The following is a 144,179-nucleotide window of genomic DNA, read 5'->3' as shown; positions in this document are numbered from 1 at the left end:
ATACAAATAGACATGGATGCTATCTTGGGATGTTTTAAAACTTAAACTAAAAAAACAAACAAACAAAATAGATATCCAATTTCATCCCCCAAAAAGAAATTACAATATTCCTTTTGGCCTGCAAGATAGTTCGGAGGCATAGGAATCATTTTAACATCAAATCTTACTATGAGAAAGTTATTCCCTGCTCAGTTTCCTTTTAATTCATTTGTTTACTTCAAGGAGAAAGTCTCAGTTTGGTGCCAGCTTGCCTTTAACTTCCCTTAAACTTTGTCCATCTCCCTTATTAACAAAGAAGCAAGATGCCTTAGGCTTAGAGCTTCTGCAGGCAACATTATCTAGATAGGAAATAGATTGACAAGGAAATTAAATATTCAGTTATCTTTATTTTTGGACAGTGATGTTTATTATCAATTTATAGCATGAAACTTTTCTTTTTAAGACAAATGTATTTAAATTAAAAGAATAAACCATTTAAAGAAATGCATTAATATGTAATAGATATTTGCCACAACATTGATGGACATTCAGGAATTATACTCAGTGAAGTAAGCCAGACAGAGAAAGACAAATACTGTTTGGTATCATTTATATGGAAAGTCTAATAAAAAAAAGAAAAAAATCAAAATAATAAAACAGAGAGTAGAAAACTAGTTTCAGAGACTGAGCGATACGGGAAGTAGAAAGTGGTTGGTGAAAGGGTACAAACGTTCAGCCATAAGATGAATAAAGTCTGAGAATCCCATGTAAAACTTGGTGACTGTAGTTGATAGCACTGTATTGTGTAATTGAAATTTGCTTTTTAAAAAATGTAGAACTTAAATGTTCTCACACAAAAAATAAAAGATAAATGTGTGAGGTGATGGTTATGTTAGTTAACTGGATGGTGGGAATCCTCTCACATGTACCTGTATATGAAGTCGCCATGAGATACACTTTTCAATATCTTATAATTTTATTACCCAATTAGGGGCCCAGTGCATGAATTTGTGCACCTTGAAAGGAACTGTGGGCTGAGAGGCTGCAGTGGGCACAGGGGTGGGTCTCAGCCCATCCTCCGTGCCCCTGTCTGGTCCCTCCTGCTGCGGCCTTCAGTCCCCTGTCTCTCACAGCCCACTCCCGCCGCTGCCGCTCCCACACGCTGACGGTGCCAGCCCTGCTTGCACCCACTGACAGCGCAGAGCGATTGGGGCCAGTGCCAGCAGCAGGTGTGAGTGGCAGTTGCTGCCCCAATCGCCCTCAGGAGCAGGGGGAGGTGGAGAAGCCTTAAGGTGCTTTTGGGGCCGGCAGCCGCCGCTCTCACCCACTGACGGTGCCAAGTGACCGGGACTGGCACTGGGTGCTGGCAGCGGGTGTGAGCGGGGCCAGTGCCATCAGCAGGTGTGAGTGGCGGCTCCGGTACCAGCAGCAGTTGCAAGCACCGGGCAGGACCGCAGCATGCAGGTGCAAAGAATTTTCAATAACCACCAGAGTCTCGTCCCAATGACAGCCACCGGCACCCAGCCTTGGTCTGGTGCTCCCACTCACCTGCTCCACCATCCCGCTGTGGTTGATGCCAGCCATGTTCCGCGCGTGCTCCCTGGTGGTCAGTGTACATCATAGCAACCGGTTGTTCAGTTGTTCTGCCGTTTGGTCTATTTGCATATTAGGGTTTTATATATATAGATTACACCTCAGTAAAGCTGGAAAATGTGTTATGGAATTTATGCTAAGCATATATGGCACTAATCATGATTTTGTATTAGTTATTTATTGCTCCATAATAGAGCAATGCAAAACTTAGTGGCTTGAGCTATGGTAAATGTTTTTAACTCTCACAGTTTGGTAGGTCAGGAATTTGGGGTGGTTCTGGCTCAGGGTCACTCATGAGGTTGCTGTTCTTCAGCACATGGGCCTCTCCACAGTGCTGCTTGAGTGTCCTCATGACATGGCCACTTGTGTACCCAGAGCAAGTGACCTGAGAGATACAGGTACAAATGGCAATGCTCTTTTAGACACGGCCTCAAAAATCACATCTGTCACTTCCATAACATCTAATTAGTCATATAAATCAGCTGTACTCAGTAGGGGAGGGAATCACATAAGGGGGCAAATGCAAGGAAATAAGACTGGCTGCTTCACTGTGATACACTAATGAGTGAAACACTGTGCAGACCTAAAGATCTAATTCTACAGAGAGGACAACTGAGCATCAGAGAAGGGAGGTGATGGAACCAAGTCCAGACAAGCGTTTGGGGCAGAGCCAAGGTTAGGATTAAGAGTGCCTGGTCCCCAGCACAGTGTAATTCCCACCATATTGCAAATGCTGACAATGCCCTTGGCCTTTCCATCTTTAGGAGAAATCCAGCCCTCTCTCTCTGGGCAACAGCCTCTGCCAGGAAGCTAATGCTGCAGCCAATTACCAGGCTTTCAGAATCCCCATCTGGGTCTGGGTCCAGGCATCTGAGCTGATTTTGAAGACAGTAAATCTGAAGTCAAAGATAATCTACCCCCACACCGCCAGAGTTGCAAACTAACTGTCCACAGGCTGTGTTCGGCCCACAGACATGTCTGCTCGGCCTAAACAGGACATTGCTGGTTTGTTTTATTTATTTTTAATGAGTTGCTAATTGGATGTGAAATCTGGGTATTTCATAAAAATCTAGATATGAGGTTTCCCTTGAAATAATCAGCGTTGCTGGCAGTGCCTGGTCTATTTTTCTTCATGGTAACCATGTGCAGGAGTTATGTTTTGGCTACACATGATCTCTTATTGTCCCTGGTGCCTGCCACTTCTCAGCTTTATTAAATTCCCTTCTTATTCTCCATGAGCCATTGAACTGACTGCTCTTGATGTAACCCAACTTTCACACTTACAGATGGGTAAACTGAGGCCTTGCCAGTTGGCAGGCTTACATTCCATCCCAGGCTTACATGAATTTCCCAAGGCCACATGGCTGGTAAGTGGTAGGGCAAAGACTAGGATGGGTTTTGCTACCTAAGCTCACACCCTTCCCTTATACTCCTCTGTTGTTTTGACAAGTAGGCTTTAAAATAATCAGAGGATATTCTGAATGGCTCCACTGATGTAGATTGAGTACAGGGAAGACAGAGGCAAGAGTACATCAGATGGAGAAATAGCCCGAGGTGAAGCCTGGTAGTAAGAGGAAGCATGGTCTCATGTCATACAGCAGAGCGGGATATTTCAGGAAAGAAGAACCAAAGCTCAATTCCAACCCATTGCCACAGTATGAAAAAAATATATAATTGAAAGGTTTATAACTGTATCTCCATTCTAAAGGAAGCATAGCAAATAAAGGATAGCAGGTAGAGAAAATATAAGTGCAAAACCACTCACGTCCTGGGAAAGATTGGCAGCAATCCCCTAACATCGCAAATTTCAGCCCATCCAACTACCAGGCTCCTCGTCTTAAGTCTTTCAATTCACCATTTCTCATTGCTAACAATAATTTATTTAAAATCTTTCAAGGAAGTGTCTTGCCTCCCCATTTCCTGACCTTTATGAAGTCACCATCTTGGCCTCCACATGAAAGGCAAGTGTTTTAAAGAAATTGCATATAAAAATGGCGGTGGCAGGGAGCGAGAGAGATCTTGGCACACCAGAGGCGCCCCGTGAGGGATGATCTTGAAAGCCAGGTCCAACAGCTGCTCTGGTGATCAATATGTAGAACTCAGATTCCCAGCACCAACCGCTTTAGCCAAGGTCACAGGCTTGTGTCCAGATGCACTGAGCCACATCTGCTTTGGAGTGGGGAGGAGTGGCTTCCCTTCCCCAAAGCCCCTGAGCTCAGATCAGCTTTCACTTACAAATCTGCAGGGATCAGCCAGTTCAAAGAGGGATTATACTCTAATAACCACCAGAGAGCCACAAGCCATAGCAGACCTGGCAGGTCTGTGTCCCGCTCCCCAGCACATGAAGTGGTGGTGAGGGGAAGCCTTTGTCACAGAGTACTGGATATCCTCACTCACCTCCTATGGACCCTCCCACTTCCACACTGGAATTTCCCTTCCTCCCCCTCCATCACTCCAAGAAGCTCTGGTTTCCTCTATGGAAGTCACGGCTGAGCCCTGGGACTTGTCAGCTCGCTGGTGATACAGATAAAATGAATCTTTCCTCCATGTCACATTCAACCAGGGCTCCCTCTGGACAGCAAGAAAGAAATGAGATGAATGAGAGAATTGCACTTCCTTTCATTTCCTCATTTTCCTAATATTTGCTAGGTGTCTCTGATGTGCGAGGTGGAGTGGGTAAGGAATGAATGAGCAAAACAGAAGCCCTACTCACAAGGAGCTTCAATATAGGAGGAAAGATGAATGAAAATGTGGTTACAAGGAAATGAGATAAGTGTTATCATAGAGCAAGGGGGGGGAAGTGATTGAAAGCACATGGCATGAGGAATAGGGGAGGAAGTGACAGTAGGGGGAGATGAGAAAGATCAGGAGAATTGAGTACAAAGAAGACAGAGGGACAAGAGTACATCAGCTGGAGAAATAGCCCAAAGTAAAGCCTGGTGGTGAGAGGGAGCAAGGTGTATTCAGAGTTAAAAGCCGCCCCATGTAAATAAGGGGCAGAGGCCAGATAAGTAAAAGTCTTAATATGTCTGGTAATGTGTTTTCCCTCGTTCTAAGTTCAGTGGGGACACAATGAAACAAACAGGGGTGGACATGCAGAGAATTGGAGTTTAGGGATTCCATTAGTCCTGCCAGATAGGAAACAAAGGGAGCAATCCAGGCAAGATGGCATTCCTTTCCATTTACAATAATGGTAACAGTTGTAAAGAGAACATTTAAAACACATAGCTGGCCTCAAACCTACCATAAACATCGCTGTGGATGAGAAATAGAATGAAAACAAGGTAAGGAATGGGCTGGAGCTACAGACCTCTGGACTCCAGTCCAAAGCAGGCAGAGGCATTCAGGATTTCTGCTCTAATGGGAAGAACAGGGAATAATGTTCCACATGAGACAAGGCGGACTCCAGTCTGGCTTCCTGCTGAGAACCAAGAGGGAGATTGAGATCCCCTATTAATAAGAAAAGACTAAAGATTCAGTGATGCTGTGACCACTGTCCAGGGCTACAGCCACCTGGAAAAGGAGGCCAGTGTGTGCAGATCCACCCTTGCAGCCAGAATCCAGCTGAAACAAGCCATGAGCTCCCTGACGTAACTGGATCAAAATCTCCCCACTCCGTCCCTGGAGCAGGAATCTCAAACAGTTGACAATAAACACAGACCTGGATAGCAGACCCAGAGTCCATTGGAAGAAAATATCACAAATCTAGAGAAGGAAGAAATATATCAGAACAAAACAAAACTCATTCCAGGTCAGATAAACCTACAAAACAAAATTATAAAACATAAGAAGCAGCTAAATCTAAAAAAAAAAAAAAAAAGGAAAGGCCTAAATTGAAACCAAAACCAAGTAAGCCTTAAAATAATATCAAAACAATAATCAGGACATAAATCACAGACAATGGAAAATTTTCTAATAAAAGACTTTTAGTGAGCAAGGTTGTAATTCTCAAAGAGATAATGAGGAACAAGAAATTGTGAAGCAAACATAGGTAAAATAGCAGCAGGAATAATGCATAGAAAAGCCATCAATAGAAAATTAGTAAATTAAAAATATGAATTAAAATTATTTTCAAAAAAACTCAATATAAGATAAATCCACATCAGGCCACAAGAGTAAGAAAAAGAGAGGAAGAGAGGGAAAAAATCTATACTAATAAAAGGGTAATATGCTAATTAGACCAGACATCCTTCCAGACAAAGCCACAGTGGCGGGGGCAGAGGAGGGCAGTTAGGGGGCAATCAGGCCGGCAGGGGAGGGCAGTTAGGGGTGATCATGCAAGCAGGCAGGCAGGCAGGTGAGCAGTTAGGAGCCAGTGGTCCCAGATTGTGAGAGGGATGCGTGGGATCGGGCCTAAACCAGCAGCCGGACATCCCCCCAGGGGTCCCAGATTGGAGAGGGTGCAGGCCAGGCTGAGGGGGACACCCCCCCCGTGCATGAATTTTGTGCACCGGGCCTCTAGAATAATTATAAAAGACATTATATTATTGCATTAAAAACATGCAATAATTATTATTTTTTCATAATTATGAAATACTTATTGAATGTTTAATTTGTAGTAGGCACTGTTCTAAATAATATATATATTATATACAGAGAGAATATAATGTACTTATGGAGAATACTATATATTCTCCATTATATATATACATGATATGTACAGAGGGAGAATATATAGTATATAGAGAGAATACATATTTTATACATATATATTTATATTACATATAAATATCAGTATTAAATATATATATTCCAAGTCACACAACTTTTATGGGACAGAGCCTAAGTTCAAACCCACTTGACCCCAGAGCCTGCATTTTTTAACCGTCACGCTGCATGGCCTCTCTGGTGGAACATGAGACACTACCTTTCAATCTAGAGGAAGCAAGGAGGCCCGGTGTCACCCCAACTATTCAACATTGTCCAAGAGCCCTGTCCAATGCAACGAGAAAAACAAATGTGATTTTTAGAAAGAGATAAAATGGCCTTCACTTGCAGATAAGATGATTAGAAAATCCGAGAAATTAGAAAAGAGAATTCTGCGAATCGCAAGATCAATTCACAAATTTATTTCTATTCCCAGAAAACAGCTCTACCAATGGAAAAAAAATAGTGTCTTTAATAAAAATTAAAGATACTTTATAACAGCAAGAAAAACGTCAGAACTCTTGCAAATAATTTTAAGCAAAAATGTAAATGAACTTTTAGGAGAAAACTTAAAGAAATTTTTAAAGAACATAAAAGAAAGCCTAAATAAATCTTTGTGGAAGAGAACATTCAGTATGAAAGATAAAGAGGTCTCTGTCCTCCCACCAAAATAGTCCATATATGTGCTATAATTTCAATGAAAATTTCAGTAAGATTTTCTTTGAAATTCACCAGCCAAGGCTTATACTCTTCATATAGAAGAATATAGAAAATTTTTAACTTTAGAAAAAATCATTAAGATCACCAAAACCAGATATCAAGCCCTATTCTAACAGCATAATATTCAAGACAATGTGTCACTGATATGAGGAGACTAGTCAATTTAATAGAATCAAGCACATTGAAACAGACACATGAAAACTTGGCAATATCAGACACTCCGTTCTAAATAAAGAGGGTAAGGGTAAATGACAATATAAGTGGTACAAGGACACTTGGCTTTCCATATGGTAACAAAACAAAATTAGAGCAAAATACATTTGAGGCAAATTGAAGATCACAATTTAAGAAGTAAAACTTTTCTAAGAAAATGATTGAGAAATAACTCTGACCTCAGATTTGAGGATTTGTTGAACCAGACATAAAAGCTCAAACCATAAAAATTTGATAAATCTGAGTACAGTAAAACCAAAACTCTGCATTATAAAGACACCACAAAAAAGTATAGAATACGTCGCAGACTTGGATAATTTATTTGTAAGTTTTTGTCTGTTTTAACTGATAAAGTATCAGAATGCAGACTGCACAGGGTAATAATTTCTCCAAATCAATAAAATAAATACTGACATCCAAGACAAAAAATAGTGAGGACACCAACAGGCAGGTTATGAAAGGGAAAACCCCAGCAGCCAATAAGTACATAAAAGGTAATTATTCTCCCTAATATATGCACATTAATATGTGAAAAAAAATCCTCACTAACAAATGCAAATTTAGAAAATGAGACACTTTGTCAAATCCATCAGATTTTCAAATAACTGACAATATCAATTACTGGTAAGTTGCAGGGAAATAGAAACTCTCTATTCTCCATTAAGTGCTGTTGAGAAGGTAAATGGTACAATAATTTTGGAGAACAATTTGTTTCACATTACCTAGTATATATAAGTATGGGCATGTTATGTGACCTGGATATTCCATATTTAGGTATTTACTCCACAGGGACTTATGCAAATACGGACATAGAGTTGTGTATCAGGATGCCTATTGCAGTGGTGTTTGAACAACTGAAATCAACCTAAATGTACAATAGGAGAGTAGATAAATTAAATTGTGGGATATTCGCAAAGAGTACCTCATAGAGAAGTTCAAAATGAATAAACTTTATGTACATGTAACAACAACAGACCTAATTCTCAAAACACAATGTTGCATTGGATAAAAGCCACTCACCAATGGATATGTGTAGTATGATAAAACTTATGCCAACAATATCATATGTTAGGTAAAGCACAGTAGCAATTTGCATCATGATGGGTGGATGGTGGGGGGTGGGAATATGGGGGAGAGTGCCACATCTTAGGGAATATCCCCAAATGTTGGGCCTGATATCGCACTGGTAGCAATAATCAGTGTATAAAGTCGGTTGTAAACATGTTCCTCCCTCCATCCAAACTCGGAAAATAAAAGCTCAACAAATATTACTGTCAATTTAAAAACATGCCCAGGGCATTGCCTGTACTAATCGTTTTGTCTGAATTGGTCAAAGAGGAAACTTTCTCTAGTAAACAGCAGGCAGGCAAGTAACTTCTGAATGGATAATGTCCATGCTGTGCTTTTGAGAGGAGGCAGTCTTAGGAGGGGTCCACAGATCAAGAATGCAGAGTAGCTTATTGGAATGACTCATGTAGATACACAGTGTTTTCAATCCAGAAAGGAAAGGGAGTCTCAGACTCCCTGAATCTTGGATGTCCAAGACATCATTCAGATCCATGGCTGCACCACTTCTGCTAGATGTTGTCTGTTCTCTCTAACGCTTTCACAAAGTCATCCAGCATCAGACAGACCTGTATTCGAATTCTGGATTTGCATTCATAAGCTTTCTGACTCTGAGCAAGTTATGTAAACTTTCTGAACCTCTATTTTCTTATCTGGAAAATGAGTATAGTAATAGTACATCATTGTTTGTTATAAGATGCACATTGAATATAATACAAAGTTATATAACATATCACAATTGCTCAACAAATGTTAGTTGATGTGATTATCATTGCCTCTGTTCCAGGTAGAAAGGGCCTAAGTCCAGAGCAAGATCCAGCCTAACCTACCCGTGGCGGCTCTCTGTCTTATATATTCCCACTGGCCCTTAGTCTTCTGAATTTTTGGTTGCATCTCAAAGAGCCAAGAGTTGAACTAAGTCAACTGCTACCTGATTCCACTCTCAAGGTCAGCCCAGGCTAGAAACCAGGACACATTGCTCACCTCTGCAGACCTTTTCTGATACTCCACACAGAAGCAGTCGCTCCACAATTTTTTTTAGTAGGCCCGATGCCAGAAGTCTTGGATATATCTTTTAACACCATATGTCCAAGTCCTTAGTAGATCCTTTCAAGTTTATAGCAGCTTGCTGGGTTCATCCTTTTCATTTTCTAAATTAAATGTTTAAGATGCATTTGGGTGGCCAACTGTCAGCCTCCTGTCTGCATTAATTACTTACAGACATTGAGGCTATGTGTGGAGGGGCGGGTGTGTGGAAAAATCTGTGCCACTTGTTCTGCATCAGGACATAGTTGAATCTACACAATTTCAAGTGTGTGAGCTCAATACAAAATATCAATGTGTGTTCCCTGATACCTTAGAAAATAGAAGGAAATTCAGAGCTGCCTAGAAATGTGAAAGTCCATCACACAAGTGGAGGATGACTTCAAAGGGAGCAAACACTGTCCATATGCCAGGTGCTCTGCTAGGAACTTTCGTGTATCATCTTATTTCTCCTCCCCCCTCCCTCCAGTGCACGGTGGCTATTATTGTTATCCCTGTTTGACAGATGAGAGACCCTGGGGACCAGCAGGTTGAATGGAGTTGCTCAAGGTCACACAGCTGATGAGTAGCCTAATAGAACAGCCCTGTGGCTCTGATTCTAAAGCCAACAGCCCTTTCTCCGCTGGAGCTTCTAGGACAGGTGGGGAATGCTTCATCTGCCAAGGGCCATTTGGATATTTATAGCATCACTCATGGGCCATACAAAATTATCAACTTAAAAATTAGCCTGCTATATTTGGTCAAAAATTTAACTAACTCACCCCCTAATGCCTTGGCAGGGCCAGCCCAAATGATTTCATGGGCCGGATGTTCCCCACTCCTGTTCTAGAAGAATGGACAGGGAAGCCTGAGATGAGCACTTGCTTGTGACTGAACAGTTGCCAGCGCTCTTCTAGCTGGTGTGCAATCCCCACAACAACCCTAGGAGGAGGACATTGTGGCTCTCATTACCCCATGTTATAGGTGAAGAGAGGCTTGGCCCAAGATGACCCGGCTGGTAGGGGCGGAGCCGGAATTCTAAGGCAGGCTCCAGGCTCTTAGCACCTCTACCATCCTGCATATTGAGAAAGTGCAGCAAAGTTATCTCCAAATGCATGGCTTCCAGAGTCTTTCTGACATTTTCCATTCCACTTAGCATGGCATCCTTGGCTCAACAGTGATGCTCTAAATTATAAGAGAAGAAAAGACCCAAGACTTTTAATCCCGATAGAACCCGAGACTCAGAGACTGGAGCAGCTCAGCTAAGGTCAAAGGGCCAGTTGTGGTAATGCTCAGACAGCCTCCAGGCCCCCTGGCCTCCAGTCTGAGACTTTCTCCGGCGTCCTGTTCACTCTTCTGCTTGAGGCTCTGTAGTCACGGGGAGGAGGATCAAAAGACAGAATTACTGCTCTGGCATAAAAACTGTAATGGAAACCGTTCACAGGCTGGGGCAGCAAGAGCTCCCCCCTCGTCACATTTTAGCTCTGGGCAGAGTCCATGACTCATCCAGGGCATCCGGGTGTGTCTCTTCCACAAAGCCAGGGTATCCTGGGCAGAGTCCCAGAAGAAAGACGGAAGGACTCGGGACGTCCCCTGCTCCAGGAACAGAGAAAGGACTCTACCACAAAGTACTGAAAGGCCCCTCAAGCATTCCTCTGGGAAGCACGGACATGAAATCTCTTGGCATTTCTCAATCCAGTCATTTCAATCATGAGAAAATAATAGCTGTGGAGATGGAGTGTTTGAAGTTGTAGGGAAGAGTGAGTTCCTCTGCACTCACATCCTATTTCCATCTCTTACAAAAGAAGTGAGTTAACTGGGGCAGCCCTTGGTTTCCTCATTTATGGAATGGATGTAATAAGTGCCTCTCTTACCCAGTCACATTGGGGGCTCACTGCAATACAGTATGGAAAGTTTCTAACAGAGGAAAGGCATGCAATACATGCTTAATAAAGGCTGAATTTGTCTCCTCTCGAACCAAAGACAATGAAGGTTATTTGGGGAGGGGGGTATAGTAGGCTAAATATATGGCAGAAGGGAGTTTGCATGTGAGATTAAGCTAAGGATCTTGAGATGAAGGTCTTTTCACAAGGCTCTTACTACAAAAGGGGCAGGAGTGTTAGAGTCAGGAGAAAGAAGTTGAAAGATGCTCCACTATTGGCTTAGACGATGAAGAAAAGGCCACAAGCCAAAGAATGCAGGTGATCACCAGATCTAGGAAATACAAGGAAGTGGACTTTCCTGCAGTCTAGAGCCTTCAAAGAACTCTTCTGCTGACACTTGGATTTTAGCCCTGTGAGACCGATTTTGGATTCCTGACCTCCAGAATTATAAGATAACAAATTGTAGGTTTTTTTAAACCACTGCATTTGTGCTAATTTGTCACATCACCAATAGAAAACTAATACAGAGTTCTCTCATAAGCGAAACATTGACCCCAATACTGAGGGCTTACCTGGAGCACAGGACATGTAGGTATGACCCAGGGTCTCAGGATCCAGCTTCCTGGGAATATATATGAAGTCACAAGCTCATCAATGTGTAAATGTTAATGATTCTTAACTACTCCCCCATACCACCATCAATTCCCAATAACTGAGTTTTATTTTATTTTCTCCTGTTACTTCAAACATTCTCAGAAACAAGCTCACCCAGTCTTTCTTTAAAATCCTCTATGAACAAACAGTTTTAGGGAAAAACTTACCAGTGCCACTGATTCTGGTGCCTTCGGTGAGAGCCCTGCTTCTCTCTGTGGCCTGTCTCTTGTCACTGTCTTATTCCACAAGCCCTACCAAATGCTGTCACTGAGCTCGGGAAGTAGCAGGAAGAGAAATCTTTCTGAACAAATTGCCAAATTTGGTGCCTATAAAGTTGCATTGCTTCTTCCCAAATTCTTATAGTTTTTCATAAAGTTAATTCCTTCATCTTCAGATATCATCCACGTGTTCTCTCAGGGGGCCAGACTGAGTAAAAATAAATCATGTTATCTCCTCTCTCACCTTTGCCTCACCTCTTTGTCCCAAGCCTTTTCCTCCCTCATATCAAAATGTCTCCCTCTTCCTCCAGTTAATAACTGAAGCACCGTCCATGTATAAGAACTTATACAAGTTGCCGAAACCGGTTTGGCTCAGTGGATAGAGCGTCGGTCTGCAGACTGAAAGGTCCCAGGTTCGATTCCGGTCAAAGGCATGTACATCGGTTGCGGGCACATCCCCGGTAGGGGGTGTGCAGGAGGCAGCTGGTCGATGTTTCTCTATCATCGACGTTTCTAGCTCTCTATCCCTCTCCCTTCCTCTCTGTAAAAAATCAATAAAATATATTTTTTTAAAAAAAGAACTTATACAAGTAGATGTCCGAAATGAATAAGTATCACTACCTCCACTTGCCATATGGAATCCCAGTCTGGCCTCTGCAAAACACCTTATTAAGTGAGAATAGACGTGCTCTCATTTGAACACATCCCCTCATAAGGACCCTCTGGGTGCCATGTGTACTAGCCAAGATTAATTTGAAGAGTTAGGTTTCAGGATGTTTCAAGAGTGTCTGCTTTGAATTTTAAAGTGTTCACTACAGATGTCCCCACATGTTCTTTTTCTGCTGTGCTCTGATTTCTGATTGTAAAGGAACCACGTTGGCCCAGGATGAACTTAGTGCCTTTCGTAAAAGGTGATCCTAGAGAAGGAAGTGCATGTTAGATGCTGCATTTCAGAATATCAATCTTTCTTTTGCACTTGGAAAAGTTCTTTAAGTGAAACAATCCCCATAGTAGCACCATTGAAGCCTCTCTTCCTGCCATTGAGAATAAACACCTCATTATCAGAATCTCATATTTCTGTGAACTCTGGTATCGAGGCACCAGAGGAGTCTCAAACGATTATACCCTTGGCTTCAGGATCAAAACCAGTGGAGAACTAAAACAGAGAAAAAGGTAAAGGAAGGCCAAAACATGTCTGAAAATTATGCATTGGCTTCTACCAATGAACAGAGAAACCAAGAACATTACGCCACTGGAGTTCCACATGGAGCACTGGCCCCATTGTAGCAGGTCATGTTCTTGTTAAAATACCCACTGCCTCCCTCTTCCCTGTGTCCATGAGACTTGCCGTGGTCAACCGATGTGAGTTGAAAGGACATGAGCCATTTCTCCCAAATGCCTTGAAAGTCAGTGTGTGCCTCCACCATGTTTTCTTTCCTTCTGCCACAGAATGTCATGTTCCATATTGGGCTTCTCCATCAATCTTGGTCCCAAAATGAAGAGAGATTAGAGTAGAATTGTTTGCCACCCCACAATGGACGTAGTTTGAATAAGAAATAAATATTTGTTGTTGGGAGTCAATAAGATTGTGTGATCAACTGCTATCCCAGACTAACTTACCTTACATTTAGAGATAAATGGAGGCCCTCCCCACCACATACCTACAATAGCCAGCAACTTCCCTGTCTACCTGGGTCTCTATTGTCCCATCTGTCCACCCATTTACTGAATGTTGACTGGGCTCCAAGCCTTGTGAGAGGCATTAGAGTTGCAATAATGAGACATTCCCTGTGGGGGAGCAAGAAATAACTGTAATAGACAGTGGTGAGTGTTAGAGGAATGTGCAAAGTGTCAAGAGGTCCAGAGAGGGATGATTCACACCAGCTGAGGGGATCAGGGAAAGCCCCAGGCAATCTCTGCAGGAGCCCTTCACGTCAGAGGCCTCCCATAAAGTGTGACCTATCTTATTATTGTCCCTATTCTCTGGAATATAGACCTTTCAGCTGAAAGGCGACAAGACATCGGGTGAATTGCCCAACACATCAAGATCTATGTGAAATATCAAGAAACACTGCAGGAATTCAGAGGAAGGTAGAGGCCTTTTCCACTTGGATCTGCACAGGAGGTCTTTGGGAAGGAGGCTAGATTTCAGCTGAGCAGTGAAAAGTGGGTTGAATTCTTCCTAGTGAACACTGGGGACAGGTCACTTCAATAGAAGGAAAGGAATGTGCAAAGAAACCAAGGTAGGAGAATCAGCTCTGTCCCAGAGACAGTGTGTGGAGCAGGGAGGTGTTGTTCATAAGGGGAGCTGAGGAAAGCTGGACTAGGAGAGGGGCGTCAGAGCTAGACCTCAAACACAAGAATAAGGCATATAGCCCTTATGTGTCAGGAGCCATTGAAATTTTCTGAACAAGGACATTGCATGACATTTGGAATAATGGGGAAATGACCCTGGAATTGTAGAGGGTGAAATGGAAGGGCCAACTGGAGATGGGACAAGTAATTAGGAGGCTGCTAAGTGTCCCAGGCAAGAAGTGAGGGTCCTGCCTAGGGTGGGGGGAGTCAGAAGGAGAGGATAGAACAAAGTGAGAGGGTCATTAAGGAAAGATCCATAATTAATGGTGTGGGGATGCTGAGAGCAGCTTGGGCATCATGGAAGATGGCCCCAAGCAGTTGCTAGAGTTGAGTCTTGGATAATGAACAAAACTCAGCTGAACTGAAGGGAGGGAGGAATGCAGCAAGAGGTGAGAGACTTGCTGGATTAAGTAGAGGTTTTCCATAGAACTATGACTGAAGATAAGGCCAGCAAGTTGAAAACTACAGTTCTGTAAAAGAGATATGGCCCCTTGCCTTCCGTCTGTAATCCTCTTAAGAATAAGAACCCTATACGTTCTACACTATAACCCCATTTTACAGATGAGGAATGGAGACTCGAAGAGATAGTATGCAGACTGGCTACCTAATTTGTGGGGCCTAGTACAAAATGAAAATGTGGGGCTTCTTCCTCAATAATTATAAGAATTTCAAGGCAGTGACAAAACACAAGCAGTGAGCCAAACACAAGGCCCTGTGTGCACTGAACCCTGTGTGACTGTGCAGGTTACACGCCCGGGAAGCCAGGCCTGGCACTATGACTGCCCCAGGCTCATACAGCAAGAAAGGATCGTGGCAGAAGTCAGATGGCTCTCATAGCAACTGGGGAAGCGGTTGTCATGGAGGCTTTAGCAGCTGGGGATCCTGAGTCACTACAATGAGTAGAGCCCCCCCATGCAGCTGAAAGTGAAATATCCTGTTATATAAAATTGAGGGGTCGTTTACTGCTGAAGCATAATGTGGCCCACACTAAGGCTCAGAACACCCTCACAGCCCTTAAGTTGGAGAGCTAGGTCTTGAGCCGAGACCTCCAAGAGTCCATGGTCTTTCCTCTACCTGTATATTTTCCAACTGCAGGTCACAACCAATTGCAGGGATGGGAGACATCTGGCCCATGGGCCATATAAGGCCCAAGAAATCATTTTGTCTGGCTCTGCCAAGGCATTAGAGGTGGTTAATGAAATGTTTGACCAAATATAGTAGGCTAATTTTTAAGTTGGTAATTTTGTATGGCCCGTGAATTATGTTATAATATCCAAATGGCCCTTGGCAGAAAAAAGGTTCCCCACCCATAGTTTAGAGAATCAGCAAACCAACGTAGAGGGTCACAAGCAGATTTTTACAATAAAATGACACGCAAAATATAATAGGAACTACCCTCGGGTATTACACATTGTAGTGCTATTTTTCATGAAACTTTTTCCAGGACCTACATACGTTCAAAGGCACAATATAAAAAGTACTTCTTGCTGTGGAGCGTTGTCAAAAAATTTCAACAGCCGCTGCTCTACATCATGCTTTCAGCATGGGAAAGGAAAAGGAGTCTACCCTAATGGCTTGGAGACTAACAATTTCTTTTAAAATTAACAAAATGAGAGGAAACTTGGATCCTTATTGCTATCCTAGTTAATGCTGCTTGGGGCTTTACAGTTTCCCAGATAGGAAGCACTTCAGATTTTATCCAGTGCAAAACTCAAACTTTGTAACGTGCCCCTTTAACCCTATGAATCCCCCACCTCCTCTGTTCTAATTCTTATTCTGCCTTAAGAGAACCATGAAGTCATCCTTTCAGATACAAGCACAAAACATCATTGTCTTTGCATACAAGCCGACAAATGCTGGGCACAGATGTGCCCACTGGGGCAACAACTAAAAAGTAGGCAAGAAGCCACTATGTCACCAGCTCTGAGCCTGAGGCCAGGCCCCTTCCTTTGAACCCATGACAGAGCTGAGCCCCTCGGAAGGGAGTCACCGAGCATCTGCCCAGGGAGGGTGACCTACTTACTCAGGGAAAATCCACAGGCAATTCCTGTGCTTTGCTGTGACAGACATTGGAAAGCCTGCTTCTCACCATTGCAACCGTGAGACCGAACCCCACTTACGACAAAAAGAACATATGAAAGAACCCAAAATAGCTTACTTTCAATTACTTGCTGCAAATCCCCAGATGTGAGCTGCAGTGGCTGTGTCGGGCACACATTTGGGTTTTGAGTGTGGATCTTCTAAATTCTCTCTCTAAACCCAGCACATTGAGGCAGCAAGGACGTCATGGATCCTTTAAATGAAGGTTAGTTGTCTGCTCCACCCTTCTCCCATAGGTCCTGACTTGGGAGTTGGAGGTTTGAAGAACTCTGTCCATGATTTTTCTCTGGGCAGGAATTATCTTCCCTGGTGGAGGATGGTTCCATCAAGCTTGTTGAGTTTCTATCTGTGCAATGCGCTTTGAGTCTTGCCATCCTATCTAATAAAAGAGCAATATGCAAATTAACCATCACTCTGCTACACCCACAAGCCATGCCCACCAGCCAATCAGGAGCAAGTATGCAAATTAACCCAACCAAGATGGCTGCGGCCACAGAGAGAGCAAGAGGGAGGCTTGCGTTTCCCCGGCGATGGAGGAAGCCAAGCTTTCCGCACACCTTGGCCGGCCCGGGCCTTCGCTTAAGGATACGAAGTTTCAATTATAGAAGATAAATAAATTCCAACAGAAATGGCTGTGGCCATGGAGCGAGCAGGAGGCTTGGCTCTGCTCCAGGCTACAAAGATTCAATTGTAGAAGATAAATAAATCCCAGATACCAGGGCCTCCGTTTGGGTCACAGGGGGGCGTGGCCAGCCTGCAAACCACCACAGGCCCCTCGCTCAGGCTGCCCCCTGCCCCAAGGGAACCCCCATCCTGATCCAGGACACCCTTCAGGGCAAACCAGCTGGCCCCCACCCATGCACCAGGCCTCTATCCTATCTAATAAAAGAGTAATATGCAGATTGACCATCACTCAACACACAAGATTGCTGCCCCCATGTGGTCAGAGATCCTGCCACCATGTGGACACAAGATAGCCACCACCAGATGGCCAGTAGGGGAGGGAAGTTGGGAGGGACCAGGCCAGCAGAGGAAGGAAGTTGGGGGCAAACAGGCTGGCAGGGGAGCAGTTAGACATCAATCAGGCTGGCAGGGGAGTGGTTAGGGGGTGATCAGGCTGGCAGGCAGAAGCTATTAGGGGCAATCAGGAAGCCAGGCAGGCAAGCAGTTGGGAGCCAGCAGTCCTGGATTGTCATCCAGGATCGGGCCTAAACGGGCAGTCGGACATCCCTCGAGGGGTTCCAGATTGGAGAGGGTGCAGGCTGGGCTAAGGAACACACACCCCCCTGCACGAATTTTGTGCCCCGGACCTCTAGTAATATATAAAAGAATATGATTTTGAATGTCTCTCCCCCACTAGACTAAGCTTCATGAGGTGAATATTTTTCACTTTCTGTACCCATGCCTTAGCATCCTGCCTGCTACCTAGGACCCAGTAAATAAGTATTTGTTGAATAAATACTAAAGCCCCTTGAAAAGACTTCTTTGAGATCTAAATGCATGCAAAAGATTTCTTTGGCTCAGGAACTACTGTTTTTCTACAAGCAAATGTCTAAATCTATCTTCCCTTTTTTCTTTGGATGCTGAAGAACTCAGAGCCACAAATAGGGGTCAAATATGACAATTCTGTGGATACAGGGGGGGGGGGGTTGAATATTAGTTTTTTTCTCTCTTTGTCTTTGATTTCTTACCTTTTTTATTACTATAATTTTATTAAAGTACAGTTGGCATACAATGGCTTTGTGTGTGTGTGTGTGTGTGTGTGTGTGTGTGTGTGTGTTGTTTTTTGCATTCAAGATTATTTTGTATTAGTTTCAAGGGTACAGCATACCAGTTAGATAATCATATACTTTACAAATTCCCCCCATATTTCAGGTACCCGCCTGGCACCATATGTAGTTATTACACTTTCTCAGGGTGGGTGCTTGTCTCTTATTCCATGGGAAAGAATAGCATATGAACTACTCTGTAATACCACTGCAAACCTTCATGGTGGGATTCAAGACAGTAAGGCATGTTGAATTCTTCCAGGAAAGAGGTGGAGATAAATATCTATCTCTAGATGTCTGAAGACCTTTCAGATTGGAGGAATGAAAAGAGAAAAGAGCACGTGCCATGGAGTCAGAGGCCTGGGACATACGTCCTCACTGTAGGATTGGGGCGGGTTGCTCCTCAAACCCAGACTCCTCATTTATGAATGAGAGGAAATCTGTTGTGCTTAACACACGAGGCTATGGAAACACTGTATGGCAGCACTTGTAGTATGAAAAGCAAACACACACACACAGGCACGCATGCACATGCATGCACACACAAGAATATATAGCTGTGATCAAGGGGGGGGGGAGCTTTGATGAGATCACATTTGATTTCAGGACTGGCTCATGGACAATTTTCAAGTGAGTAAAGTTTTCCATTGTTGCATTCCTTCTTTCCAGCCTCTCCTCCTGGGTCTTACTCATTCTTTCCAGCCTCTCCTCCTGGGTTTTACTCATAGAGCTTCTCAACGCTATCAGGCTCAGAGACCCTCACTGAGGCACATCACTGAGGCACCTCACTGAGACTGGTATCTTCCTTCTATTTTCTGTTGTCTTCCATCAAAAACAGTCAGTCCCGTGAAAGGTTTTTCTTACGTCTCCAAATTCCTGTAGCTGATAAATTCATCTGGTAAACTAATTAAAACTAAAGATGACTGACAATGTAGAAAGAAAGATAATTGAACAATTTATCTATTGTATGATGATGATGGCTGTACTGGGGGAGGCCCAGAGAGGGGTATGTAAGAGGCTTCCCAAAGGAAAAGGATTTATGCTGAGTCCAAAAGGTCAGTAGGAGTTAATTGAAGTGGAGGAGGAGAAGGAGAAAGGATCTGTGAGCAAAAGTAAACAGCATATCCTGAAAACTGAAGAATGGGTTTTAACTACCTGCTGGTTCTGAGCCATACTGAGGTCTGTATCTCTGATAGCCCCAGAGATATTGCAGGATGAGAACAGTCCCTCAGGAGGCCACAGGGAGCTTCCGGAGGCAAGGAGCCATCTGTCTGCCCAGGGAAACATCACAGAAGAAACCTGAGAAGTCCTCCTGACTGGGATCTGTGCCCTTGTAAGGGGATCGGATCTCATAGAGTTCCCTTCCCCTTCTAGCATGTGAGAAGACGTCCATCTATGAGCCAGGAAGCCGGTCTTCACTAGATACGGAGTCTCTGGGCTCCTTGATTTTTGGACTCCCCAGGCTCCAGAGCTGTAAGAAATCATAAGGTCATTGGATGAACCACTCAGTCGAGGGGGTTTTTGTTATACCAGCCAGAACTCACTGAGACACCATCTGTGACCGTGGGAGCCCCTGGGGTCCAGCGCACTCATGCAGTACTTACCACTCCCTTCCATCCTCCTGTCTTACATCCTCAGATAAACAACCTCTGGATACGGAACATGGTCAGTTCTCAATAAGTATCTGTTTCTAATAATAATGGTAGCAAAAGAGGGTTCATTCCTTGGCGTGTACCAGGCAGTTGGCTAAAGCATTTCACATACATTATCTCATTTAATCCTCACATTAACTTTATAAGAGTAGACCAGCTATCATGCCCATTTAATACAAAGGAAAACTGAGGCTCAGAGAGATCAAGTAATGTGCCAAATGTCACACACTGATGTGGGGGAGCTGCACTCAGCCTGATTCTCTCCCCAGTCAGAGTCTGAGCTCTAACCACGCCCTTGAGCTGCCTCACATATGGTCTCCAGCTCTCCCCACGCTGGGGAACACCAAGATCATGCAAAGTTATACGACTTATTCAAGGTTGCACCACAATGCCATGTTGAGAAATGTATTCTGGTAAGGGGCCTTCTCACCATGGTTAGGCAACAGGACCTAACACCTCCACTCCTTTTTGTAACCGGAAATGATGTGTATTTCGAATCCACGCAAAGTCTCAACAATGCCTGACACCACCTGTTTCTGTTGCCAGTGACTTGGCTTTTCCATTAAGACCCACAAGGGAGGGAGAGCCACAAAAGCCCAACATGTCCCAGCACCCAGCACAGCAAGCCCATCGCCAGGAAGGTTCCAAGGTGTCAGGAAATGCATGTGGGCTCTGCAGTTGGCTTGAGAATAAAGTACAGTGTGGTCTGGTTCCTGTCTCACCAGATTCTGTCAAAGTACATAATTTGCAGGTCACGCCCATGAGGGGCATCTGGACTGTGTCACCGCCCCCAGGATCTATGCCAGTCTGGACCAGCTGTCGGAGTTAAGGAATTTTGGAATTAAAGTGCGACTCAGCTGTACAGATTGATGGAATGATGATGGATAACACAATAATACCATCACTAAATTTGCTGAAGCCATAATCCAGGTGGGGAATGTTGGCAACCTAACTTAAGGCAATTTCAGTTTCAGAAGGTTCATGGTCCAAATTGGATAATCGGAGATTGTTCAGAATATTCCAAAGCCTTCAGCAGAGCCTCCGATGCCAGGATTAATTCCGGTGTACCTCCTAGAATGACATACCTTTGTGGACCCAACTTTATTTTTTTTTCAGACACAGAAACTACAACAATAAAAATTCCTTACACTTACATAAATATTTTAATTGACAGTATGCTCCCACTTATACCCAGATAAGTCTGTTCTTCAGTAGATGGTCAGTAAAGGAAGACTCTCACTAGATCCCATGAATGGTCCTTTGGGGTAAGGTGGAGAGCAGCTAGAAATCAGGTGGACAGCAAGGGAGCATGAAACACCTTTAAGGAGAAAAATAATCTAAAATGGTCTGTTCTCCAACGCTCCAAATAGTCAGGTCAAGCAGAGTCCTAACCTGGCTCTTTGTATGGATGTTTATTCTCACTGGCCACAAATGAAGTTCTGGTCATTGTCCCTGCCCTGGGCTCACTCCGCCCGTGGCCTCTGCAGATGCCACCCCCCACACCTGCCCATGGTCCATCCTCACAACCGGTATGTGCTGACTCAGTGCTGGCTGACAAGAAGAATTTCCCAGGAGTCTGGGCCACAGCCTCTCTATCCTGGGAGAACCCCCTTCATCAGCATGAGGAAAGACACAGATGATGAAGTCTGTCTTTGGACCTCCTGATAAGCCACATCCAAGCAGGATCTTCTTGGCTTTGGATCCAGGTTACTTCCCTCCGTGTCTCCCTTCCTGAATCGGGTGGAAATAAAGTCACCCTCCTGCATCCTCCAGTTCATCTCTAGCAACTCGGCTCAGCCCACAGCTCTCCTGCACTAAGTAAGGTTGATGACTGGCCACTAGGAAGAGGAGATAGACCAGATGGAACAGAGAGCACAGTTAGACCTTGCCCTGGCCCCTTGTGGTAGACAATATTACTGTTGACCCATCCAGTGCCAGTCACCTACACCGCACCCAATATTATTGTTGACCCATCCAGTGCCAAGATTGTACACCCCCACCCTGTTAATTTTGGCAGAGTCATATGCTTTTTTTTGGTGAAGGAAGCATAAGCAGATGAAACTTCTAGAAGTCAATGTATGGTTTCTGAGTCCTCTGTTCCCTCTGCCAATGCTTCAGATAGAGGCTACTCACTTGGTTTGGGTCCCAATCTGAGGCTGAGGTGGAACAAAGCCACAGCTAAGCCACGATGGCCACATAGCATGATAGAGAAACCCTATGGTTGAACATTGAGATGTAGGGGTCATTTGTTACCTAAGCATAAGCTAAATTATTCTGACTACCTCTGACTGCCATTTTGTCCTCCTTCTCTGCCCCACTGGGTGGGTCATGTGCTACCACTCTAGGTTCCCTAAACTAGCCCTCTTTGTGTTTCTATATCTTAACATGTACCATAGAATGTTGGAATGTGAATATCCGAGGATCCATCCACCAGCCTTCAGGCTCTAGGCTTCTTGATCTATGCCTATACAGTTCCTGAGCATATGGTCCTCACTTAATAAATGTCTATTGACATAAACTGAAGTTAGTTATTCCTGAAATTAATGTTTTGTGTTATCCCTTCTTTGGGCATAACACAATACTTGGCTAAAACTAAAGAGATAAAGTAAAAACCAATGATGCCTTCATAAAGCTCCGGGAGAGGAGGGATGATGTAAAAGACACTGTCAGTTGGCTAACATTCCTGGTGGATTTCTCCCTTACTTATTTCCTCTGTAGAAGTTGGAAAAGCACTCAAGAATGGTCATGTAATTTGGTTCTGGACAATGAAATATGAGTGGAAATTTGCTGGATATTCTAGGAAAATGTTTGCTTTTCTGAGTATAGATAGTATCACCCATCCGGATCTGAAGTTGAATGAGATGCCTAGAACTGGGACCGCCAACTTGAGAGGCTTATGGGGGGAAATGCAGACACCAGCCTTGCACTGTTAAGGCGGGGCTTCCTAATTAGGTGAAAAAGTAAACTCAGAGTTGTTTTTCCCATTATTAGGTTTTCTGTTACTGGCAACCAAATATATCCTAAGTGATACAGGAAATTAGTTGTTTATTTTTGGAACGCAAACCTTTGCCATTTGCCTTCATTATCTAACTCCTAATGACACTTCAAGACTCAGCTCAGTCACTGTGTCCCGCCTAAAGCCTAGTTTGTATATGAAAGCACAAACCCTGAATCCATTAGCCTGGATCAGTGAAACAAGCCCATTTCTATGTGGATAAACTTGCCACATGAATTTTCCATGAAGAGCTAGTTTTAGTATCCTTATTCTTCTTCCTAGTGACCAATTCTGCCCAGATCTTAATGTCTACTAGGTGTCCCCAACTAACCCATTCTCTCTGGGTTGCACATTTTAAGCTTCGCCCATATCAGGACGTGAGTATTCCTTCTGTAGACTGCCAGGGGCCTGGCTATAACCCGGGGCCAACCTGGGGCACCAGGCCAGCAGTAACTCTCCAGGATATATTACATACTCCAGGTTTCTGGGTATATTCAGACCCAAAGACGACTGTGAGGATGGGTCTTAGTTGTTGCACACTGCTGCCGAATTCCCGAATATTTCCCGCAAGCATTACCTCTCTCCAGTTCTTCCCCTTGACATCACACTTGGACTAAATACACCCCCTGCTTCTGCAAAGGCTGCCGGTGACAATGCCCTCTACCCTAGCAAACCCTCTCCCAGCTGGGTCATCCCATGTCTCATTGTGTAAAATGGTCTTAGGAACTCAGGACCTACGCTCCAATCCTTTGCACAGTAGATATAGAACAAAGAAAGGAATGGCACATATAGAAGAGGATGGGATTGTAAAGACATCTTCCAGAACCTTGTGCGTGGAGATCCTGGTATAACCCAGAACTGAGGGGCAACCTATGGATTCAGATAACAAGGGCTCAAATGTTGGCTGCCCCCTAACTAGCTGTGCCACCTTGGACAAGCTAAATAACCTCACTGTGCCTCAATTTCTCCTCTACCTTATAGGTGAGGATCAGTCAAGCCACATTTGTAAAATGCTTAGCACATTGTCTGGCACATGGTAGTTGCACAATAAATTTTAACTAGCACTATCAAGCTATAACGGTAGAGGTAAATTTGTTGGTCTCTCGCATCAAAGCTGGGAGCAGCTGCGAACTTGGGAACATGACAAATGTATACAAGTAGACAACCAAGACAAGGAATCAGAGAAGAGGAAGCATAGAGTCAAAAAAATTAGACGGGTCAAAATGCAATTATGAAAGCCAGATTTGTTAACTCATAGGAAATGTCTCTGGAAGGGGATCAAGTAGCTCAATTTGGAGAAATCGACTGCAGACTGGAAACAAAAATGACTAAAAGGAAAAGAAGGTGAGACCAGCGTCATAGTTGAGAGCACTTCCTCATTGCATGACTGGTTTTCCGACATGAGCTGGGTTTAGGATGAAGAATTTGGTCCCCTCCACAGAGATGCTAACCAGCTGGGATTCATTTTCAATTCCTGTCAAGGAAGTTGGATGCAAGAAGCTGGGGCAGGAATGCAAGGAAGTGACATTGAGAGAGACCATCTTCACCAGAGGGGCATGGAAATGAGGTCAACACAGAGGCATCCATGATTCCAAGGCTGAAATGTCAATTAGGGAATCTTCACCTTGGTGAGATGAACTGATCTGAATATGCATTTCTTCTGTTGCAACTTGGATCTGATTAAGGGGCATCCTGCTTCTGTTGGCAGGATGTGTGGGTTTGAGCCCAGGGCTAGGGGCCTGCTACCTCCAGCTCCCTTGCTAAGTGACCTTGAGTAAATACCTTCCCCTCTCTGCTTCAGTGGCCCCAAGTGTAAAATGACTGGGGCCACTCCAAATCCCCTCCCAGCTTTAGATGGGCATAGTATGCGGTCGAAAGAAAAATAAATAAACGATTATTGTCCAGGGACTCTCGGAAATACCTCTCCACATTAGTGAGACTTTCACTTAGTACTTACTGACCAAAATAAAGAAACCATGGCAAATGCATACAAGTAGACAACCAAAAAAAGGAGTCAGAGAACAGTACTATTATAACTGCTTTATTATATGAATTCTAACAATTAATAATTTATGAGAATATTGGTCTAATATTTCTAAGGATAGTTACATTATTCTTAAAAATAAAGTGAAATAATTTTCAATGTATTAACCTACAATGAAACAGCATAGTAAACAGATGTACCAGAAGGAGAATTCTTACATTTCTAGTCTTTGAAATTATAGCAGTGTTCAATGAAATATTACCCTGGACCTTACACATTTGCTGCTGATTTAAACAGTTTGCAATCTACATTAAAGAAACATAAAGGGCTTTATTATCTTCTGGTACACTGTGTGCTGTCAGAAGTCATTGTACTAGGAAGATCAGGATCACCTTGGCTCTGTTTTAGTTGGGTGACCTTGCGCATAACATCCCTTTCTGACCCTCTTTGCTCATGTGTAAACACCACAGGTGCCAATACCTGTAGACAACTGAAAGGTCTGTGCACTCTCGCCCTTCTCTGCTCAGCCTTGAGCACTTGCTTTGTTTGCATGCTCTACGTTCATTTGCTGCTTGTTGGTTGAGAGCCCTTAAAATCAAGCAATCAGTCTCATTAGTGAAGCAGAAAAAAAATCACAGGCGCTTAGAGAAGTAGAATGCTAGTGAAATGCTGGCTGTCAACTTGGCCTTCTTTTACTTGATTTGATTAAAGAAGAAGAGAAGAGTCGCTCTCACCCCCAGGTCTAGAGAAGAGCTCTTTATGCTAAACAGGCAGCTGGAAGGAGTTTAAACAATCCTCCAGCTTTAGAGTTTCTCACAAGGGTGAAAAACCAAATCAAAATTCCCATCATCAAAAATTCAAGAGGAATAATTTGCATCATGCAATTACTAGGCAAGTGTGGCTTCTCTGCCTTCTTAAGGAAATATCTACTAGACAGATTTGGAAACAGGTAAGGGGGAACAGTACATGGGTCTACATTTATCTAATGAAGCTGATATTTAGATTCTCTTGTTTATATATGACCCTAATATCATTTATGCAGTTCGTTCTGAATTGGGCGAGAGGGATGAGGTGTCATTTATTGGGACGATTAAAACCACAAAAGTAATCAGTTATTTACTTTTGTTTCTTCATGGCCACATTTCTTGTTCACATAATGCTGGAAGGACCTTTGAAGTGGTCTAACTCGCTTGCTTTACACTTGGGGCAACTAAAGCCAGAGAGGGGAAGGCACTTAATGAGGTTCATTTAGCAAGTTCGCTGGAGGTAGAAGGCTCCCAACCCTGAAAGAGAAATAAGGAGGTACATCAAGGGTCACTTTAAAAACCCATTAATCAGAGGAGAGTATGGATTGGCTGAGACTTAGTATCCCATGTCCACAGAGAGGAACCAGCTATTAAGTCTAAGCAGAGCATAGAGGTTTTGATGCTATGAGAGCCAGAGTCCAGGCATGAATGAGAGCATGGTGGCGAGGGAGGATGGAGCTAGAGAAAGAGGAATGCCAAGGACACAGCCCAGGAGAAGCATGGTGGCGAGGGAGGATGGAGCTAGAGAAAGAGGAATGCCAAGGACACAGCCCAGAGAAGGAATGGTCAGAACTGTCCAAAATTAGAAGAATTTTGCAGATACCAAGAGACACATGAGTGTGTTTCTATAAGGACCAATTAACATTACTCATTTCAGTGCTGAGGTCTAGTAAGATAAGAACTAGAAAGGTGGCCACTGGGCTTAGTAATATGAACACTGGATTGACCTCAGTGGGAACAGACTCAGGGAAGGAGGTTAGAGGGAGAAGGCTAATTAAAATGAATTTTCAGGTGACTGAGATAAAAGTCTGTGGATACAGACTTAAGGGATAAGTTTAACAAAGCCTGACACAGTATGTGATCAGAATCATGGGAATCTAGAAGAAAGAAAGGGATAAAGAAAAAAGTAAAGAAATGTGTATCCCAGGATGAGAAGAAAATAGCATGCAGGGCACAGCAGAAGGATGAGGAGGCTAAGGTTTCTGTGGAACTCTTTTAGGTAAATTGAGTTATGTATTATTCAAAGACACGTATCCATGAATTAAATTACAAGCCCAACGAGACAATAAAGAGAGAGGTCTCTCCTCCCTCTAGATAGATTATTTGCATCTTTGGCACATTTTCCAGTCAGTCTAAATATTTATGGAGACAGCTTTACTTGGAGTTGCACCATTCTTTCTAGGGATGTTAGCAACACGACAAAGAGTAGAGTGAGATGATGATGAATGTAGGATGCTTGTGGGTGGGGAGTGGGAGAGCCGGGGCCAGGGATACTGAGCACAACATTTTCCAGAGGGATGTTTTGATGGAATCTGACCCTATGGACAGTAATGCATTAGTCATACTCCATAGCAACCTTTCAAGATAAGCAATCAGAATGATTCATTTGCTATTAGCTTTCTCTTTGTCTACGTATTGATGTCGTGATATTGTCAGTGATGCCTACCAGGAAGGAAAAGATTGGAAAGTCCTTCTCCATATACTTACCTGCAACCTACCCAGCCTGTGACTGCTCCTTGCGTACATCACTATGTGCTTCTCTCACCACAGTGATCCTCACTAACTCAACTCTACTTGTACTGGCTTTCACTCTTACTGAAATACATCTAATTGGTTCTGACTCAGTGTCACTGGTCGTATTTTTCCCTCTGCCTAGGAAGCAGTTATCAAAGATATTTTCAAAGTTCTTCTCCATTAATCCTCTGATAAAAGATATCCCTTAGAAGGGGCCTTCCCTGGCCACTTTTTTTTGTTGTTGTTGTTGTTGTTGTTAATCCTCCCCTGAGGATATTTTCCCATTGATTGTTTTATTTAAAGAGAGTGGAAGGGAGGAAAGGAAACAGAGAGAGAAACATTGATGTGAAGGAGAGACATCGACTGCCTCCACACACGCCGCCACCAGGGCCAGGGATCGAGCCTGCAACCGAGGTACATGCCCTTGACCAGAATAGAACCTGGGACCCTTCAGTCTGCAGGCCGACGCTTTATCCACTAAGTCACTGGGCTAGGGCTGGCCACTCTTTTTAAAATGAATCCTCCACCCTGTTTTGTTCTCTAGATCTTTGCCTTGTTATAGTTGCCTTTAATACTGCCTCTTTGAATATTTTATTTTTTATAATTATGTACTTATTTACTTATGTCTGTATGTATGTGTGAATATGTGTGTGTATTTGTTTATCTCTCCAACTACACAGAGAAATATTTTGCTTTTTTAGTGCTATATCCCTTAATATCTAGAAGAGTACCTACATAGAAGAAGTATCCAATAAAATTTGGTGAAATCACTAATCAATATAATGTGCTAATCCTCCAGGAACAACAAAGCCTCTAATCTCTGCTTTTACACCTCTCAGTGTATATTTCATCCGACTATATTATGTATTAAAATAAGCTGCTCTCCGGTCTAGCTCTCCCCCTAGTTGGTGAGTTCCTGAAGCATGAACCTTGACTGAGTTTGCATCTCCATTGTCTCGCACCACATGGTTGCTCACTGAGCTAAAGGCGAGTTTTACACACCACATGCTGGGAACCAGCAGCCAGACAAAGAGCAGTGGGACTAAAGGTGAACTCTTGGGATTCAGCAATGACTAACCTAGAAGAAGGAGAGATGGTGCTGCCATAATTGCATTTTTTAAAATCAACCAGCAAAATGTATGAAGTATTCATTCAGAGCAATATGCCGGGGCAGAAGAGAGCATTTTGCACTACAAGTCAGCCAACCTCTCTGCAAGGCCCTTGCCTCTCTCAGCCCATTCCCATCTGTAGTGAGAAAATTAAAGCACGGGGCATCTGAGGCCCTTCAAACCCTGATGTTCTGACATTGCACTACCCAGGACAGTGAATAATGCAATAGACTAAGAGAAATATGTAGAAATCACAACCCTGCTCTCAAGAAAGGTAACCATGCAAGATCTGGAGTCAAACACACTTGAATTTGAACCCATGCTCGTGAACTTAAAAACTTTGTGAATACAGGAAAATGCATTAATCAGTACAAGCCTCTGTAAAATAGGAATAGGAATTCCCAGCTCCATGCTCTATAAACGGTAGTTTGCTTTGAACATCTCTCTCCTATATCCCACAGCTAGCCTTTTAGGTCAAGCTGACTTACGAACCAGAAGATTCTTTCATAAACACCACCCTAGCGGTCAGGTCACCTCACGTGCCACTGCAGCCCCCGTGGAGCCCAATGAGGGAGTAGATGGCCTCCCTGGCCAGGCTAACATTTTCCAGGACTCCCCTCTGGGGCCGCTGAGCAAACTCCATTTGTGTTACCAGGAAGTTTCTCGAGCCTTTTCTTTCACTAGAATTCCATGATAAACATTCTTGCTGATGACTTACCGCCTGTCACAACACTCTGCAGCTCCCTGTCCAGAAGGAATTCCTACAGAATGAGGTCAGTAACTTACTAACCATGTATTCCTTTTTTTTTTTTTTTTTTTTTTTACCCCTTTTGGTCTTGCTGTTAAGATGCTGAGCAACTGCCTCTGGCTACATCAGTGGGCCACTTCCAACTGCTGTGGGAGCAAAATGTTCCAACAGCCTAAGGCAGAGTCCTAAGGATCCAGGGAGATGAAGCACAGACACCAAATCCAATCACAGGGCCATGGGGGGAAATCCCAAATTAGCAGATCCAATAACCATGCAGTGGAGTTAATGAGAAGTTCTTAGATAAGCTTCTAGAGAATTTGGAAATGGACAAGGTGTAAAAGTGCTTGTCATAGACATTACTTATTCATCAATGTTCCCAGGAACAATGTTGTTGTTTTCACTAAAACAACACCTAAAATTGGAGACTCTTAAAGGAATTGAGCATACTATAGAGCTCATATAACTCCTTACATGACAGAGTGACAGCAACTCCCTTTTGCCAGGCATGTGGGAGCACAAGGCAGGGAACCTCACATAGGCATCCCCTGCCTCATGGTCTCGCACTGCTGGATTATGCATAAATTTGATAAATCACTTCATCTTTCATGTCATATAGCTAATGCTTGATACATGATGGATGGTAAGGGTTTAGTAGATTGAACTAAAGACTCTCAGCCAACCTGACTCAGGAACCTTTTCCTATTTGTATCTCCAATAGATAATAATTTCCCTATGACTTCTTATTAAAATAACAGTTCAGAAAAAGCAGCAGAGGAATTCAATTTTATTCAACCTACCAATTTTCTATTCAGTTACTCAACAGACCTTTAAAGAGCCCCTAGGTGAGGCATGGCTCTGAAGTCTTATTACATGAATTTCAACTACAGCCTCTTGAACAAGTTACATAACCTCTCTCTGAGCTTCAATTTTCTAAATCATAAAATGGCGATGATAATAGAATCTATTTCCTGGGCTTGTTGGGAAGACTAAGAGTCAATTCACATAAAATAGTGTCTGACATGGAGTAGGGTCTCAATAAGCATTAGCTGTTATTTCTGGCAGTAGTAATAGTAGTAGTATAGAAATAGTGTTTGCACAACAGTAATGGTAGAACTAATGGTATAATGGTATAATAATAGAATCGCATAATAGCATATTAGTATAGTAATAATAGTGCTGTGGTAATACTAGTAGTAGTCATGTAGTAATAATAGTGGCACTAGTAGTATATTGGTAGCAATATAACAGTGTCGTGGTAATAGCAGTAAGAATGATATAGTAATTGTAGAAGTAATATTATGTTAGTATAACACTATTAGTATATTATACTAATACTAGGAGAATAAGTAATAGTATCAGAGTATTCAGAGTATGTTAATAACATAGCTGTATTTGCCAAGCACCAGTCACGAAGCCCTTACCCTTAAGGAGCTCTTACTCTTTCCCTAAATGGCCAAGATGAAAGGGGGCTTCAGAGACCATCTAGTACATGGAACACGTTATATGTAGAGGTGAGAACACTACAGTCAAGAAAAGTATAGTGTCCCACACAAGATCATTTGAAGAGTTAATGCCAGAATTTGGGCTCAAATTCCAGTTCCCTTATTCTCCCTCCAACACTCTGTCCACTCGACCATAGGACCATTTATAATTCATTTCCAAATCTCTCACCATCCACCCACTCACACCCACCCAGATCCATACTCTTCAACCACATGAGAAAGCTAAATCCCCCCAAACACATCGTCATATTCTCTGCTGCCTACCTTTGTGCTTTTTCGTGGGCCATTCCTTCAACCTTAAATACACTTTACCTGTTTGATCTTCTCAGTAACTCCTAGTCATCCTTCAAGACTCATCTACTCTTTCAAACATTTCCTAGATCCTCCCCCATCCTGGTTTTTAGGCTGATTAGACCAGCCCTCTTTTTTTATATAGAATTCCTTACAGTGTTTATCCTAGCATTTATTACAAAGTTTGGATCCATTCTTTAGGTGCAGGCATTATTCTAAGTGCTTTATAAATATTGATTCATTTAATTCTCTGTAAGAAGAAGAACCCTTGTAAAGTTCTTAAAATTGATTTGCCTTATCTGTTTTTCCATGCCATATGTTTGTTCCAAAAACAATTATTGAGCACCCACTAGGGCTGTGCATTAGGCACATACTTGTGAACAAGGTAACTTTGCCCCTGTCCTCAAGATGCTTATAATCTAGTGGGAGAGACAGGCAAGGAAGCAGCTGATTATAATACAATATATTAAGTTTTATATTAGGAGGGGACTCTGAGATCACATAGGCGGGGCACAAACCCAACAGAAGGAGATAAACATAGGTAGGAAAAGTTAGGGGAGTGAGATGAGGACATTAGTGCTGGGAGAAAAGAGCTGTCAAACATGGACTCAAGAGGCAGGGTGGTCAGCAATGCAGCGCTATGCAAGCAACCTTACTCAGTTGGCTAGTGTCTTAGGCCATGAACTCCCTGAGAAATAGATTCTACTTGATTTGCTTCTTTGTTCTTTATACCCAGCACAATGTCTAACACAGAGTAAATACTTAATGAGTATTTGTCAAAGGATTGCTTAAATGAACAAACAATGAATAAAGAACAGAATGCTTTGAAGAAACTCCTGTCCTCTTTCTTTGTTTCTTCCTTTGGTTCTTTCTTTCTGTTTTGGGGTTTTATTTACAGAGGGACAATTTCATCCCCAAATACTGCAATTATAATCTAATTGGGGCTCGCTGTGTCCAAAACACAATTTATAGGATTTTTTTCTAAAAAGAGTTTCACCAAAATTTTCAGTTTCATGGAGCTAGACTGTGGCCACGTGTTTGGCATTTTGTAGATGGAAGAAAAAAAGGCAGATTCCAGAGAAGCAACAAGCTGAGCCCAAGTGATAAGAGAGAGGATTAGAGAAGGAATAATACTAAAAGAAACTTTTTTGAAAATACATACAAATTCATAAATCATTCTGTAGCCATGCAGAGCTGATTAGAAACCCAAAATAGAAAAAATAATTTTTTCTTCTGTGCTAATATTTCATCATAACTGGCAGCTCAAAACCCCTGGGAGCCTGGAATTTGCGGATCATTGAGTTGGGAGCTGGGAGAACTGATCTCAGAGCATTACCTTACAGCCAGTTCTCAGGGAAAACCACAGGGCTGAGTGTGGGTTTCCCGAACCCTGTGGAAACCTCTCATTCCAGCACAGGGTTTCTAGGAGGAGACAGGGCTCCCTCAGGGGGTTGGCTGACAAAGGAAACAGTTAAAGGATTAAGTCATACCAGGCATGGCGCCAAACTCCAAGTAGCCATGGGGGTCACTGGCTTAGGACCAGGCTGTCAGGGGTCTGCCAAATGGTCATTTATACAGCACCCTCTGTTCCTGTGGCTGTACTTAGTCAAAAGAAACCACAGTCCCTGCTCAACACTCAGTGGTGGCATGGTGGGTAGAAAGAAAAGAGACTCTATAGATCTACAGATGTAGATTCCAATGCTGGCCCTCCCAATATGCATTACCTAACCAAATGAAACTTTCAAATTCTTGTCTGGAAATTAAGGAGGGAAGAGAGACAGAGATAGATAGAGACGAAGGAAGGAAGGAAGGAAGGAAGGAAGGAAGGAAGGAAGGAAGGAAGGAAGGAAGGAAGGAAGGAAGGAAGGAAGGAAGGAAGGAAGGAAGGAAGGGAAGGAAGGAAGGAAGAGGGGAAGGGAAGGGAAGGGAAGGGAAGGGAAGGGAAGGGAAGGGAAGGGAAGGGAAGGGAAGGGAAGGGAAGGGAAGGGAAGGGAGGAAGGAAGGAAGGAAGGAAGGAAGGAAGGAAGGAAGGAAGGAAGGAAGGAAGGAAAACAAACTTATTCTAAGAACTGAATGAAATCTTTTATTTACAGTATGGTTCCTTGCACAGAATATGATTTTAAGTATTAGCACCCTTCCTTACTCTTACTATCAATATAATGCTCTTTTAAAATTGCCTTGTTACTCAGTTTAGAGGTCCCCAAATTTGTGCAAATGAATATAATTTAACTTTATTCCTGGTGATTTAATAAACATTTAACATTTAGCTTATTCCTTGTGATTTTAATAAACACTATTTTGGAAATTTGGAAGGGTAGAGAGAAACTGTGGTCACAATGTCCCTCACTGCATTCAAAAGTCTTTAATATTTTTTAGTTTAAACTTTGAAAAATCAGAACTCTAGTGTTCTAGAAGATAAGTTTGAGGTCAGTCAGGCCTAAATGAAAACTCTGTTCAACCAAGTACCATTCCTGTGGTTCCGGAAATGTTATTTTAACTCTGAAACCCAATTTCCTTCACCATACATGAAAATAATATCTATGCCTCATAAAGTTTAAATATGAAATGGCACTGCATGCATGAAAGTGTGCAACATAGGTGGTACTTGACAAATATGTATCCAGCACCTGCCATGCCAGGAGTATTGTAGGGACTGATGCTAAAGTTGTGAACGAAACAATGTCCCTGCTCTCATGGAGCCTTTATTCTAGTAGAGGAGGCAGGCAGTGGGCAGACAGATTTCTCTCGGCTGGAATGAGTGCTATGAGGCAAGGGAAGCAGAGGAGTGATAAGCATGGTGGTTCCTTTTCCCCCATGGTTCATACCGTTCCTTTTCTTTTGTATTCCCAACTCTCCTACCCCCCAACATGGGCTCCAGGAAGGATGAATCAGAGGTTATAGTCTGTTGAACTGAGTCATCTGCATCCTTTAAATAAAGCTGTGAACACCAATAGAGGAGTGCAAGGTCATCAGCAGGATGGACAATTGCGGTGTCGCTTTGGAGACCCCTGCAGACTCGCAGCTATGCTGTCTCCAGGCTTGTCTTCGGTGACACTGCAGAGGCAGTTCTTGGGGAATGACACCCCCCCCCCCGAAGGAGGCAGTCTCCAATAAAGCCACCTTTGTTGCAGCAGAACATCAGTGACCTTATTCTGTGCTTGGTCCAAGTTGAAGGGAAAGAAGGGAACGGCCAGCTGTGAAAAGATCAATTTGTTTCCAGTCCACTCTTTCTTACCATCCAGAGGCTGGCTCCCCACATTGGCTGTTCTGGCAGGGACAGAGGCCAAGTAGGACAAAAACTGAAGAAACACCCCCTGTTCCCATGAAGCAGGAGCATTCAGCCTTCTGCCCAGAGCCTGTGGCCTAAGCCATCACCCCGCAGTACTGCTTTGGGGAGACACAGGTTGGGGTAGCCAAGAGGGATGCCTCAAGTCTAATTCAAAACTACATTCAAATTCTCCTCTAATTCACATTTGAAAATAGCCAGCATTGGCCTGATGTGGGAGAGCCAGGGCACCCTTTTGCCGTAGCTGGGAGTGTAAATTGGTGAAACCTCCTTGGAGCCCATTTGGCAGTATCTATGGGAATTGAAAGCTTGTTGCAGCTAGCCCACTTCTAGGAACTCATCCTTTAGATAAATTCTCAGAAGTGCACCAAGATAAATGCATGAAGATCTTCGCTGCAGCATTGTTTGTGCTAGCAAAGGTTTGAAATCAACTGACTATCATGCTGTAGCTTAAAAAGAAAAAAAAAGAGGCACATGTGTGTAGATTTTCATGGAAAGAGGTCTAAAAGAGAAAGGAGGAAAACTATGTAATTTTGTACATATGGTAGCATCCATCTGTTACATATGAAGTTAACCCCTCTATCAATGTATGTGTCCTACTGCTGTACCTCTACTAATACCTCTGTCTAGTCCCACTCCAGTCCCAAGATTCAATAGTACTCACATGGCAAAAGGACTCATGTAGGGCCCTACAGGTGTGAGGATGCTAGGAATGAGTGGGTACCCTAGAGCAGTGGTCGGCAAACTGCGGCTCGCGAGCCCCATGGGGCTCTGTGGCCCCTTGAGTGTGGCTCTTCCACAAAATACCACATACCCTAATTAAGTTAATAACAATGTACCTACCTATATAGTTTAAGTTTAAAAAATTTGGCTCTCAAAAGAAATTTCAATCGTACTGTTGATATTTGGCTCTGTTGACTAATGAGTTTGCCGACCACTGCCCTAGAGCGATGGAAGAGGAAGAGGCCTTGTTAGCCTCTATTAACTATACACTGTAAATCTGTTTCCAGGGCCAGGATGAGGTAGAATCAATAGCCAGATGAGTAATGAATTGCTTACATGGTTTATGATTTTTCCTTAGCTCCATCTGAATGGGAAACTAAGACCATGCTCCTAGTATTTTCAGTTTTTTAATCTCTTCATAATGAATGACCCATTTCCATTTTTTAAAGCAAATAACACAGAGAATAAATGTGAAGGAACTTAAAAGCTCCCTAAAGGAAAGAACAGTGTATATTTGCACAATCAGAATTCGCTTCCTTCCAACTCTAAAAACTCCCAAGTTTTTTTTCAGTAGTAAATGTTATCAAATGTACAATGAGCACCAAATAGTGAAGAAAAAATACATAATTCTGCCCATCCTGCCACTGATTAGCTGTGGAATTTTAATTGAGTTTCCTGCGCTCACGGGGCTTCGGCTCTCCCTGTGGTCCATAGGATGTGGACTATGTGAACTGGGACCAGCACAGGAATGGCAAATACAGGGCATCTGCACCACTTCTCTCCCTTCTTCCCCTGACAGACAAGACTAATCAATCAGCACTTTCCTACAGATCCCAGATGACTCCTCTGACTCTTAAAATAGAACTCTAAGCAGTTACTAACAACAAATCTAAATTGATACAAAAGCTAATACTTAATTGCATTCTCCAGATGAGATGATCTCTGAAGTTCATCTCACTCTTCCATCTGCACTCTTCTCAAGAATCTCAGCATAAGGAGTCTCCTTTTCATAATGCCTTTCTCCCACTTAACAGAAGGGAGCTGTACCTCTCACTCATCCTGACTTCCCTTGGGGTATAAAAATCTCTGGGGAACAAACAAAGGTGCAATTCAAAATTCTGTTGTAACTGTTGAGAAAGTACGTGACTAATGATCTGCTAACAGATCATTTTGCAAGTCAGATGACTTCCAGTGCTTTGGTTACAGCAAAACTGAAGGGGAGGGGAACCTAATTAAAATGTCAATGGAGAAATCATTAAAAATGCTCTTGGATGATTATCACTATGTGATTTTTGGCACTTGCAACCTGGTAGGAGATTATTAAAAAAAAAAAAGTCCTTCTTTTCTCATCCACTTGTTTCTGTGACGGGGTTTCTCAGTGCTTGCAACCAAAAAAATGAAAGCTAAAAATAGAATTTATATAATACCACCTCATGCTAGGAATAATGAATATTTCTCAACAGATATGTGATCTAATTGAAAAAAAAAGTATCTCGTTCAGAAAAGCATTTTCAATAAAACCTTATGTTTCATGTCATAAATATTGATCAAAATTAAAATAAATGTATAGTGGATTGATCAGTTGACTACTTCTAATAATTGTTATGATAATTCAATTTAGAAAAAAATTGTTTTATGCTAGAACCTTATACTTAAAAAACATTAAAGAAATTTTAATATGAATTGATATGTATGTCTTGTTTCAGAGGAATATGATAACATGATCAGTAAAAGACTTTCAAGTATAAAATATACCACATTAGGATAAACTCCTATGGAGGAAATGGAATGGAAATACACATTTGATGAGAAAAAGAAACTATGTAAGTTTTCAACTCTAAAGAAAGATCTTATTCATATATTTCTTAATGGGTAAATGGTGGCATGAAATCACTATGGAATTTAGATTTCATTAAATCCACTTAAAAGAGAGATTAGACAGTTTTATTTTTAAATTATTATGTTTTTAATATACTTGAAGTTATTATATCCTTTACAACTATTTAAACATACATAAAAACATCTGTCACCTTAAAAAGGTATATAGTTTTTTGGAGATAACTTTAGAGGACCGAAAAGCAAACTCTTAAAGACTACTGTATTCTACCACAGTGAATTATCTTCAATAACTACAACAGGGCAGATCATAGGGCAAGTGTTCCAGGGAATCCCATGTGCTGGTGAAATAATCTGTATAAAGGAGGTGAGGATGACACATTTTCTAAGTATAAATGTTACCTGTCCAGTAGGGGTGAGATTAGACTAGATCTGAGCCACCTTGTCAAACCCACCCCAGTATTCCTATCCCTGGACCCAGGCTACCCTTTGTAACAGGGTGCCCTAACTTGCATTAGGAAACTGAAAGATTTTTAAACCCTGGATCTTTATTGAGAGATTAAAAAACATGCTTTAATTTTTAATTATAATGTATTCTGCTATTGCCTTGGAACCAATGCCTTATCTAGGGAACATAAGCAAAGCAATAAATATGTGTATCATTTCTTGGGATATTTTTTTCTTCTTGGTCAATTCCAGATGCTCCTTTTTGGGGGACAATTTGCTGAGCCAGAGTATAGGCAAGAAGGTGGTGGAGGGAGCAGTTGTCTATCTACTGTTGCTTCAGTTTTACGTGGGCTTTACTGATCCATGGACTCATTCAGTAAAGCTTACCTTCACACGCCCTCTGTGCCAAGTTATAGATTAGGATCTGGAATTTCCAAGGCCAAGATGACACAGGTTCTGCTCTTGAAGATCTCATAGTTTACTAAGGGAAAGACAAGCTCATGGACAAATAGTTAAGACACTGTGTAGTCAGCGACATATTAGAAAAACTACTTGGGTGTTAGGGATCAGAGAAGATGGGGTGACCAGTTCAGCAAGAGGTGGTGCTATCTGAGCTGTAAGTGAGAAGCAGGGGAAGTCTCAGCAGAAGGCACAGCACACACCTTACCAGGGAAGCATGTATGATCATAGCCGTTGAAGGATAGAAAATATATTGGTGCTAACGCAAAAGGTAGAATCAGCATTTAGGAGGTGGGGCAGGAGGTAAAGGGTAAAACAAGTCCGGGATAGGTCATAACCAGCCTTGAAATGTCCTGCTGGGGCATTTGGAGCTTGAATTGATCCTTTGAGCAGGGGAAGAAGCGTGACCAGAGCAAAGTTTTGGGATGATAATTCTGGATGGCCATGGGTTAGGAGATGTGAAAAATGTCTAGCCCAGCATGAGATACAGATTCTCACAATCAAAGAAACTAACATCAACAGCAAAAAACATAGTTGACCTCTCAACTTTTTTCTCTCCCTCAAAAAAAGCAGGGCTCTGAATCCATGGCATACAGTGCATCCAGAAAATGTTTTATACTGAGAAGAGGAAATGAACCAAGAACAAGGTAAAAATTATTCATTTGTTTTATCGATATTTATCAGGTGCCTATTCCCTTACATATAGGTCTATACATATATTTTTCTCTACAACGAATTTGTCAAGTAGGAACTATGACCCCCTCCCTCACTAACGAGGACACTAAGTCACAACTGGGTTAAGTAACTTGGCCAAGGTCCTATAGCAATAAGAATTAGATTATTTACCAACCCAGCCAGTCTGGCTTATATGCACTTAACCACTGTATCGTCTCTCTTTAAGTATCATGAATGCTATTTCACTGTTAGGGACTGTGAGAATGAAAACACACCAAACCACTGGGGAGAGCTCCTCTAGAGATGAACTGGACCTCACCTTGGGTCCGTTTCAAGTGAGGGGGTTCCAGGTGTCTGTGCTCCCGGGCCAAATCTGGAAAAGAATGGAACACGGGCTGTGTCCTGCTGCGGCCAGGCTCACTGAGGAGTCCTCTCTCTGCCACTGCCTCTGTTCCTGAGCTGGAGCTCCCAGGTCCAAATGCTGGTCCTCCTCATTCTTCTCCGAATCCCATTTCAGTGAATGCCATCTCCATCCCTGCACTCTCCCCCTCCCCCCATCCAGGATGCAGCTTCTCTCTACTTCAATTCCCACATCTAATCGATCACCAAACTCTGGCAAGCTTGTCTTTAATATCACTGAAACCTTCCCTCTTTCATCCGTTCCCACAGCTCCAGCCCCTGGTCCAAGCCACCATCATTTCCTGCTTAAATGGCCATGACAGCCCCTCATGGTCTCACTCCAGTTGGTCTTCTTAACTCTGCTTCACCCTGCCGCCAGGATGATGTTTCCAAAGCATCTTTCTTTGGCCCTGCCTTGTTGACACCTTGGAATGGCCTCCCTTCATCTACCTATGGGAGAAGAGTTCAAAATCCTTCACAGGGCTCATAAGATCCTCAGTGAGAATCTGCCAACCTTGCTTCTCTCATCAGCCCAACCCCCAGCAAGCCCTCTGCCCCCCCCCCCCCCCCCCCCGCCCCTCACTCTGCTAACATTCCTAAAATGCCATTAGCTGTTTCTCATCTCTCACTCTGCTAAGGGCACATCCCTCTGCCCCTCCCCTGTTCCCTCCCTTTCCCCCCTTTCCTTCATAATTCTAAATCCTGCCCAAAATTCTGTTCAGGTGTGACCATCTCTAGCTAGCCTTTCTCCCACTCCCACCCGTCTAGGTCCTCTACTCACTCCTTGATGACACTTACCCATTGGACTACAATCGTCACTTTACTTGTCTGTCTTCTCTTCTGGGCTATTAGCCTCTGAAAGATAAGCCCCCTGGTTCATCCAAATTCCTCAGTGCCCAGAACAGTGCTAAACACAAGTGATCAGTAAAATACGTATGAGGTAAATGAATAAATATCCTTGTTATCTTCACCTCATAATGGACGCAATATGTTCTCATAATAGATGCTATGTATTTGCACACAGGGTGATTACAAAGTTAAATAAACTTGAACATTGTCATTAACTCATCAGAGCCACCCCCAGCCTCCTCTCCCAGGGATGGTAGAGATGGCTTCATCATCTCCCTTCCTAAGGGGAACCAATTCATCCAGCTAATTGGAAATAGGAGCTAGCAAACTCCCTCTGCAGTTTTAAAGGCCTGAACAGGCCTCCTGACCATGGATGAGAACACGATAGATTTTTCACACAGCTTTTCCAAAAACAGAAAGGAATTCACTCTAAGCTCTGCAAAAAAAGAGCTCTTGTAACATTTCCTTTAGGGAGGAAAGTTTCCGATACACTGGGCCCCAGACTACTGAGTGGAAATCATTCCCTCATTCTCTTTTCCTACACACACACACACACACACACACACACACACACACACACACACACAGATGTTTGATGACTTTCTGAAATCAGGGATTGACTCAAAGAAAGGTTGTGTTTCCTAAGATGTTCCCAGGAAAGAGACACTGGACTTGCTAAAAGTCAGTAAAGGAGTCAAAAAGGGGCAGGACACAGGGTGGCCCAGATGCCCAAGCCCTTCCCACATTGTGACACACAGCCATCCGGACGTCACTTAACATTCTTTCTCTCATGATGAAGCACAGGACAATACGTGTCACGGTCATGCCTGTGGCAGAATCCCAAGGTATTTAATGCTCCGATGCCTTGGTTACATCACTGTGGAGCTTTCCTAGTATTTTATTTCTTGTACATAAATTGAGCCTTGGATGAATATTGCATTCCTTGGGTAGGGCAGAAAGGAATTCCAAAGATTTAAATAAAACTGTTCTTGTTTCTGCTGTTGTAAGGGAATGGTTATGTCATGCTCACGGAGATAGATAAAGTCATTTTTTAAGCCTGCCAGGAGCTTAACATCTAGGAACTGCTATTCACCTCATTTTTAGCATGGAGCTAGTAACATCTGCCCCCAGTCCATTTCAGAAGATTCCATGAAACAGAATGTGTAAGAGGGTTATCCCAGTGCGTGACACAAGGAGGCTCATAATAAATGTCACTCACCACGTTTTGGAATCTCAGGAGACAGACACACATGGAAGCAATTATTTACGATCCAAGGCAAAGAGGGTCACCAAGGAATAGAGATGTGACTAAAATGCAGAGAGGCATTCTGAACTACATATTGAGGAGTGAGCAGGTGGCACTTAGGCTAAGCAATAGAAGAGGAACTGGCATGTTAGATAAGATGAGGAGGCTGTTTTCCCAGAAGTCTGTGTAACTCAAGTGAATCGCTCGAGTGTGGAAGGAAACACTTCCTGGCTCAGCTAGTTACTATGGTGTCATTTGTTAACATTATCAAATCTTTTCCATGTGGCTCTGCTTCCTATCCAAAAATAGATTACACACGAAAAACAGAGATTCTGGTTCCCAGCACATCCTCAGCCTTTGTCTCCTGCATGAATACTGACTAAGGGCTAGAAGGGGTTAAGTCTGTAGAGTGACTATATGTTGCCTCCGTCTTCTCTGGAGACTAGAAAAAGCCATTGGTTCCCTGGGGATGGAGGGAGGAAGGACATCACTTTATTGGAAAGACCTTGGGAAAAAGAGAGTGGTCCTCTAGTGGGTGGAGAATCAGTGCCTTCTTGGCACACATCATTGCTATGACAGACTAGAACAGGTAGTGGAGATTGTATGTGACCTACAGCTACCAGGACACCTGACTAGAGGAAATCCCTAGCTTGTGACATGCACACAGGGGTGCTTGGGTACCCAAATCACTGTGGACAAGCAGCACGTTCTCACCAAGGCCAGCCGTGAGCAGTTCCATCGTGTGCTGTAAAACTTCCTATTCCCAAGTGAACACTTCCATTTTTAGGTCAGAAAAGCTGAATGAATGCACTCCTTCATTGAGTGTACCGCAGTGGTCATGATCTAGTCCAGCCATCTCTCTCCCTGGGGGATCCTGTGCCCACCGCATAGGTGAGAGGCATCTAGATCAGTGGGTAAGACCCAGGCCCCAAAGGAAGTGAAGCCTGGCTTTGGCACTAAGTAGCTCTTGGCCTTGGGTGAGCCAGCGTTGCTCACCCTCTGTTAGATCAGCTCTCACGTGGAGATGCTAATCTGTGCATCCACATTGCTGTTTTAGAATTACATGAGATAACACTTGTTAAACACACGACACACTCCATGGAATAATATAACCGTTCAGTATTTAGTAACCATTCTTCCTCTTTCATATGAAATATAAACGCCTTCAAGATTTCTATCATTTATATATTTCTTTTCTAAAAATTACTGAGTACTTACCGTTTGACATGCAATACACAAACAGAGATATCTAATCCCTGCCCTCAAAGGAAGACACCGATATCCTTTTGGCTTTTTTCTGTTTCTCAGCTTTTTAGAACTGCAGACAAACCCCTCTCCTCATCTGTCTTGGGCTGAATTGGGTTCTGGAAGGTGAAAGGCCAGCCCTGAAAGCGCCAGGCGACCGCGTGTCCCTCGGAGCCAGAGCTGCTGTCTATGTAATCGGAGCTGACCACAGAGAATGTGACTAAGCGAAACCCCATCTGCTGTGAGGTTTCCCCACATTCCCAGGAGGGATGAGAGCAGGATATGAGGCGGCGGCGGCGGCGGCGAGGTGAGGGTCTGCACGGAAATGGTGAGATCCCCCACGTGTAGTGTGTCTCACCGCAGACCTGTGTGGGTTCCCCCCAGCATGACATCATCTGGAGCTCACCCGGGCTCGGTCCGCACACACTGCTCCCTCCATGCCATGCAGCAGGGATCTTGGGCGGTGCGTGTGTGAGCATGTATGTGTGTGTGTGCGTGCTGCTGGAGGCTGTAAACCAGGATTGCTCAGGTCAGCACTATTGGCATATTTGTGCTGGATGTTTATTTGTTGCGGGGGTGGGGGTGGAAGGCTGTCCTGTGCATTGTGGGATATTCCACAGCATACCTGGCTCCTACCTTCTAGCTGCCAGTAGCACCCCCTACCAAGTTGTGACAGCCAAAAATAATTCCAGTCATTTCCAAAAGCCTCCTGGGGCAAAATCACCCCCAGTTGTGAACCACTGGCATAAACTGAGTGAAACAAATGGCGACCCCTTTTTATTAAAGGCAGGAGAGAGAATTCAGAAGGGAAATAAAATACAGTAAGTCTCCAACTTCTTATCTAGTTTTAGAAATGAAGGAGAAGCCGGGGGTAGTGGCTTGTTGAATAGTTTGGATGCTATTTGTTCAATAAAGAGGAAAATCTAGAAGTAGTAATAATTACCAACTATTCGGCATTTTCTATGTCCTAAGCATGGTACTAAGCGCTTTATCTCACTGACTCCTAACAACAGATCTGAATGTAGATGTTTTAATCCCCATTTCACAGATGAAGACACTGAGGCTCAGGGAGGAGCATGCAGCTCGTAAGTAACTGAGCTGGGATTTAAAGCCAGGTCAGCACGAGTTAAAGTCCAAACTCAGAGCCATTGGGTTATCTTAGTTCATTATTTTGGAGTCCATATGGAACATCATACAAATTTCAAAGTCGATGATTTAAACCAATGAGTATTTAATGAGACTATATCCAACATCATCCTAGACAGAATGTGGGTGGATTTGTGTGGGAGAATGAGACTCTCCATGCCCTTACTTAAACAAAACTGACTCATTTATAAATCGACATGAGATAGTACACAATTAACCCCTAAATTGTGTGTGTTAAAGGCATATCAAGTAAACAGTATGCTAAAGAGAAAGACTATGTTTAATGACTTTGTGGGGGGTTTTTATTACCCAAGGAGTGAGGATATTTTTTTCCATTGATTTTTAAGAGTGGAAGGGGAGAGAGAGAAAAAAACATCAATGTGAGCAAGATACATCAATTGTTTGCCTCCCACACCCCAGGAGTGGGGATCGAACCTGTAACCCAGGTACTTGTCTTTGACCAAGACAAGTGCACAGGCCAGCACTCCAACCACTGAGCCACACTGGCCCGGGCTAGTGACTGCATTTCTAAATCATCTGTCCCTGAATAGGGTGGTCAGTATACCATGAAGCTCCTCAGTGAGGACTTGGAGTTGAAAGTATGCACTTGACATTGGATGGTTCTGGGTTCTAATCCCAGCTCTGACCCTTACCAGCTGTGTGGCTTTGGGCAAAGCACTTTACAGCAGAGAGCCTCAGCTAACTCCTCAGCAAAACTGATTAAATACTCACCAGGCAGTGGGAACCAATGTGGAGTGTCTCACAGCCACTTGGCTTTTCTTCCGTCACACCCGTCACTGTTGGTAATGTATGCTTATGTGTGTGTGCGTGTGTGTGATGGATGTCTCACCCATGAGTCTGAAGAAAGCAGGGACTGCATCTCTTTCATTCACTGTCTCCCTAATGTGACATAGTACTTGGTGCATAGTAGATACTCATTTAAAATACATGAGTGAATATAGAATGTTAATGTGTGTGCCCTCCCCCCCATATCCCCTCCCCCCCGCATTTTCTTCTAAGATAATGAGTTTCCTGACACTGGGAGTATTCAAGCAATAGAAAAATTAGATTCTCTATCCCTGTGTCCCTATCACATTGTCCTCTATTACAGTGAATTTCACTACAGCGCATATCACATTGTCTTGCAATTACCTATTTCTGTGCCCATCTCCCCCATGGGGCTATAAGCTCCTTCAGAGCTGATGAATCACCTTTGTTGCTGTTGTTAATCCTCACCCAAGGATATTTTTCCCATTGATTTTTAGAGAGAGTGGCAGGGAGGAAGGAGAGGGAGAGTACACAAGTAACCCCTAAATTGAGAAAGATTGATGTGAGATATATCGATTGGTTGCCTCCCGCACATACCCTGGCCAGGGCAGGCATCGAATCTGCAACCCAGATACGTGCCCTTGACCAGGAATTGAACCGAGTCCCTTCAATGCCTGGCCCGGCACTCAAACCACTGAGAAACACCAGGACAAGCTGAATCACCTTTTAATTCCTGTAATTTGGCTCTATGACCTGTGCCCAAGATGTGATACATGTCTGAGTCCAATAAATATTTGTAAAGAAGACATTGATGCCTTAGACAGAGGGCATACATTGACCAAATTAGAACTCAGACAAAAGTGCCACCTGATACCTTCCAACTCATCAGATCTAGGCTTCGGTATCTCTTACTGCTGCCAGTTCTGCTCACACAACATCCAGCAACCAGGAACAAAAGATGGGGCTTGTTATTTTTATTGTTGCAGACAAGTATAGACGATGCAAAATTCTGTCTGCAATTAAACTGGCCGCTTGCACAAGAAAAAATCGTGAGCCAGATTTTTCATATCCAAGCTTGCACTTGAAAAATGCTTGGATCCAACCATTCCCAAAACCTTTGCCTATAGAGTACTTACCTATGCCAGCCATAGCAGTGATAGTAGGATGCAGCTGTGCCCCCAGCACCTGCTAGTACGGCACCTGTGTATCCCATCCATCTACGTGGAATGAAGAAATGAAGAAATTGTACAGTGAAAGAGTCATTGAAAGTAGTACCATGCCCTTGTCCTTGCTCCCTCGCCCCATTTTTTAAACAAGGAAAGCAAATGGTACAATGTGCTCTTCAGAAAACACAGTGAAGAGGATCCTGCACAAGATGCAAAGAGGTCTGGGTTCTAATCCCACCAATGATACCCTGCCTCGTTTGAAGTTAATAATAGTCTCTATCCATAGGAGTGTGATGAAGATTAAATGAAGGTAGTAGGTGTGATATTCTAAATAGGGTATCCAATACACAGTAAATGTTCGATAATCCTTAGCAATCACCATTCATAGGAGACTCCCAGTGGCAGGAAAAAAACTCTCCTCTATGAAGGACCCCTTGGAAAGCACCCATCCACTCACACACTTACCCATGCTCCCGTCTCATCTCCCAGGCTCTCTATTGGCCTGAATCTGTACTGTGATAGTCAATAGCAGAATATGACATCTCCTTGAGTGGGTGTCTTCCTGTTCTAATTATATTCTACAGCTTGGATATCAGTAGAATACCCACAGATGGGTATTCACCCATGGTCCCCAGAACTACGCAACTGGGCTACCTCACTGACCTTCACAAAGACTCTTTCCCCACACCAACCTAGCCAGTCTTTCCATTGGAAGAAGTCGCTTTCTATTTAGCCGAGGTATGGTCCAGAGTTTATCTTTGTCACAGCTTCAGTGATAGTGCTTGGCATGTACTAAGATGACCTAATATGTAAGCGCCATTTTTGTAGGTCAGTGTAGTCAGATATCAGCCATTTCATCTAAATCATCTATTAGATTTAACTGTGCAAACAAAATTGCGACTTGCTAAAGTACTTCTATTTCCTTTAAAAGCAACCACTTCCTGCTGATTTCTGCTCATTAAACCAGGCTCCCAGATCTCTCCTTGGCAGTGCTACACTAGCTTGCAGGAGTTACTGGCAGAACACACTTCAAAGTGAGCGCCCCTCAGCTGGTCTACAATGCAGCTGTCTCACTGACTCAGCCTACCCCCTCCTGTCCACACGGATTATCAAGGGTTCCCCATCATTTCCTTGTAATGTATTTCCACTGGGGGGAAATCGTCTATCTTGTGCCTCAAACAATGACTCATGTGTCTCTACTGAGAGCACTCCCCATATACCATTCATCTGCAAGTTGAGTCCAGTCCTGGCCTGGGCAGGTGTTCTGAAGAATTTAGAAAGCTTTTGAACTTCCCCTATAGAGGCCATTCTCTGAGACAGTGTCTGAAAGACTTGCCTGGCGGCTCACAATGAGTCTCCTTTGGTCCCCAGATACCACAGCTCCATCTGATGAGATCACAGAGCAAAAAGGAAATCAAAGGAGAGCTGAAAAGAGAGTTAGGATTTGTGGATCTTGCACAGAAGCAGGGAGGGAGTGGGGAGCTAGCATGTGTCTGCTTACTCTTCTCTGTCACCTTTACATGTCTGTTCTATCTATGTAGAAGAAACTCATCAGTGTGAAGGATTTTCTAAGCCACAAACCCCTCTGATTTTGTGGGTCTTACAGAAATCTAGACAAGTCGCTTCCTCCATGTGAAACATTGTTCCAAGAATAAGCAGAGCTGCATTTTAGCCTCAGCTGACCACGATTTTCAGGCAACCACTCTGAGCCTCCTTTTCTTATCTCTCACTTGAGCACAGTGATCAATGAGCTCTTTTCACTTGACAAAGTGCACCCTGGATGAATCCTCAGAATATAGATGAGCAGCTACGCAGATAAGCCTGACACTGATTAGGGTCAGGCTGACTCTGGAATGATAAGGATGTACTGTTTTAGTCCAGTTTTACTCCTCTCTCTGGGCTACATCACTCAACACTGCAAAGCTTCCACATCAAGAGGCCACTTCAAAACTGTCAGGCAAACGGTGGAGGTTGCGGCTCCCTCTAATTTCTCTTTCTTTCCCTGTCTTCCAGCCAATACCTAAAAGTCTTACTAAAGAAGCTACAACAAGAAGGTATTTGAAAACCTGATGAGATGAAATTACCATTTCAAGGTCCTGTTATACACAAAACAGAGATATCATCCCAGTTTTTTTCTTATATTAGTTTCCTGTAACAAATTGCTCAGTGGTTAAAACAACAGAAATTTATTCTCTTCTAGTTCTAAAGGGCAGAGTCTGAAATGAGTTTTATTGGGCTAAGTTCAAGTTGTCCACTGGGCTCGTTCCTTCTGAAGACTACAGGGGAGAATTTGTTCCTTGCCTCTTTCAACTTCTAGTAACTGCCAGCATTCCTTGGCTTTTGGCCACATCATTTCAATCTCTGTTCCCTAGTCACAGTGCCTTCTCCTCTTCTGTATTGAAATAACACTCTGTCTCCCTCTTAGAAGATCACTTGTGATTGCACCCAGGATAATCTCCTCATGTCATAGTCCTTAACTTACCACATCTGAAAAGTCTCTTTTGCCATATAAGGCATTCATAGGTTCAGGGGAATTGGGACATGGCTATCTTGGGGGTGGGGCGTGAGTCGTTATTTAGCCTATCACAGTCCTGTTGACTCTATGAAGTGAGTATCCTCACCTCCATTACACAGAAGGAATTGGAAACATTTCACACACCCATAAATGGCATTGCTGGAATTAAATCCAAGTCTGTCTAGTTTCAAATCACGGGCTTCTTTTTTTATACCATTGTACCCCATAACACTGATAAAAGAACATTCTTTATAAGTGGTTTCTGCAGTGGAAACCAAAGAGCCCAGTATTTGACATGTGGAGACTTTCTATCAAGCCATGTGCTGGCTATGTGACTTTAAGCAAGTCTCTTGACCACTCCTCACATCAGTTTCCTCGCCTGGAATATGGGCATAGCTTAACCTGTAAGGACTGAAATAATATTCATGCTTTGTAATGTTATTGGCAATTATGTGTTATATTTACCCCCATGCTTTGGGAAGGCTGTGGGTAGGAAAGGAGTAGCAGTAAGCCGGCCAGTCAGGACCAAGCCCAGCCCAGAGGTCTTTCCCAAGGAGCACAGTGATGCCCTTGCCTCTGCGATACCAGTGAATCTCTAGGCCCTGCTGGGGGAGCTTCCAGCTCTGTGGCAAGGGATGCCATCCAGCTGACTCTGAATAGGGGAGAAGTTTCCAGCCTCCCCCGAAGACACACAATATGTAAAGACTTGGAAAACAGTGGAGAACAGGCCCTTAGAGCCCTCTATTGATTGTATAGGCAAATGTAGTTCCTCTTTTCAAAGAAGGTCAATACAATTTCTTCCAGATAAATAATCTCTCAACAATAAACAGCCCTTTAGGACAGTGATGGCGAACCTATGACACGTGTGTCAGCACTGACACACGTAGCCATTTCTGATGAAACATTTGCGAAATAATGTTTTTTCCTCAAAGTGAAACACTACCCGAGTTATGCTCAGTTTTTTGGCGAAGTTTGACACACCAAGCTCAAAAGGTTGTCCATCACCGCTTTAGGAAAATACTCATTTCAATGAGCACGAGTGTGTGTGTGTTGGGGGGGGGGGGGGGGGCGCGGCATGTGCATGCCAAGATGCAGGGGAGAGTTATGAAGGATATTTTAGTAAATGAGTAACCAACACTCAGGTCCATCAACCTGGGAATCTGATGGCCTGTAACAAAACGAGCTGTGTATTTATTCATGTGCTTATACATGTTATTAGCCCTTCTTATTTTAGTGAGAATATTTCTGGAAAATATCTGAGATTCTCTCTTTTCCATCATTTAAAGATGAGCAAATAAATGCCCCATAGTAGAATAAGTGACCACCATTTGGAGATTCCTTAGAATGTGGCCAGCATAAACATTTGACTGTATATTCTTAATCCCGAGAATGACTCTGAGAAGTATCAGTTATGATTGTACCCGTTTATAAGTGAGGACCTATAACAGGGAAACCAACTAATTTGCCCGAGGTCGCAGTTCCTGCATTAGCACAGACAGACATGGACCTTTCATTAAACCCTGCCGACTTTCCACTCAAAGAAACTAAACCAAGGCTTTTCTTGCCTCATTAGATATTTAGGCACAAATTCCATAATCACTCAGATCGATCTGAGTCCAAGAATGCCATCTTTGCCTTCAGGAAATGGTTGAAATAAAAGCACCCCCCCACACACACACACACACATAATAGGATGTAGGGTCTGAAGTCCACAACCTGGGTTTGGATCCTCTTCCTGCCATTTATTATTCACGTGTCTTGGAATAATAAATGCTAATTTACTTAGCATCTCTATACCTCACAACCCACCGTCTGAAAATGGGAATAATATATAATATAGTAGGGTCTACTCAAGGGGCTCATTATAAAGATCACAGAACTTAATACATGCAAACTACTTCATGTGAGCCATTGTTCACACGAAAAAAATCTAAGGAAAACCAAGGAAGGAAATCAGGAAAAGGACAAATACTTCCTCAGGAGTATCTAGCTCAGCTGTGGCAAATCAAAGAAATTCAGTCTGCATTGGCTTCAAAGCTGTGTGTTCCCTCTCTGACACGCATTGGGCCCAAGGGGGTTTGACTCATTGTATTCATCACTGCAGACCAGTAAACATGACCAAAACTACTTCCTAGCCCTCTGGGGATAATGCACAACCCCAGACCTTCTCACTTAGCATTGGCCAATGCTGGTCTTTTGAACTCTCCTTCTTCCCCGTGGTAAGAAGCAGTCTTCAGAAGGTGTTAGCAGACAGGACAGTAGCCAGTGGCTTCAACTTCCTCCTCTCCAGCTGTCCCTGCAGAGCCCAGAAACACTCTAGATAGAAGCCTAGAAGCCGGACTCCTGCTGGAATAAGCACACTAGGGCCTTGCAGTGTGAGCTTTCAACTGAGATTGGTGTGAGGGGGGGATCATTATTCATTATTTTAAAAAGCTGCATAGGGCGTCAGGTTTACTGAGCGCGTTCTTTTCCACGCTCTCACTTGATCTTCACACCAGCTCTGGGTGGTACTGGAGGTAGGGATTTTTATCTGTCTCACTCTTGAGAAATCTGAGTTTCAGAGAAGGGACATGATTTTCTCAAGGGAATTCACTTTGCACATGGTCAAGCTGGTTAAACCCCAAACCACCTGAGCCTATCTTATGCCTTTTCCACTTTTTCCATCATTCAGCCAATCAGTCAGTCGTTTCATGAGAACATTAGTTGATTTCCCAGTGCTTTCGCATGGAAAGCACAATTCTTGTCCTCAAGGAGCTCTCACAGTTCCATTGAGAAAATGGATGAATAAATCACAGATAACAAAAAATACTCTAATCATCTAATAAATAATTTCAAGAAAGTTTTATTGTTGACTTCTACCATAGATCTATGCCATTCTAAATGCCATGATATAGAGAAATTATATTCAAAATAACAAGTGGCATGGAATAGACACCACTCATAAACAGATGCTGACTATAAACAGATTTGTGAATAAACAGATGAAAAGTATCCATGGTCTAATGAGATAAACAGGCAATTTATGCACTGTGCTAAAAATGAAAGTCTGGATAAGCATAGAGGAGGGGCCCTTCTCTCTGAATATAAGGTGGTGGAAACTCTCTTAGAACTACTATGAAGTAAATCTTGAAAAAATAATATAGGAATTTGCCATGTGAATAAAGTGGGAAAAGGGTTATTTTAGGGACAGGGTATTGAATGTGAAAAGGCTCAGAGGCTTCTGAATTATTTCTTTTACTTTTTTACTTAAAATGTTTAAGTTGCTAAGATCCTTACGGATTGCTCGTTTGTTACTAGGACACTGAAAACCAGGGAAGGGAGGGATTCGGTCAAAGTCACACAGTATGTTGATGCAGCATCAAGACTTGACACTACAAGAAACCAAAGCTCTTTGCACTCTGCCATGCTGACCAGAAAACCTAATAATGGGTTGATTACACAGCTGATTTGCTGTATTCCATTAGACAGGGAATCTCTCCTTATCTTGCCACTCATTCAATGACCATTGTCCTCTTTGAGATTTTTTTACCAAGGAAAAGTGCAAAAAGATGGATAAAAAGAGCACCGAAGAAAGACTGGGGAACCTTGACTCTAAAAAGGCATTTGATTGAATGACTAGCCTATTGTGTGGGACTAGAGCTCCTTCGTTGCTTTGGAAGAGATTTCTGGCCAATATAAAGTCACATGGGACCTTTGGATGGGAGTTAGCACTAGATGAGTTCCAAGAAGAAGAACAGTGAGAGGTGGGAAGCAAGGGGTCCCTTGGGAAGTGGATGACAGACTTCTCAAAGAAATGGACACTCGGCTTCCTCAGATAGTGCCAGTCCCGGCCAATATTCCACTCATTGGCTGATCTATTACAGACCTTCAAGGAAATGAGAATGATCTCACCTGAGGCAAACCCCCATGTTCCTTCTGGCCTCCAATCTGCAGCCTACACCAACAACCTGTGAATGAGGATTGCAAATGAGTAACAACAAAATCCGTCTCTGGCTGAGAACTCTGTGCAGAGGTGGTGTTTACAAGCAGTACTAAGAAGGATGCAACGGTAAGACAGAAGCCAAGACGTGTGGCCTCTGGCAGACAGGAGGATGAGTGGTTGTTAATCTCATAAATATCCTTTGCCGTAATGTCTCACATGGCTTGATTGCTCAGTTCTGACTGTGGTGACCATCTGCATGGAAAGCAGCCACGCAGGCCTTGGCTAAGCCACCTCCCTGGGCTCCTCTTTTCTCATCTGTGCAGTGGCTGTGTTGGATACAATAATCTAATTTCCTTCTTACGCTCTACGGGTGAAAAAGAAAGGATTTCATTATAAAGCACAGCATTTCAAATATTCACATGTTCCTCCACTCATTCAGTGAACATTTACTGAGCTTCTGTTATACCCAAGGCTCTGTGCTAGGCACAGAAAATGCAGGCATGGTCACTGTCCTCTAGAAGCCTAGAGTGAAGGAGGAAAAATTAGACATATGTGGAGAGCGGCTACAGAGTTTGGACAGGTTCAAGCCTTGGACTGATGAGAGGGCACAGTCCTCTCGTGGCCACGTGCAAGTCCCAGCTTGGAGGGCAGAGCCCTCCCAGCACCATTATAGCCAACAGCTGTAGGTGTCAGCTTGAACCTATGGTCCGAACACATGGCCCCACGTGCCTAAGTGATATAGGCTGCAAGTAAACAAAGCTTGGTCAGGTGCATGTAATTGAGTAGGATCTAAACTCACAAGAATGTTGTAAACATCTTGACCACGGCCTACTTTGCCTCGTGGCATCGGCTATAAAATAAAGACATGGCTTGTAGTTCATGGCGCTGCTTTCATTCTCTTGTCTATCTTTTCTCAATCCTTCATCACCCCCACTCGGGTTCACTGAACCTGGCTGAGCTGGCATGGCACATAAGGCGCCCTGGGGCTGAGTATGCCTTGGCCGTGCCAGCTCCCCACAGACATACATGGACATAATTATACCATGGAGAGGCAATGAATGCTTCTTTATCTTGTTAAAAGCACATATAGTTGTTAATATATATGGATTCTATATGATGTGTAAATGCAGCCTATATGCCGTGGCTTATGTGCTATTCTAGTACTTTATTCCCTAACCCGGGAGGTCCACTTGGCAGACATTGGAAAGCCAAGAGGCATGAAGCATTCACTACCGGTTGGAAGACACAGCCTTGTGCTACTACAATGTGCTTGGCTAAAACACAGAATTAAAAACTTCCAAAACAACTAACATTTGAATTAGCCAAAATGGTTCAAAAGTTCAAATGAGCTGTTTTATGACATGACTATTTATGGGCTTTCTTGCCGTCTGGGACGGTCACTTAAGCAGAGAATCCTAGGATACCAGAGCCAGAGCGGCCATAGGGATAACCTTGTCCCATTTTTTTTCAGATGGGGAGACTAAGGCCCACAACAATAAAAATCACAAGCATAGAGGTGATATCATTCAGTATTGAAAATAGGTGGCTAATTGAAATTTCTGATTAGTGGTTAGTAAAAATCAACCATCTCTGAATTAGCTGTCCTGAACAGAGAAGCATATCTTCCATATTCAGATGTGGCAGTGATGTTTATACAAGCAGTGTTATAATCTAATAAGGCATTAAACATCATTTAAACATCAGCCTACAGTGCTCCTGGGCCTTGGTGTGTAATAGGAAGAATGATGGAGCCCAGTGTTATAATCTGAATGCTTCCCAGGTGTATTCCCTTAGTGGAGTTACATTACTTCTCTGAACCTCAGTCTCTTGTCTGTGAAAAGGGTCAGACAGCACTTGGTGCCTATCACAGGGTGATTGCCAGGATGTTACGAAATAATGTCTATAAAGCACTTTGCATGGTACCTAATATAGACCTAATGGAGGAGGGCCCAGCGCCAGCTACAGGTTCCACGATGCCTCAAGTCCCTCTACTATCACAAAACGACCATGTGCCGTGACAAGCTCAAGCATGGGGGCCGTGCCCTCGCTTCGCTTCTTCCCCATCCCCTCAAATGCCTGTGTGCCCGGAGGGTGCTGGATGCATCCTAACCACCAAACCTATGATGACTCAGAGCTTGGAAGCCATCCACAGCAGGCTGGAGGGCAGAAGCGCAGCTTATGTGTCAAAGATTAAGTTGTTACTGGAAGGAGCAGGATGTTGCCACCCCAAAATGTGTTTCTTTGGCATGGGGAATGTTTTAGGCCCGTGGTCGGCAAACTGCAGCTCGCAAGCCACATGCGGCTCTTTGGCCCCTTGAGTGTGGCTCTTCCACAAAATACCACGGCCTGGGCGAGTCCATTTTGAAGAAGTGGCGTTAGAAGAAGTTTAAGTTTAAAAAATGTGGCTCTCAAAAGAAATTTCAATCGTTGTACTGTTGATATTTGGCTCTGTTGACTAATGAGTTTGCCGACCACTGTTTTAGGCTGATTGTTTTTAAGAAGCAAAAGACTCAGGCAGGGCTTGTTGAACTTGCCCCCTTAACTGCCCAAAGGAATTTAAAGGGTTGTCCAGGGTGGGCACTATCAGCAGAGGTATCCACAAAGGATAGGGGGGCAGGGCTTGAAGACCAAAGTCCTCTGTGTGTCCCATTGTCTCCGGGTGGCCTGGCAAATATTTGTTTTGTCATCTTCGTGTGATTTGCTTTCCTCCCCTTTGCAGCCCCACTTCTTCCCCTTCTCCTTCCTTCAGAAAGGCACGTAAGCCCCACTGCCTGGCCATCTAGGGACTCTTCATATTCTTATGGAGCCCCCATACATACAAAGGCAATTTTATTTCCTCCTGTTAATCCATCTCACACCAATTTAATTCTTAAACGGGGCAGAAAACCTAGACGGCTATAGAGACATTTTTTCCTCCCAAGACATTACCTTTTTTTTTTTCTTTTTGTTTGTGACCGACACCTTTCAGCATTGAGAATAAGCCTCAGAGAACTTTGCCCGGGAGGTGCAGCTTAGAAGACAGGACCAGGCGCAGGGCATGCACAGGGTCAGAAAGCTGCTCCCTGTGGGGCACTGGGGCTGGGGCAATGCCGCCTCCAGGCAGCTGGCATGGCTGCCTCCCAGGGGAGATGTGGGACTGATCTGGGCCGTGGCCTTGTCTCCACCTGCTGAGAACTAATCCTGGGCTATCTTTCTGCTGGCCCAGAGAAACCCAAACCTCCCCAGCTTCTGAAAGGCTTTATCTCCTCTTTCCAGGAACACATTTGCTTTCTCAGAGGTGCCAGTGAGCAGCTGCTGCGCAGAGCCCAGAGCCCAGGGAGCCCTGGTCACGGTCACGTTTCCAGCCCTGGGAGGTGCAGAGCCAGACCCCCTGATCCTGCCTCTCCCTCCCTGGGCTTCTGTCTCACAATTAGAAAATCCCTTTGGGGAGCAAAGCAAAACTCACACATCACTCCCAGCTGCTCTGAGTCAGGGGCAGGAGGGAGGGAAGCAGGAATTCCTACTTTCGCCATAAATTGTATGCAAATGAGCTCTTTTCCTGGCAGAGAGCAGGCAGTGAGAGCTCTTTCATGAGCTAACCCCGTTCCTCCGCTGGGAGGGCTGTTCCTTTAATTCGCCAACTGAAAAAGTGGGAAAGGATGTCTGGAGGCGAGGCGTCCCATTACAGAGGAAGGAGCTCACTATATAAGCCAGCCAAAGCTGGCTGCACTGGCCACAGCCTGCCTACTGTCCCACGCTCTCCCGCGCAGACACGCCAGCCCCTCCTCGGAACAAAGGCAGCGCGAGGTAGGGGGACTCCGGGGCAGCCACCTGGGAGCCGCTGCAGCTCACCTCCGGGCACTCATTCCATGGAGCTGGTTCATTCAAGAATCTAGGTCGTTGCCAGCTCCCGAAAGGTAAGTCTGTCTCGCCCCATCACCAAAGGTCATTATGACATACTGTTTGCCTTCCTGGTACCAAATGGGTTGCTTTTTTCATAATTACAAAACTTTTGTTTTCTCTGCGCCGCTAGCAACGTGGGGTATTTATTCTGATCTGGGTGCACCTGGGCTGTTTGCTGCTTTCCGTAAACTTTCATCTGTTTGTTCTAGTTCTATGAATAGTCACACATGGAAGGCACTTTCTGTAAAAAAGTTTTTATCTGTGCCATTCTTCAGAGGAAAAATAAGAACTTTCGCTTCACTCCCTGCCTGGCTGATTCACCTGTGCAGATTTCTGGGAGGGTTAGGGAAGATGAGTTTGCACATTGAAGTTTGTTGAGAGCCTTACACTGGGATGGGATAGGGGAGATTGATTGTGGAGAGAACAGTACACATTTACATCTAAGCAGCCCTCACCTTACACTTTCCCTTTTGTATCATCCCCTCACCCCACCACATCCACCCTGTGGTCCGACCTGGGAGCGGGTGAGGGCTGGGCACAGGAGCCACACGGTGACTCCTAGGGCCAGGTGGACAGACAGCCTCAGGCTCTGAGACCAGAGAGCTGGGCACCCCTGTTCTGAAGGGTGGGGACTCCCTGCGGATGCCTCCTGACCCACTGGTCCTGGGGCTGGGCACATGGGCATGTTTGGGGCGCTTAGAGCCAGCAGTGTGCCATATCATTCTAGAATCACCTCTCCCTCCTGACTTCTCTTTAGAGAAAGCCCTAAGAAACAAATTCTCCCCCAGGATGAGGGGAGCCCTATTTCCCCTGGCTGGCTGGAAAGAACACAGGGGTTCCCCTCTCTCATTGGTGCTGTAGGGGATTAAGAGCTCAGGTTTTGACGTGGGGGATCCCTTTCGTATCCCCACCACCACCACCCCATGTGTGACCTTGTTGAAAGTACATAACCTCTTTGAGCCTCAGTTTCTACTTCTCTAAAATGGGCAGGATCACTTCTGTTGTCATTAAGGAGAGAAAAGGAGTGATTGCTCAGTAACTGGAAGTTTCTATAATCATTGGCATTTCCCAAAACTGCCCTCACCTTGGAGGTTAAAAGGGGCACTTGGCCAACGTTGGATTGTTTCTCGTGCGTTCCTCACCCGCCTGTCCCACTCCCTGGCATTTTATCTTGCCAGGTCTGAGGTGTCTCACTAGGCTGGCAGGTCGGAGTCTGGCTGTATTTTACAAGCAGGAGGCTGAGTTGGCACAGGTCGGGAGAAAAGGGAGCCGCCTGGGGCTGATATAAATGCTGGGTTCTGACTCCAGAATGCGCCAGGTTTTGAGTTCGGGCCTTTGCAGATTCTAAAGCTGTCGGCCATAAAGCACGATGCTGCCGGGGGACTCTTTGGAAATGCTTTCCGTCCAGAGGGAGAGCAGGCGAGAGCCCCGCTTGAAGAATGAATACTTCTTTCTCAGGTTTTGTGGACTTTCCCCCCCTTTTTATGGAGCTTTCCCATATGTGCTTTAGAAATAAGACCGGCTGCCCACCCCAGCCTGCTTCCCGCCTTGTCCTGCAATATGACAAGGCCAGCTCAGGACTGGGGAGAGGTTTGTCCCGTGCTAAGGAAACCCGTGGGAAGTTTGCTGGCATAGGGTGTATCGGAGCCCTTTGCAATAGATGTGAGTGCACTTCGACCCTGAGAGCTGTAATGAGTTGACATGACAGTGTTTGGGGGAAGAAAAGGGTGCATGATATGAATATTCTCTGATTTGCCTAAACAGAATGAATTAGATAAAGATTGAAAGGGGTGCTGCTAATCTTAATTGTTAAAGTGTGTTTTTTTAATGCTTTGTTTGAAATATCTAGTTTCCCTATCTCATCCCCCACTATCTCCGAAACCCCCAAGACATCACTGACCTTTCAGCCCTCAGCTTTGCACCCGTATAGAGAGGATGCCGATCTTAACCTCACAGAGCTCAGATGAGATCAGATATGTGTGGCAAATTCTTGGCACACTACCTGGCACATAGTAAGAGCTCAATAAACGGAGGTTTTTCTTGGTTTGATTGTTTACAAGGACTTGTCCAAGACTAATTAATGTTCTCAGACAATGGTTTTCATATTCATTAAATGAAATTGAGGGCAAAACCCCAATATCTGGCAGGGGAAATGTGGGGCTGATGGGGTTGAAATGGGGGTGGAGGGTCCAATACTCAGCTTGTTGCTCTCAGCCTCTGGGACATTTCCGTAGAACCTTGAACACAGAAAACACAGTTAAAAGCAATGAAGCCAGGTGGTGTGCGTCTAGGCTGCAATTTTTCCCTTTGACAAGGATCTGTGCCTCTCCGAGTTCCCACCTCTAATGGAAGTCGGAGCAATTTCCTAAGTAGTACAGTAGACAAGAACATGTGTGGGAAGTATAAAATGCTAAAGGAAGGATGATTTTCTTACTTTACTTTTATTGTGAAACTGTTACGGATGTCCCCATCTCCCCCTTGCCCACCTCTGCCAAAGCCCCGCCCCCTTCCCTCTGGGCATCACCGCTGTTGTCTGTGCCTGTGGGTTATGTATCTGCTCTTTGACTGATCCCTTCTTCTTTCATCCAGTTCTTCCCTCTCCTCTCCTCTCAGACAGTTGCCAGTGTGTGGCATGCATCCATGCCTCTGTTTCTGTTTTCCTCTCCACGTAATAAAGGCCATATATGACAGACACACAGCCAACATCAAACTCAATGGGCAAAAACTAAAGGCATTTCCCTTAAGATCAGAAACTAGACAGGGGTGTCTGCTTTCACCAGTCTTACGCAACACAGTGCAGAAGTCCTAGCCACAGCGATCAGACGAGAAGGATGATTAATTAATGTATTGATAATCTATAGGCCCTTTGCATACATCATCTCACTAAGTAGCCGCATGTCCCTGAGGAATGGACCAAACCTATTAGAGACTTGGCTTGAAAAGCAAAGAGAATGAGACCATTTTCCTGAGTTCTAGGACTCAGAGGGATGGAGCCAGTTTTCAGACCCATGTCCCCAAAACCCCAAGTCAGAAGCACATTCTACTGTGTACATGCCGAATGCTGCTGCTTCTTGCACTGCCTTTAGAAGGAATAAACTTCCTTTCTGACTAAATCTGCCCCTCCAGCCAGATTGTGGCCACCCATAAATTCAGTGGTAGCCTGATCATATAACCAGAATGGAATTTGGAAAGGGAATTCAAGCTGACAGAATGAAAAACACGTCCCTCTTAATCCTAACCTTTCTAATGCTCACAAAGAACTCAGAACGCCATTCTCACCTACCCCTTGATTTCTGTAGACACACACCCATGCCCCTTGATTTCTATAGACATACACCCATGCTTTTTTTTTTATTATTATTCTCACCCTAGGATATGTTTTTAGAGAGAGAGGAAGGGAGAGAGAAAGAGAGGGAAACATTGATGAGAGAAATATCAATTGGTTGCTGCCCATATACCACCCCCCCACCCGAGGATGGAATCCAAAACCTAGATAGCGGCCCCAACATGGAATCAAACCCCAAAACTTTTGGTGTATGGGACAACACTCCAACCAACTGAGCCATTCGGCCGTAGGACACCCATGCTTTCTTTTAGGGAAAACATCCACCTGGCTTCAAGCACAAGTCCCTCCACACTAAATCGTGTCCGTTTGAAAAGCAGAAAGTAGGTAACATTTAGTTGACTCTTAATGCACAATCTCTTTGTGATGGTAAAATACACACACTCAAAATAGTTAATGTTGAAGGTTATATATCCCATGTGTGATAGAAGGGTTTGACTGTGATTTCTCATAATTCCCACTCTAACACTAAAAGTTATGAATGACTAGCTCCATTTTATGGCCAAAAAAAATCGAGGCTCAAGGAAGTTAAGTGACTCATCTGAGGGTTTTCCATAAGTGAGGAGCGGAGTTGGCTTTGAACCCAAGCCTTCTGGCTAAAGCCCTCCCATTCTTTCCACTATGCTGCCTTGTCTCCTGAAGGCAGGCCGGGCTTCCCTCTTACAGAACCTTAGCAATGTCTCCCAGTGATTGGCCAAGCGGTGGAGAAGCCCCCGACCCATTGCTGTCTATTGATTTTACGGAATGGCCGGCATATATCATTTTTCATGGCCCTCAGGAAAGGTCAACCTTAGTGGGGCCCTTCTCTGCCTGAAAACAGAAAAGGTCAAATTTCAGCCCCGGAGAGAGAAGAATGATTCTAGAGGTAGCAACGAGGTCATTACCACTGATTTTTCATTGCAGAAAGATGCTCACACATTTCCATGCAGGACAGGTGGGCGCTCTGCCTGGGAAAGCAGGGCTGTACCTGCACCCTCTCTGATAGCCAGGTGAACTGAGCACCTGGTTTTAAAGGGCTAACGGGGAGAGAAAGTCAAATCGGTGTGCAGCCTTGGGGCAGTGAACTCCGGGGGGATCAGGAAATGCCGTAGGTTCTGAGCCACAAACTCCCTTGTAGCCTCAGAGAGGAGGGTGAGGACTCAATCACTTCTCACTTTGAGGACGACAGGGAACCCCCTGGAATCTAATCCCAGGCTAGAATGAACACCCTCAACACGTGGGAAACATTAGATGACGTCTCCTTTCCAAAGGGGGAAACCCCCTCAAACTCCAGGCAATATTGTCACCCAAGACAAAAACAGCAGTGGCCTCGCCTAAGAGAAAAGTCTGTGTCCTACCTGATTATAACCCTGGGACCAGGCCTTTTCTTTTTCTCTCCCAGTTATGCCCTTAAGCCCAGAAATCTTACTGTTTCCTTCTCCTCTGTCTCATGATTCCAGCTTCTCCCGAACTTGAGCAACCACCTAATTCAGTGCTTAAGGAGTCCCTCTGACCCTCCACCATTGAATAAAATGGAAATGCTCATGTTGAAAGAAGACCATGAATGGAAAATCCCTTCTGTGTGTATTTTAGTGTATTTGTTATTAGAAATGATAAAAATTATTTCATGCCAACTTAGCTCAGATTTTTTAAGTTTCCTGCAATTCACAGATCCTTCATGATGCAGCTGTAGTAACCCAAATAGGTTTGGTTGGCCCTTGAACCCTCTCCAAACAACCTATGTCAAGAGCCAGGGGTATTTCGTAAGCTCTGAGTAGACAGTCTGCTTTAGAATTAACCGCTGATCAACTCTGACCCTGGAGGAGGTGAACTGGCTGCTACTAACTTCTGCATGCACATGTTCAAAAAGTTCTCCTAGGAGGGGCCTTGGGAATGATCATAATAGCCAATATTTACTGAGTGCTCTACAGGCATTATGCCATTGAATCATGCACCGTTGTTTCCAGCAATTCAGACACGGGAACCTGAGCCTGTAAGAGTTTAAGTAGCTTCCTTCTCCAACATCACACAGATCGTCATTGCTGGAGCCAGAACTCAGAGCCAGTTTCAAATCCCAAGCAAGTGTTTATAATCAGCATGGTAAGCAAGTCGTGCTCAGCACCATAATTCATCTCTGACACCAGAGAGGGCTAGACACAGCAAGGCTGAGGAAGAGTCAAAATCTTGTCTTCCCGGCCCTTGTGTTCTCTTCAGCAGCGTTGCCACTGTTGGGATCTCTAACTTGCTCCTTCGGGTTTCACTTCCTGTAGAAACTCAGTAATAGTGTATGGTTTCTGATGTAATATGTTTCCTCTACTGAGCTCTGAGCTGTAGGAGAATGAACCTGATGCACCCCTCATCCCGCCCACTATCCTGAGACCTGGAGCATGGACGCACATGGTCAAGTACAGCCTGAGTGAGGCGAGTGTGCCTGGCGGGCTGGTGTACACACCCGCTTTCTGGTTCCCACCGAGTTCTCTGCTTCTGATGAAGGGCTCCCCTTCCACCTGACTGCCATTGATGTCAAGTACATCCATGAGGCAGGTCTTTATCCCTGAAGCCTGGCCACCTGCAGGCAGGTCTCAGGCCCTGGGGACGGTGTTGAAGAAACTGCTGGCCCAAAGGAAATGGAGCGACAGCACAGCATTGCTTTTCTTCTGAACTGTGCTCTTTGATTTATGAAGCCTATTCACATGCCAGATAAATTTAAACCAAGTAGGATACTCCTGGATTTATACATGTCTAAGTAACATTTCTGTGCATGACTCTCAGATTCTCCCCGCAACTACAAGTGAACTGAGGCGGAAAGGCCGTCACTTGCTCAAAGTAGAAAGTGGTGGCTTGGCTCCTCCCGAGGCCTAACTCCCACATGGTGCTTCTTTCACCGTGCCACTCCACACTCAGGTGTTATTCCCATTTTTTAAGGTAGAAACAGAGGTTAGGGACAGCAGGCGACTTGCTAGAAACATATTTACATTTTTAAAGGGTAGTTCCGTACTGAGGGCGAATACTTAGCACAACTAAGAGAGTTGCTGGTGGTGGACTTTAGGTAAAGGGATCTTTGGAACAATAGGGGGGCTCAACCCTCAGCCCCCAGGACAGGTTCAGAGAGAAAACCACCTTGAGCAGGTCCACCTTGAGTTCTTCCGAAGTGGCCTGCCCTCTGAGTACTTATGCCCTGGGCCCTGGGATGGTCACAGAGATGGCTTTGGCATATACAGAACCAAGGAGTCCTCTGTAGTCATTGTTCTAACAAACAATACAGAGATGTCACAGAACAGTGATCTAACCTCTAGGTGTAGGTTGTTAGAAAATAAACAAAACAAAAAATCTCCCTAAAATGCATAGAACATTGAAACCAAAAGAGGTCAATAATCTCCAAGCCAAGGGCTTGGCCACTGGTTTTAAAAGGATGAGGCTAGGCCGGCCAGTCTTGCTCGGTGGTTGCGCATCAACACATGAACCAGGAGGTCATGGTTTGATTCCCAGTCAGGGTACATGCCTGGGTTGTGGGCTCGATCCCCAGTAGGGGGCGTGTAGGAGGTGGCTGATCAATGATTCTCTCTCTTCATTGATGTTTCTCTCTCTCCCTCCCTCTCTGAAATAATTAAAAACTTAGATTTTGTTTGTGTTTTTTCAAAAGGCCAGGGCTGCTTCGACCTTATTTCAACTAAAACACCACCACTTTTATCTGTTTTGCACACTGAGCTTCCTCGTGAAATGTCATTTAATGAAAGAGTTCTGTGACCAAAAAAAAAGAGGTTTTGTAAATTGGTGGCCTAGTTTATTCCCTTCACTTTAAAGATAGTGAAACTGAGACCCACAGAGGGGAAAAATCTAAGATTTCATGCCAATTGGCAACATGGTCAGGACTGAATTATAGTTCCTTTGACTCTTGCTCTTGGAAGCCAGAGACAATATAAAAAGTGTCAGGGTTAATACATTGTTTAAAAGGGAAAAATTAACAGAGTTTTACTCTTTGAATAGCTTCGGCATACATCGAGCAAGGAGTCCTCTGTATTTGTTATCTATTGTGAACAGACAACACACATTTCTTGTGTTATGGTTTCTATAGGTCAGGATTCCATGCTCAGCTAAGATAGGTTTTCTATCTCGGGGTCTCTCATGAGGCTGCCATCACAGGGTTGGCCAGGATTGAGGTTTTGACTGAAGGCTCACTTCTAAGCTCACTCAGGTGGCTGTTGGCTGGACTCACTTCCTCCAGGGCTGTTGGATTGAGGGCTTTAATTCCCTGCTGGCTGTGGCCTGAGACCACCCTCACTTCCTTCCACCTGGGTGTCTCCAATATTGACATTTGCTTCATCAAACCAGAGAGCCTGTCAGCAAGACAAACATCACAATCTTGTGTAGCTTCCTAATAGTGCAAGTGACATTCCGTCACCTTAGCCATATTATATTGGTCACAAGCAAGCCACTAGACCATCCCACACTCAAGGAGAGAGAATGACACAAGATGTGACGAGCAGGAGGCAGTATCATTGGGAACCATCTTAGAGTGCCTGCCCAGTGTCACTAGTTTCTGACAACTTCTCATCAGTGACAAATTTATCCAACCCTCCTGTACTTCTGTTGATGATGAGCAATCAATAATATGGACGCCTCTAAGGAAGACTGTCTTGTTTAAGCTTCTCTTCCACTTATGAGGTGAAGCCAGATGTTTTGCATTAAATGTTGTAGTCCATTGGGAAACCATGCTTCCTCTTAAAATCACCCCAGGGCAGCTTCCAAGGCAAGGACTTCAAATGTATTTTATTCAAAGGCATGACATTCAAAGTGACCCAAACTGAAACTGATCCATTGCCCTTCTCCCCAACCTATTCCTCTATTAGCAGATGTAATGCAGCTAAAATCTAGGATTAACTCTGTCTCCCTTTCCACATTTTTTACTACCCTTCCATATACCAAATCTTGTGGACTCTTCTGCCTTGACAAGTAAATCACTGCCTACTCGTCATCCCCATCACCCTGGTTCAGGCTGTGGCACCTCACAGATGGACCACTGCAACAGCTTCCCCATTGGCCCCATCCCACCAGCCTTAGGTTGTAGCAGTCACATTCCTCCTAAGCCTAAAATTTTTCAAATGGTTCTCTTCCGACCACAGGAAAAAGTCAAATTCCCAGCCTAGCGTTCATTGTTTTTCATGTTCTGGCTCCTGGTCTCCAAATGCCCTCCATACCAGCCAACAATTCCATGCCTTGCATGCTCTCCCAAATGCTATTCCCTTTCCTCAAATGACCTTACTTATGTTTTTCACCTACTCACAATCTCCTTTCAAAATTCAGCTTAGAAACCACCTTCTCCAGGGAGATGAGATGACCCTTCCCCCCTTGTTTTTCTCTATCATTACTGTGTCATTCTGGAATTGCCTGTCTGCTCACAGGTTGACTCCTCCTGCTAATGAAGCTCTTGAAATGAGAATCTGTACCCATTTTATCTGTAACCGAGCTCAACTAGAATAAAATTAATTCTCAATAGCAGGCCGCAGTCCTTGCTGTTTCCCAGGTTTGGACCTCCCCTTCCTCAGCAGACTTTATTCAGAAAGCCCAGACCTTGGAATTGTTTTCATACTTTGCCCTCTAGTTTCTCAACCCTGCAGAGTGATGTCATAGTATATGCCAGGAGGAAGCCAGCACAGTCTGGGGACACAGACTTCAAGGAATGTCCTTGCTTTCAGAGGTGGCCCTCAGAATCACAGCATGCACTGCCTGGGATTTTGTAAAACCAGTACCAAGGACAGAGGAGGTCATCTGGGGATTTGAGGCTGAGTCATAGGAGACAGGAAAATCTGGAGGTTATAACAAGGGTCAGCCTACAACTAGTGGGAAGCAGGAAAGGGCTCAAGGAAGGAATGGAGACAAACAGTTCTCTACTTAGGATATAGAGAAATTCACACCCAGGGGAAGGATTGGATAATAATAGTATGGCCGTAGCATCAGAAAGTTCTGGGTTCAAGAGCTTGCTATCTGCTTGTTACGTGATCTTAGCCAAGTTACTTCCCTAAGTCTCATATTTCTCATCTGTATTAAATGAAACATGAGGTTATTGTGATGATTAAATGAGGCAATGCCAGTGTATTACTTAGCACAGAAACTGGCAGTTACTATAAATGTGTGTGTTTTTTTGTCTTTGTTTTTGTAATGGTTCTTAGTAATAAGGTATTTCCCAATAATGTGTTCTGTAGGATGCAGCTTAAAAAGTATTCTATGACCAGAAGAGTTTGAGAAGTACTTGAGACTGGGTTCTGTTCTTAGAAATTCATAGTTCATATGTCCACTAATACATAGTTTAAGGGTTGGAGATACAGTAGAAAATAAGATATGTAAGATCCTCTTATTCATGGAGTTCACATTATGGTGGAAGAAGGTAGACAATGAAAAGGAGTCAAATAAATTCATAGTACAATTTCAGGTAGATATTTGCTAAGAAGGAATATAAAATATAATAAGGGAACAGGCAATGACTGGTGGTGTGAGGTTGATCTCTTAGACAAGGTGGCACATGGAGGTGACATTGGAGCAGAGATCTGAATGAATGAGTAAATGTGCTCTGTAGGCAGTGGCTAGGAGTTAGGGTTTTATTGTGTGTGATTGGAAGCCAATGGGCGATTTTGGGTAGAATAATGCATGACCTGAGAAATCCTATAGCAGCTAATCTATTCAGCTTTGTTTCACCCAGTATCCCCACACTTTTTTTCACCTTTTCCTACAGGGTATCTACCTAAAAACATCTTGGAATATAATCCAGTCAATTCTAAACTGGAGCACAAGGTTTTGTAGAATTTAAAAGGACTATGAATCTGCTCCCCTCGCCTAGACCTACAGTAATAAGCCAAACAAATCACTTGAGCCAAAACAGGCATGCCCAGAACAAGAAAACTAGTTCTAGGGGTAGAGACAAGCAGGATGTCACCCTAATTAACAACTCCTTTTGGCTAAGATGATCAATGAGCACAGCCAGGCTTCAGCAGACCCTGGAACCCATCTCAGGCCAAAAGAAACTTGCCAACATCTTCCTCGAAGCTAATAAGCATTTGCAAACAATACACCTTGGCTTAAGCACCCTCCAAAGGGGAAGTGTATAAAACTTAACTCCCGCCAGAGGCTCTGGAAGGAAGACAGAGGTCAAATATTTCAGTGCCTACACATGAACAGCCACCAGATTGCTGCTGAAGGTCTAGGAAATAGAAGATAAGGGGGTCTGCTGGGGCTCTGATCTCTTATTTTATCAAACAGTGTTGATTTTTCCCCCTTATACAAACTGCAGAAAGTTGCTTGATGAGTCAACCTGGTATAGTAGTTCAAAGTCCAAAAACTGGCTCTGTCTCTTAGGCCAGTTGCTGACCTTCCCAGAGTATCAATTTAGCTTTCTAATAGTCATATTAATACCTATCTCACCAGGTTGCCATGACAAATGACAAGATAATCTATAACAAAAACATCTATCATAAGGCTTGGCACAAAACAAGTATATAGTAGCCTGGCAACAAACTGTTAGTTTCCTTCCTGTCTAGTTCAATCTAAATTTGGTTTTTATAATACTAGTTGCCATTTATTAACTACTAATATTCCAGCAAGGTCACCATATATTGAGTAATGGCCTACTTTTGTAAATAAAGTTTAACTCGAACAGCCATGCTCATTTATTTATGCCATGGCTACTTTCTCTACAATGGGAAAACTGAATTTGTGGCAAAGATCATCTATCTGAAAGCCTAACATTTACTATCCAGTCACTTGAAAAAAGTTTACTGACACCTGCCAGTTGGTGTGCTAAATTTATATACATAATTTTCAATTGGCAGAACTAGCAAGTTGGGTATTATTATCCTATATAATAAAAGGATAATATGCAAATAGACCGAACGGCAGAACCAAACAACTAATCAAAGCATAATATGCTAATGTATGCTAAGGCTGCTCAACCACTTGCTATGATGTGCAATGACCACCAGGGGGCAGACGCTCTGACCAGTAGGTTAGCTTGCTGCTGGGGTTTGGCTGATCAGGACTGAGTGAGATGGGCTGGACACGCCCTAGAGCCCTTCCGTGGTCCCTCCCCGGCTTGATCGTGCACTGGTGGGGTCCCTCAGCCTGGCCTGCGCTCTCTCGCAATCTGGGACCCCTCAGGGGATGTCGGAGAGTTGGTTGCAGCCTGATCCCACAGGCCACTCCCCTTGGGAGGGTTCCAGACATAAAGCTCATGGCTGGAGTGCTGCTGTGGCAGCACGAGCCTCTCCCGATCGGGACTGATTGGGCGCGAGCCTGCTGGCAGGCACAGTGGGGCCACTGATTGGGCGTGAGCCTGCTGGCAGGCACAGTGGGGCCGGGATGAGCGGGAGTGGCAAGTAGGAGCTGCAGGCGGTGTTGGATTGCGCATTTCGGCCTGATCCCCGCAGGCCACCCAGAGGGACCCCACCCATACACGAATTCATGCACCAGGCCGATAGTTTATATATAAAGAGATTTAAATAGAAATACTCATCTAGTCAGTCCCTCTCCAAAAATATATGCCAAACTCTGTACCTGAAGGTAGCATAGAAAAATCTTAGTGTTATTCATTTGTATGTTTCATCCCATTTTGCCCCTCACTATCTCAGGCCAAATTTCTTGACTTTTCTGACATATGTTAAATTATCCTGTCTAGAAGGGGATTTCCCCCTTTTCTTATTTATTTGCTTGTTTACTTGTTCATCTAAGTCCATTCTTTAAAAAATAAAAGTTGTAATGTCTAGACCTTCTAAATGCTAGCATCCTCAAACTAATTTCTTGGAAGCCATACTTTTTTTTTTCCAGATAGTACATAAAGTGAGGTCCAATTTTCCAGAAAGGAGAGATCTTTAAGCTCCCCTGTCTGCTACTTCTCACTTTATCTTTCTCTCACTTACTCACTCTCTCTCCAGGCCAGACTCAAGCAGAGTTAGCTATTTCCCAGGCTTTGAGAATTTGACCAAGACACAGATATTATAGTACATTTGGCTTTGTGCCTCCCCTCAAGTTAAAAATGTAAACAAAATCGTCATGCACACCCCAATTCCCCAACATCATTCTTCTAAGAGGTCCCATTTGAGGAATCTAACAACTCTACTTTTATCAATAATGTTGAATTTCCCTCTGATATTTATCGCATAAATATTACTTCTTCAACCTGAATAATGAATCTTGCTTCATACGATGTCCCAACTCAATGGCATTTGGTAAGTGTCAGGCACAGGATAAAGGTTAAACGGTTTGCCTCAATCTTAGTTTGACTTGCTAGAGAGCCTCAATCCTCACCATTCATAGGTATATCATTACTCCTTCTAGTATACAGGGTGGGACAAAAGTAGTCTTACCATGTGAAACGGAGTCTATTCTTGTATTATTATTCATTAACTAGAGGCCCAGTGCACGAAATTCGTGCATGCGGGGGGGGGGGGTCCCTCAGCCCAGCCTGCACCCTCTCCAATCTGGGACCCCTTGAGGGATGTCCAACTGCCCGTTTAGGCCCAATCCCAGGAGTGCTGGCTCCCAACAGCTAGCCTGCCTAATTGCCCCTAACCCTCCCCTGCCAGCCTGGTCGCCCTAACTGCCCTCCCCTGCAGGCCTTGTCCCTCCCAACTGCCCTCCCCTGCAGGCCTGGTCGCCCCCAAGTGCCCTCCTCTGCTGGCCTGGTTGCCCCCAACTGTTTTCCCCTGCAGGCCTGGTCACTACCAACTGCCCACCCCTGCTGGCCTGGTCACCCCCAACTGCCCTCCCCTGCTGGCCTGGTACCTCCCAACTGCCCTTTCCTGCAGGCCTGGTCCCCCCAAATGCCCTCCCTTGCAGGTCTGCTCCCTTCCAACTGCCCTCCCCTGTAGGCCTTGTCCTTGCCAACTGTCCTACCCTGCAGGCCTGGTCACTCCTAACTGCCCTTCCCTGCTGGCCTGATCACCCACAGCTGCCCTCCCCTGCTGGCCATCTTGTGGTGGCCATCTTGTGTCCACATGGGGGCGACCATCTTTGACCACATGGAGGCAGCCATCTTGTGTGTTGGAGTGATGGTCAATTTGCATATTAGGCTTTTATTATATAGGAATATTGTATTACTTTCCATACAACTGTAAACCCAGTTTTGCCCTATCCTTTATAAGGAAATGAAAAGATAGAGTCCAAGAGTGATGTTCTTCAAACACTAAACAACCAAGTGAGTTTGGGAAACACTCTATAAATGCTCCCCTTCTTGGAGATTTCCAGGGAACACAAACACTTTAAAACCCTGGGAAATCTCAAAAGCTGTGTAATTTGCTTGGTTTCAAAGAGCATTTGGTTCAAAATAGCAGTTGCCAAGAATGTTTAATTAGAAAAAATTTACCCTTGCATTAATACCTGTCAGCATGTTAAAGTGGCTTGAACAGCTAAATTCAATAAAAGTCGAGGGTTAGAAATATTTCAGGTTCATGGGCAGCTCCTCCTGCTCTCTCTCTGTAAGTCATAAAGGTCTTTCATGGCTAATATTTATTCTGGACCCTAACCACTGGGTCCTTTTGAAGTTAGTCCTAATTTAGTCACAGAAAAACCACCCTTTGACATCATTAAAGGACTATAGCAAAGCTGATGGGCAGGAATGGGGTCTCTGACTCATGAGTCAGTCCACCAGAATTAAATCCTTACTGCCCTTTCCAGATGCATGACCTTGAGCTGGGTGAGCCTCAGTTCCCTCATCTGTAAACTGAGAAAAATAAAGACAGCTACCTCAGAGGTCTGGGGAAGGATTCAATGAGATAATCCACATAAGACAGGTAAAAGAGTTCCTGACATGGGTGTTTTCTATCAATGTTATTTATTACGGTAACATTCAAATGACCCCATTTTGAGAAAGAAAGTAGGGGATGAAAGTGTGTCTGGAGTAGTCTTAGTTGTCCCTGAAAGTCCAGTCTTAGAGGCACATTTCCATTTCAGGAGTCAACGTTTATCAAAATGCATCAAACTTTATTGAATGTGATTCAGACAGGCTTTTATAATTGTCAATGACTGCCCCTGGCTCCTTCTGACACAGGGACACAGGCTTCAGTCAAGCAGCATTCCATTCATTTGAATATCAGCACATTGAGCTGGAAAAGACTGCCAAAGCTATCTAGTTTTGCTATGCCAAATATTTGGCATACATATCAACACTCCCCCCATTCCATACCCATGGCAGACATTGCTAATCCATCACAGTATTTTTCCCCTTGAGTCCAAACATGGCCACAGAATCCTTCTCAACGCAGTTCTGGGAACCACATCAGCTAACTGACTTGGACACATGAACGAAAACTGAATTGCCATCCCAAACCAATTCAACCTCTTTACCAATTCATGAAATTCTACAATGGTCTAATTTTAAAAATATATCCCATGTTATGGAGCTTCCTCATAGGGGAGGACAAGAAAGGAAAGGAGAGAAAAGGGGAATAGGTGTTAACGTTTAGTTAGCATTTAGTATTAATATTCAGGCTTTTCTTCCACTCACTATCTCCAACAACCCTGCAAAGAGCTCTGTTTTACACGTGAAGAAGCCACAGTTCGGAAGAGTTATAGGACTTTGTCTAAGGTTCCCAAGCAGGTAAACAGAATTTGACCTCATGTTCTCTCTCCCATCACAGTGCCTCCTTCAGGCTTTTCGAAGTCTTTTCGAGGCTATATCTTTGGCATTGGGTGGCTGATAATAGCTGACATAGGCCATCGTGTCACAGCCATTTTCAGAAAATCTCTAGCGTTATGTGTCTACCTAGAACCTGTTCTATTTAGATAAATCTCTTTCATTTTAACCATGGCTAAAGAGCTCAAAACCACTTTCCAATACTGTGAAAGAGTCAACCAGATTTCTTAAAATTCTGGATGAAGGCCAAAACTGAGGAAGCCATTGTTCCATTGGGAAATGAATGCAAATGCATATTTGAAACTTTTTTTTTGAGAATTTTTTAAGAATCCATGTTGCTGCCACTTGGTCAGACCATTTTTTATTTTCTTTTCTGTCTAGGCAAGAAATAGAAGAGGAAAAGCAAGTGCTCTGCAGAATTTTTATTTCAAAAATTAAAACCAGACCATACCAGGGCAGTTTGTGGTCTGAATGTATCAATGGACCTAGTCATATTTCATCTGAGCTTTTCTTAGGTATACTAAGCCACAAATATAAACCTCGGTACTGTGTCTGGGTGGAAATGTTTTATGGATTAAGATTTGGGCTTAATTTGGTTGGTAATGAAACTTCTGTTAGGAGGATGGGAGAGAGGAAGCCACGAAGCACCACCTATGCTTAAGTCAAATAACTAAAGAAAGAACACAATATTTGGGAGGTGTTGTACTAAGTATTGGCCATTTGACTTGGGTCTAAAATAAAAACCAAGCCCTGGCCGGTGCAGCTCAGTTGGTTGGAGCGTCATCCTGTACACCTGTACACCAAAAGGTCACAGGTTCAATTCCAGATCAGGGCACATACCCAGGTTGTGGGTTGGGTTGGATCTCTTAAAAATCAATGAAAACATGTCCTCGTGGAAGGATTAAAAAAAGAATAAAATAACAACCAAAATTAAGTTGGGCAGAAATATTGCTGAATTAGCAATGGACCATAGGTAATTAGAACCAAAGGGATGCTAGAATTGGAACCACACACACTTGCTTATTTTACAAGAGAGTGGCTATGACTTGCCGAAGGTCACCCAAGTGATTGTCAGAACAGTGGCTCAGAGCTCAGGAACCCTTGGGATGTTGACTAGAATCCCATGGGAAGGAGCCTTGTCTGTCTTGGCTACTTTCATAACCCCTGTGTTTAGAGGGGTGTCTGTCACATAGCACTTAATCACCGAATAGCTGAAGGAATAAATATGAACTAATTCCAGGAGTGCGGCTATGATGAATTCCTTGATGTATCTTGCCTTAGAAAAGATCACATGAGAATTAATTATTTGAGGGCCTTCAGGAAAACAAGAGGATGTGTTTGTTCATTAGTTTCATCAATATGAGTACCTGCTGTATATGAAATCAAGAAATATATTCAAATTTATTTTATTCTATATCAATATGTTGTGCATTTACTATGTTCTAGACACCATGCTTGGTGTTGGGTATTTAGAGATAAATGATTGCCTGTGTCAGACTATCTGTGGAGTTTACAATCTACAAAGAGTCTAACTGTGTGCATTTCTAACTATAGAAGGACTAACTGCACCCACACTGCTTACAGCCAACATAAATACAAGATAGAATTTGCTTCTTGCTCTGAAAGAGGAAGCTATACATCCATAATAAAGCTACCCCAAATCATTTTTAGAATGGCATATGATAGAAATACCACATCAAGTATTCGGAAAATTCAGAAGAGAGAAATGTTACCTGTAAAAACTTCTAATATTTTTACTTTATCTTGAAGGACAGATTTGTCCATTCAGAGACATCAAAAGGGCTTTCCAGCAGCCTTCAGGACATCTGGAATATTCTCCCAATGATAACTGAAATATAACAATATCTCCAGGTGTCCCTTGGCATGCTTTCTCTCTACAGCACCCACAGGCTACAGACACCGTCAGTCCCTAATTCCAGGGAATTCATAGTATTCTCCTTTTGAGCCAGGTGTTTGGAAGTCCTGTGGACAGAGCTTGGCTCTGGTCTCAGACCATAGTGCCTTTCCTTGGCCCTCCAGACTGAAGGCCATGTAACCTGGTGGCTCAGTGAACTTATTTTGGACTCAGATGGATCCGCATTCAAATCCCAACTCTGAACATGCACAAGCCACTTAATTATTCCATGCCGCAGTTTTCTCAACTGCAGCATGAGAAGATACCGCCTCATATCATTTTGTGAGAATCTGAAGTTGGAGATTTAAAATGCTCAGCACGGCCGAAACCGGTTTGGCTCAGTGGATAGAGCGTCGGCCTGTGGACTCAAGGGTCCCAGGTTCGATTCCGGTCAAGGGCATGTACCTTGGTTGTGGGCGCATCCCCAGTTGGGGGTGTGCAAGAGGCAGCTGATCGATGTTTCTCTCTCATCGATATTTCTAACTCTCTATCCCTCTCTCTTCCTCTCTGTAAAAAATCAATAAAATATATAAAAAAAATGCTCAGCACGGACTCTGGTCATTTCGACCAGCCCTGCTGAAACTTGCTTGTGTAAGTTCTAGTTTCTGAGATTTCGGGAGTCAGAGAACCGGTCCTTACTGGCCCAGTCTCCCCAGCACCCAGCACATTGTGCAGCACATAGTAAGTAAACAGCAAGCAGTTCTTTTTTTTTTTTTTAATTTCTTTATTGATTAAGGTATCACATATTTGTCCTCATGCCCCCATTCCCATCCCACACCCCTCCCCACACATGCCCCCACCCCCCTGTTGTCCCCAACTGCTGGTTAGGTGCATATGCTTGCACACAAGTCCTTTGGTTGATCTCTCCCCTTTACCCCCACCCTCCCCTACCCTCCCTCTGAGGCCCGACAGTCTGGTCCGTGCCTCCTTGTTTCTGGGTCTGTTCTTGTTCATCAGTCTATGTTCATTATTTCCACTAGATGAGTGAAGCAGTTCTTAAAGGAAACAACATTTTTACTCTTGCTGGTGGCTTGGGAGCATGCACAGTGTTCTCAATCTACAGTGACCCTTAAGAATATCACAAATATTAAATCCATAATACATCTATTTAAAATCTACCAGTATTTCATTTTTAGGAGGAAACTGTAAGCTTTATGATCATAGGGAACGTGCATATCTTCTTCATTTTTGTATCCCTCATACTTAACACAGGGCTTGGCACCTGGTAGGTTATTTGATAAATATGTACTGAAAAGATGGGTAGTTATATAGATGAATGGATGAATATATAGATGGAGGGATGGGTGATGATTGGAAAATTGAAGAAATATTACAGGAGCAAGAAATCTGGAAATCTCTTAACACAGATGTTCTCCGAAATCCCATTGCTCATATTTCTCCCTGAAGGCCATTAAATTGATCACAGACTAGGAATTACTAGAAGCCTTTCATATGCAGTTAATTTTAAAGTCCTCCCAGTAATCTGGGGAAAGAGATAAACCTCAATCAAATTTCTAGATCAAGAGGCAGGATCTGTGGGTTTAATATCAGCTTAACCACTAATTAGCTGGTGGCCCTTTCTGGGCGTTTCAATTCTGTTCTCCTTCATGTCGCGTACTCCGTCTACTGAATTGGACATGGCTACCTGGAGTGATATACTCATAGCGATTCTGAAGTGGGCTCCACAGAAGTACGTGGGTAGTGATTAGAAAGATACTGCCTCATATCATTCTGCCATGAACACTAGAAGCTTATCTGGGGGGTAGGGGAGCCACAGATAGGCCACTCCTGGAGTTAGCGATCTTACAGTTGCGCCTAAGCCTGCTCAAGTCTCATTTTAATTCTTTAATCTGATGTTTGTCCATGTCTGTGGAAAGTATTGCAAATCTGAGCCAAATGTTTCCCGTCAGGAGCAATGTCTTGGAAGATTAAAAATCACAGCAGCCTGTTCTGGAGAAAGCCTGGCTGAGCAGCATGGCCAGCCAACCCAGAAGCAGCACGGCCTCTTGGCCGGTACTAACCTCCCTGAAAAGGGCTCCACCCAGGCTCATGGGCGCGCCTGTCTTGCTACTGAAGTAGAATAGATAGGCTAGGAGGAGGCCAAGAGTATGGCCATAGCTTTCTTTCTCTCCCAAGGGTTTTTGAGTATCCCTGGTCTTTAGGGCCTCCCCAAACTCCCCTAGTAATTCCTCAACCTTCAGAGTAGCCTTCAGTCACTGCCTTCTCCAAACAAAAGACACCAACCCCTCACACAATAGCAACACATACCAGTTAGGCACTGTCCTAAGTATTTCCAGGTATAATCTAATTTTTCTCACTTGCAGTTGACAGAACTCTGTTGTGGGGTGGATATTAGTGTTATCACTTCACAAATAAGAAAACTGAGGTTCAGCACTAACCGGTTTGGCTCAGTGGATAGAGCGTCCACCTGTGAACTGAAGGGTCCCAGGTTTGATTCCGATCAAGGACGTGTACCTTGGTTGCGAGCACATCCCCAGTACGTGTGCAGGAGGCAGCTGATCGATGTCTCTCTCATCGATGTTTCTAACTCTCTATCCCTCTCCCTTCCTCTCTGTAAAAAATCAATAAAATAAAATAAAAAGAAAATTGAGGTTCAGAGAGGAAGTGTTACGTAGCATCTGAATTGAGCCATATGAAGTTACTCCTATCCAACCATTTTTTACCTACAAAAATGGCAATTCTGTATGGTTCCAACTCATAGCAAATGGCAGAACCAGGATCTGATAGTATTCAACTGACTCTAGAGCAGATGTTCTCAAACATTGCGCCGATGTCCCAGGATATTTGTCCATGGTAGCATTTATCATTCTTCCCTATAATTGTCTGTTCACAAGAGCTTTCCTTTCTGGACTCACTGAGAGCACATACACCTCACAGCCTGGTCTTAGGACTCACGCATCTCTGTTGAATGCAAGAATGAATGGTTTTTTAAAATAAACTCATCCTCAGCTTTCTGGGAAGATTGTTGGCTCCACTAGCATCCTAACTGAGCAACCGGTTAAGCCACCATGTTACCTAAATGGATACTTGCTTTTCAGTGCCAGGACTCGAACACCTAGGGCTTGGAAGCATTTGGGTTTGGCAATCAGAGTTTTCTCAATTCTTTTAAGATGAAGGTTGAGCTGGACTCAGTCAACTATAAAGATCCGATGTCCTTGGAAAAGAAATCCACACTGAAGGCTCTCTCCTGGCTCCTCTCTCTTCCTGACACATGCCAAGAAGGAATTTATGAATGTTGGGAAGAACGGAGGGTGAGGAATTTCTAGAACCTTTAAGAATGCCATGTAAGCCACTCCGTGCTTAACTGGCTGTGCACACACAAAACATGCTCTTGGTGTGAGCCGTCTCATGCGTTGCCAAAATGATGTGGAAAGGGATTCATTTGAATTGCTAAACTGAGAATCCTCCTTGTTCCCCCCAACCTAGGATATTTCACATTCGTGCCTAAATCAACAAGACAAATATATTCTTTGAGTTACTAAAAATGAAGTGACCAGTAACTAATTCTGAAATATGATGCTAGCTTGTTGGAAGTTTTATCTTTATCTAAAAATGAAATTGTTTATTCTCCAGCTGTGACTAAGGAAAAATCCAAAGGTTGTTGATTCCTTCAACTAGCAATGGTCTTTGTCCTGTGGTGAGGTGCCTAAAAATAACCCTTAGTTTATTCCATGCTGCTTCTAAAGGCTAGAGCTCTACTGGGGGAGAAGGGGAATTTGATAACAAGCCAAGAGGCATCTTAAAGTATAAAATTATTAACCAATAAGTCCCTGAAACATGGTTGCCATGATATTGACTGTGGTTTCCCGGTTAAATGAAGGAACTTGAGTAATGTTTGGAATAAAAATTTACAATGCCAAAATCTGGAGAATCATCCTACACTGGCAGCATCTAACACCAAAGAATGAAGCAAAAACTAATTTTTTTTATCTTTCTTCAGTAATGAAGTCCGAATACTTTAGCACCCCTTATCCACCCTCTAGAATAAAACTTTTAGGACCATATTTTTTGCAGGGAATAAGCACCATAAATGTGACAGGTATTTGGAGACCAAGGAAGTAAATACAGAAGCCTATGTTTTTTCAACAGACAACACTATGAGCAGTTAGGCATGTAGCCTAAGAGAGACACCGTGTCCTCCTTGCTGTGGCTCTCCTGACTCGTGTGCTCTCTTTCCATTCCCCAGGTGTATTTACACCCCAGTGGCATCCCATAATGTTATTTGACCTTTGCCTGTGTCGGGCATCCGCAAAGAGGAGCTGTTGTTATTACTGTCATCTTCTTCCAACTCCGTTGCTTTTTCTCATACAGTTCCCTCTTTCTAGACTTCTGCAGGCTTCACATTACACCCCCTACTACAGCTGTATCCATCTGTGTTTTAGAATCTCACCCATCCTTCAGGTCCATCTCTTTTGAGGTGATTTTCTTGAGTACCTCAAAAGGATGTAGCCTCCCTCTGCTCTGAACTTTAATAGGCTTAGGTTGGTCAATCCTTTTAGTTACCTATTAAATTATTATTGTAGTCATGATGTATCTCCCTGATTCTTCCATCCCTCTATATGCATGGTTTCCTCTCTGATCTATTCTCTAATTAATAAGTGTTATTATTATTGCTTCTATTTTCATTAGCTACCATATATTGAGCACCTACTGTGTGTCAGGCACTGTGTTAGTAGCTTAATATACATCTTCTCATTTTATCCCATCCTCCCACAAAACTATGAACTAGACATATGTATAACCTTGTATGAGATGAGGCAAGTGAGACTCAGGTAGCAGCTACTAAATGGAAGAGCTGGATTCTAACACAGGTTTAGTTCTCCCAGAGACTAGGCTGTTTCTTCCACATCCAGCTGCTCATCAACAAAATTTTTTAGACTAATAAAGGAAATGGACTTGGTTCCTTTAAAAACTCTGGAGCAAAGTAGTTCAGGGTCAACAGAAGAAGGAGAATCCTGAGTTTTTCTTTTACAAGCTCTATCAGCTCCCAAGAAAAGGGTGAGGCAGGGCAGGACCAGATGATAGGTGTGGCCAAAGTGGTATAAAGAGCAGCTTATTTTGAGTTTGATTTGAGGAGAAGAATCTCCTGTAGAACTTGGAGCTTTAAGGTATACAGAGAGAAAGTGAAGAAAATGTCCTATTCCAAGGGTAGGAAGTGGGAGGAGGATGCTGACGTGGGGCAAGGTGGATGTTCCTTCATATTTGAGAACTCTTATCCTGTACATGTTTGAACATGTAACATATGGAAATTACAGTGCACATACATATTGTGTTTAGGTGAGTTACTCAAAGGAACTCCCTAGTCTCCTGGCACCTCTATCTGAGGTATTCCCCCTGTTTTCATTAGGAGACTTAACAACTGCATAACTTTCTTAAAGACTCTCTGACCTCTCTGAGCCTCAGTTGTACCAAGGGCTTAACCTTTTGCACTCGGACGTCGAGTGTGACTCGACACGGTTAGCATTAGAATAAAGGAATCGAGAAAAAAGCAAGCGAGTGCAAAGGGTTAATATCACCAAGCAGCCCTCTAAACTGGTGCCGCTCAATGGAACTTGCTGCAATGGTGGGAATGCTCTTTATCTGAAGTGTCTGATATTGTAGACACGAGCCATGTCACTATTAAGCATTTGAAATGGGGGTACAACTGAGGATGGAATTTTTCATTGTTTTTAATTTTAATTCTTTATGATTTTAATAACCACTGTGGCTAGTGGCTGCCATATTGGACAGTACAGTTCTCGATCAGTTTTCTACCTCTTCTTAAGCCTTCTCTCTCATGAGGAAATTTTTATGGTAGATTTTTTTCCCTCCAGATTAATTATGTTTTGAGTAGTTAATGTGAAAGGAGACACCTAAAGAGTTTCACAGAAACAATTCACAGCAGTTCATTTGGCTCTAAAAGTTTATTTAGATAAAGATAGAAAACAAGTCTGGTCCACACATGTATTTTTCTGCATTCGGCATATATGCTGAGACGGCGTACAAAGCAAGGCAGCTTGCATGGCTCGGACACAGCCACGTTGTCCTGGATATGTGACCTCAACAATCTATGTATTGAGCCTGTGTCTCTTCTTGCTGCCTTTCTTTGCAAACATTGACTCACGAAATCCTTTAATCTCGCCATAAAAGATAGGTATGTAGGTAGATAGATGGATAGAGGTAGAGGTAGAGATAGATTTAGAGATGGGGGGTAGAGAGAGAGAGAAAAAAAACCATCTTCCAGCGTAGAGAGAGAAGACTTTACTTCATTGCAGAACTCTTATCCTTGCTTAAAAAAACAAATCCGCATATGCCAAAGAAGTTTCAAGAGTTGGGAGAAAGAAAATCCTGGAAAAAATGTTAAGTGAAGCCCATATTTTTTACTGCAAAGCTTCCTTTTATTGAGCTCTTGCTGCTGCCAAGCACTATACCATTCCCATTACTCACGTTATCTCACACACTTTTCACAACAGTCCTATGAGGACACTCGTATCACACTTTACTGATGACAGGACTCTGGCTTACGGTGCTAGTTAATACCTCACTCATGGAAGAGGAGGTGGTTGAACATTGACTCAAACCCAAGGCAGCATGTCTACAAAGCCTGTGCTCTTCACCACTATTCCAACACCTTGGAGCTTGCTATACTCTCAAAGAAGACTTTTCGACTGGATATTTCCAACTAGAAAAATGTTTCTCCTGTTGTGCTGAAATGTGACTTTTAGTAAGCAACCCTCCTCTTCACCATCAACACATATACACATCAGCACTTGTTCTGTCCTTTGGGGCCACAAGGGACAAGCCAGCTCCTGCTCCTGCAGGATTTAGGCATGGTATCCCTGTTCCTCTCAATCTTAGTTTTTCCAGCTACAGGATGGACACACAGCTCCACACTTCTGCCTCCTACAAGACATTTTCCAGACTCTCCATTGCCTGATCACTTCATATAAAGATTATCTGCTTGTGCTTTTTAAAGAGTCTCTATGAGATAAGTTGTTCATTCTCAGATTTTAAAAGCCCTACTGTCAGAATGTGATCCTTCATGTCTAACCTAAATATCACTAGCTGCAATCTACAGTTTCCCCTTGTCTATCCTCAAAGGGGACATTAGCCAGTTAGTTGTCTGCATGTAACATTCTTAAAGGTTATTATTTGCTCTCTATCTTTTGCCTCTCTGGTGTAAATATGTCCAGTTCTAGTACATTATCATCATAAGTTTTACCCCCACACCTTTTAGTGATTTCTGCAGCTCCTCTTTGATCTAGATTCAAGCTACTGCTGAGTTTAGGACTAGATTCAATGAGGAGGTCAAGCTTAAGCAAAAGGAGGCTATGGGCATGGACTCGTACTAGGTTTTGTTCCTAGAAGTGCAACGGAATTGGAGCTATATTTTAATGTGTACCTACTATGGGCCTGACACCATGCTGAGCTAATCTGTAACTCCCTCAGGAAGAAGTTTCACCCCCATTTTACAAATGAGGTCATAATTAGGATAAATAGCTTGTCCCAAGTCTTAGAGCTAGAGAGTGGCATTTGAACCCAGGGGTGTCTAAGTCCAAAGCTGAGGCAGTTTCTACCACATTGAAGATATAACTGGTCTTTCCCAAAGTACAAAAGTATCCACTTGCCCTTAGACAGCCATCAGCCAATGGGGAATACTCAGCCCTCAAAAATCCCATTTCCTTCCTCTGAACAATGCAGCATTTGGCTCTGCCAGCGCACGTCTCCTACACGCACAGTGAAAAATCCTCATTCAACCCTTAGTCTGGTCATTATTACCCTAGACTCATTGCCTTAGAGTCCCAACCAGCAACTCTAATGGCTTTTTAGATGGAAATTTAAGTCATTTAGCAACACACACAAAAGTGTTGGGTAAAAGTCCAAGAGCATTTCAAACTGGCCCATGGCCCTTTCTCATTAAAAAAAAAAAAAAAAAAAAAGGTGGGGGAGGGGGAGCTAAGAATTGATGGGAGAAGGGTGGGAAGAAAGGAAGGCAAAGAGATTTGAAGCAATTGAAAGAGAGTAGACAATCAATAAATATTTGTCCAATAAACAAATGGGCTATGCTGGTTTGAGAGAAGAGAAATTGCCAAGTTCTCTTCTTCATAATAATTTTTATTCAGTGGGCTTGCCTACATCACAGATGCACCAATTCTTACTTAGGAAACTAATTTGAATGAAAAAGCATACTTAGAAGAAGGTTTTGTTTCTCTTTTTTTGTCTTTGTTTTATTTTCTTATGTTTGTTTTTGTCCTAACCAGCGTGTAGAAGCCCTAATTAGATGTTACATGATAATTGGTGAAATATCAAATATGAATATAATCAGGATATGGTATGGATAGGAAGTTCTTGATTCTATGCACAGCTGGTGCCTTCTAAGTCCCCAGACCCTTGCTTAGCCCTACAGAAATGCTTCATGGTTCAAGTCTCCCCACCACAATCCCTCTCCAGGTTTTGCAGAGACTTTCTGTCATCATAGAAGAGATGATGACCAGGGATCATGTTCATGCATTTTTGTCATTGGGATTCTTAAGATCTTCCTGAAAAACACGTTGGAAAACCTGTTATAGAATAGGCAATCCAAATATCACATCTAATTGACATAAATAACTAACTTAGGATATGTAAGACTAAGAATGGCATGGGCATAGGAAAATGTCAATTTGTGGAAAAACAAATAGCTCTCAATTATTTTCTTGAATTACACTCAGGTGTATCTCTTAGTGAGAAAAAGGACTATAAATGATATCATGCCGTATACAGATTATTCTCATATGTATCCAAGGCATGTGTTAATCAATAGTATAAGCACCTAAAGTTTCACTTGTCTTCTATCTTTACTCAGTCATTTCTCATTGCCTTTGACAACTCCCCTTCCCTCTGCCACATGATTGCCAATACAGGTAAACAGCTGTAACGCAGACAAATATGACAACTTAGCAGGGTAAGAACTGCCTCACAGTAGCATGTCACCTCCAACCTCTGTTTGTATCTGATCCTCTTTACTCCTTTAGAGACCACTGTATCTCAACACTACAGTGAATATTGAATGAATACCAGGAGAGCTTCAAATATAGGAGACACAAAGTAAACATTCACTACAATTGCAGAGTCAGTGGATTCAATGAGAAGAACATACTAATAAGCTTGTTGTTTTTATTTACTTATAGAAGAGAATTTCTTCAAGAAGATCAGGAACAACTGATTTATTCAACTCTGCTTCCAAGAACCCAACTCTACCTGAGAGTAAGACGCCCTAGCATCTTAGAACCCCAGAAACATCCCACCAAACCCACCTCCACCATGGGGGCCGTGACTCGGCTGTTGGTGGGCATATGCCTAGCTTTGCTCGCCCTCCCTGCTGAAGGTGGGGTCCTCAAGAAAGTCATTCGGCATAAGCGACAGACTGGGGTGAACATCACTCTGCCGGAGGAGAACCAGCCAGTGGTGTTCAACCACGTCTACAACATCAAGCTGCCTGTCGGGTCCCAGTGCTCCGTGGATCTGGAATCAGCCAGTGGGGAGAAGGATCTGGCCCCACCCTCAGAGCCCAGCGAAAGCTTCCAGGAGCACACCGTGGACGGGGGAAACCAGATCGTCTTCACACACCGCATCAACATCCCCCGCCGGGCCTGTGGGTGTGCCCCTGCTCCTGACATCAAGGAGCTCCTGAGCCGACTGGAGGAGCTGGAGAACCTGGTGTCGTCCCTGCGGGAGCAGTGCAGCATGGGAGCGGGCTGCTGCCTCCAGCCTGCCGAAGGTACGAGTGGGAGAAATGATGAGCATGGCAAGATACTTGAGTTGTTTCCAAAGTGGGTTCCCGGGGAAACTAGCCTTGCAAGGGATTCATTGCAAAGAGATTTGATGGTCAAATAAATGTGGAGAATGTAACCATCTCTATTCTGCTGTCAGTGACAAATGTTTCTCAGAGGAATTTATAGTAATTTCACTTTAATCACTTGTTTCCAAAATTTATTTGACCATGAAATGTACACATTCTCTACCTCAAAACCTATTAACACATTATGAAACTCCTGACCCAAAGATCAGACCCTGAAAGGTACTGATATAGCCTTATTACCCCATTGTACAAATAGGGAAACTGAGGCCCAGAAGTAGGATGGGATTTCTCAAGGTCCTGCAATAAGTGACCAAGTTAGGACTTAAACCACAATATTGCAGCCCTGGCTTGTGTGGCACAGTTGGTTGGGTGTCATCCCATGCGCTAAAAGGTTACCAGTTTGATTCCCAGTCAGAGCACATGCCCGGGTTGCAGACTCGATCCCCTGTAGCGGGCATGCAGGAGGCAGCTGATCAATGCTTCAATCTCACATGGCTGTTTTGTTTGTTTTTTTTTTTCTCTCTCCCTCTCCCTTTCTCTAAAAATGAATGTTTTTAGAAAAGGTTTAAAATAAAAAACAGTCTTCCACACCCTGGTGTTATTACAAAGGTACAAGGCCACCCATAGCAGTACAAAGCCTGATAATTGGAATAAATGCTCCAGTTGAATGGTAGTAATGATAATGATCACAACTATGGTTTCAGCCCCTTTTATGCACATGGCCCTATAATTCATTATCTAACTTAACCCTCCCAACAACCTTTAATATAAGGCTGAAAGTCCATTCTACATATCTAAGAACTGAGACTCAAAGAACTCAACCAACTGACACAAAGGGTGATAAGGGATGGAAGCTTTGAACAGGCCTGTGTGTCTTCAGAATTCACAGTCCTCCAGTAATACCAGCCTTCAGCCTTTTAAAAGAAAGGTTACCACTTTGAAATCATTACTTCATCTCCATTCCCTAAAGTTGATAGAACTGCAGGAGTTTCAACAGCTTGAAATCAGAGATGAAAATATCTATTTCTGCCACTCAGAAAAAATTACCCTGAATTACTTGGACAAATTATTTTAAGAGTAGACCTAATCAGTAGGCTTAGTGGAAAGTACTAAAGATGTGCTCTAGGATTCTAAGGCAAAAAAAAAAAAAAAAGTTTCCTTTATGCATATATTGGTTTATCTTCTACCTCTCAACTCCCTGGGAGTTACACAATAGGATTAATTCTAAAAAGTGGGTTGGAATGCTTGTCTAGAGCAGCAGTGCCAGCCAACAGGAATATAATGTGAGAATATATATAACCTTAGATTTCCAGTAGTCAAAATAAAGAAATGAAAAGAAGCAGCTAAAGATAATATGAATTATCTATTTTATTTAACCCAGTAGAACTAAAATATCCATGTTTCAGCCTGTAATAAATATAAAAACTACTAGCGTTCCCGTTGCAGGAAAAATCCTGCAATAGGGTTTCCTGCTGCACTCTACCCCGCCCCGCCTCTGCTCCTCCCTTGTCCCCCCGCCCGCCTTCTCTGCCAGCCCGCCTCACTCTCCTTCTTCCTTCTCCCCCGGCCCCGCCTCCACTCCTCCCTTGTCCCCTGGCCCGCCTTCTCCGCCAGCCCGCCCCACTCTCCTTCTTCCTTCTCCCCCCACCCCGCCTCCGCTCCTCCCTTCTCCTCCCTCCCCCCTCCCCCGGCTTGCTTGCTTCTCCGCAGCATTGCTCCCTTCAGCATCTCTTGGCTTCTTTCTAAGCTGTCTTGATATGCAAATTAGCCGCCATATTTGTTGGGATAATTTGCATACTCGTCCTGATTGGTTGGTGGGCACGGCTTGGCTGGTGGGCGTGGCTTGGTGTAGCGAAGGTGCGGTCAATTTGCATATTTGTCTATTAGGTAGGATTAATGGATACTTTATATTCTTTCACACTGAGCCTTCGAAATCCGGTGTGGATTTGACACTTCCAGCCCATCTCAATTCAGACCAGACACTGTTCAATTGCCCAAGAGCCACAGGTGGCCAGTGGCCACCGTACTACACAGCACAAGCGTAGAGTCTCACTTTGCAAACCAACTTTTTAAAAAACTGCCTTCCTTCCTGGTGTCAGAAAGGGGATGAACCATATTCATTCAACTGTATTTAGATGCAGAGAAAGTGGAGTGGGTGTCCTTGCTTCTCCCTGGGTCCCACGGAGACCACGTCAGTTACTCCTGTAAGTGGAGCTGACACATGATACAGACTTGAAAGAGCTGAAGTCATGTCCGTGCTGACCCGTGTCCCTCAGACTCACCACGGCAACCTCCAGGAAAGAGAGGAAAAAGAAACAGAGGCCGATGAGTTCTGTGGGGGCAGAGCCCAATTGCAAGTTGTCCTCGCAGAATTAGAAAGCCACTCATTCACTTTCTCGTTTCAGTTAGGAAAATTAGAAAGCTTTGGTCACGTAAACCCATATGCCAACTTGAGTCAACCCAAACAAATCTCTGCAAGATGGGCACAACAGTCAGGTCTCCATGTCCCCCTTTAACCCTAATGGGCCCCAGGGAAGTGGGTCTATTGGTCCCACTTGACCGATGAAGAAACTGGGCTCTGGAAAGAGTCTACAGCCTGTCCCAAATGCAGCACAACTATTGAGTCAAAGAGTCAGAATTGGGTTCAGTTAAACAATTATTTCTTGGAAATCTCTTATGTGCCTGACCTTGGCTAGACTATGTAGAAGTAACACAGCCCAGCATAACACATTCCACAAGGCAGTGATCCATAACCATCGGGGTTGTGGGACTATGTGAAAATTTGGTGAAAACTATAGACCCTCTCCCTAGGGGTAGAAATACACACAGACACACATGCCTATGAACCTAAACACACGCAGTCTTTGCATGTAAGTCTACAAATTTCAGAGAGTTCAAGCTAAGAATTCCTACCCAGTGTAATTAGATATAAGTTCCATCTGATTTCACACAGTAAGCAACTAGTTTTTAAGCCAGCTGGGGCCCGAGGGTGCAACTGTGCTCTGGCAGAATCCGAATCTGGGTTTCAAGGGTAGGAACCGGAAAATTGGGCTGCTGTGCTCAGCTGAGAGCCTCTGATCTCTCTATTGCAGGCCGCCTGGACACTAGGCCTTTCTGCAGCGGCCGGGGCAACTTCAGCACCGAAGGGTGCGGCTGTGTTTGCGAGCCTGGCTGGAAAGGCCCCAACTGCTCTGAGCCTGAATGTCCCGGCAACTGTCACCTGCAAGGCCAGTGCCTCGACGGGCAGTGCATCTGCGACCAGGGCTTCACCGGGGAGGACTGCAGCCAGCTGGCCTGCCCCAGCGACTGCAACGACCAGGGCAAGTGCGTGAATGGGGTCTGTGTCTGCTTCGAAGGCTACACCGGGGCTGACTGCAGCCAGGAGCTGTGCCCGGTGCCCTGCAGCGAGGAGCACGGCAGGTGCGTGGACGGCCGGTGTGTGTGCCAGGACGGCTTTGCGGGTGAGGACTGCAACGAGCCCCTGTGCCTCAACAACTGCTACAATCGCGGGCGCTGCGTGGAGAACGAGTGCGTGTGCGACGAGGGCTTCACGGGCGAGGACTGCAGCGAGCTCATCTGCCCCAACGACTGCTTCGACCGGGGCCGCTGTGTCAACGGCACCTGCTACTGCGAAGAAGGCTTCACGGGGGAGGACTGTGGGCAGCTCACCTGCCCCAACTCCTGCCACGGCCAGGGCCGGTGCGAGGAGGGCCAGTGCGTGTGCGACGAGGGCTTTGCCGGCGCGGACTGCAGTGAGAAGAGGTGTCCCGCCGACTGCCACAACCACGGCCGCTGCATCGCCGGGCAATGTGAGTGTGACGACGGCTTCACGGGCGCTGACTGCAGTGAGCTCAGATGCCCCAAAGGCTGCAGCGGCCACGGCCACTGCGTCAACGGGCAGTGTGTGTGCGACGACGGCTACACCGGAGAGGACTGCAGCCAGCTGCGGTGCCCCAACGACTGTCACAGCCGGGGCCGCTGCATCAAGGGCAAGTGTGTGTGCGAGCAGGGCTTCCAGGGCTACGACTGCGGTGAGATGAGCTGCCCCAATGACTGCCACCAGCACGGCCGCTGCGTGAACGGCATGTGTGTCTGTGACGACGGCTACACGGGCGAGGACTGCCGGGATCTGCGGTGCCCCAAGGACTGCAGCCACCGGGGCCGCTGCGTGGAGGGGCGGTGCGTGTGTGAGGACGGCTTCACCGGCCGCGACTGTGCAGAGCTGTCCTGTCCTGGGGACTGCCATGGCCAGGGTCGCTGCGTGAACGGGCAGTGCGTGTGCCACGAAGGCTTCATGGGCAAAGACTGCAAGGAGCGGAGGTGTCCCAGTGACTGTAACGGCCGCGGCCGATGCGTGGATGGCCAGTGCGTCTGCCACGAGGGCTTCATGGGCCTGGACTGTGGGCAGCGCTCCTGCCCCAATGACTGCAGTCACTGGGGGCAGTGCATCGCAGGCCGCTGCATCTGCAATGAGGGCTACACCGGGGAGGACTGCTCAGAGGGTGAGTACCAGAGCTCCCACCACGGGGATGAGGCTGTGACTGACTGTACACCTGGTATGTGTGAATATTAAACACACTAACTCTTTGAAGGGCCTGATTATTCACCTGCTGAGGCGCTACCTATTTAAAGTCTCAGAGGCTCAGAGAGGTTATGGAATTGTCCCAAGGACACACAGCTAATAGATCACAAAGCTGATATCTGAGTCTGCCTAGCTCATCTACACTGAGGTTAACACCCATGCCCAGTAGAAGAAATGATAACCTCCCTTTTGTTAAGCACCAACTTTCTTTCCTACTTCCCACTTCCCACTGACATCAAATCAGTAATAAACTCAATCCCTCTATTTGGAGGGAGGTAAAAAATCAGCTACATTGACTGAGCAGTAAGACTTTATAAAACAAACTGTTTTCCATGCACACTCAACTAAAGACTAAATGCTGATCACTTACGAGTCAGGCCCGTCTCTTACATCATCTTCTCTGCATTGTCTTTGATCCCAAGGATTGTGAGATCCTTAAAGGAGCATTACCCCTACAGTTAACACAAGGCGTGGTGTACAGTTGTGTTCAGTAGACACTGGTTGAGTGAAAACACCACAAAGACCAAAAATGCTTAGTGAGGGTCTTCTTTCTACTTCTCTCATCCATCCATATTACAGTGGTTACCATGGAGAATTTCTACCTTGATTAAGACTATTGGTAGATAGATAAGAATATATAAATGGCTGTGGGTTTAATGTGGTCAAGGCAGAACAGCTGGCTGGTAGGGACATGTGAGTCCCAAATTGGATGAGACGAGCTAAGCTGGGCAAGTCCCTCTACCTCACTCACATCTAGAAAGTGAAACAATCAGACCAGATGAGCGCAGAATACCTTCTGAGTGCAAAGGATGTGCGACTTGAAGTGCAGAGCAGGGAGCTAAGCTCAGGCTGCCCCTTCCCATGCAGATGGCCTGGCTCTGAACAAGGGTCCAAGGAATGGAGACGTGGAGGAGCTGGGTCACAAAGAACCCTCAAGGCTACCCTGCAGACCTGACACCGCAGCCTAAAGGCGGTGACACCACCGGAGATTTTAAAGATGGGTGGCAGCAAGGGCTCCCCCATGAGTTCTGCATGTTAGAGAATGGAAGCTGGACCTCTGTGACTGCCAGTGGAAGGGAGACTCTCCAGGGCCCATTACTGACCCCAGCTGTCCCCTTCCTCTTTCCTACCAGTGTCCCCTCCCAAAGACCTCATTGTGACAGAAGTGACAGAGGAGACTGTGAACCTGGCCTGGGAGAATGAGATGCGGGTCACAGAGTACCTCATCATGTACACGCCCACCCACGAGGACGGCCTGGAGATACAGTTCCGGGTCCCCGGGGACCAGACGTCCACCACCATCCAGGAGCTGGAGCCTGGCGTGGAGTACTTTATCCGAGTGTTCGCCATCCTGGAGAACAAGAGGAGCATTCCCGTCAGCGCAAGGGTGGCCACTTGTGAGTGAGCAGAACCGCCCTCGGCAGCCTCAACTGCCCTCCCCTTGCCCAGGGCATAACTTGTCACCTTGCCTTTGCCCCATAGCTCCATAGCTGTCCGTACAGTTACACCAATTAAGACCCTGGAATCCAATGAAGCCCCCTAAATATTTTCTTAAAGAAATTCCTCATTGCCCGGGCCAGTGTGGCTCAGTAGGTTGGGCATCATCCCATGCATCAAAAGGTTGCCAGTTTTGATTCCTGATCAGAACACATGCCAGGGTTTCAAGCTCAATCTCTGGTAGGAGGCGTGCAGGAGGCAGCCGATCAATGTTTTGCTCATATCAATGTTGTTCTCTCTCACCCTCTCCCTTCCTCTCTCTCTAAATTTCAATAAGAAATTCTTAAAAAACAACAAAAAAAGAAACTCCTCATACACTAACTCACAATAACCTTCTAAGATAGGAACTATTGTTAACCCATTTTACAGATGAGAAAACTGAGACTCCTAACGGTTGAGCATCTCATCCCAAATCACACAATTAATAAGTAGTGGAGATGGGATTTGAACCCTGGCAGTCCAGTTGCAGATTTATGCTCTTAACCACTCTATTCCATACTATATTCTTGTGAAACTCACTGTATATATATATATATATATATATATATATATATATATATATATATATATGTAGAAACACTAGAAGTTCAAGTTATTCCTTTAAGAATCCAACATCAGTATAATTTTCTTCCTACCTGAAAAGTAAGTTAGGCTAGAATGTGGTAATTTTATTTTATTTTTTGCTTAGTCATAACAACATTGACTGCCATATTAAACTTGTGCTACATGCCAGGAACCATGCCTAGCAGTCTACATGCAATATACCACTCAGTCCCAAAACATTCCCAAGGGGCATGTTCTTCTCCCAAGGGAAGAAACTGAGACTTGGGGCATTTTGTACAACTTTCCCATGTACACAACATGTGTAACTGCAGAGCTGAAATTCTAACCAAGTCTGTCTGATTCCAAAGCCTGTGCACGTATTAGGTTTAAGCACATGAAATTGCCCAGATTTAACCATATGGTTGGTCCTAACATTAATTTTCATGCTGCCGCGCAGTAGACAGCATCCCAGAAGAACCTTTAAGTAGACCCCAGCTCAGATGCTCAGCCCCTGACTAGGGCAGGCGCCCGCCCCTGGGTTCAGCAGAACAGGGCTTTGTGGCCTCCACCATACATGTCGCCATCCTTACCTCCTCTCCGTGCTCTTCCTGACAGACTTGCCTGCACCTGAAGGCCTCAAATTCAAGTCCATCAAGGAGACATCCGTGGAAGTGGAGTGGGATCCTCTGGACATCGCTTTCGAAACATGGGAGATCATCTTCCGGAATATGGTAGGGAGCTCAAAGCAGTGGGCGTGCAAGAGTCCAGGAGATGGTCAGAGGCCTCCGCAGACCTTCATATCAACTCTAGTTCTTTGGCTTCTGGTGGGGGACAGGGCTCCGATTGGCCCTTGTATGTTCCCGTACACATTATTTTTAAGGGATTTTAATAAGTCAGTAAGCATGGAACTTGGGACTGAGGGCCTAGACAAATAGAAGTTCAGTCATCTCTAAGTTTCAGATATTTCTCATTGAAGATCTCTCTTCAGAGGCAAAGGGAAGAAATGATCTCTGTTTCAAAATGCCTCTGAGCCTAAAGTACATGTGAGGTGGGGAAGTGGGTTCCTGAGTTCGAGCCCAGGTCCTGCCACTAACCATGTGACTAGGGGACACTCACCCATAGGAGCGAGGGTGCTGGCTTCTTATTTTTTCAAAGGAGTGAATAAGCCTGTGGATCCAGAATCGCTTTGGCTCTCACATTTTGCCCTTGACTTGAGTGTCAAAGAGGTGAGTAGAGAAGTTTATGAGAGAGAAACACACTTGAGAAATGTCTGCATCATTTCTGCATCCTCAGCATCTACCAAACAGATTCGACATCTAATAAGCGCTTAGGGAATAGAGGAAAGAATAAAAGAGGAATGAATGAAAGTGAAATGAATAATCACATAAATGAAGAGGCTGGCACCTCCTCTAGGCCTTATCAAGGGGCTCCTATCTTTCAGAATAAAGAAGACGAGGAAGAGATCACCAAAAGCCTGAGGAGGCCGGAGACCACATACCGGCAAACTGGCCTAGCCCCTGGACAGGAATATGAGATATCTCTGCACATCGTGAAAAACAATACTCGGGGCCCGGGCCTGAAGAGGGTGACAACCACCCGTGAGTATCGCCTTTGATATCGCTGACCCAATGACAAAGCTGACTGTAACTCATTGCATTTCTGGTCAATAGCATGCCTTCTTATATAGCACCTGAATCAATTAGCTTTTGCTACATAAAAAGCCCAAAACTGAGTGGCTTAAAACAATAAATCTGCACATTGGTGATTTAGGATTGGGCTCAACTGGGCCATTTTTCTGTTCTTGACTGGGCTCACTTATGCATCTTTGTGGGCTGGGGGCTGGTTGATCTAGAATGGCCTCAGCCTCGATGCCTTTCTGCTCCACTGGCCTCTCAGCCTCCTAGATGCTACCCTGGCCCTGCTCTGATAGCAGCTGACGTTAAATTGGCATTAATGTTACTTCTGCCTGAGCACATCGCAAGGCCAGTCCAGATATAAGGGATGGGGAAACGGATCTATTTCTTGGGGAGCTTCAACATCACATGCCAACGTGGCGTGGATGCCAGGTAATTGAGACCACTGCCACATGATCTACCACATCATCTCATTTAATATTAGCACCAGGCCTGTGAAAGAGGTAGGGCAAATACCGTATTTTCTGGCGTGTAAGACGACTGGGCGTATAGAAGATTTTCCTGGGTTAAAAAGTCGTCTTACATGCCGGAAAATAACGGTATTAATGTTATTATTTTTTAAGAGTAGAAACTGAGGCTTAGAGAAAGACACACCGCTGCTGGAGTGTCTGAGCCTGTTGGCCCAGCCGAGGGTCGCAGGGACCGAGTGGCGAGGCTGGATCTGCCCCCTCCGGTGGAGGATCCAGCCTCGCCGCTCCACTGCTGCTGGAGTGTCCGGGCCTGTCAGCCTGGCCGGGGGCCGCGGGAGCCCAGCGGTGAGGCTAGATCCGCCGCTGTTGTAGTTTCTGGGCCTGTCAGCCCCTCCATGAGGCTGGATTCTGCGTCCAGGGGGCACACGCATTGTCCCCTCAGGAGTTCGGCGGGGAGACCAGGAATTTGATCACTTGCTATGATGTGTGCTGACCACCAGGGAGCAGCGCAGAATGAAGGAAGACCCCAGCCAGCAGCCAGCAGCCGGGGAAGGCAGGCCCCAGCCAGCAGCTGGCAGCTAGCAGCTGTGGAAGGGAGGCCCCAGCCCTGATCATCCCTGATCGCTGGCCAGGCCTAGGGACCCTACCCGTGCACGAATTTCGTGCACTGGGCCTCTAGTGATAATAATAAGAGAACCACCACCTGTGATGTAGCTGCCAGGTTGTAGGCTCCCTACCAGATGCTCTGCAAACATTGCCTCCTTTACTTCTTTTTAAAATATATTTGTATTGATTTCAAAGAGGAAGGGAGAGGGAGAGAGAGACACACACATCAATGATGAGAGAGAATCATTGATCGGCTGCCTCCAGCATGCCCCACACTGGGGATTAAGCCTGCAACCCAGGTATGTGCCCTGACCTGGGCATGTGAATCGAGCCAGTGATGCCCTGGTTCACAGGTTGACACAACCACTGAGCCATGCTGGCCGGACTGTCTCCTTTCAAAAAAAGCAACAAACCCTACAAGGTAGTATCAGCCCTACTTATAGCTTGTTGAATAGGACATTGAAGATCAGAAACATAAAATAAGGTCCAGGGGTCAATATTACACTGATATATGCATACGTAGATGGGATGGCTGCCTCTCTCTGCTCAGCGCCTGGCACTGTCCACTCTCTGAAACAGCTCTGTCGCTCTGTCCTCTGCCCGTCACAGGCTTGGACGCTCCCAGCCAGATTGAGGTGAAAGACGTCACGGACACCACTGCGCTGGTCACCTGGTTCAAGCCTCTGGCTGAGATCGACAGCATCGAGCTCTCCTATGGGATCAAAGACGCGCCGGGCGACCGCACCACCATCGACCTCACGCACGATGAGAACCAGTACTCCATCGGGAACCTGAAGCCAGACACCGAGTACGAGGTGTCCCTCATCTCCCGCCGGGGCGACATGTCCAGCAACCCTGCCAAAGAGACCTTCACAACAGGTAACGGGCCTTCCCCGGAAATGGCACCAGCAAGGGAAGGATTGCGAGACTTCCATCCACTCTTCCCTGGGGTACCTTCCAGGCTCCTTTGACAGCAGGAAAACAAAAAGGGAATTTCCATTCCTTTAAATTTTATTTTCAAATATTGTACTGTTTAATTTTTCAAAGAAAAAAAATTCCCAAATAACCTTCCAAAATAAAAAGTATATACATATTGGCATACATAGAATGAACTAGTCTGACACACTCAGACACAAGTCCTAGTAAAAAAATTTTAAATAAAATGTTATTAAATATAGTGTGTAGAAAACATGAATGACAAAGATGCCTCCTAATGTCTTAGCCTATGACATTTTTTTAAAAGTACCAGAGTGTCATCAGTCATTTGATAAATATTTTTTTCAGAGCTCAGTAAGCACTATATGAGTTATTAGAAATACAGTGATGAGCCCGGCCGGCGTGGCTTAGTGGTTGAGTGAACCAGGTGGTCTCAGTTCGATTCCTGGGCAGGGCACGTATCTGGGTTGTGGGCTTAATCCCCAGTAGTAGTCATGCAGACGGCAGCTGATCAGTGATTCTCTCTCATTATTGATGTTTCTAGCTCTGTCTCCCTCTCCCTTCCTCTCTGAAATCAATAAAAATGTATTTAATTTAAAAAAAAGAAATACAGTGGTGAGCACAACAGGCCAGTTCATATACTTATAGAGCTTATTTGTAAGTTTCTGTGTAGTTTTTTGTGTTTTTTTTTTTTTTAAGCACAAAATCTGAGGAAAATGTGAATGACTGAAGTATCACACACGTTAATAATGGGGAAGGTGCCAAATATGTCGAATTTGTTTAGACCTGTGCGTCAGCTATTGAGATGGGGATGGGGCAAGTTTGTCATTTTCCTCCAATGGCAGGAACCTTTCATATCTCAGCTTGAGTTGTGGGACCGCCACTCTCTTGGTGCCTGATGTTTTCCATACAAATGTCCCTTCCTCTCCCAAACAGGCCTGGATGCTCCCAGGAATCTTCGCCGCATCTCCCAGACAGACAACAGCGTCACCTTGGAATGGAAGAACGGCAAGGCGGCCATCGACAGCTACAGAATTAAGTACGCACCCATCTCCGGAGGTGACCACGCCGAGGTAGAGGTCCCAAGGAGCCAACAAGCCACAACCAAGACCACACTCACAGGTGAGCTCCACATCCCAGACCCAGCCGCCCTGGGGACATGGCCCCACTTGGCAACCCTCCAGAGAGAGAACACGTGCAGTTCCCAGCAATCCCTCACAGGGATGTCAGTGAGTCAGTCTGAAGAACATTCCAGACACTGAAAAGCACTAGCGTCTGGGGACAGCTCAGGGCCGTTTTTAAGATCTTCTGAAAGTCTTTCTGATTTGAAACTGAATTTCCACCTGCACGCTCTCTCTTAGGTCTGAGGCCAGGAACTGAATATGGGATTGGTGTGTCTGCTGTGAAGGGAGACATGGAGAGCATTCCGGCCACCATCAACGCGGCCACAGGTGAGGCACCTGGACTCTCTCCCAGCCCCCACCCCAGGCGGGCTCTCACAGACACAGGGTTAAGGAGGCAGAAAACCTGCTTTAAAAGAAACAGTAGGCCCTGCTGGTGTGGCTCAGTGGTTGAGCATCAATCTATGAACGAGGAGGTCACGGTTTGATTCCCAATCAGGGCACATGCCAGGGCTGTGGGCTCGATCCCCAGTAGGGGGCATGCAGGAGGCAGCTGATCAATGATTCTCTCTCATCATTGATGTTTCTGTCTCTCTCTCCTCTCTGAAATCAATAAAAATAAAACAATTTTAAGAAGAAACAGAAAGGAGCCCCTACGGTCATCTAGCCGATGTCCCATTAGAAAGTCACTTGAGCACACCACATCCAAATGATTCCCACGCTGCTCTCAGGACAGAAGGGAACAGCGGCTTTCTTCTTAGGAAATATTGGAACCAGACTTTATCAGAAATCTACAAACTTTTAAAGTTTGTAACCAATTCCAGGGTTGTTTTTCTGTATCACTGACTGATTAAAACACATCTGGGGGATTTCTCTTAATACACACTTAATGTGTATACTCTGCTCACATAAATTACAAGTGGCCAGAACACAGGTTGAGTCAGACTTTGCTCTCACCCATGCATCCTGAAGTGCCAACCTCTGGGTGAGGATGGTGAGGGGCTCCCTGATTTGAAGCCATTGATTCTTCAATTTTTTTTTCTGGGAATGTTGTAAAAGAGAAACCCCTTTTCTCTCTCCCTCCGCCAGCCTCCTCCTGACCTCCCCTCTGAAGGAAAGGGAGGCTGGAGAGCAGAGGTCATGCTTCATTGAACCCCTCATTATGCAAGAGCCAGTACATATTCTGTTTGATCTTTTTCTTTTAAGGTAATTGTAGATTCACATGCTGTTGAAATAATACAGAGACAGTCCCCTAAACCCCTCACCCAGGTTCCCCCAATGGTAACAACTGTTTAATTATAGAGCAATATCACAACTAAGAAACTGACATTGATACAAATCTGCCAACTTTATTCAGATGCACTCATCTCTGTCAGTGTATTTCGTTGTACAGTTTTATCACATGTAAACTTTGAACCCTTCACTACAGTCAAAACACAGAGTAGTTCCATCACTGGGATCTCTCTTCCGTTTCTATACCACGACACCTCCCTGTCCCAAACCCTTGGCAATCATCTCGATGATTTTGTCATTTCAAGAATCTATACATATAAAAGCCTAAGCGACCGTTATGACCAAATGACCACAACAACCAGTCGACCAGTCGCTATGACGCGCACTGACCACCAGGGGGCAGATGCTCAACACAGGAGCTGCCCCCTGGTGGTCAGTGCACTCCCACAGCCAACCTCCCACAGCCCCTGCACCCCCACCTCACCAGCCGGACCTGATCAGCCCCAATGGGGTCTGGGCGAAACGCCCCGATAGGCCCCAATGGCAGGCCAGGCTGAGGGACCCTACCCCTGCACTGGGCCTCTAGTGCTACATAAAAGGCATCATATAGTATGCAACCTTTAGAGATTGGCTTTGTCACTCACTCAGCATAATTCTCTTGAGATCCATCCAAATTGTTTCTTGGATCAATAGTGAGTTCTTTTTAAATTCTGTTAATTGAGTAGCATTTTGTGGTATGGGTATGCCACTATGTTCCTTTCAGTCTTCCAAAAACCCGGCTAGGTAATTTACAGTGGCATCTACAAGGTGAAAACTGAGGCCCAGTTAGGAGATTCTCCTAAAGCCCCCGTGCTTGATAGTGGACCTGGGGCTGCAGCCCGGAGCCAGCTGCCTTTCAGTCCCAGAAGCAGCCTGCCTCCTAGCCTGAGGAGTGTTCATCTCTGTGTTTTCCTCAGATATGGACGCCCCCAAGGACCTTTGGGTGTCTGAAACTGCAGAGACCACCCTGACCCTGCTCTGGAGGTCACCGTTGGCCAAGTTTGACCATTACCGCCTCAACTACAGCCTTGCCTCGGGCCAGCCAATGGAAGTGCAGCTACCCAGAGACACTACCTCCTACGTCCTGAGAGGCCTGGAACCAGGGCAGGAATATGCCATCCTCCTGAGAGCGGAGAAGGGCAGGCATAAGAGCAAGGCCGCGCGGGTAAAGGCATCCACAGGTGAGGTCAGCCCCCGAGCTCCCTGCAGACACTGTTAACTGAGGTTTGCAGACCCAGCAGCCAGGCTGCCTTCACACGAGAACACCCAGTGGGAAGTCCTGCTACTCTCTCCACACAGGAAGCCTCTAAATGCCACTTTGAAAGAGCAACTTACTAACCTTTCCCTCTTGACAACTGAGTCAGCAGTTTCCTTGCTGGGTGATCAATAGTGGTTTTCAACTATTTCCTCCCAGGAGAACTTAAAGCATCAGGATTTGTGTTTGTCTTTGGTTCTTTTCTTTCTTTTAATTTTGCGTTCAAATTGTTTATTGTCCCCGCCTCCTTTAGCCTAACAATTAACTTACATTTAATTTTATTTCTCTTCAAGATGACCAGGATGTTGGTAATAACTCTTTGGTTATTTCTCCTTCAGTGTTTCTATTCCAGGTTTTTGCTTTCCTCTAAGGTTACCTGAAAAGTTGCACATGGTCCTTGGAGCCTTCTTTGAAAGTACCCTCCTCGTTTTCTATTTCCTCTTAGTCATTAAGAGTGAACTTCACCTTCCCATGGCTGCTGATCTTGACCTCCAGTGTCCCTGCCAGCCCTGTGATTCTGTTCTTTGAACCTGCTGCCACATTTCCTCATAGGCTAAAACGAAAAAAAAAAAAATCAGTTCTTCCTATATGAAAAATATACACATATAATTTTGGCCCCCAAATATAAAAGATTATAATGGAAAATGTTAATTCTTCAGGATTTGACAAGTAATAGTCTTTAGTTTCAATTTAACTAGTAAGTATTGAGAACCCACTGAATACACTTTAGTGTGCTAGTATTTGAAGGGCAAGTGGGTCATGTACTTAGTATTGTCACTTTGGCTCAGGTGCTCCTACTCACAGACCGTGGGGAAGACTAGATATTCAGAGTATTAGATGGAACTCAACCAAGGACAGGGAATGATTGGGAGAATCAGGAGCAGCCAGAGTGTCATGACAGATATGTTATTCCAGCTGAATCTCTATAAACAGAAAAGAGGTTGTAATGATGGACAAATATGGAAATGCCTTTGAGTCTTTGTCATGTCTGAATACTTTCACCAGCATATAACATAAATCTCAAATAACAGTCACTTGGAACCTGCTTTCCTCTCTCATAAAGTGAATCTGAGGCTAGGTGATTCAGGGATAGCATAGCAGATCCAAATTATCAGTGACTCAGGCTCCTTCTCGCTTTCTGTTCCACTCTTCTTGGCTTCCGTTCTCAAAGTCACCTCCATGTCACAACACGGCTGCTGCAGTACAGCCCTCACACCTGTGTTCTAGGCAGCATAACAGAGGGGGAAAAAGAACCAAAAAGAGAGCCTACTAGATGAGTCTTTCTGGAAACCTCCCTAATGCCTTCTACTCACATTTCATCCGTTGTTCCTGGCTATAAGTTAGATCTAGGAAAGACTAAGTAGTCTCTGGCTGAGCATGTTGCTGCCACATAAAAGTGGTTGTCTGTAAGGAGAGAGAAGAGGCATCTGGTATACCACAGCAGCCTGTTCAGAGACTGAAGTGAGCCCCGGAAGTCAGTTCCACTGACTCTGAGCAACTGCTTCCCACCAGCTCTGAGCTGATCATCGGGGTGCTCTGGAGAGGAAGCCTAATCACAGACGAAGGCGGGCAGGACAGAATCAGGAAGGAATAAATCGATGGTAGAGATTTGAACATGGCAGCTTGATATAAGGTATCAAGGGATAAAGAATTTGAAAAACAAAAAAGAGGGAATTCATCCTCTTCCTTTTTCTCCCACTCCCTCCCCTCTCTCTCTCTTTCTCTCTCTTCGCTTTTCCCTGAGTTTGACAAATGCTGTACCAAAGAGAGTTTCATAGCTCCATCCAATCATATTAGCCTCTGGCTATAGCCACGTTATCCCCGATCTCCAGGAGGGAAGCCCAGGCCTGGTAGCACAGAGAGAGGCGAGCTTTCAAGTGAACCACAGGCTGGGGTTACTTTGTGTCTGACTGAAAGCCCTGTTTTGGCATCCCAAAGGCTCATGATTTCATTTCCCAGGCATGCCTCCTTAACACTGTTTCAAAGAAATCATTTGTATATTTAAGGACATTGTTCATTATAAGAAAAATGTGCAAAGTCCCTTTTATTGGTTCTTTGCTCACTGTCTCCATAATATATCTCTCTATAGCTTTCTCCATAGAACTATTTTATTTTATTAAAATTCCTTCTCTTGAATTCTGTCTTCCCAAGTCTCTTACATTTACTACAGTCAATAATATACAAGTGTGCTCTGTGCTAAGTTCTGGGGATGTTAGATCAATTAAGACAGGTCTGTGCTCCGAGGAATTCACTACCTAGTAAACAAGAAAGCATGATACTCCACTTCCTGGAATTGGGGGTGCAGAGCAGGCAGCCGGAGTACAGAATGACTTTAAGCATCAGGAAAGATTTAAAAATAAAATAAATAAAATAGGAGGAAGCTGTTGGACAGACACCTAGAGACAAACAGGACTGTGTTGTGGAATATGTAAAGAAACAGAAGTCCAGGCACTTAGCCTTGGTAAGCACATAGAAAGAAAAAAAATACGAAGTGGAAGCTCTTGGATAGACATACCATGTGGCTACAAGTCTTGACATGTCAAAGGGCTGTAGATTCAAACCTCAGAAGAAAGGGACTTCTAGTTTTGCATCACTAGATTCTCAAAAGCAGAAGTCTGCAAAGAGCCACTCATCATCTGTGGGTTTCACAGAGCAGATGTGGAATTGGCTGCCCCAAAGCATTTTTCCCAAGGAATTCCAGGGCTCTCGCCATGGAATTGAGCCAAAGGGCAAGCCTTTTCCTTGAAGCGGCACCCAACTAAAAGTATGCACAACCTAGCTGCCCATCACACCTAAAATAAAATCCAAAGACCCTACCACAGGCTGCACGGCCCTGCAGAATCTGGCCCATCCCATCTCTCTGACTTCCTTCCACCCTTGTCCTCATACTCATTTCACCATGGCCACCTTGGCCTTCTCACCGTTCTTTAAGCAGACCAAGCCTGTTCCTACCTCAGGGCCTTTACACAAGCTATTCCTGCTGCCAGGGAACCACTTTTCTCTTAGTTCTTCCCAGGGCCTCTTCCTCATTGCATTCAACTTGCGTGTTATTCAAAAGCCTTTTCTGGCCACCAATATAAAATGGTGCCCCCATCCTGGTTTACCCCTCTGTGCTGCTCCAAACTTCCTCATGACACTTATCCGGCCTGATATTATTCAGTAGTTAATTTATTTATCCATGGCCTACCTCCTACTGCCAACCAAAATGGAAGTACTCTGCCTCTACCCAGCGCTGCATCCCCAGGGCCTTGAACACAGCCAAGCACAAGATGTGTGCTTTATGAGCACTGCGGACCTCAGTTGTTACAGAGGCAGCATTTCCATCGTATCCTCTGGCCTCCCCACCTCTAAACTAGCAGCCCAAATTCTCTCTCAAGGATTAAGGAGAAGGAAAGGGAAGCCATTCCCCTGGAAGGTCTCAGTTAAGCTTAATCTGGATAGAAAAGGAAGGGAGGAAGGGAGGGAGAGAGAAAAGGAGGGTACTATGCCTGTTAGCATTGAAAAAAATGAGTGCATATCAGGCATATCCTTCCCAGCCCTCCTCTCTGCATTTGACCCTGATAACCTCAGGGGAACCCTGCTTGGAGTGGAGGCCAGGAATTTTCTGTGAGCAATAAGGGACATAAAGCCTGGAGAATACGTAGAAACACAAAGCCACTGAAGCATCTTTCCATACCAGTGTTGGGGAGGGAGACGTTCCCTCTTAGTTCTTCTGGCTGGTGGAATAATTAAAATGACAGAAAACAGATTAACAGGTGACAATCACCAAATTTATGTATGTTCCAAATGGTTACTGGGCCCAAGAACAAGTTGGCAGTAGAGGCTTATATGCCATCTTAAGCTAAAAAGAAAGGAGGGGTAGTGATTTGGGCCTTGAAAGGGGAGAAAGTTCACATGGAGATGCAGAAGCAAATATTGAGTAAAGGAGTGTTTGCTGGGCCACCTTGAACAATGGGACACACAAAGGACTTCGATCAAAGGGGCCTTGCTATGTTCCTCCTTGTCTATCACACCTAGTTCATATTAAACTGTGGTCATTTATGATGATAGCTCCCTTCCTGGAGAAAGTCCTCTATCTACTTTTCTTAAGCAGCTAGAGGTCAAAGGTTCTTCTAGAATCTTTAGTTTTTTAAAAATAACCATCTTAGAATAATAAATTTTCCAAAGAGGCATATTTTAAGGCAGCAAGTTGCCCCACAGTACCATCTACAAGATGTTGGGAATCTAAAGATTTAAAGTTGGCAGAGCCAGAAATTCCTCTGGGCCAGCTGGTCAACCCACCATCAGCACAGAAGGGGATTTGGAAATCCTAATTTCCCAGGCCCACTGACATTTTTCAGAGGGTAGATGCCAGTGCACAGCTGTAAGAAAAAGACAACAGCCTTTTCATAAAGAAATGCCAAGAAATTGAGTGTGGAACTATACAACGAAAACCCTGGGCTTCTGAGGAAATAAGCCCACAGTGTGTCATTTACTAGTGAAATGTAGAGTCTGCATTTATTATGGGATGCCACTTGGTCCCCACCTCGACTTTTGTCTGCAGAATTATTATTAATATTATTCTCTTTTTATCATTCTTATCCCTCTTCATTTATCTACTGATTTTACTCATGGAAGTTATACTTGTGACTTATCTGACTAGCATTTGTTTAGTGAAGGGTCAGGTGGGGTGCCAAGAGCACCCAGATACAGTCACAGCATTGCTCACTAAGTATAAACCGATGCTCTTTCTTGATTGACCAACCCCCCAAAAAACAAAAAATGGAAGAATAGACAAAAATTATGGTGGCAGTACCATTACCATGATTACTATTTACCGAGCAACATAACATTATGTGAAAGTTAATCTTTCAGCTGAATGAGCAGCTGAAGCAGATTGTACAAGAGTGTGTCAGTGGCATATGAAAACCTGATTCAAGGAGAAAAGATGGTTATCAGGAAGAGACATTTTCCATTGTGGGTCTCCTTGCATCTCTCCATTAATCTTTATTGCAACAATTTAATAGATAACCAATAATTACCTCCTCCCTGTCCAGTGAGGTGACTCTCAGATCTCTCACAACCTGGTACCTGGTATTTCTTTCATGGAAAGAAAGATGTTTTATGGCAGAATGCAAGAGAGAGCTTTAAAAGCTAGCAAGGAAAGACAGTGACTTAATTCACATTAAGGGGGGAATTGTCAGTGTCACCTAAGTTGTTGAGCAGCCGTTTTGATAGCAGGAGGGGAAAAAGAAGAAAATGGGTTAAGAGGGGAGTTTATGAGCCAGAGGATCATTTTCTGTAACCTTGCTGTTTTGCTTAGCCTGGATTTGTACCATGTCTCTTTAAGCAAGAGGACTGCTGGAGTACTTGACAGGAACATGCTCCCGAGTGCCTACCTCCCAAGGTCAAGGAGACCATTGTTATAACTAGACCACTGCTCCTGGCTCACAAGGCCTGTGAGTTTAAGGATGGCTGACTCTCCTTTTCTTTTGCCCAAACTGAATACATCACTTTGAGTTCAGGGTCCAATCTTTCTCATCGAGGCCGTGTGTGTGTGGTTAGAACTGCTATGAGGCTTTGGGTATGCACTTCAGGACACGAACTTGGATTAAATGAGTCCATAGAATGTAGTTCAAGATCAGGTGTCCTAAATATTTTTTGAAATGGGCCAGATAATTTCAGGCCATACAGTTTCTGTCACAACTGCTCAGCTGTGTTTTTAGGGCTCACAAGCAGCCATGCAGAAATGAGAGCATGGCTATGTTCCGACACAATCTATTTTCTTACATCATGAAGTATTATTCTTGTTTCGCTTGTTTTCCCAACCATTTAAAATGATAAAAACTACTGTTGGCTTGCTCATTACCAAAATAGGCATCAGACCAGACTTGACCCTCGGATGGCAGTTTACAGACCCCTTTCCTATATCAGCAAGATTTGCAGGAGTGTAAGCTTTGCCAATGAGAATTAGAACATTCTCCTAAGGTTGAAAAGTCTGAATTAAAAAGATTCTTGAAAAGATGCATTTTCTCCTCTGAAAGCCTATCTTCCATCCAATTGCAGCTAAGATTTTCAAGTTAGAAGCCTGCTTTCATGGACATGCAGAGCTCATTTGAAATTAGCAACCAGTATGAGACATAAATAGAGAGGGAAAACATTCTTTTAAATAAACTCAAAGCAGTTCTTACTCTGTTGTTTACAGGATCCATTTCCAGAGACAGTCCTTTCTTCCCAGGTCACGCAAGGTCCATGTGAGCTCAGCCATGGGCATGTTATCACCTTGAAGGCATATTTAGACAAGAGCGATTTTACTGTGTGTTCAGATGAATGACGATGGCACATTCCACAGGGCCTCAGTCTGTCTTTCTATCCAGTAAGGGACAGTTTTGCAAAGACTTGCCGCTTGGCTCAATTCAGCCTCACTCATACTGTGTTAATGTACCTCTCATCTTCCTGAAGTGGTTTATGTAAACTGATTAGAGCCCCAGAAACTTGATAAAAATTCCAACACAAAGTGACAATAATGTAGAGGAGATGAAGGAAGCAGGAAAAGGAAGGAAATCTAAAAGGAGCCAATTTTCTCAAAATACAGAAGGCTGGACCAAGAATCCGAGGAATAGCCGAAGGCTGTTCCTTCAGATCTCATCCTCCTGAGAGACACTTTCCAAAATGGAAACGGAAGCCCAGAGCCGTACTAACCTAGACGGGTAGCGTTTCCTAAACAACAAGTTAATAGGAAAATGCCATTTCGAAAACACAAACCCAAATATGCAACAAGGCAAAATAAGGATTACACTGACTTTTCTGTTGGTGTTTTTATGCAACAGCACCATTCGGGGATGCGGTCGTGACGCGCAGCACGCAGGCCCTCATGGCCTTTCAGCATTGCCTTGCCATTCCTGGGTCCCAGGAGGAAAGCATCTGCAGGAATGGTTTAACTGACCCCATCTCTGTCCTTATTCAGACCACACCCCTGAACTGGAAAACCTCACCGTGACCGAGGTGGGCTGGGATGGCCTCAAACTCAACTGGACCGCAGCTGACCAGGCCTATGAGCACTTTGTCATTCAGGTGCAGGAGGCCAACAAGGTGGAGGCGGCTCAGAACCTCACGGTGCCTGGCAGCCTGCGGGCTGTGGACATCCCAGGCCTCAAGGCCGCCACCCCTTATAGAGTTACCATCTACGGGGTGATCCGGGGCTATAGGACACCAGTGCTCTCCGCTGAGGCCTCCACAGGTACCTTTTACCTTTCTGTCAGTAGCTTCTGTTTTCTCAACAGGAAACTGCCAAGGATAATCAGACGGGCTTGCTTTTGAATGGACTAGTTCTGCCCCAAGTAATAGCACCTTGGTGTCTAAGAATGGGGAGCGGCCAGGCTGCAGGAGCCAGGGGCAGCTTTCACACTGCACCCGTGTGGGCCACACCCCGTGGAGTCCTGCAGAGCCCGGTCTGGGGACCACACCTGCAACCCCAGTGGCAGGGACCTTGAGCTTCACAAGCAGGCTCCCTCTTGGTAAGGGAAGTTAAGGCATTTTACTTCAAAGTAAACTAATCTCCTTGTCTTCTGGAGATTAGAGCAATTTTTGAATGAAGTAAGATAACCAATATTTTCCTACACTCTGTTTCACAAATTTAGGAAGCTGCATGATGCGCATTTATCTAAAGAAAGTCACATTTTTTAAAGCCAGATAATGCCTATTCTTGTGTCAAAGCGTCCCTGGATCTCATGTGATTTGAGTATGAAACTGGTTCTTTGTCCTTCTCCAGGGGAAATTCCCAGTTTGGGAGAGGTCACCGTGTCCGAGGTGGGCTGGGACGCCCTCAAGCTCAACTGGACTGCTCCGGAAGGAGCCCATGCGCAGTTTTTTATCCAGGTGCAGGAGGCTGGCACCGGAGAGGCAGCCCAGAACCTCACAGTCCCGGGAGGGCTGAGGTCCGTGGACCTGCCCGGGCTCAAAGCAGCCACTCAGTATAGTGTCACCATCCGCGGGGTCACTGGGGACTCCAGCACAGCCCCTCTCTCTGTTGAAGTCTGGACAGGTATTCTAAACTCATTTACTCACTTGCTTCCTCCCATTGTCTCTGCTCAGGAGGGACACAGCTGCTCCCTGCTGTGAACCAGGCTCAGCCCCTACACTTGGGGAAAACCCGAGAATCACCCTGTTCCGTCCAAATGGCATATCCCTTATACGGCCAAGTTCTAGTCCTAGCCGGGAAGCCAGTGCCATGGAGAACTCTACCTACTCTTCCTTTACAAAAGTGAGAGGTGACTTTTCTTTCAAAGCAAGTTTCAGTGACAGTATTTCAGAAGTTGGAAAGCACAATTTGCAAATGAAAAAAATATTGGTCTGAACTCATCTTAAGCACACACCAAAGGACTCCCCAAAGCCCCATTTGTATGTCCAAAATAGAAGTTGCAAACAATTCCTAGAACTATCTTTCATCCCCAAAGGCTGAATAGGGAAACCCGGGCTTTAGTGCCAACTATTGGAGTGAGCTCAACAGCCGCAGTAAATACATTACTGGAATCAACACTCCCTGGACAGCTCATCCCTCGCCCAAATGCCATCTTACCCGAATTCCAGTGTGCAGCTGCCCTTTTTAGTAACGCAGGAATTCTGTCCTTATGCAGAAGAGGTTCCAGATCTGGGAAACCTCACAGTGACCGAGGTTAGCTGGGACGCGCTCAGGCTACACTGGACCACCCCAGCTGGGATCTATGAGCAGTTTGTCATTGAGGTCCAGGAGGCTGGCCAAGCCAAAGAAGTGCACAGCCTCACCGTTCCTGGCAGCCTGCGCTCCGTGGAAATCCCCGGCCTCACAGCTGGTACCCCTTACACAGTCACCCTGCACGGCGAGGTCAGGGGCCGCAGCACTCGACCCCTTGCTGCAGAGGTCATCACAGGTATTTGACCCTCCTCTCAGATCAGGGATGTGATTGAGCCAGTTTGTCTTGGGAACAGAGAAAACCCTTGTGGCAAGAGCCGATCCCAGTGCTGTTGAGAGGCAGTGGGAACGCAAGCTTTAACTCAGGGAGGTCTGGTTTGGAATTCCACCTTAACTGGCTGAGTATTCTTGGGGATGTCATTTTCCATCTCTGAGCCTTCTTTTCTCACCTTCAAATCCCAGACAACACCCCTACCTCAGAACACTATCCTGAGCAGTAAATGAGATAATGAAAGTGCTTAGCAAAGCGCCCATCCTGTAATAAACATTGAACAGCAAATAGCTACATTTATCAGATAGCAACATCTCATGATAAAAATAGCATAGACTGGGGCTGTTGCACAAGAATAAAATTCAGAACTTTCTAGAGAAATTGTATTGTTGGTGGCCTCAGAGTCACTCACTGCCATCCACCTTGGAGTCAGATCTCTAGAGTAACCTTTGAAATGATCTAAAATTGTCAAGTCTCTCTCTTCTTAAAAATATATTTTTACTGACTTCAGAGAGGAAGGGAGAGGGCAAGAGAAGAGAGAAACATCAATGATGAGAAAGAATCATTGATCGGCTGCCTCCTGCATGACCCCTACTGAGAATCAAGTCCACAATCGGGGCATGTCCATAACTGGGAATGGAACCGTGACCTCCTGGTTTATAGGTTGATGCTCGACTACTGAGCCACACCAGTGGGCAAGTCTCTCTCTCCTTAGCAGACACTCAAGGCAGGAACATTTCCAAGAAAGGACAGCCACATTCGACTTCAAGGTTTTCTTTGATTTGGGGAGGAAAAACAATTCATCTCAATTTGTTCCCTGAAACTATGCTGCTCCGTCTGTTACAGAAAACTCCATACTCTTCATGAGGTTTCTTGAAACAGCGTTCAAAGGAGCTGTGGGAAAATGGGGCAGATATTTGCTAGTAGGATGTTTATGCTGAGCCTTAAGCCCATGATATTTCCTACAGATTCTGTTTTGATAACACTGTCCAAATAAGCTAAATCAAAGAATTGTGTTTTTTGCTCATATAGAACAAATAAAGTTGGTCCTTGCTAGAAACTGCACACAATTCCAAAAGTCAGAAAGGTAACGTTACAATCCCTGAGCTGGCCAAACTGTCACTGTCCTGGGTTCCCTGGAGTAGCTTCACACCAAAGAGCGAAGGGGCCTTTGAGACAGAGATAATCTGGGCGCAAGATGCTGCCGTCTGCATCTGTAGTTGGCAAACCTTCGTTTTTAGCAGCAGAATTCCTTGGCACCTGAAATCTTACAAGGAGCCCCAGTTATGGCAGCTAAACAAACAGCTGATCTTGGTGAGCTGGGAAGGAGCAGGGGGCTGCCTAGACCCATGGCCACAGCCCGGTTCTTCCAAAAAACACCAAGTCTATGTGGAACATAGTTTGGAAAGAGCCCCTCTAAATGGCCGGGTTTGCTCAGACTCTCGTGGTAAAATTCCTGCAGTTATTTTCATTTCGAACTTTGAATCCATGGCCACTTCAGCCTTCAAAAGAGAGGCTGAGAGATTTCATTTAACCCTGAGAAGCAGGGTTTCATTTTTTCCATATTTGAATCTAAACTTTCTAAAATTAGCCATAATAACTACATTAAATTTCCTTCCTACAGTGTAGAGAAATAAATAGTGCTCTGCACCATTTACCAAGCAATAACCACTTCTCATTAAACGTGGGCCCTCCCTTCACACCAAGGGCCTTGCTTCCTAGTGCAGACATTCTTCATTCGGACACAGAGTTCTAGCAGAAGACCGGTGAGAGGGAAAGAACCAGACCAAGAATCCCATACAGAACCTTTGATCCCCAAAAGCTGGGAAAAGTCCAGAGATAAGACATCAGACTTGTCTAAACCTGAGGCTTTATAAACCCAGTCAGATAGCCTGTGGCCGGCAATGAGATGATGTCTCCGAGGTCAAGCAATGAAATAAAGTGGGAATTATCTCCCATAGAAATAAGAATTCCCAAGGGGAGAAATTGAAGGTTGGTTTGCCTGTGCAATTCAAAGCCCAATAAGATGCAAATGAGAGTTTGCAGCAAGGAAAGTAAAGGTTTATTTAAGGAAATGGCACCAAGCCTGGTGACACAGGTGAGCTAATGCTCTAAAACCTGGCTCCCCGGTGGCTTCTGGAAGATGGTTATATAGGGGGGAAAGCGTTAATCATGGCAACTAAGGGAGTGGGGCATGGGCTCTACTTGCCTGGTCAGGGCCAGGGTAGGATGTAGTTGATCATTGCATCTGGTCCTGACATCAGCCATGGCGTCGCTCTGATTTTGAAAGGATGTGGTCAGTAGGGTTTGTTCCACCTTCATGGGTCTGGGACTGAAACATAACAGGTCAAGATGTTATCTTTAGTTGGACGAAAACTCTCTTGATCAACAAACCTGAGGCCTTGTTCTTTAAGGGAGTTTGATGCTGACCAGAACCTAGTTGTCCCGAGTGCTCCAGGAGAAAGGAGTGGATGGCAGTGTGTGAAGGTGGAAGGGTCTGGTCGAAAGGAGGCAAGGGAGTCATGGTGCTGTTAGACAGGGGGAAGCTGGCTGGGATTAGGGAAAGGTCATTTTAAAGAAATGGAGTTCCTGTGTAGTTACAGCATCAAGACAACGATGTACCTGTTAGGCTGCCAATTACCAGGCACTCACTGCGTGTCAGGTAGGACACTCAGAGGTTTATAAATAGCAGCACTTAATCATCACACAGTCCAAGGAAATGGTGCTGTCAGCTCCTTTTAAAGGTGAGGAGAGAGGCTCAGAGATGAGTTGGGTGACATGCCAAGATTACACAGCTAGTAAACATCAGTAATGGAATTCTAACCAAGACCTGGCAGCCTCCAAAGACTGCACCTCTATCCATTCCTACTTCCTGTATCCTGACAGACAATCCCACCTTTTCCAGTTGTCTCTTAAGTTCTGGCTGTGCCTGCTCAGAGACCTCTCGGTAGGTTGTGCAGTGGTCCAGATGGCATGGCCAACGCAGGGATGAACAATGCAGATGTTCTCCTTTCTGCCCATTTTTAACTGCTGTGGCCAGGTTACCAGAGTTCAAAGGGAAAATAGCCAGAGACCAAGAATGACCACACACACACACACTATTCTCTCATCCCTTTCTCTCTTCCCTGGGCTGTGGGACATTTGGTTTCCTCATTTTTGGTTTACAGAACTGACACATACCTCTCTATCCTTCTTCAGAGGAGCTCCCTGAGCTGGGAGACTTAGTCGTGACCGAGGTGGGCTGGGATGGCCTCAAACTCAACTGGACCGCAGCTGACCAGGCCTATGAGCACTTTGTCATTCAGGTGCAGGAGGCCAACAAGGTGGAGGCGGCTCAGAACCTCACAGTGCCCGGCAGCCTGCGGGCTGTGGACATCCCAGGCCTCAAGGCCGCCACCCCTTATAGAGTTACCATCTACGGGGTGATCCGGGGCTATAGGACACCAGTGCTCTCCGCTGAGGCCTCCACAGGTACCTCCTCTCCATGTCGACGCTCTCTCCCCAGGTTCCCTGCTTTCTCTCCGAGCGATCGGGGAAGTCAGCTTCTCTCCATGTCTGAATCCCTTCCCTGTGCCCCTTAGCTGCCGGCTGTGCATGGTCCCTGGGGCTGTGCCTTGGTCCAGATGCCTTTGCATCCCGAGAATGAGCAATACAGATGTTACCTTTTCTGACCTTCAGCTTCCAGCCTCCCCCAGACTTTATCTAATTCTACAACACATCTCTTGTCTCTTTTGAATTCTCTCCAGTGCTTGGATATAACTAAAAGCTGACCCCTCCCATGTGTGAGTTATGGTGGAGCACAGATTACTTACTTTAGAGAGCCTTTTTGCTAGTTGGAAATGATCCTTTCCTATCCCGAACCCCTCAAGGGTATAGACACTGTCATTCTTCCATTTCAAAAAATGTTTTAATTTAAATGTTTCTTTAAAATGCACTGAGCATAATAAGAGAACTGAATTACCCTCCCCTGGGGAATTCTCTCAGATACTGAGTCATTGTTAGAACACAAAATTAGCCAATAGCTAGACCAAAAAGGGAGAAAGAAAATCCCACGATTAGGACTGGAGACAGTACCGAAGAAAAAGCCATTCATTAACAGAAGTACACCCAGCATCTGAAGCAAGGAATGTTCCGGCCATGAGTGTCAGGGACCTGGTGCCCTTTTTGCTCTTTTAATCAAGAGTTGCGCCCTGGAGTGTTGGCCTTTGGATGACACACTCCCAGCCTAGACCCAGGACAGTGCCTCATAGTTGGCTCATCACTCTGAGTGACAAGGCGTCCAGTGTTTCCCACGAGCCTGCTTGTGAGCAGCCTTCCAGCACGTTTGCCATTGTTCACCTTCCTATGGGCTGCCATTGCCTGGAAGCTCAGTAGAGGCTGTGTTGTTTGGTTTTGCATATGCCCCATTTTTAGATAATTATTGCAACAAAACTTTCATGCAAACCTATATGTCCTAGTTGGTTCTATAAAAAATATAGCTCAACATTCTAGCCTCAGTCATTTTAGTAGCTCTCGCTGAGATGCACATACAACACAGGCAACCGCTGCATGAACTGCCTCAATATTGCCACCTCGGCTGCTCTGGATGGACCTGCGGCTCATTTCATCTCACATCCACAGACCATCCTCCTCAGAAGGCAGAGAAATCACCCTCAACTTCTGATCTTTCCTGCAGATCTTGTGGTTTGAGTGTTCTTCATATTTTTATTGTTGTTTTTCTTTTTAGTGACAGCAACATTCTTGCTTCTGATGAGTCAGTATCAGGGGGGAAGGGCCATAATTCTATCTGCTCTGTGTTTCACCAAATCCGCTGGGACGGGAAGGCCCTCTCCTTCCTTGCCAAGGAGACAGTATTAGCTTTTCAATCCCCGCTCCTGCCTGCCCTCCGCATGGGTTATTCCCGTTGCTCAGAAAAGCTTGGGCAGGACCATCTCCAAGACAAAATGTTATTTCTTGCCTTGGCTCTTGTCTCCTGGTTGGCAATGCTATACTAGCCTTCTTGGCCCACAAAGAAAGCAGTTAAGAGAGGACAAGCTATTTTAACAGACTGTGAGAACGGCTGGCCCTTGTCAGAAGGATAAAGCAAGTCCCACGAATGGCACTGACACATTGCCAATTTCCTTCAAGTCACAAAAATCAGAAGCCTCCAGGTACCATCTTGGGAGGGTGACGGCATCAGAATTATTTAATCTTCATTTGAATAGGTGGGAGCTCCCTCAAAGCAAAGGGCGCCTGCAGTAACCTTGGTCTCCTGACTGCAAATCCGGAGCCAGGAAGCTGCCAGCACTCCTATCTTTTGACCGATGGCCAGCATCCCTGAGGTGGGGCTCCCAGGAGCATCTAGGCTTAGGCACAGCAGGCACAGCCCCAGTCATTCAGCATGTTTCTCACACTCCAGATCCGGCAGCCTGGCATGGGCAGCTCCAGAGCGGGGAACTCTAACTGCCGTACCTTCCTTTTTGTATTTTTCTTTTAACAACCCCCCCTTCCCTCCCTCATGGGTACTGATTGGTAACACTGCTGCATTTCACCATAACCCTCATGTATCAGATCTTTCTTCCCGACTGCGGTTCTATTAACAACCTCAACCTTAAAACACAGACAAATGATTAACTCAAATTTATTTGTTTCTTCTTTCCTACCCCCCCCCTTTTTTTTTCCAGCCGGAGAACCTGAAATTGGAAACTTAAATGTTTCCAACATAACCCCTGAGAGCTTCAATCTGTCCTGGACAGCTACCAATGGCGCCTTCGAGACCTTTACCATTGAAATTATTGATTCCAATAGGTTACTGGAGACGGTGCAATACAAAATTTCCGGTGCTGCACGAACTGCCTACATCTCAGGGCTCCGCCCTAGTAATGATTTTATTATCTACCTCTCTGGACTTGCTCCCGGCATCCGGACCCAAACCATCAATGTCACAGTCACCACAGGTACACGTGCATGCTCCATGTCTAACGCCCTCTCTCTCCAGGGTCTTCCTTGCAGGGTGCAGCCATTCCTGGCCCATTGACCCGCAAGCCACAGTGCAGTGACTCCTCCATGATGCCAAGCTCAAGGTTATTTAACAAAATTCTCTTCCAACAGCAGCCCAAGTGGTGCATTCGCCTTGCCTGCGTTATCACTGACTAGCACATTTGTAGAGTAAAATGTATTTTGGTCCAGATTGCCATATAGAATCTGGAGAAAAGCATTATCCCCTTCAGCAACAAAACAAAGCAAAAAATACCCATAATGAGCATTGTCCCTGAGTTGGCAAGACATCCACATCCATCAAGAGGTCTTAAAAATCCTATTTTTGTTATCTTAGTGTCTTTCTCTTCCTAGTGCCTTTGACCTCTTTAATACCCAAACATCCTGATGGTTTCATGAAGTCGTATTGGTGCTATTTTTTTAATTGGGAAAACAATAAGAGCAGGTTCCTCCTCAGATGCGTGCAGAGGAAACCATTCCATTCAGAACACCCCAATTCCAATGCCACTTCTAAGAGAAAAGACCAGAACATGCTGTCTGGCCCCCAGAGCAGCGAATGGTAGATGGCAAACACAGAAGTAAGGTAGTCATGTTTCAACCAGGAGCTTGCTTAACAGAAGAGGAAATGGCTCTCACTTTAAATCCGTAGTGCCTGTGACACACTCTGAGGCCGGTGTCCTGTGGCATGCTGCAAAAGAGAATAATCTAAATGAACTTGGAAAGGAGAGCCTTTTCCATTCAAAATAGCATCCTCAGCACATTTGAGGACAATGCCTTCTCTTGACAGATAACGTAAGACATCACAAACTGGAAGAAAAACGTTATTTGTGGAATAAGCCTAGGAGAATTTCTTCTTATAGTTCACAATCTCATATTCTGGGGAATTCAAGAAAAGAGTAGACATTGTAGCATCAAAATGATCTCTCGTGTAAGTCCCCCATGGTTGAGGGAGGGTCTGTCTTCATTCTATGTAAGACTACAAATTGTTATCAGGGTGGCTCACAGGAAAGTCAGCGGGCCAGCATTATCTCATTCTGGTCTCAGCCAGGGTCAAGTACTAGAACACAACCCGGGGAAGAAAATTAGCCACATGTATGTGAATCTCATGGTTCAGACTGGTTTCCAACAAAGGACCCATTCCTTTACCAGAGGGCAAAGTGTAAAACTTTACGGATTTAGTCATATGTGTTTTGATTTGGACCCTGTGAGAGTGTTTCAGATTGACACACTTTCGTGTTTTTTCCCCCTCCTTGATTTAGTAGCCAAACCGCTCCTTAGCCAGCTCACTATCACACATGTGACCTGGGGCAGTGTGTCTATCTCGTGGAAAGCTAGGAATGTGCCTTTGATGGCTTTCGTAGAGAAGTTAGGCATTCTGACCACCTCCGAGGACCGTGGTGCATTCTATGCCTGCAGTGTCCCGCATCTCTGCCCTCAGAGCTCCTTCCATCTACCCTGCCCACCTTCATGGGCTGATGGGCGGGCAGCACACGCAGACCCTGGCTGTCCAACAACCACAGGCATTTCCTGGGACCAGTTCTTCACTTTCCTTGAACTTCCTTTGAGGAGCATCCCAAAAAAATCACTCGCTCCCCATTTTTCATCCTCCTAGTTCTTCTAGATCTTTCTCAAAATGTGATAGAGCCACCCAAATCAGAGATTTAAAGATTAAAAAAATACTCTTACCCCAGTTAAGGAACTTTAATGTCAACCGCTGTTTCCTTAATATGCATTCACATCTGGATTGAATTGGAAAGAGTTAACCTGACTTGCTTTGGTTGAATTTCTAAACCATCCTTTCATCTGATCTTGAATAATCGTTTCCAGTTCCTGCCATTATCATCTGCCTGTGGTCTTTCTAATCAGAGTTTGCCTGTGTCATATTGAACAAGGTATGTGCATGCCGTCTCTGGTTCCTTGATCAGAATGCTCGACATTCTCTTTCTCTCCACAAAGATTTTAGAAGTAGCACCACTAACAGGCAGAGAAAAGACCCTAAAGCACACCCCAGGAACCACATGAGAGGACCCAGTGGGCTCACCTTGTCCTTGAGCCTTCCCTGTGCCTGCATTCCCTATAGACTGTCCTTTTTTGACATTTACTCGATCAAGCATGTTTTGTCATCCACTGAAATCTTCACAAAGAGTTAGAATCTCCCTCCTCATCCATCATCTTGTCAGAATCTTGGTGCATGTGGTGAATATTCAGAGCATTCAATTTTGGAAAATGTCTGTCTTTCCTGGAAGCAGGCAGCATGTCAAGGCATTGTTCCGAAGGGTTAGACGTGGTGGGAGAAAAACGTCTCTGGCTTGCATGGAACACTAACTACCATTCTCTCTCTGCGTCTTTTCTTGCGCCTCACTTTTCAGCTTGGTTGCACCCTTTGGGAGACAGCTGGCAGTAAGGAGACCTGGCAGTGAGGAGCCAGGCCTTACTCAGCATGTGAATGTGTTGGCACTGCCAGTCTCTTGTCTGGTCACATGAGGAGAGTCCTAGCGTGCATCCTTAATTCGGGAGGTTGCTTCCACAGCCAAATACAGGACAAACAGAGTCCCGATTGGAGGACTTTACTTTTTGTAGGGTTGAAGGAATCTGCCAGTGCTGTGGCTGCAAATTATGCCTCAAGCTGACTGCTAAGTAGGAAATCCCATGCCCTTACCTAGGGCTACATTCTGTTTCTGAGCCAGATCCTTTTTGTCCTTAGGGACTTTATGGCATCAAGTTATGCTGTGCAGTTGTCCAGCTCAAGTTTATACAAATGAGTCCCCTCCTCCTGTAAATACAGTAGCTGCAGCCAAACAACTCCTAAGTCCGTGGGAGGATTGGTCTGCTTCCTCCCAACCCTAAGTCCTCATCCTCGGATTTCACCTTCCAGGGCTGCTGCCTCTCTCTAAAATACAGGCTGGGCTGAACTTACTTTAGTGGTAGTAGTATTTGATAAATATGCATTTAGGAGACCAGACCAAATGCATCTCAGTTGAAAGCAATGATACAAGCCCCCCACTTTAAAAATGAGTTGCTTTTATCCCTGATTGTCTAGACTTTAAGGGACAAGAGAAACTTAACCTCAATGGAACCATCCACCTTTCCAAATTATCCACTAGGGGAATTTCCTAATCAGAAAAAGGCAGCGCCTGACGTTAAGTTTCTCTTTCACATTTGCATACACCAGGAATTTTTTAATGAAAGTCACTTCCACATTTAAAGCATTTGGGGTGAGATGTAGGTTTCCCTATGGCATATACCTTTGGGTTTCTAAGTACTGTTAAGAATTTCTCTTGAATGGATAGTAACCTTTAATTTGTACAATCCAAATAGATGTACAGAAGACTAAGGAAACTTCAAAGTAGATTTTCTAAGGCATGCTCAATGGCACACCAGCTTCTTGAGATGTTCAAAGAATATCCCTCATAAAGGGTACCCATGAATCAATAAGTTTATGAGATGCTGGGCTAACCAAAATGAAGGGTTTTTTTGTTGTTGTTGTTTGTTTATTTTTGAACCGAGCCAGCATTTCAGAGTCTTTAAAATGCAAGCATGCTTTGGGAATCTCTAGGGTGAGGTGTAGTCTTCTGTGTTTGCCACGTATACTTCACCAGGAAGCTGTCTTCTTGGAACAGCTTACAGAGCTAAGGCCCCATTACAGCCGGTGTCCTTGACACCCTTTGCATTAATCCTGTGTACTGCTCTTGTGGCTTCTTTGCTTTTCTTCATGCATGACTAGCTGGTGCTCATGTCTACACTTAAAAAGAACGCAAATCAATGCCTGCTGATGAAGCAGTGGAGCCTAATGTGCTACCTTTCAGCAACTATTTGGAGGGATGGATACTTTCATGTTCTGTGGCTACATTCTGAGAGGTCTACCGCTTCCTCTAACAATGTCTCTCTCCCTTTCTCTCTGCCCGTTTCCCTTCTTCCTCTTCAGAGCCAGAGCCAGAGCTGGGCACGCTAATTCTTAGCAATATTACTTCTGACAGCTTCCACGTGTCATGGACCTCTCCGGCTGGGCCCTTTGCAAAGATTGTTATCAATGTTAGCGATTCCTATGGGCTGCATGAGCCCCAGCAAATCACAGTCTCAGGAGATGCTCAGCATGTTCACGTCACCGGTTTGGTGGAGAACACTGGCTATGACGTTAGCGTGACAGGGACCACCTGGGCAGGGGAACCTACCAGACCCCTCACTGCCTTTGTCGTGACAGGTACTCATTCAAAGGTTCTCACTTGTCTGCTTAGAATTCTGAGATGGGAAATGGCGGGGGGAAGGTGGGGAGGTGATAGACATTCTAAAGAGAAGTTGAACCCAAAACATAGTCTTCACTCCAAATATAAATGGCTAAATGGAGAGCAAAGAGGGATCTTAGGCAGCCACGTGTAGGAACTTGAGACAATGAAGTCAACAGAATAAAACTTCCATGGATGTCTATGCTCAGTTTTATACACTGTCTGATACGCAGTTTGGAGATTCTGGCTAAAGAGTGACTTATATGTTAATGTGGCCTAGGGCAGGAATTTGTCCATGCTACATAAGGCAGGCAGACCATGACCTACCTGCCCCAGAAATGTAATAATTTATCATTTTCTTCTAAAAAAAAAAAAGACTTCTTTAAAATTGACTTCATAACAAATTAATGAAGGCTCAACCTAGGAGATAAATTCCAAGCTTAATTAAACCTTACCCATCCATTAACTTGACTTCTAACTTCTCTTTGAGTTACATAAAGAAATACTTTGCCATTTCCTCTCCTGAGATCATCCTAAATCAACGGCAAAGGCTGCAAATAGTGTCGATTTACCAAATATCTATTCTGAAAAAGGGGAAAACCAACTTTGCCACCAGTTTTCACATTAAACCAGGAACCTCCTAGGGTCTAAATTATGGTAAAAGATGTTAATAAGTTCAAATAAGTATTGAATTGGAGGCAACATAGTCCTACAAGAGCGAGGATTTTGAGGCCAGGCCTGCGTGGTTCCTAAAGCTCTCCCGCATCTTCTCAGTTATATAACCTCATCTGGTTCTTAACTGCCTGAACCCAAGTTTCCTTATATATGGGGAGAGGATACCATAGTGCCCACTGGCAACCTTGTCACAGGAACTAAGTGGCTATGATGAGATTTAACCGCCTGGCACCCAGTTGGCATTTCACAGATGCCAGGTCCTCTCTTTCTCCCACTATGAGGAAAGTGCTGTTCTTAAAAATAAGTGGTAAACCTAGATAGAAACCAAAGACCCATGCAATCTGGACTTCCCTATTATTTTAAAGAGAATCCCAGTTATGTTTTAATGTCAGATCAAAAAGTGGTTATATATTCTGTCCTGCTATCTAATGTAAATCCACTCCATCATATGGTCTCCAAACACAGACCATGGTACCTCCTTAGTGGGGTATGGGGGGGCAGGCAGGGAGGCAGGGGTAGCTATGACATGAGAATCCCACTGCCCAGGAGGGGAGGAATGGCCAGCCACAGGTCCCATCAGGCCCTGACTTGTAGCCTCTTGAAGGACCTCCCACAGAACAGAGAGAAGAGAAGGAGGTAGGGAAAGCTGGCTCTGGGAATCCTAGATCCAGTTACAGCATTGTCTCAGCTAATCCTTGAAGAAAAAAGACTGCATCTTAAAAGAAGTATATTTTAATAAGGGGGAAAAGCGAACACGGGGGACTACAAATAGCAGGCCTTTGATGGACTAATTAGCCCGCACGCCATCCTTTTCATCAGAATGCGCTGCTTTGACAGCGTGGAGGTGCAAAGAGGCAGCTCTCAAATCGAGGCGCCGCTTGTCTAAACAAGACTCAGCCACGGAATTTGAGCCCCTTGTCTTACCGACAAGGAAGCCTGTTTGCACAGCCCACGTGATTTCATCTTTGCCTTTGATAGAGTTATGATTCTGGGGAGATCTTTACGTGGTAAAAAAAAAAAAAATGTCTCAAAATAAACACCAAGTGTTTCAACATAAGTTCAGAAAAGTCCAAGCCACAGTAAAATTTCAGTCTCTGCTTAGGGGATGAGGGCATTTATTTACTTGTTCGTTCACTCACCAAACACTTCTTTCTAAAACATTTTTCTTTACATCCCGTGGATTAGACTGTGGGCGTTAGTGTAGCGGTCATTTATCTCTTTGAAAGTTTCCATTTAGCTGCAGGGAAAAAGAAGGCTCTAAACTAGACGCAGCTAAAACAGCCTTGGCCATGGAATTCCCAAGCCCATGCCCCTCCAGTAAAAAATAAGTACATTCTCCATTACTGCGTTTTGTTTTGCTGGAGGGGAGGCTTTGGACCTTCACTAATCCTGCTTATGCCTCGGGACTTTGCCAGCACTGGTGGGGTTGACTAATGAGATGTTGGCTAAGGGTGTGGAAAGAACATTGAATTTGGAGTATGATGACCTGGGTTGGATCTTAGCTGAGCCACCTAGTAGATATGTGATCTTGGATAAGTCAATGACCTCCCTGTTTCTTTAGATGTGATGGGGGAGGGAAGTATTGACTGATACTCAGCTGTTAAAAGCTCACTCCTCTTAGGAATCCCAGTGTATGGAAAGATCCCTGGGCACCTAAAAACTAGGAGTGCCCGGGATGCAGATGTTTGGTGAATGAATGAACAAATGACGCTAACAGAACATACTGAAGATCCAGACATGTCCTTATCTCCTACTTTTATCCAGAAAAATCAAACATCGAAAGAATTAGCAAGTCTTAGTATTTTTTACTGGCCATAACCATAAAAATCTTACTTCCTCCTTTTATCTCACCTTGTGAATATGTGTCACTAATTGGCCTAATCAACTTGATTCATGGCCATTGGAGTCAGACACTCCAGAAGACCTTGCTCTATCACATACTTAGCTATGTGAGTTGGCCAAACCAATCAATCTCTTTGAAGCTCAATTTTCTTACCACTATAATGCAAATAATATCTACCTCATAGGCTTCTTATGAGGTTATACAAGATACCATCATCTGGCATCTAAACTCTTCCTGATATGCATTTGCTGAGCATGTAATACATGTACTGGTTGACGGGGTATCTGCAGTGTTTGCAGAGACTTGTGCTGTCCTGGCGGAGTCAGTGCTGCTAACCTGAGTTCTTTTCACTCCTCCCTTCTTTCAGAGGCTCTGCCCCTTCTGGAAAACCTAACCATTTCCGACATTAATCCCTACGGGTTCACAGTTTCCTGGATGGCATCGGAGAATGCCTTTGACAGCTTCCTAGTAACGGTGGTGGATTCAGGGAAGCTGCTGGATCCCCAGGAATTCACACTTTCAGGAACCCAAAGGAAGCTGGAGCTCAGAGGCCTCATAACCGGCATTGGCTATGAGGTTGTGGTCTCTGGCTTCACCCAAGGGCACCAAACCAAGCCCTTGAGGGCTGAGATTGTTACAGGTATTTTGATTCAAGTGAGCCATTTTCTTCCCTTCCTGGTTTCCTACCATATAATCTATGTACCGGATCACCATGGTTTTAACATCCTTGTCCATGTGCTCTACTTAATCCATAGATGTGGCCTGTTCTTTTATGTCCCCACCCCATGTTCTCCCTCGTCTTATGTCTCTAATGAGCACTCCCCTTCTCCCACTCCAGAAATGAGATGTTTCCAAATGTTTCCACTTCGTGTTCCAAATCCTTTAGATCATGACTTATCCCTAGCTCTTCTGTGTTTACTCCACATCACCTTCCCCTGTGCTCATCCTAGCTGGTTCCCAGCTACATTTCAGCCTTCTCAGGAAATATAACAATGAGTATATTTCAAAAACTACAACACTTACCATCTCCAAGGTTCAACTGTAATCTTGATAAACTCACCAGGTGGGCTTGTCATTGGAAAACCAATGATCAACTTATTATCTTGGTAATCACTAATATCCTCGATATTCTTCAACACAGACTAAATCCATAATTTTCTCAAGACTAGTCATTCCTAGAGAAGTAGAGCATTAACAACATTAACATTCAAAAATCTGTGTTTCCCAAAGTCTTTCTAGAGATTACTATTTCCATAGAATTTTTCAAGCCCCACTTGGTGAAACCATGTTCAAATAAGTTTTGGAAACACTGACTTAAAACAGGGTCCTTGACCACAAGGCTTTACAGAACAACCAAATGTGCATGTCTCTCCAAGAGGGACTTACCCAGGCAGTATTTCCCAAGCTTATTGGATAGTGGATACCTTTTAAGGAAGAAGATCAAACAGGACTAGTGTGCTGTGAGTACACTTTGGGAAACTCAGCTGTAGATTTATCTTGACATTGAGTTTTGTCTAGTTCAGGCAATCCCAGATAATGCCTTGTGTCCAAAGTATCTAGCACAAAAGGTTCCAAGCCTTAGTTCTACCATCTTAACATATATCTAATGGTTAAAGCAAGCAAGTCAAGAGTAGGAGCCTTCGTAAAACCGCTCCAAGAAAAAAGCCAAAAGATCATAACATTTACATCATTTTAAAAGCCATTTTGCTCATGATCAAGGGAAATATAATCAGCGGTATCATCATAGGCAGCTCTACAGATCGTTAAAGCTGGTTTATTTGTCTTTTCAAAAAGAAAAGAAAAAGATCTCATGGAGGATGGGCACTCGGCCACTGGAAGACAGAGAGCAAATGTAAACAAGTTCCTGGCTTTGAACTTGTTTAATAAGGCAGGGGAGGGGCCAATGCTGAGTCCAGATGTGGATTTATAGGATTGCTTTTAGACAAAACTCACATATGCAAGCATCCACTCAGTTTGTATTAAATGTGTCAAGACCATCTTTTCCTTCTCCTAGGCCTGCTAGACTTGCTCATGTTGAATGATTTTCCTTTCGATCTCTCAGGACATCACTGCATACTGACATCCCCCTTGGAGAGAAGATGACACACACTGATAAATGATGTTTTCTTTCCTCCTACCACCATTTTCTCCCCTTCTAGAAGCCGAGCCAGAAGTCGACAACCTTCTGGTTTCAGATGCCACCCCAGACGGGTTCCGTCTGTCCTGGACAGCTGATGAAGGGGTCTTCGACAGTTTTGTTCTCAAAATCAGAGACACCAAAAAGCAGTCTGAGCCACTGGAAATAACCCTCCTTGCCCCCGAACGTACCAGGGACATAACGGGTCTCAGAGAGGCCACCGCCTACGAGATTGAGCTCTATGGCATAAGCAGTGGAAGGCGATCCCAGCCAGTCAGTGCTATAGCAACCACAGGTACCGTACAGAAACAGGAGAGGACAGAGCGGAGTCCCCACCTGGGGGCTTCTCCTCACAGGGCTGGGAAAAAACAGGGGCTTTGGGCGCAGACAAGCTCGCATTGAGATCCTGGCTCTCTTGATTACAGAAGGGGTGACGATGGGCAATTTGGCTAAGTCTTTACACAAAAAGAGTCTGATGCCATTTAATTAATAGCGTTGTAAGGATTAAATGAGATAATTCATGAAAAACTCAAAGCAGAAGGGCTGGCACATAGCAAAGGCTCAGCAAATGAGATATATTTACATATTCATTATCATTAATATATCATCATTACAATGATGGAATTTTTTCCATTCCAAAGACTTCTTCTACCTATTATCTCATTTTTTACCCAGAGATACACTTCCTCATTCTTTGGTCAAATGTTCAAACTATACTCTGCAAGGATAATGGGGAATAGTACCTTCCCCTATAAAAATTAATATATATGAAATGCATGCGTGAATAATCAGTACCGTGATCTGGAAGGGAAGGGGGAAGCTGGCAAGGTTAGGGGCTGCTCTTCAGGAAGGTTGCTGATTTTATTTGATACTTAAAAGGCACGAGAGGGGGAAATGAAAACCCCTTTCCATACGAGTTGTTCCAAGGAGAATAAAGGAAGATGGTTAATAGCACGACTTATTATAATGATAATATGAAAACTAAAATGGCTCTTTAGAAGGAAAAGGAAAGGCCTACCACAGGTGGGTGAATTCCTTCTCAGGACTGAGGGCAATGGAGCATAGAGATGGCTGTTGAAAGAGGAAGCAGAGGGAAAGAATCACAAAACCACAGAAGTGGTTGGAGGGACCAGAGAAATGATGTAGCCCAGCCTTTTCTGCTTGTGCATCTTGTGAAGAATCTGAGGCCCAGAAAGGTAAAGCGATTAGTCTAAGGTCACACAACCAGATTGGGGGTAGACCCAAATTCCAACTTATTTTAATACTATTAACTATAAGCAGGCTGGATGACAGATAATCAATGACTATACCGGGGTGGGCAAAGTAGGTTCACAGTTATGAGTACAAAACAAAGTTTATTCTTGCATTATTATTTATTATATTATTTACCATACACACAACTGTGAACCTACTTTTGTCCACCTTGCATATACTTGCCATCTCTGATAGGCATGGGGTGTAACACTGGCCCAAACCTTCTCTTTGCTCAGAGATGGGTATTTTGTGATGTAAAGTTTCAGGGCCTAATGAGCTCCAAGAAGCCCCTATAGAAATTATGACCAATATTTGTAGACGTGGATGAAATGCTGAATCCAGGCAGCCATTCAGCCAAGGGGGAAAGCCCGTGCCTTATTAACAAGGACACCCCACCCCCAGGATGTGGGTCTGTATCCTCCCCGCCCCCCGTGGCTGCCCATAAAACAACTGCAGATCAGAAGCGCAGCCTGGTTTTGACCTTGGTTTATAAACACTGTTTCTCAAAGTTTACTTCAGATGGATTTTGTTTTGCTGGTCTTTTCTGGAGGCCCTGCAGTTCTAAAGCCAAACTGAGAATGAATAATCATGATTCAAGAAAAGGCAGACCCTACTTTTATGGAAAGCCCTTTCTTTGATTTCTTTCTCTGGGGCCTTATGGATCACAAAGAGAAGAGTGTGTGTGTGTGTGTGTGTGATTGTGTTCGTTGCTTACTAATAGATCTCAGAGAAATCACACACACCTTATTTATGTAATTTAGGTTATGACTTGGCGCTCCTTCTAGCTGTCATTCCTGGATTTACAATGGCGCATCTTCCCTTCTGTGGTTTGAGCCCCTCCTTCACTGCAGCCTCCCCTTTGGGAGGTCCAGGGTTGCCAGGGGCTGCTTTTGCCTCTGGGAAGTTCAATGCCAACATGTATCTAGGCACTAGCTGGGTGGGGGTAGGGGGACAGAATAGACAGAAAATAGTTTAAATTTCAGTCACAGAGTAAAATGACTCTGTCATTCTTTTCTGGAGGTTCTTTAACCTGTCCCCTTTGGGAATCCCAGACATGCACCCCCAAGGCTAATGGGGGTGGTCAATGCCCCTTTTCCCAAATCCCAGAATGTTTCCCTTCCCACTGCACCCCACCCTCCCCAGCCAAACAACCTCTTAACTCCTCCCCTCAGTTCTAGTTCAGATGCATTTGAAACCACACACCTCGGCGTTGCAATAACATTGTGTCTGGAGCCTGGGTCAACGTGTCTGCAGAGACACTTGCTTGGCAATCCTCCCTTCTCTCTGACCCAGGCTCCTCATGTGGAAGGAGACATGCTACAATAACAAACAGCCGTCCACACTTAGGTAGGCCTGTGGTCCAAAAATACCACACACACTGACCCTGAAATTCCACCACTACTGTGGATTCAGGAGTGCATGATGGACGAGGCTACTGATGCCCGTGGTTTCTCAGATAGGCCGGATCGTATTGCCACTTTACAGGAGAACACTGGGGTCTAACAAAGGAATCTATGGTCTCAAGATATACCATCTAAAATGGGCCAGGACTGCATCAGAGAGGTTGGCAGGAGAGCCACAGTGCCTGAGTTTACACCCTCCCTGGGGTTTGTTTCTCAGCTGGCCTCACCTACATCTTCCCTTGGGGCTGCCTCAGAATCCAGGGTGGCCCATGGCAGAATCACATGGGAAAGAAATTAAAGAGCGTGTTTACCGAGTTCTTGCTGCATGCCAGATATACTCATTGTGTCTGTTTATCCTCAAACATTCCTGAAGGTCGGCACCCTTTATCACGGGACAGATGGAGCAGCTGAGGCTCATGGAAGTGAAGGGTCCTGCCCCAGGTTGTCCAGGATCTCTGTGGTATTTGGACAATCAGATCAGACAGGCTCCAGAGCTTTTGTGGTTTCCTAAGTTCTCCCAGGAGAGGACAGAACCCCAGGCAGCCGCAGAGTCTGAGGGTGGCTACCAGGTTGCAAGAGAAAGCTGCAGGAGGAGAGAAAAGGACAGAAATGGAGAGAGGGAAAAACACCCTCTCCAAAGTGGTCTGTGGGTTTCAGAACTTAATGATCAACGTGGGTTGGAGAGGGGAACAGATGAAGTGAGATCCCTGGAGACCTAAAAACTGTTTCCTGGATTCTCTGGTGAAGCACAGTCCGCTAAAGAGGGCAGAACGCCAAGCCAAAACACAGAGAGAGCCAAAGGACACTGGGTGTCAGGGGAAGGCACAGCTCGCCCACAGGTAGACCCAATGTCCAGGGTGTTTGCCTTGGTGATGAGCCCAAGGTTCCTACCCTGGCTCTGGACCTCCATCCAGTTCTGGGAATGGGTTTGCCGAGGTCAGTATCCATGTGAACATTATTTCCAGAACCCTGGGGTTGCGCTCAGTTCTGCTGTCCAGTCCTGGGCCCCAGAAGGGTCACAGCACAAGAATGTTCATTGGAGACCCGAGCCTCGGTTTCCTCCTGTCAAATGGGTAACCATAACCTTCCTCTCAGGGCTTTCTGAATGAGAGTTAACCCTTACCAGTTGCAAAGAACTATACGGTTGTCAAGTCTTGGTACCCTTTGATAAAAGGAGCTAGAAAGCCACAATTTTTTAAAATGCTAAAATCCAGAATTAAAGGAGGGCGTACTGCCCACACTTCCTTAGATGTCAGCTGCGGGGCTAACCTTCTCCCTGTATGAAACCAAGTGGAGGTCTACAGCCCTGGGCCCTGTACCTGAATGAAAGGAGGGTTGTTCCTATCAAGTCATAACTTGACCACAGAGCACTACACTCTCCATCCTAAAGGCTTGGCTCAGACACAGACGAGGGGCTGAATTTTCCTGGATACAGAATCCAGGAAGCATCTTTGGTGAGCAAGGTAGTTAACCGTTTCTGCATGTCTCCTGTGTTTTCTCCGTGACAGCCATGGGCTCCCCAAAGGAAATCATTTTCTCTGACATCACTGAAAACTCGGCTACTGTCAGCTGGATGGCGCCCACCGCACAGGTGGAGAGCTTCCGGATTACCTATGTGCCCATTGCCGGAGGTAACAGCCTGGGGAGGGGACGGGAGGAGGAGCCTGGGGGGTTTGGGTGGAATAATGAGGCCATTCCTCTCCTTCCCAGCATCATGGCCACCCTGATGTTTGAGGCCATCGAGATAGACTTCATTTGTAAAGTCACTTAGAAGACACGACCTTGGGAGGGTCACTTTAGGAAGACACTTACCAGCGCTGACATTCTAACATCTCTGAGAAACAGGTCCCCAAAATTGCGTCCACACAATGACCTTCTCTCTCTGAGCATGCTCATCTGGAAAGCTGTTCCTCACCTGGCTGTATGTGAGGTTTCACCCTTGTGTCTGTCTCTCAGGAAAGGATGAGAAGTTGTGACTCAGTAGAACTGGGAGTTCTCATTTAGAGCGCATGCGCTGTAACAGAGACCACGGAGGAAACACTGTCCAATCTGTCTAAAACACATCCGTCAGGTAGTGAGCTACTGTAGTGGCAGTGTACACAGAGAGAATGCTGGACAGCCTCTTCAGAGGAATGCTGTGGCGTGTCTGTGGGGAGTTTGGCCAGGTGATGTCCAAGCTCCTCACCAGTCCTGAAATTCTAAGAAATATAAATTTTGGACTTTTTAATAGCTATAGGAGTACAAACTTGACCATGACTGACTATTTTTCTTAAAGAGTAGAACCTCGGCTAGTAAGGGAGCCTACATATCCCTAACCTAAGACAGTGGGGGTTAAATATATTAGATATACGTCACATAGTGAGCTTGCCATATTCTCTGTGAAAAAAATAAATGAAATTTACTCAACATGACAGCTCTCTACTGAACGGAAATTTGCCACTTTTAGCACATTGTGAGCATGTTTTTCCTCTCCTGGCTTGGTTTTTGGCATCTGCTTGGATGGGGAAAAAAAATTATACAAAAAGTAAGAACTCCTCTCTTATGCCAGAGGGTAGGAGCAAATGAGAAGTCAAGAAAATGGTGTTGGATAAAGATGCAGTGTCATTTCCGAGTTGGACACGCCCATTCGTGGCGGCAATAGTGAGCAGGTTTCAGGGAGGCTCAGCAGTCTCCATGTTGCTTTCACTGTGTTCCAGGTACGCCCTCCACGGTCACTGTGGATGGAACCAAGACTCAGACCAAGCTGACGACACTCTTACCCGGAGCCGAGTACCTGGTCAGCATCGTGGCCATGAAAGGCTTCGAGGAGAGCGAGCCCGTCTCGGGGACGTTCACCACAGGTGAGGGTCTCGCCTTCAGCATTATTGCTCGTGGCTCAGCAGCCGGGAAATGTTTTTATTTAGAAAATCTTAGTGGGGAGTGGACTGGACTCGGAGCACCACAGGCCTCATTTCTGGTCCATCCCCAGCCTCTCATGGGCTGGGGATCCTTGACTTCATCCTTAACCTCGCTGGGCTTCCGATTCCTGGGGCCATATGGAAGAAAAAGCACAAGTTGGGAGTCATCCTGACCCGGGTTGAAATCTCAAGTCAACCACTTACTTCTAGATACATGAGCGGTCAGTTCATTTCTTTAGGCTCTACTTTCCTTCTCTATGAAATGGGTACAATTCTGCTTCCTTTGCTGTAAGGATCACGTGGAACTATATAGGTAAAGCATCTGTAATATGATGACTTCACACAGTTGGCCTCCTCCCCTCCCTGGCCTGGTACCTGGGAATCACAAGGGATCTGCAATGGTGAAAGCTGCAAAGTAACTGCTCTCAACTGTTACTAATCCCTGTGTGGTTGCACCATTAAAATGGCTGCTATCATTCCCATTTTACAGAGAAAACCATTGAGCCCCAGGGCCCTATAAATTGGAAATGCTGGAAGCAAATTTGAAATTAGGTCAGTTTCACTCCAAACTCTACGTTCTCCTAAAATAAAGGATCATTTTCCTATTATAACCTGATCTGGGCAACACACTGTAAGGAGGGGAAATGATGAATTGCATTGAAGGAGAATGAAGTGGGAAATTTTTCTTCAGGCAGCCATGTCTCTAAACAATTGATCCTTTGATAGATGAACAATTATCCAGCCTAATCCATTCAAGGATGCAAAGAATGGGCCTCAAAGAAGTTCTTAAAAATAGCCTCAAAGAGTTTATAATATGCAATTAAAACATCCCATCTGAACCCAGAGTCCTGTCCACCCTTATTTCCCCATAGAAATCTTTCATTCATGGATTCTCATGGCAACACATGGCAAGAGCCAGATGCCTTTCTTCCCGGGGCCTCATTGTCCTGGTCAGTGGCTGGAGGGTCTGAACAGGCCTGGGGAAGTAGGAAGGAGCTTGGAGCGGATGGTGTGGGCCCCCCAAATTACTCTGCCCTCCTGACTGGGAGGCCAGTCCTGGCATCTCTTGGGGCTCAGGCACGTCATCTGCAAACAAGCTCCTGACAGCAGCCTCTGTGCTCCGGGCTGTGGTCCTGGAATAGTTGAGAGGTGAATAGTTGAGTAGAGCTTGCTTTCTGAGAAAGCAGTGCTGGGTAGCAACAGTGATCAGTCACATGGGCCTGAGCCCTGTGAATATCCATTCTTTCTCAGGACGAGTCATTTGGAGATCATGTCTATTTTATCATAAACTCTTTGAGACTATTATGATATCAAATAACTTTAATAGTCTATTAATAACACCCCCTAGCACATATCATACACTTGGTCTAGTTCATGCTTACAGCAGGCAGCCTGGACGACTGAAGAAAGAGAGGTTTGGAGAAGGGAAATGACATAGGCCACATAGACCCCACACAGAGAAGCCACAGTAGAACACAGACCCCCGGCCTCCAGAGTCCCGGTCCATGTCATCTACAAGCCATTTAATCAGGGCTCTCGCTCAAAGCCCAGAAAAGCCTCGGGCAGCCTTCACTCTGAAAGTCCCTCTGTTTTTGTAGGTTCTTTCCCTTGGGAAAGAGATATGAACTGTGATGATAACCCCCGTTGTTGTGTGTTCAGCCTTTCCATTTTATATAGCGTCTCTCGACCTATAACATCATTTGACAATCAGAAGAACACTGAGGATACAGCCAGGCAGAACTACTATCCCCATTTTATAGATGGGGAAACAGAGACTCAAGGCCAGAAAGGGAAGAAGTCGTGACTCAAACCCAGGTCATCTTGGCTCCAAGCTTAGAACTGAAAACCTTCCATGCAGCTGACACTGTGTCCCAAACCAGGAGTCCCAAGCAGCATAGACAGCTGTGGTCTGAGGTCCTACCCATGGCTGCTTATCTCGCTAACACATTACCGTCTCTCTCTGCAGCTCTCGACAGCCCGTCTGGCCTGGTGACAGCCAACATCACCGACTCTGAAGCCTTGGCCATGTGGCAGCCGGCCATCGCCCCCGTGGACAGCTACGTCATCTCCTACACAGGGGAAAGAGGTGAGCTTGTGTCCAAGGCCCTCCCCACTCTGAGGATGTCGGTTCTGGCTGTAAACTCTCCCCATTCTCCCTTCTCTGCCCACATTCGGTAAAGGATGACAGAAATGCATGGGAGGCTGGGAAGGCCAGCAGTGCCCTTGTGACTCTCAATTGCCACCTCAGAACAGGGGCTGGGGCTAGAGCTGGGGGTGGGTGTGGAGGGGCCTGGTCAGGGGGAGACAAGGAGGCCCTGCCCATATTCCTCTGCTTATTGTCAAGTGAAAGAGCTTCCATGTTGTAGTTATGTCAAGGGAATCCAGTAGGGCATTTAAGATAAACAAAATGGACCACCCTGAGCCTGTCCATGCTTCCGCAGTCTTCCTCCTCTCCTGCGAGGGTCTCCACCTGTCGGCATGAGCACCCTCCCTAGAAGGCAGCTCTCATCTCTTACAGAGAAGGAGTCCAGACCTCAAATCTTAAGCAGGCTGCGTCGGGTGGTGCTGGGGAGCCTGGGCTTCTCAGAGGCCTCAGAGAAAGCCAGAGATAGCAAATTTGACTGCGAAATCCTTGTCTTTGCAAGCATCTTAGTTAATTTACTCAGTTGGCAAATTAAACACTTGTTTTGGGGCACTAGCACACAGCACCAGAACATTAAACTCAAATCCAAATAAGAGAGGGAAGAAAGAGCAATAGATTCCTTTCCACTGAATGAACCCATACTTTTCTAATGAGCTCCTCCAGGAAAAAGTGTTACTATTTTCATCTCAGTGCAAATGCAAGTTTTATATCTGAGGGCTCAGTATTGTTTTACCTTCAGTGACAATAGGAGAAGGCACCATAATCTGATCTGGGACCTCTGAGCATCTTAACTCAGACCCTGCAGCCACCTAAGAGAGTGCTTTGTGAGGACAAAGCTTGGGGGATGAAGGGGAAGGAAAGGAGTTTGCATTTATTCTTTTTTAAAAATATGTTTTTATTGATTTCTGAGAGGAAGAGAAAGGAAAAGAGATAGAAACATCAATGATGACAGGAACATCATTGATAGGCTACCTCCTGCCTGTCCCCTACTGGGGATCGAGCCTGCAACCTGGACATATGCCCTGACTGGGAATCGAACCGTGACCTCCTGGTTCATGGGTCAACACTCAACCACTGAGCCATAACAGCCAGGCTGCGTGTATTTTATTCTTCAAGTCGTAAATATTCTCTACACAGAGACTCTACAGAGTCCGAGAAGATGGTATTCTCTCACCAAAAATATATCAGGGCACAGTTCAGAGGAATCACGGAAATGCTGGCTGCCTGGAAAAAGGGCTTGTTCTAGGGGGTGGCGTGGGAGGTTCATACATGATGTGGTAGGGTGACCAATGCTGCCAATTTGTCCAGGGCTTTCCCAGTTTTAGCGCTAAAAGCCCCACACTCTGGCTTCCTGGGTTGTTGGTCCCAGTGGGTGGAAATGAACACACACACACCTGGGCCCTGGTGTTTGGTCTCCACGTCAGACCTGACGCAACGGGTCTCAGAGGCAGTAACCAGGCTCTGGCGTGTCTGATGCCTGACTTTTGAGGTCCCCTAGCCTAATGATTTGACAACATTTGGCCAATTATTAAAGCACATGTAAGTAAGTAAAAGAGAGAGACAAGGCATGGGACAGATTAAACGTGGTAGCCCAAGGCTCAGAGACAGTACCTGCTCCTCTCCTCTGGCCGGTTCCTCTGTCCCAGCGACAGCAGCTGGAAAATTCTCCTGACCCCCAGTTCTCCTTCCTTCTGATTTGGTGCCTGAAAAAATTCAGTCTCCGTATCATAAATCTTTTGTATGTGAGGTGAGTGCTCAAGAGAGAGGAAGGGGCGTGAGGCATTTCTGCAGGGTCACTGAAAGTGTGTGTGTTAGAAGGAGGGTGTGCGTCGTTGGCTGAGCCTGCTGATGGCTCCGACCAGAAGCGGTAACTGCCTGGGTTTGTGTATTTCATGTTCAGTGCCAGAGATCACACGGACGGTGTCCGGGAACACGGTGGAGTACGTGCTGACCAACCTGGAGCCTGCCACGGAGTACACGCTGAGGGTCTTTGCAGAGAAAGGGCCCCAGAAGAGCTCCACCATCAGCACCAAGTTCACAACAGGTACAGAGACACCGAGAGCAGGAAGATGCCCAGCCATGGCCCCCCCGAAACAGCCACTCTCTCCAACTTCCTTCCTAAGACAGATCCTGGCAGGGAGATGCTCAGCGCCAGCCACATCCACCACTGCCCATTCCACCAGGACCTGAAGCAGCATCCAGGTCCTTGTGAACCGAAATGACCTGCTCTCCCCAGGGACTAGGAAGCGATTTTAAAAGAAGAGCTTTTAAGTGGAAAACCAGACCCCCAGTGGAAATCCAGTATTTAATGATCCATGTTCTAGGCAGGGAAATATTCTAAGAGAAGGATTTTTCCAGGCAAGTTTTCATAGATGGCCGTTGGGTTTTTACACACAGATCTTTTTACACACTGTCGGGAGGAGGGCCTTGGAGGAGGCCTCCTCTCAGGTATGAGCACGATCAGCATCCATCTGTCCTCTTGTTTAGGAATAAGCGACATTAGTAAATGTGTTCACAGCTCTGTCTTTCTCTCCCCATCCAACCAAGGCCATGCTGGGCTCAGGAAAACGTGGCCCCTGGGATGAGATGAACCCCAGAGAATCTATGTCTTTGGAGATGATATGGCTCAATCTCCTCATGTACAGATGAGGAAGGTTCCACCCAAGGTCATCCAGGACAGTGGTGGGGAAGGACGTGGTCCCAGGCCTCCTGATGCCCGGCCAGGGATTTTTGTTGTACACTTGCAGACTTATTTGCTATGGATTGTCTTCTCTTCTCCAGACCTTGATTCTCCCAGAGACTTGACTGCTACTGAGGTCCAGTCAGAAACTGCCCTCCTCACTTGGCGAGCCCCCCGGGCACCTGTCACCGGTTACTTATTGGTGTATGAATCCGTGGACGGTACAGTCAAGGTACGTTGAAGTATATAAACAACTCCCCACAGCTGGTTGAAATGTTTACATTATCCTCAAAGAAGGGAAGAATGATCTGGGTGTGTTTCTCTACCCAGTGCAACTGGCAAAGTGAAAAAACACGAACAGGGCCTGGATGCCAGACCTTGTGAATCACTGGCTCCAGCCTCTCATTTTTACCAGGCTCCAGAGTCGGTAGCCAGCCAAGGTCAAGAGCCATGCTCAGAAGATGAGGACATTTTAGGCGCTGGATTCTTGGTCCTTTAATATTTGAGCAAAAGCTAAAGGCTTCTTCTGTGTTCTGGCTATATATACATCTGTGATCTCCCAGGTAGCATCACCCCATGCTATGGTGAAATACACATTAACCATGTTCTTAGGACATTAGCTGTTAATACAGTTTACAGAAATGGTTCAGACTATTTACTTTCTCTACCTATGAACTTCTTTCTTTTACTTTGTAATTTGAAATAACTTCAGACCTTCCCACAAGTGAGATTTTCCAAACTGAACTTGTTACTGAGTTTATAATTTCAGTCACTATTCTTTATATTCCCAGGATCTTTTACTTATTCTCTGCACATTCATCCATTTCTAGTGTATTGTTTGTGTTCCCTGCATCTACTTCTCTTTACCTAGGAGGATATATGTTACCGTGATTTTATTCCACAACCTGCATAGCTCTTCCTTCTGCTTTGCTGCCACTGGTTTGGTTGAGGTCTCCACTGTTCCTTTTGGAGATGCCCCGAAATGTCTGTCTGTCCTTTCGTGCTGGGGCCAAGAAGGAAGCTGCTGATTCCCAATCACACCTACAGGCTTGTCAATGTTGGGGCTCACCATAGAGTGATGGGGCAAGTGCCCGGCAATCTTTAGTGGGGGCTCCCAAGTACCAGTGCTGTCAGCCTTTTCACTTGAGCTACTCTGTCTCCCCAGAGGATTGTCCAACTCCGCCAGGCCCGGCTGCCGGGAGCCTCGCTGGAGAAAGAGCGTGGCTCCCAGTGTGCGGGCCTGGATCTAGGGTGATGTCGCGGCCTCCCCTGCAGCTGGCCCTGGTGGACTTGAATGCAGAGTCTCTGCCTGGCTCAGCCTTTCCAGGGACTAAACATCAGCCTTCCGCCTGGACGTGAAGGACAGTGTGCCGACTGTCAGAGCTGGAAATCTGTTTCTTGTGCAGTTTTAAACAAACTGTTATTCAGCCATGCCCCAAGCTGGCCTTCAGCAGCATCTTTGCTTTTGCATACATTCCATTCCTGAACCTGCTGGGCTCTGGGGCATCATCATGGAGCCTCTGCCAGGCTCTGCCCCCCTCAAGCCCCGGCTCGCTCCATTCTGTCCCTCCATGTCCTTGCACCGCACGCTTTCCGTCTACCAGGATCCTGTTGACATCGCATGCCTGTGGCCGTCTCCTCGGCCCTTTCCCTCACTTTGGGGGTTTATAGTTTATATCCATTTACCATCATTTTACTGGGCATCAGAAGCAAGTAGAGATAAACTGGCATGTCTGCTCTGCCATGCTTAACCAGAAGTGGACACGCATTTCTGGTTACTCTCATGGCCCCTCTTAGAGTCGGTAGAACAATGCACTCCCTCCCTGTGTGAACAGAGGCACGTCCTGCTCTCTCTGGGTGGCAGTGTCCACATCCATAGAAAGAGTGCATTGGGCCCACCGTCTCTCAGCACCCTTCCTGGTCAGGTGTTCTAGGACTTGGTGTTTACCTGAAGTCCTGAGTCTCGTTTCAGTGCATCCTAATTGCCTAGAGGATGACTTTGCACAGAAGCCTAGAGAACTGATAGGTAATTGTATCCCCAAGTAATTCAATGAACCCAGCTTTGTACCTGATCCTTCCCGTAGGGCCAGACCTAGGGGCCACATGAAGGTCACTGGGTCACTGGTATCAATTGAGCACTTACCCTGGTTTACTTTCCTGTACGTCCAATCCCCAGCTTTATGCGTTTCACTCAAGAAAAGCAAGCCCGGCTGGTGTGGCTCAGTGGTTGAGTATCGACCCATGCTCTAGGAGGTCACTGGTTTGATTTTGGGTCAGGGCACATGCCCAGGTTGCCGGCTTGGTCCCCAGTAGGGGGCGTGCCGGAGGCAGCTAATTGATGTTTCTATCTTTCCCTCTCCATTCATCTCTTAAATCAATAAAATGAGGGAGGGAGGGAGGGAGGGAGGGAGGGAGGGAGGGAGGGAGGGAGGGAGGGAGGATGAATGGATTTAAAGCATCCTGGTATAGGATGAAAGAGTCCTGGACAGGATCTTGGGAGACAAAAGGCAAGACCATCCTCTGCCACCAATAAATGCTGGAGCGAGAGCAAGTATCTCAGCTTCTCGGAAGCTCCACCCCCATTGGAAAAATCAGGAGAACTTCACCTGCCCAGTTGTGAGGGTGGAAGAGGACCTTCCAGGGGCCTCCACACTGCTCATTCCTGCCTGAACCCAGTCGGCTGTGTTTGCAGCTTGTGGAGAGCACCACTGTGTTTGGTTAGCTAGGAATTTAGGTTGAATTCCAATCCCAGGCACCAAGTTCATTTGCTAAAAGGTGATTTCACAGGCATTGGAAGCTGGAAAGAAGAATCGAAAAGAAAGAGCATTTCTTGCAAACTGAAACTGATCACCTCCTCTGGACAGCAGCGCAGCGACCAGGCACAAGCCACAGTGTAGTCAGCGCAGGCTTGCCGCAGCGGCACACTCTGCCTCCCCTGGAAGTCTCTGTTCTAGAAAAGGGGCGTGCTGGGTCAGCGCCAGGCGTCACCAGGCCATGCCTACTGAGCCCCGTAACCATCTCCTGACTTAAGAGATCACCTGGGGAGTTTCTTGAATATGCACCTGGCCAGGCCCCACCCCCAGCCCGTATGATCCAGGCAGTATGGCGTAGAGCCCAAGTGTTGTATTATCTAAAAAATTCCCAGAGGGCCGTGAAAAAAAGAGCCATGTTTAGGGACCACTGATAAAACTGCCTCAAAGTCTAAACCTTTTCTCCTTAATCTCCCAGATTAAAATTGGGTTTGTGTCATTCACTTGTTCAAAAACCTTTGAGGAATCTCCATTTCTAATCCTGATAAACTTTAAATTCCAGTAGCATGACTTTTAAGCCCCCTTGCCATATGGTCATTGCCCATCTCTTCTATCATCACTCCCCCACCAAATACCAAGTATAGTTGAGATAGGTCATTGCCTTTTCATATTATTTTCATTAGTTCTGCCTCTTCTGGCACCAGGACCTTTGCTCGTGCTACATTCTCTCCATCTCTGACATCTTAGAAGGAAGCATGGAACCTGGCACAGAGTGATACTAAGTGGCTTCTTATTGATTACATCATCTATGTCCTAAGGATTTATGTGGCCGAACGCTATTATGTTCTTCCTTCTGTCCTTAGGAAGTTATTGTGGGTCCAGACACCACCTCCTACAGCCTGGCAGAGCTGAGCCCATCCACTCACTACACAGCAAAGATCCAGGCACTGAACGGGCCCCTGAGGAGCAAGCTGGTCCAGACCATCTTCACCACAAGTAAGGGGCGTAGGGATCAAACCTGTGAGACTGAACCAACCCTCCTCCTCTCCTCTGACTGCTACATTAAATTCACCCATCAAATCTCTGACAAGGATCAATTCCCTGCCACTCCCTGACAGCCCAAGGAATATGGGTACAGGAGATGACAGGGCTCATGGTGAAAGGGAAGGAGGGTCAGTAGTGAGAACGTCTGAATTCAGTCCTCATCTCCACCACTTGCTCTGTGTGTCTCAGGAAATCACTGCCATTCTACGAGCCTCAGTTTTTTCATCTATACAATGGGCTTGATAACCATCCCTTCTTCATAATAACTTTGTGAGGGTCCTTGTGTTGTGTTTGAACTCCTAGCCCATTGTGTCATCCATTCTCAGGGCTCATTATACGCTCAGGGTCCCCTCTTTTTCTTCTTCAGCTTCTCAACATTTGCAAAGCCTGTCCATATTCACTCACGCACAGGCCTCCCACCAGCCTGGTGTGGTGGGCCAGGAATGCCGTTCCCGGTGTTTTGGTGAAGAAACAGAGGCTCCCTTGATTTTCTCAAGGCTACACCATGACTTAGAGTCAGCTTTGGGCTCAGGTGTTCCAGGACCAGGGAACCACCCCTGCACCCTGCCACTGCGTATCTTCTGTAGATGTTAGACATGCCAGGTGCTCCATTGGTGAGTAAGAGGAAGGAGCCGTTCCTGGGCAGAGAGGAGTCTGCCTTTGGGGAGCCCTGAACCTGGGTTGCATGGAGCAGACCCCAGAGATACCTCCTGCCCGCACTTTTCACTTTGGTTACTCTGCACACACCTGCTGAGGGAGGGTCACAGGCAAACGCACCTCTTTGCCAGAACTTACACCAGGTGTTGGGAACACAAAAATATGAGTGTGCCCTAAATATGACTTCAGATGAGGGCTGTGAAATAGACAACAGCTAATGATGCAACCTCAGGTGAAGGTCAAGTACAGTGAGGAGTCAGATCAGAAAAAGGACAGTTGTGGCCATCAGTTCTCCCTGCCACCTGCTAAGCACAGACCCAAGATTGTATCGATCATGGTTTTTAAGTATTTGCATCACATTACTGTACTTGGAAATTCCCCAGGCATTCTTGTTCTCCCCCAACCCCACCTGTCTAAGATCCCTAGGCTCAGGGCAGTTAAATGCCATCTCCAGCTCCTAAGGCAAGGAAGTGAGGAGTTCAGGACTGGAACTCCTAAATTATCTGGTGACAGTGAGATGCATCTGGCCTAACAGAGTGCCCTGATCCACAGTGAGCCACCCACTGGGTGCTGGGGACCTAGACATCCTGGCCAGTACCTGGGTGTCCATCAGATGCTGCCTGGCCACTCCAGGTAGATTGAGGCCAACCTCCCACATGGCCATCACAGTGGCTCAGCCCTCCTCCCACTGACATCATTGACAGCTTCCATCAATCTAAGAGACTGAAATGGACGTGTCCCTTAGATCCACAACCTCTAAGCCGCACTGCACCCATGCAAATAGGTTTTGTCCCCCTCTTGCATCTGAGGGAACAGAGCCTCAGGGAGGGTCAGTCATCCAGCCAACAAGGAGTAGAGCTGAAATCCACAAGCTCCCACCCCAGTCTCCCTGCTCTGACATCACTCTTTCTTCTACCCCCCAGTTGGACTCCTGTACCCATTCCCCAGGGACTGCTCCCAGGCAATGTTGAACGGAGACACGACCTCTGGCCTCTACACCATTTATCTGAACGGCGATAAGGCCCAGGCTCTGGAAGTCTTCTGTGACATGACCTCTGATGGGGGTGGATGGATCGTGAGTATCGCCGAAACCCCAGGCACGGGGGCTGGGGGCAGAGGGCACGTGGGGCAGGAGGGCTGGAGTTCCTGCCCCTGCACTCTGACCCCAAGGCGCATGAGGTTTGTAAGATAGTGCCTGCCACAAGCAGACACTCAAGGATTGTTGCTAAAAGAATGGGGGCGAAAAGAAGCAAATACTTTTCCTGTAATTTATCTCATCTGATGCTTAGCTCTGTGATGCACAAAAATGGCAGTGGTCATAAACCCACTGTATATATTAATTACCATTTGCTCTCTACCAGGCATTGTGCTAAGAATTTTATGTGAATTATTTCAATTGCATTACCATACGATCTGGGTAATATTTTTAAAATTGATACACTATTTTTTTAGAGCAGTTTTACATTTACAACAAAATTGAGCATGTGGTCCTAGCTGGTTTGGCTCAGTGGATAGAGCATCAGCCTGTGGATGGAAGAGTCCCAGGTTCGATTCCGGTCAAGAGCATGTACCTTGGTTGCAGGCTCCTCCCCAGCCTGGGCCCTGGTCAGGGCATGAGCAGGAGGCAACCAATCGATGTGTTTCTCTCACATCGATGTTTCTCTCTGTCTGTCCCTCTCTCTTCCACTCTTTCTAAAAATGAATGGGGAAAAAAAATACCTTAGGGTGGGGATTAAAAATAGTAATTAATTAATAAATAATAAAATGCAACACTATTATTTAAAAAAAATTGAGCATATGGTATAGTGAGTGCCCCCAGGCCCTGTTTCCCATAGGCACAGCCTTTCCCGCCATTAGCATCCGCCCCAGGGTATGCATTAGTTACAAGCGACCCTCCACTGACACAGCATCATCACGGGTGGTGGGTGGTGTTGTTAGTCCCTGTGCTTCAGATGACAACACTGAGGCTCAGAGAAAGGAGGTGAGCTGCCCAAGTTACCTGGAAAATTAGTGAGGACAGAGCTAGGACAGGTGCTTTCCCACGGCCCGATGTTCTTCCTCTCAGAAAGATGCCTTCTCTTTCTCCAGTAGCTTAAGTGTACCCAGCCTCACTGGTTATGTTCACAGGTGTTCCTGAGACGCAAAAACGGACGCGAGGACTTCTATCGCAACTGGAAAGCCTATGCCGCTGGGTTTGGGGACCGCAGAGAAGAGTTCTGGCTCGGTGAGGCCGCCCTGCATGCTTGTGTCCCAAACGTCCATTTCTGCCCCCTCGTCACTTGTCCGAACCCACAGCGACCTCTGGGAGAGAAATGGATGAGGGGGAAGCAGCTCTGGTAGTAGACACAGAATTTCAACTTCTCAGTGGAAAATACTTTAAATTCTCTGTATCATTAAAAATAAAACTCTGGTCAAGGGAAAGCCAACAGCCGGGCCTTAAGAATGAGCCTCGCCTTTAGTCATTCACTGGCCATTTAAGAATTGTCCTCCTGAACCATTAACTGCTTCTGCCCTGGGCTCCTGGTGCTGAGATGGGGTCTTATAGCCATAACCTCTAAGCACCCCTGCAAGGTACAAAGTTCCGATTTTGCACATAGGAAACCAGAGTCTTGGAGGAGAACCTAGCCAATACTGTTAGCATTTGAGCTGCAATTTGAAATCTCCTGAGGCAGCACTACAATGCCCTCCTCCATCCATCCACACAGCTCACACCTTCCGATAACGCCTGCAAAGGGATTGTCTGGCGGGGAATGTCTATCCAGCTATCATCCATTGCCTTTCACTTGTATGGAGCTTTAGAGTTTACCAGGGCTTTCTCCACCTCATCTCCTCTGATCTTCACAACACCCTAGGGATTGGCAGGGCAAAGCTCTCAACCCAAGTTTGCCTGAGGCTTAGAAACATCATCTCTTTTGCCTGGTGTTGCCCCAGCAAGGAGCAGACCAAGCTGCAAGCCCGGGTCTGAGACACGACCCTCCTTAACATACATCAGCCTCTGCCCTGATGTGAGTGGAGTAGAAACAATGGCCTCTGTCGCTGGTGCTTCTGCATCAACCCTTGCCTGTCGTCTACAGGCCTAGACAACCTGAACAAAATCACGTCCCAGGGGCAGTACGAGCTGCGGGTGGACCTGCGGGACCATGGGAAGACAGCCTATGCCGTCTACGACAAGTTCAGCGTGGGAGAAGCCAAGACTCGCTACAAGCTGAAGGTGGAGGGGTACAGCGGGACAGCAGGTACGGACGGCCACTGAGAGCCCACGGAACCACAGGACCTTCCTGTGCTCTCAGCTGATTCCTCCCTGAATCATCCCTTCCCTTCCTTCATTAATCAATTAATTTGTTGGGTCATCCATTTATTGAGTATTTGTATCCCCTACTGCGTGCTAATCTGGAAGAGCTGCTATTGGACCAAGCTGGGCAGGTATTTTGGTCACCAAAATAGAGAAGGTTGGGAAGCAGGACACTCAGGAGCTGCCATCACTTAGAAATGTTTAGATTTCAGTGTAGACTGACAGAAAAAGTCTCTCAGTGGGCCTTCATACTCGTGTAACCCAGTGCTTCTCAATCTATTATGTACATACTAGAGGCCCGGTGCACAAAATTCTTGCACTGGGGCGGGGGGAGGTGCCCTCAGCTCAGCCTGTGCCCTCTCGCAGTCCAGTACCCCTCGGGGGATGTCCGACCACCGCGGAGGCTGGAGAGGCTTCTGCCACCGCTGCTATGCTCGCCAGCAGTGAGCCCGGCTTCTGGCTGAGTGGCGCTCCCCATGTGGGAGTGCACTGACCACCAGGGGGCAGCTCCTGTGTTGAGCGTCTGCCCCCTGGTCATCAGTGCACATCATAGCAACCAGTCGTTCTGCGGTTTGATTTGCATATTAGCCTTCTGTTATATAGGATGAGCCCTCAAGGGATGCCAGGTGCTGACACAGCCACCGAGACTCAGTGTTTCTTACAAACTCCCTGGTGATGCCACTGTGGGTGGTGTTGCACTCTGAGTAGCAAACAATTCAGTGCATTACCAACTGCTCGAGTCTCTTCGAAGACATCCCTGCCACATAGCCAACCAGCATCAGCCTGAACACCCCAGGGCAGAAGACCGCCACAGCAGTATTTTCGTTCTTTGGTCCCCAACCTAGCACAGATTTCTTGACTTGACACGGCCTCTGTGTGGTGTCTGGTGCCACGTTAGAGGAGAAATAAACAAGGACACAGCATGCATTCAGGGCTCCTGGGTCGCATCCTCTGGTGCAGATATTCCCACACGTTACCCCCACTCAGCTCTCACAGAAGCCATGCCAGGAAGGCACAGAGGAGGAAAACGAGGCTCAGAAAAGTTCGGCAATTTGCCCAAGTGACACAGCTTGTAGAGGGTGGGCCCAGGTACAAGCCGGGCTGCAGAAGGTGCTCTTGGGAACAAGAGGGATCAGGTCTGCGAGTGTGCCCAGCCCGTGCCACCCTGCCCCTTTTGGGTGGCTCTCGGTGATGTGCATGGAAACAAAAGAGATGCTGTGGTACATTCACAGCCTCTCTGAGCCCTGAAAGAAAACATCTATGATTTTTTTAAAGACGACTCCAGATAAAGGTTTGCCAAAAGCCAGGCTCAGTCAAAGGAGAGACAAAGCTCTTTACAGAAGAGAGAAGCACCCTCAAAGAAGCCTGACATTTTATTAGCTGGCCATAAATACCTCTTTGGTGGAGATGACTTCAGGCAAGAGGGATCCAGTTACATGGCAAACAAAGACGCTGTCAGTGGGAGTGAGTGAGCCTCCACCCATCTCTAATTCCAGCAGAGATGAGCTGGGATGCATCCCTGACAGGAGACATCTCATTCATCAGTGTCCACCTGCCACGCTCATGCTCTCAGCAGCTTAGACAGGCACCTGCTGCCTCTGACAACCTGCTCCTAAAGGTCAGGGTAGGTGCCAGGGCATCCTGATGCTTTCATGCACTGCGCTGGCCAGGTGGGGAGTGAGGGTGCACAGAAAGAACGGCACTGAAATCTTCCCAAAACTCAATGTGTTAATTACAAACCAGATTCCCCAAAAGCACTCTATGAGTGGGCTTCTTGTCTAAGAGTCAGGAACGCTGGTCCCATAAACACTTAGAAAAATAACTCTGTGGTGCACAGGCTATTGGGTGACATCTGAGAGCTGAAGGGTTTAATTCTAAGTATGGTTCTAAAGATTTGTATGTGGGGCAAAGCATTCTTAAATGCAGATTTCTCGCGTTACTCAGTGAGCGCCTTTATGGACAGGGAATGCAAAACATCATATAAATAGCACCAATCATAACTATTTGCTCAACTCTACCTTTTTAGCATACACCTCATAAATGGTCCCCTGAGGTGGATAGAATCAATGTGCTAGTCCCATTTTATAACTTAGAAAACTGAGGTGCAACAAGCAGCTTGACCTGTGCAAGGTCACAGCTAGGGAGTGAAAGAGATGGTACTTGAAGCTGGACCATCCAAAGTCACCCACAGCCATCTTTCTACCACATTATGCTACTTCTATCAGAAATGCATCCTTGGATGACACTCATATCCCATCCAGTCCCATGTGTGATCCTAAATCTGGTCCAGTGTTCAAGGCCGGCCCACCCAGGACCGTTCCCTTGTCACCTCAGGTTGTATCCTTCACATCCCAGAGGAGACTCCAGCTGGGATCTCTCAGGTGCATTCTCTCTCGCTCTCCCAGGTGACTCGATGGCCTACCACAATGGCAGATCCTTCTCTACCTTCGACAAGGACACGGACTCAGCCATCACCAACTGTGCTCTGTCCTACAAGGGGGCCTTCTGGTACAAGAACTGTCACCGTGTCAACCTGATGGGCAGATATGGGGACAATAACCACAGTCAGGTGAGCAGACCGAGAGGGCGCAGGACCAAGCTTGGGAAGCCAGTTGGGGGTGAGACTAGGGGCAGCAACCTCAGTAGATGACATATTTTCCCTAGCACAGCAGGGGGAACCTCAGTGACAGGCAGGTCAGGTGGTCATAGAAATAGCACACGAGGGGAACCACTGATCAAGTGGACTCCAAAATAGAGAGCTTTCCTCGGGCAAAATCTTTGTCTGAACCCCAAAAGGAGAGCAGACAAAGGGAAGGCCATGAGGTGAAGCGGGGTGAGCGCAGGTGTTCCTGCGTCTTATGTCGCCTCAGTTACAATTCCACTCTGAGCGTTATTGTATCACCTTCACCGCCTTGACCCTAATATCAGTGCAATACAAAGTCTTCCCGAAAAATAAAGACAGCTATGTGCCAAGGGAAACGTCTTTTTCCATCCTTCACCCAATTGTGGAAGAAGGGGAAGAGAACGTAAAAGGCCGTAAAGGAGAGTGGATTGGGCCCTAGCTCTGGCTCCGCTCCAGGGCTGTGCTAGCTCCTTCACATTCTGCCATTCCATTCCGACCCCCCAGTCAGATCCTTGGTAAGATTATAGACGCCCCCGCACGGAGCTACTCAATTCTGTTACCTCCAGTCCTGCCTGAATTCTTTTCCCACCAACCACCACTTAGTTTCAGATGGCAGAGCCAATCTCAGGTGGCTTGTGACTAGAGTAGCACAGATGAGTCGGATTCTGCCGGTCCCTCTGGCACTTTTCACCGCACAGGTCAACAGACAGACAGCTGTGAACTGCCCGGCAGTCACGCTGGAACAGAACTCACCCCATCCTCTAGAGAGCAATGGTCATGCCTACTGGGGACCAACTGGGAGCTCTTCTCTCATTCTACAGGGTGTTAACTGGTTCCACTGGAAGGGCCACGAACATTCCATTCAGTTTGCTGAGATGAAGGTGAGACCCAGCAACTTCCGAAACCTCGAAGGCAGGCGCAAGCGGGCGTGAATTGCAGGGACAACTGGCTGAGGCGTGTAGGGCCCAGAGGAAGTAAAGAATTTTACCAAAGCACCAGTGCAACCCGTCCAACCGTCAAGCCACACCTGGGCATTTGGCAGGAGTTCACGTGGACCACGGCGCCTCGGGGCCAACGGCAGGAGCACGGCCTCCCCCCTCTGCGATTCCTTCCTTCGCACCAAAGACAACCTCTCCAACAGGTTTCTGTTGTTGTTCGAAGCCGCAAAAGCCTTCCAGGACAGCAGCCCAGTGGCTTTCCTTCTCGCGGCGGCTGTGGGAATGGGGTGGGGGTATCCGCTGTACAGTGGTAGTTTTAGAACCGGCTGTCTTTTACACAAAGCTGCATAATTAATTATTGTTATTTTTGTTCCCAGTGATTCAATGTGTGTCATTGGGAGCCATCCCCATTTTTTACATTTCATACAACAGAACCCAGAAAAGCAACCCTGTTTCAATGTTAAGGATATAATTAATATTATTAATATAATAATAAGGATGATGGTGAAAACTAAGGATTTTTAAAGAGACTTTCCTTCCCGAAACACATGTGGACAGTACCTGATTGTATTTTTTTTTAATAAAAGCACAAGTACTTTTAAATTGGACTGTTGTTTCACCTTCCATGGTTGAGCTTGAATCCCACCAAAACCAAGCTTGTATTTGAACAGCAGGGGATACTGGAACAGGAAGGCGAGGAGGGTGCTGGTCACGTGGGAAACAAGGGCCAGAAGGGGGGAAAACTCTTTTCTGGACAGAGATGAACAAGGTCGGAGAAGCTTACACATTAGATTCAGCTTCTTGCTCAATATTTCCAAGACTAGTTGTTTATGGTTTAAAAGCTGTTCTTTACACCCATTTTCCTATGTGATTGCCTAACAATGTTATGACATAGATGAGCAGAACTGCCTGAGTGGGGGTGCTCACACACGTGTTCATGTCAAAGCATTTCCGTGAGAAATGAATGATATCACTCACAGGAGGCCCTTAGCATGGTGCCCGGCACACATTAAGTGCTAATAAGCAGTAGTTACCCTACTATTATTTTACATATGATGGTTTGGGGTTCCTACAAGAGCGATGCCTTGTGTGTGGCTACTTACCCAGTTAATAATAGAACCAGGATTTAAACTCTGGCCCCAATGTCCCTGCTCCTCCACCCCCATCCCTGATGAAACTCCCCCCTTCCCTGGGGAAAGTTGTGCCATGAGGACAACGGACAGGTTGCAGAATGAGGAAGGTCCCCGGGATCCTTCATCAGAGTCCACAATCCTGAATCTTAGAACTGCAAAGAATGCCTGTTAGGAATATCTCCTTCTCCCCTACTCAAAGTCCCCTGAAAGAAAGGGAGAGCCCAGTGTCCCCCATTCCCCAGCCTCAGCCTGAATACGTCTGGTAATAGGGGAGCTCACTGCCCAGCACAGCAGGCAGATCTGTTCACAACCAGTGACTAAGAGTCAGAACCACACTTGACACATTTCTCTTTTAGAACCAGGATGGGGAAAGCAATCCCCAGTTCATTCCCTGAGGCACTTGCAGCAAATTGATGTATTTAATGGAAATGTTGGGGCTGATAGGCCTCATTCAAATGGAATGTGATGGCTCAGAGAGAGGATCAGAGCATCGAACTCTGGCCAGGCGCTTTGCTGCACAGTTTATCACGCTTTAACAAGCGCTGTCATGTCATAGACACAATTTGCTGCTCCAGATCACAGACTTGTTGCCTGCAATTCAGCCACAGCAACACCCGCTTTGCTCCATACACCCAAACAAATGGGTGCCCTGCGACCACCAAGCCTTAGTGCAGCCTTAACCCTCTGCTGGCTCCTGCCCGAAGGTTTCTGAGCACCAGTCCCATCCCCTCCCAAAAAAGGTAGATGGAGCTAAGCTGGTGCTCATGATTCCTCGAGGTTTAGAAGGTAACACCCATAGGACTTGGGGTTCCAGAGAGCTTCTCCATATCCTGAGCTGCCCTCAATTCCAACAGGGCATCTTTCCTAGACATGGTGCCATTTCAATGGGGCGAGCCTAATTAGAGATGTGGGGAGCCAGCGTCAAGGCCCCACTAACTGCGGGAATGGGGGGCTGCAGAGACCTGGAGCACTAGGTAGGGCATGGCTCCTCAGAATGTGGGTGAGAGGGGAGAAGGACTCAGAGGCGGCTCCGTGCTTAGAATGAAGACAATGGTAAGACCAAGGCCAGGCTGTGGCTGGCTGCTGGGAACCAAAAGGGGCAACCTGCTCACCTGACTAGCTCAGGGAAGGCCTGTGTGGTGGCCTTGCAAACTCTGAGATTTAGAGCAGTGGTCGGCAAATTGCGGCTCGTGAGCCACAGGCGGCTCTTTGGCCCCTTGAGTGTGGCTCTTCCACAAAATACCACATGCGGGCGGGCGCGCACGTACAGTGCGATTGAAACTTCGTGGCCCATGCGCAGAAGTCAGTTTTCGGCTCTCAAAAGAAATTTCAATTGCTGTACTGTTGATATTTGGCTCTGTTGACTAATGAG

At 45.3% G+C, this 144,179-nt stretch overlaps 1 protein-coding gene across 4 annotated transcripts; it reads left to right on the top strand.

Annotated features, from left to right (window-relative positions):
* Positions 1 to 55,357: 55,357 nt before the first annotated feature.
* On the top strand, positions 55,358 to 142,282 carry TNC (tenascin C). Of its 4 annotated transcripts, XM_079790356.1 has the most exons (29): positions 55,385 to 55,618; positions 81,632 to 82,221; positions 85,395 to 86,804; positions 88,018 to 88,281; positions 89,540 to 89,655; positions 90,366 to 90,522; positions 92,244 to 92,513; positions 93,507 to 93,692; positions 93,932 to 94,021; positions 95,881 to 96,144; positions 103,165 to 103,437; positions 103,969 to 104,241; positions 104,834 to 105,106; positions 108,338 to 108,610; positions 110,803 to 111,075; positions 115,041 to 115,316; positions 118,224 to 118,496; positions 120,016 to 120,288; positions 124,159 to 124,281; positions 125,347 to 125,490; positions 127,514 to 127,633; positions 129,591 to 129,734; positions 130,472 to 130,602; positions 133,984 to 134,116; positions 135,745 to 135,896; positions 136,949 to 137,045; positions 137,896 to 138,057; positions 140,519 to 140,682; positions 141,558 to 142,282. In XM_079790356.1, the coding sequence occupies exons 2-29, from the start codon at positions 81,765 to 81,767 to the stop codon at positions 141,666 to 141,668; spliced, it is 6,882 nt and encodes a 2,293-aa protein (XP_079646482.1). In that variant the 5' UTR covers positions 55,385 to 55,618; positions 81,632 to 81,764; the 3' UTR covers positions 141,669 to 142,282. The 4 variants fall into 4 exon arrangements, with proteins under 4 accessions (XP_079646483.1, XP_079646484.1, XP_079646485.1 ...); XM_079790357.1 differs by lacking the exon at positions 115,041 to 115,316 and having other exon boundaries at positions 55,358 to 55,618; XM_079790358.1 differs by lacking the exons at positions 115,041 to 115,316; positions 118,224 to 118,496 and having other exon boundaries at positions 55,360 to 55,618.
* The last annotated feature ends 1,897 nt before the right edge of the window (positions 142,283 to 144,179 follow it).

This window comes from Cnephaeus nilssonii (assembly GCF_951640355.1).
Source record: "Cnephaeus nilssonii genome assembly, chromosome: 14".
Lineage (NCBI taxonomy): Eukaryota > Metazoa > Chordata > Mammalia > Chiroptera > Vespertilionidae > Cnephaeus > Cnephaeus nilssonii.
Note: the sequence above shows the minus strand (reverse complement) of the source record. Positions and strands in the feature narration are given on the sequence as shown.

Coding starts and splice junctions, on each gene's coding strand:
- TNC (XM_079790356.1), top strand. CDS start 81,765: ATGGGGGCCGTGACTCGGCTGTTGGTGGGCATATGCCTAGCTTTGCTC. Junction 88,282..89,539: donor CAGCGCAAGGGTGGCCACTT/GTGAGTGAGCAG, acceptor TCTTCCTGACAG/ACTTGCCTGCACCTGAAGGC. Junction 127,634..129,590: donor CTCCTACACAGGGGAAAGAG/GTGAGCTTGTGT, acceptor TTTCATGTTCAG/TGCCAGAGATCACACGGACG.